Source organism: Salvelinus namaycush, chromosome 5, assembly GCF_016432855.1.
Source record: "Salvelinus namaycush isolate Seneca chromosome 5, SaNama_1.0, whole genome shotgun sequence".
Classification (NCBI taxonomy): Eukaryota; Metazoa; Chordata; class Actinopteri; order Salmoniformes; family Salmonidae; genus Salvelinus; species Salvelinus namaycush.
Window position 1 is genome coordinate 49,208,576 of NC_052311.1, and position 143,596 is coordinate 49,352,171.

The 143,596-nt window shown below is 43.1% G+C and overlaps 5 protein-coding genes across 7 annotated transcripts in view; 4 read left to right on the plus strand and 1 right to left on the minus strand.

The window, feature by feature from the left end:
- Positions 1-11,261: 11,261 nt before the first annotated feature.
- Positions 11,262-12,941, minus strand: LOC120047602 (type-4 ice-structuring protein LS-12-like). Its single transcript, XM_038993140.1, has 4 exons — positions 12,874-12,941; positions 12,435-12,503; positions 12,025-12,142; positions 11,262-11,685 (listed from the first exon to the last, which is right to left on the minus strand). The coding sequence occupies exons 2-4, from the start codon at positions 12,478-12,480 to the stop codon at positions 11,412-11,414; spliced, it is 438 nt and encodes a 145-aa protein (XP_038849068.1). The 5' UTR covers positions 12,481-12,503; positions 12,874-12,941; the 3' UTR covers positions 11,262-11,411.
- A 2,296-nt stretch (positions 12,942-15,237) lies between these two features.
- Positions 15,238-18,947, plus strand: LOC120047603 (RNA-binding protein 8A). 2 transcript variants are annotated; one of them, XM_038993141.1, is made up of 6 exons: positions 15,238-15,343; positions 16,202-16,261; positions 16,411-16,488; positions 16,693-16,829; positions 17,966-18,102; positions 18,401-18,947. In XM_038993141.1, exons 1-6 carry the CDS (start codon positions 15,277-15,279, stop codon positions 18,447-18,449), a joined length of 528 nt encoding a protein of 175 aa, XP_038849069.1. In that variant the 5' UTR covers positions 15,238-15,276; the 3' UTR covers positions 18,450-18,947. The 2 variants fall into 2 exon arrangements, with proteins under 2 accessions (XP_038849069.1, XP_038849070.1); XM_038993142.1 differs by having other exon boundaries at positions 15,238-15,337.
- A 6,789-nt stretch (positions 18,948-25,736) lies between these two features.
- On the plus strand, positions 25,737-56,908 carry LOC120048391 (OTU domain-containing protein 7B-like). Of its 2 annotated transcripts, none has more exons than XM_038994323.1 (12): positions 25,737-25,923; positions 43,651-43,873; positions 44,304-44,486; positions 44,739-44,966; positions 45,158-45,259; positions 45,683-45,810; positions 45,911-46,017; positions 46,234-46,361; positions 46,487-46,636; positions 47,484-47,598; positions 50,759-50,837; positions 51,724-56,908. In XM_038994323.1, the coding sequence occupies exons 2-12, from the start codon at positions 43,789-43,791 to the stop codon at positions 53,203-53,205; spliced, it is 2,787 nt and encodes a 928-aa protein (XP_038850251.1). In that variant the 5' UTR covers positions 25,737-25,923; positions 43,651-43,788; the 3' UTR covers positions 53,206-56,908. The 2 variants fall into 2 exon arrangements, with proteins under 2 accessions (XP_038850251.1, XP_038850252.1); XM_038994324.1 differs by having other exon boundaries at positions 44,304-44,474.
- A 1,774-nt stretch (positions 56,909-58,682) lies between these two features.
- On the plus strand, positions 58,683-92,474 carry LOC120048392 (myotubularin-related protein 11-like). Its single transcript, XM_038994325.1, has 17 exons — positions 58,683-59,140; positions 64,976-65,045; positions 74,338-74,474; positions 74,718-74,787; positions 75,032-75,171; positions 81,362-81,446; positions 82,752-82,899; positions 83,126-83,213; positions 83,431-83,519; positions 83,908-84,032; positions 86,130-86,208; positions 86,692-86,762; positions 87,824-87,996; positions 88,151-88,321; positions 88,636-88,854; positions 89,406-89,732; positions 90,069-92,474. The coding sequence occupies exons 1-17, from the start codon at positions 59,084-59,086 to the stop codon at positions 90,501-90,503; spliced, it is 2,484 nt and encodes an 827-aa protein (XP_038850253.1). The 5' UTR covers positions 58,683-59,083; the 3' UTR covers positions 90,504-92,474.
- Positions 92,475-134,221: 41,747 nt separating this feature from the next.
- Positions 134,222-143,596, plus strand: part of LOC120047604 (synaptic vesicle glycoprotein 2A-like) — a 28,376-nt gene continuing 19,001 nt past the window's right edge. The window contains exon 1 of the mRNA XM_038993143.1: positions 134,222-134,828. Within this exon, the coding sequence (XP_038849071.1) occupies positions 134,222-134,828 (607 nt within the window). The remainder of the gene's footprint in view (positions 134,829-143,596) is intronic.

Below are 143,596 nucleotides of genomic sequence, written 5' to 3' on the forward strand. Positions count from 1 at the left end.
CTACTCAGATGGCTGTTTTTAACACAACCTAAGTAACGGATCATGCTACAGAAAAAAAGGTGCTATCTTGAACCTAAAAGGGTTCTTTGGCTGTCCCCACAGGATAATCCTATGAAGAACCCTTTTTGTTTCCAGGTAGAACCATTTTGGTTCCAGGTAGAACCCTCTTGAGTTCCATGTAGAACCCATGCACAGAGGGTTCTAGATGGAACCCAAAAGAGTTCTAGCTGGAACTGAAAAGGGTTCTACTTGGAACCAAAAAGGGTTCTCCTATGGGGACAGCTGAAGAACCCTTTTGGAATCCTTTTTTCTAAGAGTGTACTACTCTGTTTCGACTAGAGAACAAGGATGGAAGAGAGAGCGCCACGAGGAGCATCAGAGCAGACAGCTATCAGTCCTAAGTGGAGGGGAGTGGCAGAGCAGCTCCAATTTAGGATAGTGGGCCGGCTATTTAGCCTGACAGCCATTAAATATGAATTAAAAACCACACAGGCCTCTTTGCCTCCAAAATGTCATTACATATATTTATGGTTAGCGATTGTTGAATAAGCAGTTTGCAGGGCTTCCCAGGGGTGGGATGGAGGGAGGGGGGGGGGGGGTGGAGGAGGGCAGTAGAATGTATATCCAATAGACAGGTCTGGTAGATAGGGAGGATGCCTAATAGCTACTGAAATGGAATCTGCATTAGGAGCTCTAACTGAGTAGAACACTTCAGTGGTCGGCCCCAGGAGGAGCAAATAACAGTGTTGTTTTGGAGTGGGTGCTTCAGTTTTTCCACAACAGATTGCACAGAGATGGGAGAGAGATGAAATGTAATTTGAGAGGAGGAGCATTTTCAGAGAAATACGACATCATGGTTCTTTGAATCTTTGAGTTGAGTTTATGGTTTGGTCTTAGAAGGTCAGTGTGTTCCTTCATTTGAGTGTGTTTAGCTTGTTAATGCCTACAGACGTCTACAATTGATCATGTTAGGTGTCGAACGTGCAGTACATTTAATGTAGTCTGGTTGTGGATTGAACAACAATTTAGTACTTGAAACTTGAAATCTAATTTGAATTGTTTTATTTTTTTTCACCCCGAACAGGGATTTTTCTGCCTAGAAAATGCTTAGGCGGGCCGCCTGAGTGATTTTTCGGGCCGTCGAAGTCCAAACACTGCTTTCAGAAGAAAAACATCTGGATGAAAAACGCTTTCAGTGTAAACCTAAGTGACTACAACCAGATATAAATTTTATAGAAAAGATCATCGACGTATAGTGGCAACAAAAAGTATGTGAACCCTTTGGAATTACCTGGATATCTGCATAAATTGGTCATAAAATTTGATCTGATCTTCATCAAAGTCACAACAATAGACAAGCACAGTGTGCTTAAACTAATTACACACAAATTATTGTATTTTTCTTGTCTATATTGAATACCTAATTTAAACATTCACAGTGTAGGTTGGAAAAAGTAAGTGAACCCCAAGGCTAATGACTTCTCCAAAAGTGAATTGGAGTCAGCAGTCAGTTAACCTGGAGTCCAATCAATGAGACAAGAGTAGAGATGTAGGTTAGAGCTGCCCTGCCCTATAAAAAACACTCACAAAACCTAATATTAAGATTTTTTTACTTGCATAAACCTGGAAAGGGTTACAAAAGTATCTCTAAAAGCCTTGATGTTCATCAGTCCACGATAAAGACAAAATGTATTTAAATGGAGAAAATTGGCCGTCCTGCAAAGATGACTGCAAGAGGACAGCACAGAATGCTCAATGAGGTTAAGAAGAATCCTAGGGCGTCATCTAAAGATTGACATAAATCTCTAAAACATGCTAACATCTCTGTTGATGAGTCTACGATACGTAAAACACTAAACAAGAGTGTTGTTCATGGGAGGACACCACGGACGAAGCCACAGCTGTCCAAAAAAACCCATTGCTGCACGTCTGAAGTTCGCGAAAGAGCACCTGGATGTTCCACAGCGCTACTGGCAACATATTCTGTGGAGAGATGAAACTACAGTTGAGTTTTTTGGAAGGAACACACAACACTATGTGTGGAGAAAAAAAGGCACAGCACACCAACATCAACCCCATCCCAACTGTAAAGTATGGTGGAGCGAGCATCATGGTTTGGAGCTGCTTTGATGACTAAGGGCCTGGACAGCTTGCATCAATTCCCAAGTGTATCAAGACATTTTGCAGGAGAATGTAAGGCTGTCTGTCCGCCAATTGAAGCTCAACAAAAGTTGGATGATGCAACAGGACAACGACCCAAAACACAGAAGTAAATCAACAACAGAATGGCTTCAACAGAAGAAAATACACCTTCTGGAGTGGCCCAGTCAAAGTCCTGACCTCAACCCGATTGAGATGCTGTGGCAAGACCTCAAGAGAGCAGTTCACACCAGATATCCCAAGAATATTGCTGAACTGAAACAGTTTTGTATAGAGGAATGGTCCAGAATTCCTCCTGACTGTTGTGCAACTACAGAAAATGTTTGGTTGAGATTATTGCTGCCAAAAGAGGGTCAATCAGTTATTAAATCCAAGGGTTCACATACTTTTTCCACCCTACACTGTGAATGTTTACAGGGTGTGTTCAATAAAGATATCAAAATGTAAAATTGTTTGTGTGTTATTAGTTTAAGCAAACTGTTTGTCTATTGTTGCGACTTTGATGAAGATCAGATCAAATTGTATGACCAATTTATGCAGATATTCAGGTAATTCCAAAGGGTTCACATACTTTTTCTTGTCACTGTATATATTTTTGCATACTATAGTCTTTAAGAGCTAACTCATCGAAATGAAAGCTAGACAGTCAGGGAGAATAGAACATTCCCAAAACTATGAATTCAGGAGTATAGATTTTGTTATTATGTTTGAGCATAAAAACGCAGCATTAGCCATGGCAAAATGCATAGAAATGCAGGAAATTTGATGTAAAACAGCAAAATACTTTCAGTTCCAAGGCAGAATATGTTAAATCGCAGGAAATTAGCTTTAAAACTGCGACCACACCCATTGCCACGCCTCCTGCCAAGCTCACCACCTAATCTCCTTTTTGATCTAAGAAAGAACCCTGTAGGCTTTGTTGTGTGATAATAATTGATGTTTGATTGCAATTGAGGCAATTCAATATATTATTGACAATGGACATATAATGCGGTTATTCTGCAGTTGCGTACACCTTCCTTAAATGAGAGAACTCTTCATATTTTCATAAGGGGACAACAAACTAGCTCCTAAAAATACATGCTAGGAATATTCTTTTCCCGCTGTCAACCACTTGCAAAGTGCACCTGTTTCATCTAGCCACACAAAAAGAACAATATTGTACAACAGAAGTACTATTGTCAAGCCCAAGTGGACTGCTGCTGTTTTTAAGACCGCTCTCTAATTTGCTTCCATTTTGTAGCCAAACCAAACATCCATATGTATAAAGCCTGCTGCACTCTAGCCTCAGCCCCTTCAGATGTACACATTGTCAATGCCTGTCTAAAATACACAAGGATCATTAAATGTTTTGTATGTGGATCAATTGGTTGATCCAGTCCTCATCCTAAACAGAATGTCCTGATCATGTAAAGATCTGATGTGACTTGATAGAGGAAATAACCGATTACACAACAGTGATAACCAACTCCATCTTTTTTTATTTTCTTTAAACAACTGACGTTTACACTGGTAGCCCCTATTTGTAACGTGATTGTTGTTATTGTAGTAACCACATCTAGACTAAGAAATGTTAGTCAATCAAGAGACATCTAACATGAATCAAAGACAGACAGAACGCAAGAGCCAGCCAGACATGTAATGATTATTAGATTGATTAGTATGTTTGATTGATTGATAAGTCTAGCCAACATGGAACCAAAGCCATAAGGGTTTGTGTGGAACTAGAATTCAAGTCCAACTTATGTTGCAGGGGTACCTACTCTTTTCTGTCTACCCCATGTGCTACAGCACAGAAATATGTTGTTCTATGTCTACTCTAAGGTGCACAGCATCACTGTTTTCCTCATCAATAATTTTTTTGTGTGATTTCATTCCTTTTAGTCCACTTAAGGGTCTTTGGTTTCCAAGGAGGCCATTGTATTTCCTCCATTGCCTAGCAACCATCACCAAGGCCAGCACTCCATTGTTGCTGAGGGTATGCACATGCATTGCCAACTGTAGAAATAGAATGAACAGAACTGACATCCCTATTCAAGTCAATGATGGCATAACGGGTGGACTGGCATCCATTTTGAGTGTACCCATGCTTAGTTTGAAGATAAAAGGTTAGGGGACAAGTTATGATTTTATTTTACAGTTTTAGCCATAGTAGTATGGCACACTTGGACCAAACTAGGGGTAAATGCCTTGCTCAAGGGCACATTAACAGATTTTTCTCAATGTCGGCTTGGGAAATCCAAACCAGCGACCTTTCGGTTACTGGCCCAACGCTCTAACCGCTAGGCTACCAGAGCTGTTGTTCACTAGCATACAGTAGCTGGCCCCATTGTTGCAAAGGGATATTGTAACCAACTTGTCTTAACCTTTGTCATCTTCAACCTAGATCCAGCAGGAAGTGTACCCTTCAATCTGTGCGGTGATTTGTTGAGTCAACTCAACTGACATTACAACAAATACATTCCAATGCATGAACCACATCAGTTAGCATCATTTAAATGAACATTCTAGATTACTATGGCAATCGAGCATCAGTTGGTAGATAGAACATTCCAAATTACCATGGGAATTATTGCATCACAATAGTAGGCAGCCATTTCGAGTGTACCCTTGAGTTTACCAGGGTTAGAGCTTCCAACCCCACTCTATCCATTCTATTTCTATATTGCTGACTGCCTGTGTCTACTTTTCAAAATTGTACTGTAATTTCACAAAGTGGTATTTCAGCATTGGAGAGACAGAAAAAAAACAGGAACATAAAAACAGGAACATCAGACAATTGGGAAAAATATATTTAATTTGTTTTTGAAGAAATTCACAGAAAATGGCAACTATTGTGAAAACAAATATTCCGTTTTGTTTTGTACGGTGACTATATACGTGTGAATATATGTTGCTGCTACATGTGTACTGTATAGTATTGCATTACGTTATTCTGTAAGGACACAAGAATGAAAGAAAGAAAGTAAGAAAAAATGATGTACTGTAGAGCAGCTCAAAGTGGAAGGAAGGACTTTTATGTTGAAAGGCTTTCAGAGCAGATTTTCAGTGACGTCATTTTTACACAATTTCCTTGAATAGGCTAGCACCTGTGTGCATGGGGGTTGTCTGTCTGTCAGCTTTGAGTAAAAAATATAACCCATGCCAGCAAAAACATATCCATCAGTATTCCCCACTGCCCATTGAGATGGTCTGTCCTTACTCCTCAGACACCAAAGCATACAGCACTCTTCTTAAAGACAAGGCATTTGGAACTGTAGATATTGGATTGGCCCCACTTTTTACAGCCCAAAACCATCTGTAAGTGTGGCTTCCATGTAGTGCTTTCTTATTTTCCTCTCTTTTCTCAAATTTTTGTCAAATTCTTAAGTGCTTTCAGGTTCCCATAATAGGCCACCGTTTCTTTTCTGTCAGGGTTCGCCATTTTCCACGCGCAGTTCAAGCCCTTCTAGGTGCCTAAATTGAAACATGGTGAGTACCTTCCATTTTGCTAATGGGCAGAAAGTAGTCCTGTCATTATGTGGGTGCGTATGGATGTATGTATGATTTTTTATCTTGAGATGTCATGATTTTAAATGGTACATTTTATCATGTTAACCTGCTCTTTTTTATCTGCATAATCAAAGTCAATTATGGTTTGTCTCTGAGCCAGTGTCATATGTCTCTATACACTATATGCTCCTGGGTTATCTAGCATCATTCAGCTCATACTAATCTGATTTGTTAGATCAAAAAAAAAATCTGCATATCTAACTAGCTCTCCTTGATTTAAGGAAGAGTGCATGGACAACATGGGCATACAATATATTTTTTTCCTAAAGACTATAGACACACAGAGCATATTATCAAAAGCACACACACACACACACACACACACAACACTCCTTGTGTAGTGAAATTATATCAATCTATTTATTTTGTTATGCAGGATCAAACTGCAGAACATTGATTGTAAATGTGTTTCCTGTCATATCTGCAACAATTGAGTTACTCAACTAACCATACAGGACCTGTACATATGATGGAAACCCCTATAAATATAATGCACATGCAGTATAGCCTTTAATATACAGAGGAGAATATGCATTAGATTAGAGCCTATGCCAGTATAGAATAGGCAATAACTTTGAAATAGCTGAATTAGTTTTTAGGCATTAACTACATGTGTATAATGTGTTAATATCAATACATGTGTTATAGGAGTTCCAAACAGTAACATAATGGCCACATGCCAGCTAGATATGTCACACAATATTTCATACCTCGCAGACAGACTTCAGATGTCAAAAATATTTATCTTGGTTAACCCAGAACTAAACTATTGCGTAATTTGGTCAGTTGCGTGATTACAAATAACCTCGACATTCTGGAAATTGATGTGGCAGCACAAGGAGTCTTTTCCCAAATCACTCACCAGCCTACAGTAACAGAGAAAAACCCCTCGGAATAATACAGTATGTACATACTACATACTACCTTGATGTTCCCCATATTCAGTGGGCAACATCAACAGTTAAGGGAAAACATTTTTTGTTGTGATTCTAATGGTTATTAACAATTGACAGAACATAGCTAAATAAATTGATTGATCATCACATCATGCACAAACATGACCATTTGCTTTTGTTATGCTATTCATGCCTATTTTTCCAGTATCAAAAAGTTAAATGGAGCTCATAAGTACAAATCAAATCCAACTTTATGCACACGTTATTGAAACAGATAACACACTTTTTTTTAAATGCAAAGGGAACCTCAAAGACACAGTTTATCTTTAGGGGTTCTCTCTGTGCCTAACTACATGGCAGTAACTGCATGTGCCAACCTTTGTGGCACACAGTGTGCCCAGATAACCAGTTATCTCTGGGGCTTATCACTGGCTCTCCATCCAGCTGGTGTGCCCATCTACATCACCCTGGCCTTGTCCTTCCACTACCACCCCAGGGTCTGAGAGGCTGTAGAACAAGGCACCACCACCAACTGTCTCTTTAACACTATGGAAATAGCATCTGTTAAGCCTCATGTCCCTCATATGCCTTCATAACCCTCTGATATGAAGCCTGTGTTACCAAATGTATTGAGCAGTTATAAAATGTTCTGTGAGTTTATGAAAAGACATGCCATGAGACATGCAGTCATTAGTTAATGGTCTGATAAACATCTGTACTGCTGCGGCTGCTTCGTAACAGCGGTCGCTAGATCATTTGTCATACACTGACATCTGATGTTAACTGATACGTTTGTTATGAGTACAGAAGTCTGACAGACATATGGTGGAAATATGTTATAAAAACAGCTTACCCCATAGCTGGTTACCCCATAGCTGGTTACCCCATAGCTGGTTACCCCATAGCTGGTTACCCCATAGCTGGTTACCCCATAGTCGAGATTGGAATCAGGTTTAAATGGTTCATTTATTTAAAAATGTTTTTATTTGATGCTTACTTCAAGGAGGCAACGTTGCAGAACTGACAAGACATCTGGCCGTATCAAAATGAGCAGAGGTATAAAACTTAAATGTGATTTAAAAAAAACAACTTTCTGTCATGTGTTTCTTTGATTGCAAGTAAGGGCACTTAATAAGTTGTCTTCATTAAATCTTCTATTACAAGGAGAAGGTCACCTAGAACTGGCATTACCTCGTTCAAATGCCTTTAGCCTTCAGCCTAGTGATGTTTAGAGATTAGTTCAGCAGGAAGGAGACTGAGGTTCCCTGAAAATATCCTTCAGTCCTTTAAACATTAGCTAAAGGAGGCCACCTTGAGTACATCTTGTAGCCTGGCAACTGAATAGGCAAGAGTAAAGTAAAGTGAAGCTAGATGAGATCGTGCTATCAAATCACTGAGCATAGTGTATTCAAGAGGGCTATAAGCCTACTTATTGTTTACACTTAGATGCACCGCCGTCAAGCTAATAATGAGAGTAGAGGAAGTACACACATTCTTTTTTTCCCAAATCAGACTCAACATTGACTTGATGAATGATTATTTGATTATTTGGGTTGCTACAGCACACACAATGTGCCTCTATGTGAGTTTCATTTTCTAAAACCAATAAAGCATGCAGCCTTTCATCTTAAGGGTCCATAGCTGTGTGGAAGACTAGTGATTTTGTTGTTATGTGTCAAAATTGACAACAAGTCATGGTCTACCTCATTGCTTTGAGACAAAAAGCCCTAATATGCAGGTTCTATATCAACATGCGTATACTTATTTTTAAAGGATATACAACATTCTTTTTTGTTTACTATTTAAAATGGAGATTTCTGTAGGTAGGCAGGCCTATATTCAAGTTACAATATCTGGGAAGCTGTACTCTAGGCTGAGCAAACACCACTGCCTCATTCCTTAACTCTTTGTCTCATTCAGTTTCAGACCTGTTCATCCTTTTCCATTGACTTTTCAAAGCAATGAGAGTATGGAAGGGACTGCAGAGATTTTGGAGGGATGTTTTCCATCTTCCCTTGTTGCCAATTGAGAGGACAAAATTCGAAAGACAGGTAGGTCTACACCAAATTTAAATTTACCAAAAGGTAAATTTAGGTCTGTCAAAATATCAACAAACTTTCCATCTAAAACTGCAATTCATTTTTATTTAGGTTATTATATCAATGATGATGAAGTTGAAGCCATAAACTTACATTGCGGATGCACGGACAACACTCTAGTCTAGTGTCCAGTCTACCTGAAGTGGGAGGGATCAGCGTCCCAAATGTCCATTCGGGCACGCTGATTGGTTGAAAGGAACAGCATTTTTTTGATGACGACGATGATGAAGAAGAAGAAGATGGTGGTGGTGGTAATATAGAGAGCAATAGTGATTACGTTTTTTGTAGGCACTATCTCTGCCATGGTTCGTTGAACAAAGCCTATGTGAAAATCAATGGAGTTTTTGTAGGGTTTTTGGATAAACACGAAAATAAGGTCTGTGGTAAACACAGGCTTAGGAGATCTTATACATTTTTGTTCTATGAGATAATCTTCATCAGCTAACATCACCGTTTGTTCATTTTTAAGCATTTATGTAATTTAAAAAACCATAACGCACTTAAAGACTTTGTAATTCATAAAGTTCATGTTAACTGACTGACACCTCATAGAACAAAACGTATAAGATCTCATAAAGCTGTTTTGACCTCAGACCTTATTTTCGCCGTTTATTCCAAAACTCTATTCTTTCCCCATTCATTTTGCCCATAGTAATGGCTGAACGAACAGAGGTCAATTATTTCCGGTTTTTAGGACTACAAACTGTCGAGCTCTGTATGACTAGGGTTTAAGAATGTAATGGTGATGTCGTGATGATGATAAAGCCTATGAATTGCACTATCAAAATCCCACTTCTGACACCAATGTAATGAAACAGGCAGGGAGCAGGTCTCGAACCCTCGACCTCCTAGCCCGAGGTCCGGCGCGCTATCGACTGTGCCGCAAAAGCATGCTCGAGCGGCAGAGTCGATTTCCGCGCTTATAAACACAGGGTCGTTACACTACTGTATATATTATTATTTTGACCCCCCTCAGTTACGTGGTAGGCTATTCCTCTGAAGTCACTCATGTCAGACTTCTCGGATGCACAACTGTGCTGCGCGACTGTCAGCGTTGCGGTCTCATTCGACACTGGAGACTTTGGCGTAATCCCTGCGGTCACCACTTCTGCCGTGAGTGCATTGGATCAGATCAAAGATGATGGTTTCCGCGACATCGAGGGGTTTAGCTCAAATCCCTGTCCACAGTGTAAATCAGTTATAGTTTACTAAATCTGTAACCGTGACTGTATATTAGTGCCTTTTTCTGAGTTTTTGTAACCTTTTCTTTTTCTATGCACTTTGTAGTCCCTGCATGTCCCTATTGCGCAGGCAATTCAACAGAACTATTGTATTGTAATGAAACAGCAGGGAGCAGGTCTCGAACCCTCGACTTTCTAGCCCGAGGTCCGGCGCGCTATCGACTGTGCCGCAAAAGTATGCTCGTGCGGCAGAGTCGATTTCCGCGCTTATAAACCCAGGGTCGTTACACTACGCCCTCCTTTCAAAGAGCGCGTCCTCGCGACTCTACGTCTTACAGGAACGCTCTCACCGGCCAGGCACACGCACTGTCGTCCTTCTAGCCCGAAGTCCGGCGCGCTATCGACTGTGCCGCAAAAGCACGCTCGTACGGCAGAGTCGATTTCCGCGCTTATAAACCCAGGGTTGTTACAGTACCATCAAGACAAAGGACAAGCAAAACTATTTCACCATTTATCTCGTCAATCAGATCAGATTTTCATTGTCATCTTTTGGACATTCTATACATTAATGAGTGTGTGTAGTAGGCCTAGGTCACAGTCAATGACATTAATATATCTTAATATAACAATCTAAATGTAGCTGATGCTAAGCTCCATCCAATACAAATGACTATTTAAGAATATTAACTCTGGCTCATAGACAGGTTGGGGAGAAACTGACTGCATGTAATCATGTACATGTTATCTGATTACAAAAAAAGTAGTTCCAGCTAAAATTGTGTAATCAGATTACAGATACGTTTGAAAAACTAGATGATTACTCCTTGGATTACTTGCTTGCGAGAAAAAAAAATACATTGACCCTTTTACTGTTCTCAATGACATTCAATTCAGCCTTGAAAAAAGGCGCAAATTTAGCTTGTTCCACCTGAGCGAGTCTGACCATGAATCAGAGACCAAAATGATGACACACCAAATGCGTTTGATGGATAGTTTTTGTCTTATAATGCCTCTTAAGGGGAAAGTAAAACGATTACATTACTGAGTATGGGTAATCCAAAATTACTGATTACAATTTTGGACAGGTAACTAGTAACTGTAACGGATTATGTAACGGATTATATTTATTATATTATTATTATTATATTATATTATATATGATAGAGTGGCCCAAAGGTCAGTATATCAAAAACAAATATTGACTTGCACTTCAATAAGCACTTCCCATCAAATTCCACCCAGAAATGTATCTAATTTCAACCCCATAATTTGACCTTGAACCTTAAATGAATTACACAGCAGTACACAGTGCATTCATTTAATCTGCAATGTGCCCATGTGAACCATAGAGAAAACAATCACAGACAAAATGGTCACCTTTCAAGCCCTTTATTGGTGATGTCAAGAGAAGGAGTGAGGTAGACTTGACACAGGTGAAACAGACAGAGGGGAGATGGTTTTTCCTTTCTATGGTCTGGGCTGAACCAAAAGTGAACCCAAGCTATGGGGGTGTTACGCTAGCTTTACTGGGGGGGGAGGAGAGCCTTGGTTTGGTCAACCACGGTCTGGAAGAGCTGCTCCATCTGGGCCTGTAAGTCATCAGCCAGAGGCTTGAACTGGGCCTGCATCTTGTCGACCAGAGGCATGAACTGGGCCTGCAGGTTATCAGCCATGGGACGCACTTGCTTCTCGATGTCACTGACAAAGGATTTCATCTGCTCCTGGATCTTCTCAGCATGCTCCTGGACCTTGTCGGTCAGAGGCGTGATTTGAGTCTTACCCTCCTCCAGGTAACCCCTATGGGTAGAGAGACACACTTAGAGAGATGTTTTCCAACAGCTGTAAGCTCAGGCAGCAAGCTAGCTTTAAAGCTGACTCTATGGTACTGATGTGAAAACAGACATGTTTTAAAGGTAATATCCCTGTCAAGTACAATGTTACGAATAAATAAAATGAATAGTAACAATTTGAATGAGTGATCTATTTAGAATGACTTGATATCTTAAACGTGAAGAGATTCAACTCCATACAGAGTTGATGGTACTTATTTTGTTGATCTGCAATAAAATCCCCCCTCAAGAGAAGTATTCTATTCTATTCTATTCTATTGGAAGAGTGTGGTGGTCAGTGACATACTGAGCCTGGCTGATCAGCTCATGAGACTTCACTTTCTCGATGGCGTCCTGGAAGTACTTGGTGAGAGTCTCGATCTCAGCAGGGATGTCACGCTTCACCAGGGAACTGGACTCACAGCCTGTCATACACACACACAGAAAACACACTTAGTTACACACACTCACTACACACACAGTATTGTATTCAGTCAGAAAACAAGGATGGATGTAGTTATGATTAAAGAGGTTATAGATGAGCAGAGGAGTAAAGGGCTTGATTTTCAAATAAATATTTCTCCTCTGAATTACCTTGTTTAGCAGTTATGCGTTACTCAATTACTATTCATGAGTAGTATTAGGTATAAATGCAGAGAAGATAGAAAGTCAAAGATTTTTCTTTGTTGCGGAACAATTTATGTAATGAATTCTTACCAATGGCCAGCACAACAACAAGGGCAGCGACGATAGAGAATTTCATGATTGCTGATGGGCAAGGTGGATCTACACGAGAGGAGACAAGAGGATTAGGATGACAACAGGGAATTTCAGATGCAACATTGTACACGACATGGCAATTGACACTCAAAGATATTCTATTCACTTTCAGAAGTTGCACTTATCCTAGGTGAAACCAGGTAAATGTGATGAAACTGACCACATTAAGATCTCAGTAGAAATTGGTATCATATTTAACCATGTAGTCATAATGAAAACTTTACAGTACTTAGATGTATCTCTCTTGAGGCTACTACTAACAAAAAGACACACTCAACACTCTGTATACACATAATAAATATGAGGCTAAACTTTAAGTGTTAAACCAATATACTGAGACGTTGGGATCAGACAAAGAAAACCATGGAAGACTTACCTTTACTTCTGGGGGTTCTTGGACCTAAGGTACCTTGTGTCTGGGGCCAAGGGGTTTTATAGCTCCTGCTGGAGAAAAGGGGCCTGGCCCAAATCTTATTGGCTACTACATGTAAGGAAGTGAACTGAGGTGGAATGTGCAAATGTGTAGTGTTGGCTGATGAACCTTGATGTGTTGCCTGTCACAATAATGACACAAAGTCCAAAAGTGTGTATTGAATGGGTTCGAGATAAGGTGCTTGCACCACAGTTAAAACACATAATACTGATTGAATAAAAAGAGTGGCATTCAATCCAACCTATCCTGTCATCCCTTCATTGTGTAGGCTTAATGCAATCATTAAAAGATTAGTTCTTTCTCGATAAATTTTTGTAAAAAAATGTAAAGATGCCCATTTTTTTTAAATTATTTGTGTATGCATTTTAGGTTACCCTCCTCTTTTAATTTGGGTTCAACTATATGGCAGTTGGAAGTTGCATAATTTTGTTTTCCCCATCATTCATTTGTTTCCAATGTTTTGAGGTTTTATCAACTCGTTTTCTAAATAACTGGAGGAGCTAGCATTTTTATAGAAAAATAACATTGATTTTGGGGCAGAAACGTCCAGCAACACAAATGAGAGAAGCTTGGTAGTGTGCGTGTTAACCAGGGTTGAGGTCCATTCGAATTGAAGGCAGTAAATTCTAGTCTGGCTGATACCAGTAAACTGAAATTACAATTCAATAATTGAAAAAAGGCATCTGTTGTCAATTAATTCTCAATAATCTGAAAAGGGGATGCTATTTATGTCAAAAGTTTTGGGGATTTTCAATTCAAATAACTTCCTGAATAGAAAAACACTTAGAAAAACACTGATAGTAACATGACATTCCAGGTCGGATATCCCTTAGAACAGTAATATCTGTCTATCAGCGATTGCCTCACTGCACATTACCACTGTTACAGTTCCAGGCAGAAACAGAGGGCCTCAGATAAACCCATCACATCAGGGGAATGGTAGATACATTGTTTGTATATGAACTTGCTATTCCTGAGGACATCTATTTCGGTTATAATGTGAAACTAATGGGAATTGCATTGTTTTATGGTTTGGTTTAGGTCAGTTGGAGTCAACAAAAGAGATAACATTTCCTGTTCAGTTGATAGATTGAGAACAGAGATATTGGTATGTGCTCCGATAGTCGCATGCTATAGTTTAACGTGGACAACGTCCCGATTTCTCTGTACTGTTGGATTATCTTTCTCTACTGGGTAATCTAAGGTAATGATGACACATATTATCATTCATGCATACAGCAAGAATGATCCTCTTTGATATAAAGATGATCTTAAAATGTAACACATTGGAAATACATAAGATATACTGTATATAAATTGCACATTGCATGACTGAATATGAATAGAAAGAACCATCATTAAAAATGTAATATGACTTCATTCATTATTTTGCATCTCTCCAAGCAATGCAATTATCTCAGGAAATTAGATTGGCTGGACCAGAGATCCCAATGTGAAATAGTTCACATGTGCCCAAGACGTTGACTGAACAATTTGTCATAAATATCACCCTCCTCCAACTCGTGGATAAAGTCATTTTTGTATTTCCAAGTTCTTTCATTATTTTTCAATCTCTGCATCTTTCTTTGTATGAAGGTTATGATTCACTTAAGGGAATGCAATGTTTAGCACATTCTGCACAGCGCAGGCAAAGAAAAGACAGGAGTCACTGCGTAGGCTGATGGGAAAAGATTGTGCTGAGATTGGTAGTTTCAGCAACTTTCTTACAGAAAGGCACAGCCTATTTTGTTGAGGAAGATCTCTCTCTCTCTAGGTTATTTAGAATTTTTTTGCTGACCTTTTCCCAAGGTGTTGTGATGTGTGCTGTGCTGTCCCTGCTCCGGCCTACATGTCAAAGCATTTACATTTAAGTCATTCAGCAGATGCTCTTATCCAGAGCGATTTACAGGAGCAATTAGGGTTAAATGCCTTGCTCAAGGACATATCGACATATTTTTCAGCTTGTCAGCTCGGTTACTGCTGGCCCAATGATCTTAACTGCTAGGCTACCTGACATTTACATCTATGAAATTCAACTAATAAATATAAACTAACTGACACAAATAATTCAGTGGGACCAATACATGCCCATACCCATGTATTAATGTATTCATTCAGTTTTCAGTATTTCACATTTCTAAATATATATTGGATTCAAGTTATATTCTTTCTATATCGGTTCTGATAACAGGGGTGTATTCATTAGTCGAATTCCGCTGCAAAACGTTTAGCAACAGACGAAACGTTTAGAAATCGGAATCCAACTAACGAATACACACCGGCAGAGATACTTCCCGGATATCATCAACGTTCACGCGCATCAGCGCAAAAACAGGAGCTAACAACATGGCTGACGTACTAGATCTTCATGAAGCGGGAGGCGAGGACTTTGCTATGGATGAGGATGGTGATGGTAAAATTTATGAAACAGTAGTTCTGTGTTGTTGTTTTTTTTGCTTACTATGGACTCGCTAAAAGTGCGTATTTTGGGAATTTTCGGCTAACTGAGTGAATAGTATCCGCAAATCGTGGATGCGTGTTGCCTGTTGGGCCTTGCAGTCATTCAAACATGCTAGTTGGCTAATGTATTGTTGGTAATAACTTTTTGAATTGTGCCTATTTCGTTTAGAAAATAGGTGTTAGCTAGCGAATATGTATAGTTGCCACTCTTCGAGGAACTGAAAGAAGGTTTCGTTTGGCATTGTTAAAATATGGCGATTAGGTTGTGAGCTAACGCGTTAGCAAGCTATCTGGCTAACGTAACTAACACCAAGGTAGCTATGTAGACAATACATTTGTTTGGAAACTGCGAGGTCAATGTTAATAACTCGCAAATGACATAATCAGCCTTTCTTGTGTCGACTATTGTAAACTGATGGCGATTAGCGTGTGAGCTAACGAACGTTAGAAAGTTAACGTTAGTTAGCTAGATGACTAGTTTAGCAAATGTACTACTAGCTACACCAATCCAAAGATTAACGTATCATAACTACTGTTAATAACGTTAGCTAACACCCTTTCAATTTATGTGACCAATCTACTTTAGCAAACGTTACTACACCAAGCGAGCTAATTAATTTGTTTGTAAACCGTGAGGTCAAGGTAATAACTTGTCAACTAACGTTAGCTATTATAATTTTTTTCTGTCGAGTTACTGTAGCTAGCTGTCTTTTACTAACGCGTTAGGCTATTTATTAGTTATACTCTAGGTAAGTCAGTAGTTATCACTTTCAGTTCACTAATGTGTTTCTGTAATGTCTTCATTCCCCAGACAGCATCCACAAGTTAAAAGAGAAGGCAAAGAGGAGAAAGGGACGAGGTTTTGGTTCAGGTGAGTTAGCACTGCAGTTCTGACTCCTAACCTGGCTGTATTCTGCTTCTCCAATTTTTCACTTCTCCAATAGTGTATGGACAGTGTACAATTATGTTTTAGGTGGGATGCATGATGCAATTTCTTCCCTTTGTTCTCTGCTGTGCTAGAGGAGGGAGCGAGGTCCAGAGTGAGAGAGGACTATGATACCGTAGAGCCGGATGGAGACGAGCCAGGTCCTCAGAGATGTAAGTGCCATGATGAACCTAGGGTGGACAGTCACTTCTGAATGGGGTGTTGATTTGAAACAGTGGTTTTGTACATTGTCCGAGTTTCAAATGCTCATTCCAATATGAGTTTAATTTAAATATTGTGTTATAGCAGGTGGTAGCCCTAGTTAACCATAGAGGCAGTTATTAAACACGGACATGTTTGTCTTTTGATTCCCTCAGCTGTGGAGGGTTGGATCCTTTTCGTGACTGGGGTACATGAAGAGGCCACTGAGGAGGACATCCACGACAAGTTTGCGGAGTTTGGAGAGATCAAGAACCTACATCTGAACCTGGACCGAAGAACAGGTTACCTCAAGGTTAGGCCGAATTCCCATATCTACACAGCACATTTTAAATTAGGATTTGTTGCTTGGCCAGTTGACAGGATTCATTTGCCTGGCTAATATTGTACATTTCATAATTGTGTAATCTGTTGTGCAATGCTCTTTTAAGCCACAAGGTGGCAACAATACACTGGACATGGACCAATGACAATGGGCTTTTTGTGACTTTACAGCTGAGCAGACATAAAAATTATGCTGTGGTGTAAAATATTTTTGGGGGTTGTCTATTTATATTTTTGACAACTTTTATTCCACTACATTCTTAAAGAAAATATGTACTTTTTACTCCCATTTTTCCTGACACCAAAAAGTATTTGTTACATTTTGAATGCTCAAGTGGGACATATTTATGGTCCAATTCACGCAGCTATCAATAATAACGCGTTGTCATCCCTACTGGCGACCTCACTAAACACAAATACTGCATTTTTAAATGAAGTCTGAGTGTTGGAGTGTGCCCCTGACTGTCTGCAAAAAATCGAAATAATTGTGCAGCTTGTTTGCTTGGTAAGGAATTTGATGTATAGCATTTACTTTGACCCTATGTATGACAATTGAGTACCATTTTCTCCCCACCACTGTACATTTAAAACAATAAGCTTTTTTTTACTTGAGTCACTTTCTAATAAGGTATTTTTACTTTTACCCAAGTATGACAATTGAGTGCTTTTCCACCACTGAAATTAGCAATCCAACAATATCTGTACAATCATTAACTGGTTACTAAGTAGTGTGGTTGGACTATAGCAGGGCAACACTTCCTGCAGCTGCTCATCTCAACGTCAAGGCATGACACGTTCAGGGAATCCAATGGGCTGCTTTAGCATTAGCTACCTAGCACGGCGACGCAAAAGCCTGTTTAATTAAGAACTAGCTGCATTTCGATCACACCAATCTGCCATTTTACGTTATGGGATAATTAGGAATACAGCGACACCTACCATGTCTGTATTGCGGTATGTTATCCTGTGCTTTTTAGTCTGGGTTCAGAGGTCTCGTATTGACCTGCGACCGTTACGACAAGAAGGGGAAGCCCTATCGTTGTAATATTATGGCTATTATTTGACTCATCACTAACTCGTGTATTTGCTCATCAATCCTTTTCACAGGGTTATGCGCTGGTGGAGTATGAGACGTACAAAGAAGCCCAGGCAGCCATGGAAGGGTTGAATGGCCAGGACATGATGGGCCAGCCTATCAGTGTGGACTGGGGCTTCGTCAGAGGACCACCCAAGAGCAAGAGGAGGTGAGTGTCATAGAGTGAGCAGTATTCTGCTGTGGAGGGTAATTGTAGGGGTTTGGAGCTGCGAGAACACTTTAAACAAGTGGGCAAAACCCAGAACTAAGGGCTTCACTTGGATATCTCCATTTCACATTTTAAGTATAAGATGTGACTCGTTTGGGTCTATATAAAGAGGGGAACAGAATGGGTGCAGAGGCTTAACTTGATTTTTTTTTTAAAGTGTAGGTTTACGTGTAAATTTGTAGTCCTGTGTGTTATAAATGGTTTTGTTGATTTAAAACCTTTCCTCTGTTCCCCACAGGGGTGGTGGACGTAGACGCAGCAGGAGTCCAGACAGGAGACGACGTTGATTCCCTCACATAGTGTAGCCCCAGTTCCGAGCAAGGGCTGTTGTCATCTGCTCTTTAAAGGGTTATTTTTTTATTACATTTGTGCTTTGTAATAGCATTTACTTCACTGATGGCTCTATGGTAAATCGGTTTAAATTATAAATTGACCCGACAAGCGTGCTTTAGAGACCAAATTATTAGTTGTTCAGCAAAATGGCAAGGCTGCCATTTTTTTATTTTTTTTTGCTGAAACAACAAACACCAAATACACTATGATCAGTGAAACTTTGTTTGCACAAAAAAAACTGTTTTAAAGTAGTGGTATGTGTTTTTCTTATGGATCCCTCTATTCTGTTTCAAGGTTTGGTTATGTTCTGGGCCCTGTTTCCCAAAAGTTCATTGTTATAACCATAGGATCCTTGGTTTTAATGATGAACTTACTCTTAATGTTTTTAGGAAACCGTGCATTTGAGCAGCTTTTTTTGATGTATTACATGGGAATAAAACATTTTAAGTGGATCGTGTGTGCCATGGTCATTTATGTTAGGATGTTAAATGTTTTTTGTGACATTTTGGGAGTGTGTGTGTGTGTTAACACTGAACAAAAATATAAATTCAACATGTAAAAGTGTTGGTCCCATGTTTCATGATCTGAATTAAAAGATCCCAGAAAGTGTCCATTTGCACAAAAAGCTTATTTCTCTCAAATATTGTGCACAAATGTTTACATCCCTGTTAGTGAGCGTTAATCCTTTGCCAAGATAATCCATCCACCTGACAGGTGTGGCATATCAAGAAGCTGATTAAACAGCATGATCATTACAGATGCACCTTGTGCTGGGGACAAAGGGCCACTGAAATATGCAGTTTTGTCACACAATGTCAGAGATGTCTCAAGTTGAGGGAGCGTGCAATTGGCATGCTGACTGCAGGAATATCCACCAGTGCTGTTGCCAGATATTTGAATGATAATTTCTCTACCATAAGCTCTATCAAATGTTACTTTAGAGAACTTGGCAGTATGTCCAACCGACCTCAACTGCAGACCACGTGTATGGTGTTGAGCGGTTTGCTGATGTCAACGTTGTGAGCAGAGTGCCCAATGGTGGTGGTAGGGTTATGGTATGGGCAGACATAAGCTATGGACAACAAACAATTGCATTTTATCGAAGGCAATTTGAATGCACAGATATACCGTGACGAGATCCTGCGGCCCATTGTGAGGCCTATTTTTTAAAGGTATCTGACCAACAGATGCATATCTTTATTTCCAGTCATGTGAAATTCATAGACTTGGGCCTAATGAATGTTTCAATTGACTGATTTCCTTACATGAACTGTAAGTCATTGATTGTTGCATTTATATTTATAAACTGGGTGGTTCGAGCCCTGAATGCTGATTGGCTGACAGCCGTGGTATATCAGACCATATACCACGGGTATGACAAAACATGTATTTTTACTGCTCTAATTACATTGGTAACCAGTTTATAATAGCAATAAGGCACCTCGGGTTTGTGGTATATGGCCAATATACCACGGCTAAGGGCTATCCAGGCACGCTGCTTTGCGTCGTGCATAAGAACAGCCCTTAGCCATGATATATTGGCCATATAACACACCCCCTTGTGCCTTATTGCTTAAGTATATCACAGGAGGTTGGTGGCACTTGTGGTAATGACTTTTGTGTGCTCATGGGAATTACTGGAGCGGAATTGGTGGAATGGCAAACATATGGTTTCCAGGTGTTTAATGTCATTCAATTTACTCCATTCTGGACATTATGAGCCGTTCTCACCCCAGCAGCCTCCTGTGATGTATCTACAGTATGTGTATATGAATCAGTCAACCTTTATGCAAGATAATGAAATGTACAGGTACAGTGTCTTATGAAAGTACTCATACCCCTTGATTTATTCCACATTTTGTTACAGCCTGATGTCTAAACAGATTAAATAGATTTTTTTTCTCACCCATCTACACACAATATAATGACAAAGTGGAGACATGTTTTTAGAAATGTTTTCTAATTTAAGTATTCACACCCCTGAGTCAATAGTTTGTAGTAGAAGCACATTTGGTGGCGACTACAGCTTTGAGTCGTTTTGGGTATGCCTATCAGATTTGTACATCTAGATTTTGGGATTTTCTCCCATTCTTCCTTGCAGATTTTCTACAGCTCTGTTAAATTAGATGGGGAGTGGCGGTGAACAGAAATCTTCAAGTCTTTCCACAGATTTTCAATGGGAACCAAGTTTAGGCTTTGGCTGGGCCACTCAAGGACTTTCACATTCCTGTTCTTTAGCCATTCCAGTGTTGCTTTGGCTGTATGCTTAGGGTCATTGTCCTGTTGGAATGCACATTTTTGCCCCAGCCTAAGGTCGTTTGCACTCTGAAGCAGGTTCTCACCAAGGGTTTGCCTGTATTTGTAAATTCACAGCAGGGATGCTGTAATATGTTTTACAGTGAAGAAAATAGTACTGTAAACTATATTACAGCATCACTGCTGTAAAGAAAAATTACAGTATTAAACTGGCAACTGTGATGCCAGTATAATGCTGTAAATATACAGGGAAAAGTTTTTCAGTGCACCCTTCCTTACCAGTCCCCTAGTCCCTGCCACTGAAAAACATCCCAGCAGCATGATGCTGCCACCACCATGCTTAATGGTATGGATGGTGTTAGACCAGCTCTCTGCAGGTCATTCACTAGGTCCCCCCGTGTGGTTCTGGGATTTCTGCTCACCGTTCTTGTGATCATTTTGACCCCACGGGGTGAGATCTTGCGTGGAGCCCCAGATCGAGGGAGATTATCAGTGGTCTTGTATGTCTTCCATTTCCTAATAATTGCTCCCACAGTTGATTTCTTCAAACCAAGCTGCTTAACTATTGCAGATTCAGTCTTCCCAGCCTGGTGCAGGTCTACAATTTTGTTTCTGGTGTCCTTTGACAGCTCTTTGGTCTTGGCCATAGTGGAGTTTGGAGTGTGACTGTTTGAGGTTGTGGACAGGTGTCTTTTATACTGATAACAAGTTCAAACAGGTGCCATTAATACAGGTAACGAGTGGAGGACAGAGGAGCCTCTTAAAGAAGAAGTTACAGGTCTGTGAGAGCCAGAAATCTTGCTTGTTTGTAGGTGACCAAATACTTATTTTCCACCATAATTTGCAAATAAATTCATAAAAAATCCTACAATGTGATTTTCTGGATTTTTTTTCTCATTTTGTCTGTCATAGCTGAAGTGTACCTATGATGAAAATTACAGGCCTCTCTCATCTTTTTAAATGGGAGAACTTGCACAATTGGTGGCTGACTAAATACTTTTTTGCCCCACTGTACATATCTCCCTGGCATATTACATAATTTATGCAGCATCACACAATACATGTTTGGACTCACCTTGTTCTGCTGTGCTCACTTGAACAGGAAGGTGGGGCGGCGGTCTTTCATGGGCAAATTTTGTCATCAAACTTTGTCATCAAATTCTTGCATTCTCTGGATTTATGGTGCTTTCAAGACAACAAGGTCATGATGACGTCAGTGATCTTCAGGTCAGAGCTCTAGCAAGAGGCCAGATTTCCCGACTTGCAATTCGGAGAAAACGTATTTTCCCAGTCTGAGCTCATATTCTTCCAAGTTCCCAGTTGTCTTGAACACTGAAGGCTGAGATTTCCAAGTTCAGAGTTTCTAGTTGTTTTGAGCGCAGCAGAAGTCATGCTGGATTGACAGCATGGCCAATGTTGAATGTTTATCATTTTAAGCTTGGAAAAGAGACCCTTAAACCCATACTTTATTTCCAACTTGTTGTGTAATGTTTATGTCCAATGGCCAATGAGCACCGATACGTTTTATCTATAAGTTCTCTTCATTATTTCTCTTCATATGACAACGATTGAAAAGGATTTGCCAGTAGATTGTCGACATGATTCATGATGACGACTTCTAGCTTGCTATCTAAGATTTTAAAAATATGACGTTGACATGAGCAGTCCAATCAAAGCTACGGTAGATAAAATTACATCAAATCATGTTATATCTGTGGCCAATGAATGACCTTGAGCCTTCTTGGATGGGTAATTCTAATGTAACTCCATGGCAGCACCCAAGAGGCTTGACTTTCAAGCTCTACCCGCAGATTTTGCGTTGACATGGTGTCAGTGACAGAACACTGATCCAATCACAACGCAACTAGAGAACATTACCAACTGCTACGCTCCACATTTTCTGCTGGCAGCCCCACCACCACAGAAAGAACTGTGCTTGGCTGAAACACCTGCGTTTTTGAGCTGCCTTACTCAAGAAAGCAAAAAAGAGACCATGTTTGTATGTGGCTTTATTAACTCACCTGCCCTGAATGACAGAATTGTTATGAGGCCAGTGGCGACCTATGTTGGACATCTACGGACAGTTCCTTGAACTTCATGGTATAGTTACTGCTCCGATGTGCACTTCTTCTTCTTCTTCTTTGGGATTGGTTGGCAGGTCGCATCCAACTTTTAGGTGCATACTCCACCACCTACTGTACTGGAGTGTGAGGCCAGTCACAGCCAGCCTACATTAACTTCCGGTAATTCAAAATTGGGAGAAAAGGGAAATTACCCTGCCAACTATTAGCCCTCACTAAAAACACCACCACCCTATTCCAGTACTTAACCCTATCTGATCCTACTATAGGCCAACAGCCTGGGAGAACAGAACACTACCACTCAACATCCCCTGCAAATCTTCTGCAGTAAAACCTCGCAATCCCAAGTTCTTCTCTGCAGCTGCCACCACACAACCTCAATTTTCTTTGACTTACGTTCCAGTTATGCAGTACAGTTGACAACCAATGCTATGAATGCTAAAAAACCCACCTTACTGAAGCACATATTATTCCCAGCCCTCTCTATTGGTCTCTGCATACTCACAGGAATCATTTCAGGATCCCTCACCTTGTACCCATCTTCCTCTACCACTGCTCCAGCATACACACACTTTCTATACTACTCTGACCCTGGCAACCTATCTTTCTCTCACCGGACACCTCCGATCTCTAGCCCCATGGGCACCCCCACAGCTTACACATATTACTTTCTCCACTGATACTACACATTCCTTCATCTCATTACCTCCTGCACACTTCTTACATCTAGGAATCTCCCTCCTACACACTGCTGCAACATGACCATAAGCTTGGCACCTAAAACATTATAGTATTTTCGGAAATAAAAGCTCTCACGAGATAACACATCCTAACTTCACCTTGTCAGGCAAAGACTCTGCCTCAAAACTCAGCAGGTCAGACAACGTCTTCTGTTTCACCATGCTCTCCACCGGGTCTGCGTCACACCAAATGACAGGCGTCACAGACACTAGGAATCTTCCATTAAAGCTGATCTTCCTCAAAACGTAATGGTACCCACGTTATCAGTCCTTGCAACGGTACCCTGCTCTGAAGAGCAAAGCAAGTCACAGTTACTGTCCCTAGTACCGTAGTCCAGAGCGCCCGCTCCTTCTGGACGTAAGAAACATAGTAAAGTCCACTTCGAGTTACTTTCACCAACTCAACAGTCTCCAACCTCTTCTCCACCCAACCTGACACCACATATGGATCAGCTAGAATACAAGGATCCATTCTCTCCACAAATCTCACTCCCACTGGGACAGAATCATCCCTGTCATCATCAGGATGAGGCACGAACTTGGCGGTCCTCACCACAGGTGCTTCACCCTCACTCTTGTCAGGTTCCATCTCTGAGTTACCGGAGCACATATCCCTCTTTTTCCACTTGATGGCAACCTTCCTCACAACATCGCTTCCCTCTACACTCAGTTCCTTTTCGGCGGTCACCACTGCACCGGCCACCGCATTTAATTAATCCTCACTCTCGTCACTCTCAATTTCCTTCTGTAGCTCTTACAAAAGTTCTGTGTGATCCTCTATTCCATATTCACTCAAAACATTTTACACCTTTCTCCTTTTCTTCCTTCTCTGCCCACCATCTTCTCCTTCATCAGATCTTCCAGAAGGCTCGTGAAATCCCCCACTCCATATTTACTCAAAATATGTTCAACTTTCCTCCTTTTTTCCCTGTCCACCATCTTACAAGCCATCTCGACTCAGCACCCGGTGGAAACACTTGTCTTGTCTCAAAATCTTCTGACATGCACTGTCAACTGTGAGACCTTATATAGACAGGGGTGTTTCTTTCTAAATCATGTCCAAACAATTTAATTGGCCACAGGTAGACTCCAATCAAGTTGAAGTGATATCTCAAGGATGATCAAAGGAAATTGGATGCACCTGAGCTCAATTTGGAGTGTCATAGAAAAGGGGTGTGAATACTTATTTAAATGAGATATTAATGTATTTCATTTTCAATACATTTGCAATCATTTCTAAAAACAGGTTTTCACTTTGTCATTTATGGGGTATTGTGAGGTGAGAAAAACAAACATTTAATCCGTTTTGAATTAGTTTTTTTGTAAAAAATACTGATTTTATATATCTAAATGTAGGTTTTAGTATGTTCAATTCATAAAATGAATACCTTTTTTTGTATATTTAGAGTTCATAAAAAGGGAGATATTTTTTTACAAATATATAGTCATAAAGTATTATAATCACACATATCTTTAGTTTTCAACATTACTCTATAAATATTGAAGATAAATGAAATGTTAACATTTTAAACAACTTTACTAGGCTATTGAAAATCTGAGCCAAAACCCTGTTTTGAAGAGTTTTGATCATGTACATTACTTTTCCTTCTGCTACAAAATACCTTTCCCAAATATGTCCTGTTTAGTATGTAGAATACAGTTATCTTATTGCTGAGCGATGGGAGGCAATTTAGGGAGGTGAGACTGTGGCTTTGTGGCTCTTTGCTGACAGAAACGTTCCCTTAATTATCCTTATTCTGGTGAACCTCAATCTCCACCACACTCTTGGCCCAGAGTCAACTGAATGCATGCTGTAACACAACAAAATGTGGAATAGGTCAAGGGGTATGAATACTTTCTGAAGGCACAAGTTTGCACATTAGCTACATCACCCAGATGACCTCATCGAAGGAACAGTTCCCGTCCCATCCCTAGCCTTGAATCGACTGCCTGCCTCTCATTTCTCTGCAGCCAATCGGCGTATGAAGGTTCCCCCTCTCTCCCTTTTCCATTTGACGTTAGCTACACTGGGACGTTTCAGTCAAAAAATATCGTGTGGTCATTGGTGTTTTGGATTGTCAGTCAACATCAGTCTGTTTTGCTATTGGCAGGCGACATAATTTGGCTACCTCAGCTGGCCTGACTCAGAAGCGCCTTGGTTGACATTGTTGTTGTTGTAAGTAAGAAACTACTTTGTCGTTGAGTCTTGTTTTGGATTTACTGTAGACTGCAACCTCCGGATTAGCTCAAAGTCAGGAACAACTGGTTTAATAAACTTGGTTTTCACAATATTTGTCGAGAGGGATGACCATTATGGGACGATGAAAGAAATATCTGCGAAGCCTCTCAAGGTAAGCAGACAAGGGACACTCAACTGCTAGCTAGCTAGCTGGCTTGCTAACGACTTTAGCTTGTAACATTATAGCTAGCTGGCAACATTTTGGACAAGACGACCCGTAGCTGGCTTTGTATGAACCTTTTTAATGAGTTGGAAGGAACTAGCTCGCTAACTCATTAAATGGGAAGTTTTAAGTGGGAGACTCCAAGACGGCTAAAACATGAAACGGAGCGGGTTCGATTTACCAACTAACGTTAGCTAACTAAGTTACCTAGCTAACGTTAGCTAGTCAGCCCAGCCTGATAACTCATTTAGCTACTAGCTAGCTAGACTTGTTAACGTAACTTGCGTTAGTAACGGGCTAGCTAGCTATAACGTTAACTTCCAATTTAATTCAAGTCGCGTTAACAATGTCGCTTCGGTTACTGTGCCTTGCTAGCTAACGTTAGTTAACTACGTTAGTGATAACTTTGCTAACATTAACGTTAGCTAGCTGGCTAGTTTTCTTTCTTGCCCATCTGCCTATTTAGTCAGAGAAGGATAGGACGAAGATGTACTATGCTTAGTTAACTAACGTTAGTTTCGTTAACAAATTTAGCTAGCTAACGCTTAGCCCATTCATAGACGACTTACACATACCAGTCGGCTCCTTTAGTAACGTTACATTCTTGGGCTAACTAACGGTAAGTTAACGTTAGCTGATTAGTTAGCCATTACACCCTCTCCTTGTACCCTCATACAACTCGCCTTGTATCATTCTCTCCCCATCTAATGTTAGGTCTATGAATCCAATTAAGGAATGAGCAACTTCAAACGGGAGGCCTCTGTCAGTCAATTGTTGGTCAAATATTCAGCAAATCGTTGCCCTGTTGCTTGCTATAATTAACGTTTTAAAGTAAACCCATAGACATGCAGAGAATATTAAATGTTATATCAATGCAAGGGACTCCTGCTTTATAGTTATTTGCCCCAGAGAGTTTAATAATGGCCTGTATTTAGGCTATTGCTTAGTTAATTGTAAAACATTGACAATACATTTCAATGCCACTCTTAGGTCACTAATATTCTTCCCTGATGATTGAAACCAGTGACATAGGCTTTGACAGCTCCACAGTGTATGTGTTTATGTAAAGACCTCTCCTCATTATGTAAACTATGCATTGCGCCATTGCCAACACCACTACAATGAAAGGGTAGCATTACACTTTGACTTGAATTATTCAGCTCTTTATTTACAATTTATTTAGTTTTCTTGTAGTCTGGTATAGGCAGCCATCCTGCAACATAAAAGTAGGACAGAGACATGCTTTTCCCTTCTTAGGCCTACAGGGCCTCTCTGTTTCATTATGTAAAGAAGGCACATTGTTAGAAGAAATGAGGGTAGTCTAAACCTTATCAACTCTACATTCCCTGCAGTTTTCTGACTGCTGTTTGTATGCACTTGGACCTGAACCCACGCGTGTCTTGCACCCACTACAAGTACGCTATGCATTATACCATGATCATTGCCAGATGAAGCATCATTTTGGGAGTTGTTATGATATCTGTGATTTGGCAAGAACATTCTCACTCAAGACCATGTGATTGTGGTTGTCATTCAAGTTGTGACCATTTGCATGAAAACACTAGTCGATCGAGCCTACCGCTTGGGGAGAAAAAGGAAACAAAAGGGACAAATGCAGAAAATGCCTTTTTATAGTAGTACAAGTAGAATTCAGAGGGAGCTCACAAGCACAGTGAAATTCTGAGGGATCTATTATTGCAGTGGGAGGAAGAAATGCATCTCGCCCACCTCTACTCATTTCAATGGCAATGCAGAGGGATGCTTGAAAGGCAAAATGGAAGGGCTAACTGGCAAGAGGAGTGTTCCCCAGTGAGCAGACTGCTAGGGTGTGAGTGCAAGTTTGCATCGTCAGGCTTCGTTACGCAAGTCTTCCCTTTTTCAAGGAACGCATTGATCATACAGTGTCACACAGAACACCTGAGACCATCTTTTGGGGAGACTGTAAATATACAGTCTCCCCAAAAGATGGTCTCAGGTGTTCTGTGTGTCTTGCACCCACTACAAGTACGCTATGCATTATACCATGATCATTGCCAGATGAAGCATCATTTTGGGAGTTGTTATGATATCTGTGATTTGGCCCCTCTGTGATATTGATATTCTCTAGTATAACTAAGACACTGAATGATCGTTTTAATCCAGCAGTAAATGTCAAATATGTTACACCAAAAGAAAACTATTAAAAACAACAGCATCACATAAAACAAAATTGTGTTCTGAAGGCATTTGTTTGACAGTGATCACTAATTGTTTTGCATAGAGCCCTTTGACGCTTGACAATGAAACATGGAAAATCTGTGGTTCATGGCTTAATTTGCAACTTTCATGCTTCTCCAACATTCAAATGGTTTGTTTTTTTGCCTCTAAATTGCCCTGAGATTTATAAACACTACACTTTGTCAAACTGGATGGCTGGCTGAATCACAGGTGGGAGAAACATGACACTGATGACAGAGAGCATTATCACCATAATCCATCAAGGCAAGGGATTATCCTATTGACCTGGTGACGTCATAATTCACTTCTATGTTTTATCACCAGTTGAGCGTGGAAGTTTTCAGTGTGTGCTTGTTTAGTTTATTGGTGTCCTTTAGCCTATGTGTGACACAGAGTGAAGTCATCCACACATGACAGATTTGTGTGCAGTTCCCTTGTGAGCACTCATGTCTTATTCGAACAGTTCTGTGGAGAGAAAAACCCAGAGTCCATCCATTTGTCCTTTAGGATCCTTTCCCCCTTTCCACTCTCCTTAGCTAGCACTCTCTCAAAGCTCTAGTCTAAATGGTTTGTCACTGTACAGTTTATAAATGCTCTGAAGTGTTACCTATGTGAAGTTATGAGTTAAGGCTAAACCTCCTCTTCATCTCTCTCTCACACAGGCATTTAGCCTACCATTGTGTTGGTTGGCTTTAGCCATCATGACTGTCTCTGTGTGGTAGGAGAGACTGACTGTTATATTTCAGTGTGGAACCCTGCTGCCGCAGCAACGCCTAGTCTGGAGATACAATTTTAAAGTGGTCTTTCGCTGGGCTCCCCCAAACAGCTGTTCAGTAAGAGTGTGTTTCAAGGATCCAGTGTCAGCTTCAGTGCCAGGCCCATGTAGATTAAAACTATCCCCATAGGATCCCTCTACCCCCACAAACAAGGTCAGATTAATAAGTAAATAGTTGAGTGCTTCTCCAGGTTAGTGGGACAACTGCACGACTCTGCATCTCTTATTGTCTCTGTGTTCATGGATTGTAATTTGTCCTACCAAGACCAAATGTTACAGGGAATGCAATGCAGATCTAGGCTTTTAGTAGGCCCATGCATGCAGGAGTCACCCCTTCAACCCTGGTTGTTGCCAGTTTAATGTTCCAGCCAACATAGGCATTTCATTGCTGTCATCAGGGAGGTCAGACCTTGGGTTACCAAAGTTAACCTGGACTCCTGAAAATAACATGGTAGAGGTGGCCTACATGGGCACTTCTTCATTTTGGGAGAACGTAATTGAGCAGCTGACCAATTCCGCCATGACATTAGTTCTGGGTTAACCGAGATTACTTAGGCCTAGTTGCTTACTATGACTGCGATATTGTTTGTGGTTACCTAGCTACCTTAAGATGAATGCACTAACTTTAATTTGCTCTGGATAAGAGTGTCTGCTAAATTACTAAAATGTCAAATGTAATGTAAACGTTAACATGAATGGACACATCCTGCTAGCCTTCGTGAAGAAATTCTCTAACTAGGTGACGATTTATTCTTCAGATTCGCTCTGGTGGTCACAATTACTGCTTTACACAGCACATATAGTCTACTCCATACATTTTCATAAGACTTTATAACCATGACATGTGAGACATCTAGAATTCCACCACCATGCACCCCTGCATCCTTGTTTGCCAGCACACAGCATGGCCCAGACAAGACTGTACCAGATGTGCTTTGGAAGAAAAAACATCCCCATGATTCCTCAGCAGGGGCGATCAATAGGAAGCTTGTCTCTGAGATCCTGTGCACCCAGACTGCGACTCATAAAACCCTGTTCAGCCCCACCCTCCGCTGCGTGCCTGGATGCCTGCCAGCCTTTTGACACAGCAGCCAGGGCTGTTTGTGTCAGGGTGGCGAGGCCTTCAAAACCATGCATCAGCAATCACACCCCGGCCTCTCCCCACGTCCCTACCTAGTACCTACCTCCTTTGTGTTCAACCAGAGACTGGGTGCGTGTGCCCAATGCTTTGGGATACTCTGACTGGTTATTTTACCATTTTATGTGGGGGTTTTGTACTCAACTTTGCTATGCCAACTCTTTTCACAGAGGCATCACTGTGGTATGATTGAAGGATGTTGAAAACATTGAGTTCTGATATAAAACAATGGGACACATGCTCCCAGTTTTGCTTTTCTGAAGCATCCCCAATATTATCTCAGCATCACTCTACGGATGGGCCAACCGGGTCAAAAGGTTGATGGGTATAGCCAAATAGAGGGGTGAATGGGTACAGAGGCTATACTTTTGCCCTCTCACATAAAAAAGATTCACAATCCCCCATGACTGGGCCCTCTACCCGGAAGGAAGCCATGGTAAGATCACAGGGCCGCTGGCTCCTCACCCTGCCTCTACAACACAACAGCAGTCCTTCCCACTCTCTCCACTCTAGATCCAAGACAGAACAGCAGTAATCCTATCCCCGCAGGAGAGGAGCCTCTCGCCCAGGGTGACGTAAAGCCACCGCACTGCCTTGACTGCTAAGCCAGCACCACGTGGGGATTCACATGAGCATTAGTGCCCAGGCCTGTCACTGCTAATGCTTGTTTAACCACTGCCGTTAGCCTAGCCACGGACTGCTTACAGGTTCGGTAGGACCTTGCACATACATAGGATGGGCCTACCCGATGTTGAAAATAAGTTATTTAATGTGTGTTTTCGGAGAGCATGGCTAATTCTATCACAGTAAAACAGATAATTTACCATTCATTTTGGACTGACAGTATTCTGACTTGAGATCCACAGGTGCAACTCGGCATTAATCATAATTAATTTAGGCTAATGTCAATGGGAGACTTAAAATTCAAGATATCAACTTCGATATTGCCCATTCGGATCATAATGGTAGTAGGTCTTTGAACAATTGCAAATATCAAGACCTTTGTATTAAGTGTTTTTTGTACGAGAAGGCTGTTGCTGCCTCCTTAAAAAGATATATGCATAACAAATCTATTATAGGATTTTCTTTGACTTAATTTACAGGTTTTGTAATATGGTCAGGGTGTGTACTGTTCTTGCTTAGTCCTGTGGTTGTTTCCACAGAGCAGTGCAGCCAAAGATGCAGGTTTGCTTCTAATAAATATCTGATATGCCTGAAGGAGTAATGCAAAAGCTAACTCCCACCCTCCTTTTAAATGTGAGTTATGTAAGCCCTAGCTCATTGTTCTATACCCACAACAAACCATGTTTTTGTGAAGTCTCATTGGCATCTACAAGACATTGATGGCCTTTGCATGTTAAGCTACCGGGGAAAGCAAATATTGGTCAACATTTTTGAATTCAGTCTCATGCCTCTTACTTCCCTACCCCATAGGGTTTAATTGCTTTTATAAACTGGGTGGTTAGAGCCCTGAATGTGGATTGGCTGACAGCCGTGGTATATCAGACCGCTCCCAATACATTGGTAACCAGTTTATAATAGCAATAAGGCACCTCGGGGGTTTGTGGTATATGGCTAATAAACCACGGCTAAGGGCTGTGTTCAGGCACTCCGCGATGTGTCGTGCATAAGAACAGCCCGTAGCTGTGTATATTGGCCATATACCACACCCCTCGTGCCTTATTGCTTAATTGCACAATTTCATCCAAATAGGCTAGCTGTGTTCGGACGATGCAGAAGCTGGCATTTCTGCACAAAGACAAGACATCAATAAAAAGCAGCTAGTGCCGTATGAGGAGTTACCGCCCACGGTGTGCTGAGTTTAGGTTGGCAGTTCTCCGGGAATACTGAAACCAGGGCAGATTGTTCCCTGAGTCCAACTAAAACAATTCTGCTCCATATCTCTGTGCTGCAGTCCTTCATTGGCATAGCAGCGCTCTGCTCGCACTCTGCAGCTGACAAAATCAAGCTCTATTATTTTGTTTATCCACAGCATTGAAGAGCATTGACATGTAAGCAGATGGGCACAAAGTGTAGGCCTAGTCTCATTACAACACACACGAATCAAACATGCCCTCGTAAATTGTCCTGGTACTCCCTTTCTGCCACCATTCTCTGTGAACTACCCGTGTGTCCTCGCAGGTTGCTACATGGCACAGCAAGGCACAATATGGCATGGGTCAGCACAGCATGGCACGGTGTGGCATGGCACTACACTGCATGGCACACAGCACTGGTCGGAGGATATGTCGGGGGCGTCAGTACTGTTGGCTGCTGCCTCGGCATCCCACATCCCCATCTGAAGCCATCTGCTATGAGTGGCTGTTAATTAGCACTGCTTGACTGTTGATGACTAGGTCTGACTACAGCGACAGGCCCTCGGCACAGGGCAGGGTTACCTCTGAAGCCAGGCACTGGGCAGCTGTAATAAAGTGCCCAATGGAGCATGGTGGCAGGAGAGAAGAGAACAGGCTGTTCTGAAATACTCCATGCCATATGCACATGACCCCCACCACCAATCGTGAACTGGGGGGAGGAGTTGAGACATGCTTTTCCTCACTTGAGAAAGACCGTTTGTGGGTAAGTGAAACTTTGTTGAGACCTCGGCCACAAAATGCTTGGCTTAGCCATGACGTCAGCTCTCAGACACTTTGATAAACAGTTTCTCTGGAAAGCTATTACTCTGCCCATTTGAACTGCTTGAACTTGGCAGTTACTGCCACGCCGCCGTGCATGTCAACGAGGGAATCGGGCCTCTGTCTAACCCAAAATATTAGACTACCAGGCCCCCTAACCCTTCTGTACCCTACTGGAGTTAGCCTACAATGCGAGTTGCTACTGAAAGCCTGCAGTAGCTAGTCCTACACTGTCAGAGAACACTGCACACCTTACTGGTGGCATAACCCATTTACCCATTGAAGTTCAGCAGAGACACCGGAGAGAGCAAGCAGGAGCCTGTCAGGGATGTTTTGTGTTTCTTGTAGACAAGCTTCCGAGCCATGACACTTGCAGACATAGCTTAGCTGTCTTGTTTGCTCGCCGGAACTTTTTGTCTGTTTCCCTGCCTCTGTTTTCTTTCAGTTGTCTGCTGTTTAAAAACTTTGCACAGTGGGGAGGTGATACATTTGGTTCATGATTATGGAGGGGTATTTTTAGGCTGTGAAAAGTCTGTTGTAATTTTGGCACCTTGCAGATAAGGGGCTGGCTTTCTGTATGCGTTTCTAGCTGTGGTAATAAACCATACAAACATAAAGTCTCCTTTTTTTTCACAGTAGAACATACAGGGTCGACAGTTAGCTATCACATGGAATGAGAAGCTTGAGTATTTAAGGAGTGAGGGAAGACTGGGAACCAGCGTTACTGAATGCTTACAGCAGGCTTAGACAACACGTGGGATCCCCTTAGGCCATTCAATCTTTGATGCAACTTTGTTTTATAGCCTCCTTCAGATGTTCTTACAAATAGATTAAATTATGTATGCTAATATTGCTTAGTCTGCTATGGACTAGTTTTATCTGAGGCATTTTGGGGGCTAAAGAGTTGGTGCTGACGGGACGAGCTGAGCTAGGTGTGTGTGTGTGTGGACGAGAGGAAGGGTGAAAGGGGCAGTTTTTTGGGTGATGACTGGATATCTCTAAGCCCTGGCTCCAGCAACATGCCCTCTCTGAGGGTGGTCATCCCATGGAAACTCTGACATCACCTCTATCTCTTTCTCCCCCTTTTCTCTTTCAGTTCGCGCATGAGCAGTGTGCCTTTTGTATTCAGTTGCACAGCTTACCTCAGCTGGTGTCCAAGCCTTGATCAAGACTGGAATCTCTGAGTTCATGAATGAATAGAACATGATCAAAAGACCAGGCCTAATTTGAAGGGAAAACAAGTAACGTCCCTTTGTTTACCTGAACTCTTGCGCCTGTTGTCGCATTACCATATTTTGAGATCTCGATTTGGAGAACAGAGCAGATGCAAAGTTTGGTAACAGAATGACGGTTTGTATTGTATGTGCCATCAACACCAAACTAAAGCTTGTTTTGCTATGGAAAACCAATTTTTCGCTAATAAACTCAAATCAGTAGTTTTCATGGTTCAATTGGCTGACATCTCAGAAAATGCTCCAGCTCAAATTGTGCATTTCATAGATTTTTCTCCAATGACCAGCTTAAACAAATGTTCTTTGACCAGAGAAAATGGTCCAACTCCAATTAAATATTGATTTGGCTAAGAGCTGGAAGGCATTGAAAATTGGAGACATTAGTCTCGCCACCTGAACTAAGCACATTCACTCAACCAAACGGACAAAACATTGACGGTACCATTAGCAATACACCAATTTGCTAGCAGAACAGGAGTATTTAAAAAAAAAAAAATCGATTCTTGTAAAGGCGAGATGTGGAACAGAAACGACAGTATGGGCTTGTAGTGTCTTCTCGGCTCCTGACTGGTCACAGATATTGCTGTGTTCCCTCGCCATGTTTAATGGGCACTCGATGATTTGCATTGTGTTGACTCCCATGGTGTTACGTTGCTTAGCGTAGCATGACATTAGGCTAATGTTGGACAGCTCTGTCTCTTATGATGTCCTGCGATTCGTTGCCTTGCAGTGTGCAGCCTATAGTCTTGGACTGTGCTTCTTTGTCCAGGGCTCCTGCCTTTTATGTTTCTGCAGCTATGCAAAGCAAGAAGTAGGCTACTTCCGTTGAGCTGCGTTATGCTGACTTGTACAGCAAAGACCGTTGCTGCTGTGCGGTATGCTTAGCTGTAGTTGCAGTATTCTGAAGCTCAGGAGGAACTGGGTAAATGGGCTTGATTTTACTTCATTCCTGCGCCAGACAAGCTCGGCCTCCTCAGACGTAGCGGTGCAGTTATGTAATGAGCTAGTGGGCTCAGCTTCAGTCAGTAATCACACCATTGTTTGACTTCCTCTAGTTGTGAAGTGTCTGTACTCTGTTTAGTCACTTTATGATCTCTTGATCCTATTTCTGACTGATCCCTGGTACATTTGACTTGCTGAGAATGAGGGACTATTAGTACATAACAAGGAAGGCTTGGGGCTATTACATGCTCATAAGATTTAGCTCTTTTAAAGCTGTGATTAGGCTAGCCTTATATGCGATACAGGTTTTCCAAGTACAGTAGTAGCTTATCAGGCTATAGTTGACAGTTTAGTATGCCACTTCATAAAGTTCATAAATCAGTCTAACCAAATAGCTTAAGCTGTTGTTCCAGCGTTTTTGGCCATCTCTGAGCTGCTGTGCCTCGGACTACTGTGCCACTTCCTAACCCCTCTCCACCTATCCTCCAGCCCAGGGGTATGGGCCTACCACTGGGCAACATTTATCATCGCTGACGCAACTCACACAGCCTCGGTTGTCTTATCAGCCCTTCTACATCATCACTCGTGATTTTTGTGGTGGTGAGAAGGTGTTACATACTCACTGAGATCACAGGGAAACGTTGATTAAACTAAAATAGAACTGACACATTTAGAGATGTGGTCATCCATCATCTTGTCCTGACTGAGGATGAAATGGCAATAGAACAACCCAATTGTCCATCTTTGGAAAAGGCTGACTTAGTGGCTAGCCTTACCGTTTTCCTATTGGGCCTCAGGCTCTAGCTGCTCTCCCTCTCGACTGTAAAGTGAGGTTCATGTTTCACATGATGAATGACTTAGTGGGCCAAACAGGAAACGGCAAGTCCTTCTGCTGGGCACTAGTGACATCCAACAACCCTGCTCCCCCTTCACTGGAAGTGCAGATCACTCTCATTTTGTAAGGATGCATAGAGGGCTGACTTTAACGAATGACTGCCCTTAAAAAGCTAATTCTCATTTGGTCATATAGTCAGTCTTGTCCAAAACTGAGATTTGTGAGTTTTAAAGGAAAAAATGTAATAAAGGGTACTGTAACAGTTTTCCTTGGGTTAAGTTTATTTCAATCCTGTCCACAGCTGGCAGCACCCAAGTGATCCTCAATTCGGTATGCGTTGCTGCACGCGACCCCATCGTATTGTCCATGGTCAAATTGGTTTCACATTCGATAGTCCCCAACTAGCCCCATAGGGATATCAGTAAATTACACAACGTAGGCCTACTTGGGACAATATTTTAATGTCAGTAGCTCCCAATTTCAATGACTTAACCTCAAACGTACCATAAATTGTAAAAATGCATATACAGATAGAGGCATTTTAATGAAGATGTGCAACATGAAAATATTGTCCCGTTTACATTGCGCAATCTATTGACGGTGCTTAACTAGCCCCAGAAATAGGCTATCCAATGTCAAACCAAATTTGCCACAGTTGCACACCAGCCTGCTAATTGGTGAAAGAAGTTGGCTAGCACTAACTAGCCTAGGCAACTACAAGACACAAGACCTGGTTAGACTGTTTCAAGTTATGCATACGACTGTGTGAAGGGTTGGCAGAGGTCACCAAAATTCTGAAATATCAGTTATTCCAGACCTGTGCATCTTTCTTAGCAGTGGGCCTACCAGTTTGTTTGACGCTCCCCCTGTGCGCTACCACAGGCAATGCAGATTTATCATGAAAGAGTGCCTGTACCGCTGAACCTAATTTCTTGTCCAGGCTTGATGGAAGTTGGTGGAGCAAGATGTCTTGTAGGCCTAGATAGGTAAGGTTTTCTAAGTGCTAGGCCTATAGTGGAGCAAGTGCAAAAAACACATCTAGGTCTTGGTGTAAGCCTACTTAAGTAATGTAGGTCATATTGAGTGACCTTACATGATTGCACAATGTGACATGACAAAGCATTTGGAGTAGTCCTGCCCTTAATAACTAGGCGATAACCTAGTCTTTCTCGGTCTTGTTGTGCTAAACATTTATCTTAGGCTAGATCACTTCCTATAATATTTGATTTAATTTTAAAGCAATGGTTCTATAGACCTATTCCTGTTTGGAATGATATCACTAGTATTCTTCTGTGGCTCTCAGCTGCTGGGGTGGCAGCTCTTGTTTTAGCTGGCTCACACCCCAGGTTATGTAGCTGTGTGTTAAACCAACATGGCCCCAAACTACTTGCCAAGGAGGCCTCCGCTGTTTCAGTGACTAATCATTTAGAGTCATGATTTCAGGCCATGACACTTTTGGGTCCAATTTATCATTCAAAATGTGTCCGGCACCACTATCCTTAATTTCTATGTTCATTTGATTCAGTGTTTGATTTTTAGGTTTGTACTAGTCTTGTGACAACAACAAAAAACATTTAAAATGTCTGTCAGGAGACTGGGATATGACGGATAGTGTGGAACAATTCTTCTGTTGTGCTTGTTTTGTGTCACTTTGTTTGGAAGAATCATGATTTTTGAGGGGGTTCACCTACACCTGACCATGCATTATTTTGAATTTCAGAATGGGAGGGTGTATTTGGCCCGTTGACTTTCCCAAGGCTTGCAGAGCGAAAGAGGTTGGAGTGGGAAGCTACCAAACAGGATCCACTTCTCACACTAGTCCAACATCTCCCCGTCCTCCACCCAGAACCTAATGGAGTAGCTGGCCAGAGGTTCTGGGTTTCTGACATTAGCTTTCTACTAACCTGTTAGTCAAAGTCAGATTAGCACCGCATTGACTGTGCTTACACTCAACTCTAATTTCTCCTAACTCACTTGCAGTAGGCCTGTTCTTCACATGCTTAAATTAGACTTCTCTCAGTCTCGTGGAAGTCTCTGCTTTGGTTAGCCTGCAGTTGTTTCACTGCTGGAAGTCTATACTGTAATGGAGGTTGTCTCTCCATCCCTTGTTTACCTCCATGAATCTTCCACGGGCCCACACAATGGCTGCAGCAGGCCGTGGTGACCTCTCCATGTCTGCTTCAGTGATCCAGGCCTCTCCCAGGCTCAGCACCCACGTGCTAGCAGCAGCTTCCATTATGTAACCTCTCAGACAAAAGCCTGGCCGGCCTGCACACATCACTGACTGCTCTGTGCTGGCAGCAGGGCCATTATGCTAGTCAGGCCATCGCTTAGGTGTCTCTCTCACAAAACCTAAACAGGATTAAAACTATTTTCGGGAAATTCTGACTTAGTTTCAACCCCGGTTCTCTTACATTGCTGTCAATATTTGCAGACACAATATTGACATTAATTTGTTGTCTTTGTCGATTCATCACCCCTAGCAGCCATCAACTAATAATTTAGTGGGACCCTTCCCTAGTTTTGTGGCCCTCACCTCATTGTCAAGATCTCCTGCTGGTTGATGCGTCAGAAGCTGAGTGCGTCCACAGGAATGGCTGATGTTAGAGGCTGGTAATAACAAAGTCCTTTCACTGGTCTGTTGGGTCCATTCTGTTCACAGAGCGACACATTACCAGCAGGCATTGGCACTAGCTTGTCTGTTGATACATCATTATTTGTTGGACTTAGTTCGCTCAACTCCCAGCAGTAGGTGTAATAGTGTTTCTCAAACTAATCATGTCATAAAGTTATCTTTATCAGATGCAGTAAGGTCAACACAACAAGAGGCTTTGTATGGAGGCCAGGGCCTAGGGAGATATTGTGTTGCTGGCTTCTGCTTCTCTCACTAGTGTAAACACTGACCTACCTCCAGGGACAGAAGTACTTGTCCACTCAACACCTGTCTCTTTTGAATGCTGAGTATACTCACACAGCCTCTTGCCAACAGATGTACAGGGCCTTCGGAAAGTATTCAGACCCTAGACTTTTTCCACGTTTTTGTTACGTTACAGCCTTATTCTAAAATTGATTAAATCAAATAAAAAATCCTCAGCAATCTACACACAATACCCCATAATGACACAGTGAAAACAGGTTTTTAGAAATACCTTATTTACATAAGTATTCAAACCCTTTGCTATGAGACTCTAAATTGAGCTCCGGTGCATCCTGTTTCCATTGATCATCCATGAGATGTTTCTACAACTTGATTGGAGTCCACCTGTGGTAAATTATATTGATTGGACATGATTTGGAAAGGCACACACTTGTCTATATAAGGTCCCAAAGTTGACAGTGCATGTCAGAGCAAAAACCAAGCCATGATGTCGAAGGAATTGTCCATAGAGCTCCGAGCCAGGATTGTGTCGAGGCACATATCTGGGGAAGGGTACCAAAAAATGTTTGCAGCATTGACGGTCCCCAAGGACACAGTGGCCTCCATCATTCTTAAATGGAAGAAGTTTAGACCCACCAAGACTCTTCCTAGAGCTGCTCGCCCGGCCAAACTGAGCAATCAGGGGAGAAGGGCCTTGGCCAGGGAGGTGACCAATAACCTGTTGGTCAATCTGACAGAGCTCCAGAGTTCCTCTGTGGAGATGGGAGGACCTTCCAAAAGAACAACTATCTCTGCAGCACTCCACAAATCAGGCCTTTATGGTAGCGTGGCCAGACGGAAGCCACTCCGCAGTAGAAGGCACATGACAACCCGCTTCGAGTTTGCCAATAGGCACCTAAAGACAATGAGAAATAAGATTCCCTGGTTTGATGAAACCAAGATTGGCCTGAATACCAAGCATCACGTCTGGAGGAAACCTGGCACTATCCCTAAGGTGGATCATGGTGGTGGCAGCATCATGCTGTGGGGATGTATTTCAGTGGCCCAGACTGGGAGACTAGTCAGGATAGAGGGAAAGATGAACCGAGCAACATACAGAGATCCTTGATGAACACCTGCTCCAGAGCGCACAGGACCTCTGACTGGGGCAAAGGTTCACCTTCCAACAGGACAACAATCCTAAGCACACAGCCAAGACAACGCAGAAGTGGCTTGAGTAGCCCAGCCAGAGCCTGGACTTGAATCCCATCGAACATCTCTGGAGAGAGCTGAAAATAGCTGTGCAGCAACGCTCCCCATCCAATCTGACATATCTTGAAAGGATCTGCAGAGAAGAACGGGAGAAACTCCCCAAATACATGGGTGCCAGGCTTGTAGCGTTGTAGCAAGAAGACTCGATGCTGTAATCACTGTCAAAAGTGCTTAGTAAAGGTTCTGAGTACTTGTGTAGATTTGATATTTCAGTTTTGTATTTTCTTTGTAAATTAGCAAACATTTCTAAAAACCTGTTTTTGGTTTGTCCTTACTGGGTATTGTGTGTAGATTGAGTTAAAAAAAAAAAGTGTTTAATCAATTTTAGAATAAGGCTGTAACGTAACAAAATGTGGAAGTATTTTCAGAAGGCACTGTATAGTTTTGTAGAAGGGTAGGCTGGCCCATATCCACAGCTCCTAGCTGTGTGTTACAGCGGCTTTGGGAAAAGACTAGTACAAGAGATGTGAACATAGCCTTGATGTGATGTGTATATGTGAACGAGTGCATTTCTACACAGCAAGTGTGTTGGAGACCCTGCAAAGAAGGCTTTTTTTTGTGGCCGACTTTGGAACGAGGGCACTGGAAATACTCTGGTTTAGAAAGACCTATTGTCCTGTTGACTTTCTTCACTTGCCTGCCGGTGTGCCTTTGTTGTAAGAGGAGAGCGAGAGAGAGGGATGGGTGTTAATAAAATTTAAAAAACATGATTCATCAGGTGCGGTGGTGAAGAGTTCACTGAGTCAGAGCTGAGGCAAGAACAGAGGGTGGATGAGCTGAGGCATGGGTGGGGCTAGATGACTGCAGGTAACAAGGATGGTAGTCCAGTCACAGCTTGAACTTCAGTACCTCAAAACCGTAACATGAGACGTGGAACATTTGACCATATAGGAGGATAGAAGGGAAATGGGGATTTAGACTCCGACTAAGATGTACGCTAGGGTAAGGCGGTATACCGTTTTTTGCGATATACCGGTATTGCCGGCATACCGGTTTGGGTTTTTACTTTACCTTCTATAACGGTATTTGAATGTTTGGTTTGTTAAATGGGATACGTAGTGTCTTAACGTCCATTTTTATAGTTTACTTCGCTACTTGAGTCATCTCTCTCCACTCTATGCCGCTTTCCACACAGACCTAACCACTCAAGGAGCGCATTTGTTTTTCCTCGACCACGAGACGCTTGCGTCCAGTCTACATGGGCAATGCAGCATATGCAACAATGTTGATGACAATGATGCAGTTGTCACTTTGCTTATTAATATAAGTCTACTAGCATTCTATAATTACACTATTAGCTTGTGTTTCTTACATCTGCAGACAGCTAGTTTGTCTTAGCAAGTTGTTCTTAAATCTTGTTAGCCGCTAATGCTAATCGCTAGCTAGCTAATAAATTTACTGAGTAAGAGCAAGCGTAACTAATTAGCTACACAGCCTGATAATACCAGTGATGGTGTAGACCTATATCAGCATGTTGTTTGTGCAACAGTATCTTCTAAATTGAAGAGGTGAATGCAAAGCAAGAATATGTTAGCTACATGAAGTAGCTAAGAGAACATTCAATGTAGCCAAAGATTATAGGGACCCCTAGGAAACACCTATCAGCGTTTTAGTGCTTACCCTGTCACAATATCTCCTCCCTGGCATTTTCATTTGTTTTTCTGTCAAACAACGCTGTATTAAAAGTGCCCACTATTATAATCTAACGATATAATTAGAATATACATTCTATTTCCATGATTCCAACAGTTAACCCAAGTGTTTTGCTCTAAATTGCAGCATTTGGTAAAAAAATTAGGCACAGATTGGTTGCCATATCGTGCAGCCCTACATGGCAGTGTAGAAATGATCTCAAACGCTGAAATTGATGAAAATTAGGATTTTCTTTTTGGGTTGAAGTTGAATTGAACAGTTCAAAACAATCAGAATGGAGACTACGTTTGTGTATGTGTAACTCTGTTGTTTTTGTCACACTGCTTTGCTCTATCTTGGCCAGGTCGCAGTTGTAAATGAGAACTTGTTCTCAACTGGCCTTCCTGGTTAAATAACGGTGGGAAAAAAATACCCATTGAAATCACTTAGAATGTATGTGTTGCCACCCTAGGGTCACGCACTACTCATAAAGCAAATTTAGAACTTTTATTTTAAAAAAGCATGAAATCCCGTCAATAAAAATAAAAAAATACCATGATATATTATTTTGGCCATATCGCCCAACCTTATCCTAGGGTACCAATGGATGTTGAAGTACTGCTTTAGGCAGTGTATGCTCAGAGAGCATAATCCCAATTCAGATATTTATACTGAACAAAAATATAAACGCAACATGCAACAATTTCAAAGGTTTTACTCAGTTACAGTTCATATAAGGAAATCAGTCGATTAAAATAATAAATGATTTTGGAATTATTATAGACAGAAATACTCCTCAGCATCCCCCACTCCCCCTCAGACGATCCTGCAGGCGAAGAAGCTGAATGTGGAGGTCCTGCGGTCGTTAGGCTGGTTTGATGTACTGCCAAATTTTCTACAACGACATTGGAGGCAGTTTATGGTAGATAAATTAACATTTAAATTCTCTGGCAACAGCTCTTGTGGACATTCCTGCAGTCAGCATGCCAATTGCACACTCCCTCAGCTTGAGACATCTGGCATTATGTTCTTCATATGCCACACCTGTCAGCTGGATGGATTATCTTGGCTAAGGAGAAATGCTCACAAACAGGGAAGTAAACAAATTTGTGCACAAAATCTGAGAAATAAGGTTTTTGTATGGAACATTTCTGGGATTTTTATTTCAGCTCATGAAACATGGGACCAAACGTTTACATGTTGTTTTATATTTTGACGTATTATAGGTCACATATTGGCACAGTGTTACAGCCAAACACTAGGCTGCCTTATGGACTGAGATGTTGACACTAGAAGCCTATCTTACATTTACATTTAAGTCATTTAGCAGACGCTCTTATCCAGAGCGACTTACAAATCTTATTTCTGTCAGGGACATATCTAGTCGTCCTTGCACTTGTATCGATTGCCCTCTGCATCTCTCCTTTCAATAGCCCATCTGTAGAAAAGCTATTGTTCCCCAGTCTCGATGGGGGTCATCATTGCTATTTGCTTCTCTGAAAACCTGTCATTGTTACCATAGTAACATGCCATTTTGCCTGATCCAGCTATGCCTCTTTTTAGTCATGTGCTTTCTATTGCCTATGGATTGCTGTAGTTTTGGACTTTTTCTAAACCCCAGTCATTGTTTGAGTACACCAGACCCTTTGTGTGCTGACTCTCTAAATGAGACTTCTTTGTGCACTGTAGTTAGGAGTGTGCTGTGTAGGTAGAAAACAACCTAGAGACCCATTTGCATCATCCCAACATGTTATCTTGTTGCTATGATTCAATGCAAATGTGAACACCTTTTTTAATTTGTTCAATGGCTCTGTGAGCAGCCTACCACAACAGTGGTCATGGGTGAGTGAGATGTGGCCAGGCATAGGGGTCAACAGGAAACTTATTTTCCACAGAGATGTTGCCCTTTACCAAAACAGGCTTACACATGGGTACTATGAAAGGGTCAGTGGGATTATGTTCTATCTTTTTTTGTGTGTGTTAGCTGTTAATAAGATTACATTTAACACACTTGAATCCTTTTTCCTGGACCTATAACGTTATATTCCACATTACCTGCATGCTGTACAAATGGATCATAGTTTGATGCCAATTCAGGTTTACATTTTCATCCGTTTTGCTTATTTTTGATTCTATTCAGGTTTGGCTGGACGTGTAAGGCAAGTTGAAGAGCCCCTCTTCCCCCTTCCCCTTGGTCCAGTGGTCTTGTTGGGGAGGGCGGGTCCACTGTTTTTTTTCTGCCCTGATGCCCCCCGCCACCCTGTAAATTCATGATCACATGACCTTGGATATGGACGCAGTCCTGTCCGACTTTGTCCGTTCCACTGGAGCCGAACCAGGACTAGCCAGAGACCTGCTAGAGGGTGAGTTGCAAGGCATTCTGGGGTAAAATAGATGGTTTTATTGCCAACTGCTAGTGAGAGGTATAAATTGAGCAGTGCACCTCCCAGTTAGAGCTGTTGGTTAGGTAAGCTATCATGTAAAAGGAGGAAGTTAAATCCAGAAGAGACTCAACTCTTGTTGCCTAGCAGCAGCACAAGTTGCAGATAAGAATATGGGTTACAAATGTAATGCACTGCAGTAGCTATACAGCAGTGAGAGACAAGACGTGCTCAAAATTCAAATATTTACTCAAGCAACGGAATGTGTCAGTGGCCTTTACATAAGATAACAGTCGCTATGGTTCTGTTGACATATGGTAAATATTTAAACTAATGACTGTTGAGTGGATCTGACTTTCATAGAATGCTTTGGCTTTTTCGGTCAGGTTTGACTTGTCCTTTTCATTTGCAGGGAAGAATTGGGATCTCACCGCCGCCCTCAGTGACTTTGAACAGCTGCGACAGGTGCATGCTGGGAACCTGTCGTACTCTTTTGCTGAGGAGAGGACGTACCCAGCCCCGGAGAAGGAGATGGCCAGGGTGGGACGGCCCCTTCTGCACCGTCAAGAGGAGGTGCTGCAAGGTGAGACCAATGGTAAGTGTAAAATAATATTTTGGGCATAATGTCACTTACTCACAACCACTTATCTGTTGTTGTCCTCTTGTTCTCCTCATTGTGATAAACTAGAACCCTCTCCTTTTTTTGTTTCGTTAATTCACTTTTTCTTTTTGTCAATTCTCAAGTCAGCCTTCGTTGTATACTTTCCCCGTGTCCAATTTCTCTTTCCCACCCCTTCCCACAATTAACCTAAACTCCTCTCTTTTTTTGTGATACCTCCCTCCGCAGCCACAGAGAAGCGTCTATCGAGAGGCATCTCCCATGCCAGCTCTACCATCGTGTCCCTGGCACGGTCACACGTCTCCAGTACTGGCAACTGTAGTAGTGAGCCCCTTCTGGACACTCCGTTGTGCACATTCCAGCTGCCCGACCTTACTGTGTACCGGGACGACTTCCGCGGCTTCATCGAGAGGGACCTCATTGAGCAATCTATGATGGTGGCCCTAGAGCACGCCGGTGAGTTTAACTGCACGGGTCCCACTGCTGCCACCAATTACAAATAAATGACTTTATTCACTTCTGAGGCAATCTTGTTAATTGTGTCGTGTAGATGACCGTCTACACCGTAGTTTCTCAGTACTACACGTGCTTTCTGAATTGTTTTTAGTGTGAGTGAAACCGCGAGTGACTGTTCTGTTTACGTTAAGGCCGACTCAATTGGTGGACACGGGTGGGACCTAACTGTCAGAGTCTATTGCCATTGGCAACGAGTGGGGACGGAAACTGCCTGTTGCATGCAGCGTCATTGGGTGAGTGTCATAGCCTTTCAAACAAGATCCAAATCTAACGTGTTAGGTCATACTCTGCTATGTCAATCAATGATGAGAGCTTCATTGTTAGCTGAAAGTAAGTCCTTGAATAATTGTGGTACACATTATAGCTAAGCGGGCGGCAGTGTCCTGCTGGAGAGGCTTAGCCCAGAGCAATTAATTAGGACCCAATTGAGGTGTAAACATTGTATGCAAAATGTCTTGTAATCCATCCTTAGAAATGGGCCGTTATTTGTGATATTCCTGAAGCTAAGGCCCATAATGGCAGCTTAGGCTAATTAAGAACAGAACTCCCACATCAAGCAACTTGCCTTTTGCCTTGAGTAAGGTTTGGATGTAACCACTGCTTTTCCTTTCTTTGGGATGGTGTTGTGTATACTATGTGCCTGTATGGCCTTGCAGGTATGTGGGGCTTTCATGACCGCGACCTGATGCTGCGGAAGTCTCTATATGCGCTGATGGACCACGGCCAGGAGAGGGAGTCGCTGAGACGCAGGTGGAGGTGGCAGCAGACCATGCAGAATAAAGAGGTGGGGAATTCACTAGGATGGATCCATGTGAAACTTAGTCCAAGGGATTGTTTACAGTCCCAACTTCCATTTCAGTGTATTGAAGTGTGTGTGTCCACAGTCTGGTCTGGTGTACACAGAGGAGGAGTGGCAGAAGGAGTGGAATGAGCTGCTAAAACTGGCCTCCAGTGAACCTAGGATACACTACAGCACCAATGGCAGCAATGGGTAAGACCTGTCTCGGACACCTCACACGCATTATTTATGTTAAGTATGTATACTATTATATTAAGTTTGAGGCATACCACATGCAGTTACAGCCCTTCATGAGCCTCTGTTTTGGAACAAAGACTTAAGATGGTAAGAGGAAAATGTTAGATAGTGGCTACCTATGTCACTTCCTGCGTGTTTCCTGATCTGACCCCGTTTGTTTCCTATGTGCAGGACGGAGTCATCAGAGGAGCCTGTGTACGAGAGTCTGGAGGAGTTCCACGTGTTCGTCCTGGCCCATGTCCTGAGGAGGCCCATAGTAGTGGTGGCAGACACCATGCTCAGGGACTCTGGAGGAGAGGGTAGGAAGACACATTTTGATATTACCAATTGGCTGCCTTACATCCATAAGCTGTGCTTTATGAACTTTAGTGTTGTAATGGATTGTGATCTTTTATGCTAAATTATATTCTCCTTCCCTTACCAGCTTTTGCCCCCATCCCATTCGGAGGGATCTATCTGCCCCTGGAGGTGCCAGCTGCCAAGTGCCATCGCTCGCCCTTAGTACTGGCGTACGACCAGGCCCACTTCTCTGCCCTCGTCTCCATGGAGCAGAAGGGCGGCTCCAAAGAGCAAGGTAATGTTACGCATCCATCAGCCTACTACAACACGCCAACATGTTTCATAGTGAAGTGGGCCACTTGAATAGACTACACCTCACCAAAGTGGAAATTAGAGGAACTGCACATCAATCATAGTCCCAAAATTGACTAACGTGTAAAAAAAATATTATTTTTGGACGTCAATGTTTTTCTAAAATAAAAAAGTCTGAGATTAGGGCTACCTGTGACATCTCTGATTCCTTTGTAATATTTGAAGGTTCGGTTTTGAATTCAAGTAATTCCCTTGACTGACAGTGTTTGTTCGTAAAATAACACTGACTTGACGTTCCGACTGAAGAGTAGCATTCTGATCTCACATCAGTCAAACACTGACGCTAAAGTTGGCTAGCTTGCTAGCTACTTCCAGACACAAATGAGAGAACACCTTCCTCTGACCATTTTACTCACCCTAGAAGAGCTGGTTAGACTGTTCTCTTATCTAGAAGAGTTAGTGACTAACTGTCATACTGGCAACAATAAAAACATTTTTAGCCAGTTTTTACAGAAACATGTCAACTGGGTGTATGTCATTTGTAAATTCATTAATTATTCTTCATTCTGGGACTCTCAAACCAGAGTACTAATTGGAGTAGATTGCCAGTGTTTATGAACTCACCCCATGACCAACATCAAAGTACGCCTCCAAGACACGAATCTTGTCTTTTCAGTTCCATTTTCTTAATGGGGCATAGGAAAACCGAGGGGAATTTGGGCATTACAGCCCCTCTTTAATTAGCACTTTGCATCAGTTGAATGACAATTGCTGAATGAAAGAATGCCTTTAATTTTACTTTGATCATTTTTGCTCCCTCTCCCCCACAGTTGTGATCCCTCTCACTGACTCGGAACACAAAATGCTGCCTGTACACTTTGCAGTGGACCCTGGGAAGGACTGGGAATGGGGCAAGGATGACACAGACAATGTCATGTTGGCAAGGTATGACCCGAATCATTACACTTCAAATTGGGTCTGTATTACCCCCTCCAAAAACACACACAGTCACTATGTCCTCATATGACCTAGTATCCGTGGGTAGGGATTGACCCCTGCACCAGATTAGAGAAATGCTTGTCAGTGAGAGTGAGATTAGGACTAAATGCCTTCTATGATTGGAACAAGGGGAATACAGAAATAGCCTGAAATAAAAATAGCTGGATATTTATTCCATTGGATTAAGATTTGCTGTTTCAACTGGAATGGTGTACAAGAATAACTTAAATGGAATTAATACAGTGTCTTCAGAAAGTATTCACTCTCCTTGATTTTTTCCCCCCACATTTTGTAGTTACAGCCTGAATTTAAAATTGATTAAATTGAGGTTTTGTCTCTGGCCTACACACAATACCCCATAATGTCAAAGTGGAATTATTTTTTTAGAAATTTTTACTAATTAATAAAAAATGAAAAGCTGAAATGTCTTGAGCCAGTAAGTATTCAATCCCTTTGTTATGGCAAGCCTAAATAAATCCAGGAGTAAAAATGTGCAAAAGTCACATAAGTTGCAATAATAGTGTTTAACATGATTTTTGAATGACTACCTCATCTCAGTACCCCACACATACAATTATCTGAAAGGTCTCTAAGTCGAGCAGTAAATTTCAAACACAGACTCAACCACAAAGATCAGGGAGGTTTTCCAATGCCTCGCAAAGAAAAGCACCAAATGGTAGAAACATTTTTAAAAAATTTAAAAAAATAAGCAGACATTGAATACCCCTTTGAGCATGGTGACGTTATTAATTACACTTCGGATGGTGTATCAATACACCCAGTGACTAAGATACACGCGGCCTTCCTAACTCCGTTGCCGGAGAAGAAGGAAACCACTCAGGGATTTCACTATGAGGCCAATGGTGACTTTAAAACAGTTAAAGTTTAATGGCTGTGATAGAACTTCGGACAATAGTGATAGAATTCCACAATAGTGCTGAGCGATTGGTGTTTTTGAGGTCGTTTTGGTTTGATTAGTAAAAAATAATCACGTTTTTCAGTTTAGATTATTTGGGTTGAATGCTGTAACACAGAATAAAACAATGAAAAAAAGTCTCATGATGGTAGTGACTGTCCATTACTGCTTATAATTTATTAACCATAATTTATTCACATTACTTTAGAATATTTCAGTTGTGTATATTACATTTGTTTTATGGCTTTATTTCATTCCAAGTCTTCATCTCTGTAGAGCTGCTGCCTAAACTGTCAGACAAAAATCCTATTTTTAATATATATTTTTAGTTCTTCAAAGTAAATAAGGCATGCTTTTATGACTGCTGTTTACTGTATTTTCAGGTATAGATGACTAGCAAAGCAACTGCTGCTTTCTATGTCCCCTCACGATCAAGCATTCTTGTCTCTTCTGTAGCAGGCGTAAAAGAAACACAGACCGACAAGTAGATGTGCAATGGTTTATGGTCATTGTAATCAATTTAGAGGCGAAAGAAACTCACACCTATTTAGGCGAGGTACTGGCTAGCGGAATAGAACACTTGAAAAATTAAAGGAGAGCCCCACACTCTAGGAATGCAATAATTGAATAACCTAAAATCCAACATTTCAACAGACAAGCTGTCTTCATCAGGGTATAATGACAAAACACTGCGGGGTGACTCGTTTATATAGTGTCAGGACACACAGGTGTGTTAATTACCACATTTTAAACACCAAAATATTTGTCAGCTGGAAACTACAGCTCACTACTACATTGCTCAGTTCAGGCTGGATCGGATTTATCTCTAGAGAAACTGCAATGTGTGCGTTGAGCTCACAGGGGGATAAAAAATGGATTTCAAATAATTGAACCAACATTGGTCAATTAGTTATTTAAAAAAATAAATAATAATAATTACATTTCATAACATTTCTCAGCACTACTCCCCTATACTAAATGGCGGAGTGAAAAGAAGGATGCCTGTACAGAATACAAATATAGAATAAAATATTCCAAAACATGCATCCTGTTTGCAGTAAGGCACTAAAGTAAAACTGCGACGAAATTAACTTTGTCCTGAATTCGAAGCGCTATGTTTGGGGCGAATCCAACACAACACATCACTGAGTACCACTTCATATTTTCAAGCATGGTGGTGGCTGCATACTGTTATGGGTGTGCTTGTCATCGGCAAGGACCATTGAGTTTTTTGGATATAAATAAATGGAATCGAGCTAAGCACAGGCAAAATCCTAGAGTGAAACCTGCTTCAGTTTGCTTTCCAACAGACATTGGGAGACAAATTCACCTTTTAGCAGGACAATAACCTAAAACACAAGGCCAAATATACACTGGAGTTACTTACCAAGATGACATTGAATGTTCCTGAGTGGCCTGGTTACAGTTTTGACTTAAATAGGCTTGAATATATATGGCAAGACTTGAAAAGGGCTGTCTATCAATGATCAACAACCAATTTGACAGAGTTAGAAGAATACAATAATCTAGTATTGTACAATCCAGGTGTGCAAGGCTCTTAGAGACCTACCCAGAAAGACTCATGGATGTAATCGCTGCCAAGGGTAATTCTAACATGTATTGACCCGGGTGTGAATACTTATTTCTGTATTTCATTTTCAATAAATTAGAAAACATTTCTAAAAATGTGTGGTATACCGTTATGAGGTATTGTGTGTAAATGGGTGAGATTTAATCCATTTTGAATTCAGGCTGAAACACAACAAAATGTGGAATAAGTCAAAGGGTATGAATACTTTCTGAAGTTTGTCTGAAAATGGATTATAGAAACATTTGTATGGGGGCGTTAGTATTTCAGCTCTGCACAATTATGCATTCATGTTGGCTACATTTCTGACACGGTATATTAATTATGCATTAAGAAAGGTTACATAGTTTCAGCTGAGCCGTTTGGGGCTCAAGACTTGAACAGATGCCACGCCATTAGCATAGTTTGAATAACCTGCATGTTACCAGACATCACTTATGTAGCCTAGTTCTTATTTTCCTTTCTCTAAATGATGCATGTAATATTCTGGGAAGCAGACCTTTTCTCTAAATGTTTCACCCAACATGGTGTTACTGTTAGGGTCATGACGAGGCGATTTCACCCTCCGTTTGAACTTTGACCTGTCTGTCTTCCTCCCTCAGTGTGACCCTGTCCCTGGAGGCAAAGCTCCAGCTGCTACACAGCTACATGACTGTCACCTGGCTGCCCCTGCCCTGTGAGGTATCTTTTGTGTTTTCATTCACTAAGGGAGAATTCTAACTCTTAACACATTTCCCTCAGTCATGCATTGATGTCAATCGGAGACTAAGTGATCATTTGAGTTCAGCCCTGGTTGCAGATCATTTTGTAACAATAGCATACCTGAACCCCCCCCCCCCCCCAATAGTATCTGAATGTGAAGCTTAGATCATATGCTACCTACCTGGTTACGTTTTTAGCATGTTGTAATGGATGATTAAATTGAAAACAGATTTGAGAGCTATTAAATGTAGATAAGCTATTTACAGTGTTACATAACTGTGTGGGTTTCTGTTATTATGTGGGTTGTAATTTTCCGTTTTGATCTAGTCGGTAGTCATTTCCCCTCTGCTTCACAAATCCCATGTGAAAACAAACCACACATAAATTGACGTCACACTAAATGGTTTGAGTGGCCTTTTCGTGCGTTCCAATCTAATGCCGGAGAGTCAGAAAGGATCTCAACCTCATGGCAATTTCACCGTTAACCTCTAGTGAGAAGTAGCAATAGAAGGATCGCTGTTTTCTAGGCCTTTCCAATAAAAACGAGGATGTTGGCGTTACCTTTAGCTCTTCGGTTGTCACGGTTATGGGGCTTGGCAGAGAGGACCGTTTTTACAACTGTCCATTGTGTGAACTAGAGTGACGTCTTCATTGTAGGTCACACCCTCTCCAATTATAGCGTACATTTTCCAATAGAATTTAGACAAATGGCAAAGAAGCTTTCTGAACTGAGTCATCTGTACCTCTCACTCCTGCTCTTAATCTCTCTGTTGCTCTCTGCGTCACTGACACCTGCTCCCTGTTTCTTTTTAAAAATTACATTTCTCTTCCCTATAATTCATCATCGGTGTATCCGTTCTTTCAGCAGGCACCTTTGGCTCAGCCCGAGTCCCCCACCGCCTCTGCAGGAGAGGACGCCCGCACCCCTCCCGACTCAGGAGAATCCGACAAGGAGTCGGTCAGCAGCAGCTCCAACGGCAACGGGGATGCAATGACGACAGCAGGGGCGGCCAGTGCAGGTGGAGGTGTTTCAACCAAGAACAGCTCCTCCTCCTCCAGCTCGTCCAGTAACAGCTCGGCAACGTTGACGGGTACGGGGGCAAAGGAGAAGACCAAGAAGGAGAAAGACAAAGACAAGAAGAGGGCTGACTCTGTGGCAAACAAGCTGGGCAGCTTCGGCAAGAGCCTGGGCAGCAAGCTGAAAAAGAACGTGGGCGGGCTGATGACGGGGAAGAATGCAGGAGGCGGGGCCAAGCAGGAGGGCACAGAGAAGAAGAAAAGTTCGCTGAGGGGGCGGAAGGGCAGCAAGGACAGCTCGCCTTCGGCCCACGCCTCCGAGGACTCTGGGAAGGGCTCGCCGTCGTCGGGTAGCGAGCGTCAGAATGGCACGGGCGGCGGAAGCAGAGAGTGTTACCCATATAAGTACAGTGCCGACGTGAAGGCGAGCCTGGGCATCCTGCGGGCGGCCATGCAGGGAGAGAGGAAGTTCATCTTTGCTGGCCTGCTCACCACCAGCAACCGCCAGCCCTTCCAGGAGGAGATGATCCAGCGCTACCTGTCTGACGCTGAGGAGCGCTTCCGGGTAGAGCAGGAGCAGCAGCGGAGAGAGGCAGAGCGGAAAGGAAGCACCAACGGCATCCAGCAGCCAAAGGAGGCAACAATGGGCACAGAGGTGGGCTACCGCACTTATGAAGCGAAAGAAGAGCCGGCTGAGAACTCACCGCCCACATTCAACCACCTCAAGTCGTCTTCGTTCAGCCCCTCGCTCTACTCTGGCGTGGTGCCCATCCCCCGGCCAACCTTCATGGATCAGCCGCCCTCCCCGGCCCCCGTCCCGCTTACTCAGCACCCACACATGCACGGCTACATGGAGACGCGGCGCCAGCTTGCAGGCGGCTCCCCAGCCTCGTCTTATCCCGGTCTGCCTTCCTACGCCACCCTCCCCCGCCACTGCCCCATGGCGCAGGGCCCCCCTCACCCCCAGTACCACCCCCCACAGGCACCGGTACCCCTCAGCCCCTTTCGCCTCATCCCCTCTTCTTTCGCACCCTCGTACCTCCCCGAGCACGACCCTCCAGACTACCCCACCTCAGAGCCTGTAGGCGGGGGCTACACTAACGGATTCCGGGACGTGCGCTCCGGCCTGGATGTTCCTCGCAGCGGGCCTCTCCCGGTCAGGCACTACTCCCTGGGCAGCGCCGGAGGCCTGTCCAGCCTCCAGTCCAGCCGCTGCCGGACGCCCAGCTGCAACTACTACGGACACCCCGAGACGGGCAACTACTGCTCCTGCTGCTACCGAGAGGAGCTGAAGAGGAGGGAAACGGAGCCGGCCATCCACAGGTTCTGAACGAACGGACGGACTGACCAGAACTGGCTGTGTGGCCACCAACCACAAGGAAACTGATGGATGAGGTTTCCTGCTATAGGACGATACAGAGCCTGGCTCTCTCATCGCATCACTTCCTTCTCTAAAGGCAACACTGTGTGTGGAGAGCGTCCTGGACAGGATCGGTACAGTGACTGGAGAGAAGGTGGCTGGCGGCTGCTGCGGCGGGCGTTAGACAATAGGACTGTGCACTTCTCTTACATTTGCTGTGGCTCTTATGCAGGCTGTGTGTGTGTGTGTGTGTGTGTGTGTGAGAGAGAGAGTGAGAACTTCAGGCTCTCCTCCGCTTTGTCCCCTTGTCACCTCGCAACTGTCTCCTCCTGGTGGAGAGAATGTATACGGCAGGCGATACACGCACTCTTACATCCACATTACACACACAAACTAACACTGCGCAAGCACAACCTGAAACTTCTTGATTATCACTCCTCTATATGTGGAGACAACCTATATTTGGCCCTGTAAATTGGTGGTATTTTAACATATGAATCAGCCCTTCGATGTCTTGTTAGTCTATTCAACCAGAGGGTTAGAGATGTATGCAGACGGACTAGCCTAGGGCATTACTGTTACTGGGTGCTCATGTATGACTTGGGAATGATTGGAGCTCTTTCCTGATGAGTAGTTGGGTTTCTTTTGCTTTGGTCCTTGCTCTTGTAATGCAAATTGAAACCACAGTATTATGTTACAGTAGTTGCTGTTCTGTGGGCTGCAATGGCGCTGCTAACGTTCCAGAATGCAACAGACCCCCTCTATACAAGTTAATCTCAAATATAAACAGGCAAACAGATAGCCCTATCCACCCTTAAGATGCTTTTTATGGCAAAGTAACCATCCAATCTAAATTCACCATTGTGTCCAAACCATATTGTGTCCAGATGTCAGTCAAGTACATTTTAACATTTCTACCATTTTTAGATATCTCCCAGTATCAATTATAGAACAAACATGGCAGAGTACTGTGGTAGATATTCCGAATGACTAATATACAGTATTTAATAAGGTTGCTAGAATCTTACTGTTCCTGACTTGTTTTTGTCATTTTATATCCACCATGAAAATGAGGCATTTCAATAATGTGCTGGTACATTTCGGGTCATCCAACACTACTAAACCGGCATTCAAAACACAAACTCCCCTCGCAATTTCAGCTCGACCTCAAGGTAATCAGTATATGCTAAACTGATAAACGTTCACATTTTGCTTGAAAAAGACACTGTCCATTGTAACATTGTCCACTTACATTGTAACTGTCAATTAGTCTCTGCTTCTCTTGTGGCTGAGAAAGGTAACAGGTATTTCCTGGAATCTCGTCCATAGGGCTGTGTTACTTTGGTCTAAATATTCATGTAACTTTTCGTGAATTCCTGCTTATGGCAAACCTCAAATTCCTGACATGGACACTCCATTGATACGATTCAAAACAAGTTGGATTGTTTAACCCAACTCCCCTTCAAGTCCTATTGAGGGCATTGTGTTGATTCCAAACAAGTGACTGACCCCTGTCGCTTAACCTCTTTCTGCACAAATTCAAGCACTTTCCTAATGTCCGTAGACATTTTGTTACCGTTTTGAAGGTATCTGACTGTTATGTTGTCCTTAGGTCATGTCAGAACTGTAGACACTGCCACCTCTACTTGCGGGAGGGCAGATGCATGGGCTAGAACCCCTTCTCTAAGGATTCAGTTACCATGGGTACAGCTTTTTGGTGCCAGTGTTGTGGTTTAACTCTATTTCCTAGTTGCCTTTTTCAGTCTCTTGTCCTTGTGGCATTACAGTCTTGTTTGTATGTTTTACAAAATGTGCATCAGGTGTACACTACTCGTTTTTGCTGCAGTTTCTCTTCTGGTATGTTTGTACCCTACTCAGTGTAAAGCCCCTGTTTTAATTATTTTCATTTTGCATCCAGACATGGAGTCATTGTTCGAAGTTCAGAACAAAGCAATTTAGAGATCAAATGTAAAAACATATATAAATAATAATTCTGGAGATTGGAACATATCACATTTTTTTGATACCGTCTTGGTCTCATGTTACTCTCAATGATTTGCAGATTAGGAATTGATTGTTTTTCTCATCACCAATGTATTAACACTTTCTCATCCAAGCCGTGTTATTACCAATGAGCCATGTAGACTCATGAGGAAGACCAATCTTCCTGACTTGATAAACAGCAGTTCAGTCTTTTCACTTGAAGCACAATGGTGTGAGAATATCTGTATGCAATTCACTGCCTTGCCCAATGGATGGCGCTCTTGTATTTGTGTTCAATGTTCCTGGAAGTTTCCATGCCCTACTTAACCAAAAATACAAAAGAGAACAATTTTCAAGGGTACTAAGATTTGAGTTTATTTCCAAAAATACAATTTGCCAAGGGTATGAGGGACTTTAAGTAATGTTTGTCTTTTGAGATGTAGTTCAAACATGCGGCTCAAAATAGTCACCCTTCAAGGGATGCTCCATGACTTCGAGGTGGCATGTGCATCTTGAATTGGAACCAACCATTCCCCACAATACCATTATGCTATATCCAAAACAATATTTCTCTCTCTGTGTGTGTGCTTACGCTGTATGAAACATTTTTGCAACAAAAAAATTGCAGCTCATAAGGCACAAACAAGAGGTCATCTTTAATGGAAAGATGATGGATAACTAAGAAATGTGTGTGTGTGTGTGCTTTCTCCTCTCAATGTAATAATATTAGCTTACATCAACTCAATTTTTTTTAACGAATTGGATGGCTTACAGACAACATCTTGAACATTTGACTTATAGACTGCAAACATTTTTGTATAAAAAAACAAGTGACAGCGAGGTTGTATATGTTGGAAGTTATTTTTGTAAACCCAAAGTTTTACAATGTTTTTAAAGATAATCTATATTGACGGATGCTAAAATGAGTGGAATATAAGCTTGTAATAGCCTGGGTTTATGGAGGAGTCAGTATTCACCAGAATGGACAGTTTGGCTGTCAAGGTTGATCACAAAAGAGCCTCCTGAACTCAAAGGTTTCTCATTAGCAAACTAGTTTCCTCATTGCTGACCTGACGATATGATTTGAGAATATATATTTATAGTACGATTTTCTTTTTTTCTCCAGAAGTTTTCTTTTGGAATGTTTAGTTGAGGAACTTTTAGTATGTTATGTGTCAAGCAGACTGGCTTTTATTTGTTTGTTTTTATTTGAATTTTACGTGTGCATTATTTTTCACCACCAATCCATGCAATGCTAACACATTACGGTAATGATTCAATACTTGATTGTTGGTGTTTTCAACCTATGCTCTTGCTGCAATCCCTCTAGGAATAAGATGGCTTTGAATTTGTTTTACAAAGTAACTGACCCATTATTTTTATATTGTTAATTTTCTCTCATTTCTATGGGACAAAATTGTCATCAGCAACATGAACATGGGATACTGTAGTTGCATGGGACTGGAACTGTTGCATGTAAATGACTATCCATTTAACCAAATTTGTGAATTATTTTGAGCTGATTTGGGCTGTCTTGGTTTTTTGACCTGTTTTTTTTTTTCTTTTCTTTTTTTCTCTCTCTCCTTTCATGTTTGGAGAGGAGAGGCTGTGACAGTGCAATCTGGATGGAAAGAACATCTTATTTTTATTTTTTTTGCACTGTTTGAATAAATTCTCATTTGTATTTCAACAACATGGTGGCAATCCAAATGTTTTACTCCGTTTCTGACTGTTTTTGGGGGGTTACAAATGTATGGTAGGTATTCCAGAGATCTATTGAAAAGGGATTGTCTGTTTTTCAATGTACTCATTGGATGTACAATGTTGGATGAAAGGTGAGAATTGGTATTATCTTGATCTAAGGATGATGTAATTGTGACACTATTGATATCAAATCTCTCGTGGCCAGACTACTTAAACATAAATGGTACCGTAGTCCAGTACATTTATCGACCAAATGACACCAGATTTTAGTTCTGGGTTAACTGCGATTTACATTGTTAGAATCAATGTGTACATCGATTCATCTACATCTGATGCCAGCCAGTAGATATAAATGTTCAAAACTATTGTATTATATTGTCCAATTATCAATTGTGTTGAAACACTCAAGTCTCTCTCTCGCTTGGTTGATTAAACAGCAAAAGCTGTTTTTACGTTTTAGAAACAACTTGTTACAGCATTACACATTAGAAGTAACTTTCACCCAGATGCAGCTGACAGTGTCTGAAAGCTGTTCTATGTATTAGAGAAATTGGAGACCCTTATGTAATATTGAATAGGGTCCCATGTGGTAGAACGAGGTTTGGATTTATAGCTCGTTCACAAGGACACGGTCTCCCCACCTGTCTGTTAGGAGGGACAGACTGTACTTTTATCCATTTTAGAATTTCTATTTGCTCATCGAAAGGAATTTCTTCAGTACAATCCCGCTGGAATATTCTTCCAATAGCATTTGTCTGCATTACTGCAGTACTACCTTTCTACATTTGTCAGTTCAGATGACAGTGCAGCCGTACCTCAGACGCTCATCATTTACCAAAGGATCAACTGCAGGTACTGTATCACTCATATCCATCACTGGCCTGTGTTAAGACTAACGCCTACAAATGGGTGCCTTTTTTAGGGTTTGTAATCTTGTGTAGGTAGTTTACTACGGGTAATTTATTTAGATTTTGAAATAGTATTTTTTATATTGCTTCTGTGCTCTTTAAGCCTAGTCATCCTCATGGGAATTTCTTGTTTACATCGTTGCTTCCATTCTCGTTTGAAATTCTCAAGGTAGGCGAGAAGTTGAATACTTAGTGACAATGCCCTTTTACAGAATACTACAAATGCAGCATCCAATTCATTCTACATTAGTAACATGGGTATAATGATTTACAACTATTTTATAAGCATGTATGATCCTGTAAAATGTTATAGGGCTGTTGATGTTAAGTATCTATATTGAAGTTAACGACGGGACTACACTATCACATTTTTATTTCTGTACCTCAGGCTGTTTCGATACTTCTAATTTCAGTGAATCAGTTTGTCAATTACAAATGACTAATGTAGCATTGGAGGCAAAACATTTGTATTTAGAAATATGTGTATCTGTGTATAGGCCTGCATTCAACAATTTATTAAATGGCCCATTTGAACCGTCTCCATTTCCATAAAACTAGGCCTACTTCAAAAGCTCTACATACTGTCTGTCTCACCTTTCCTAAATTCAAAATGTCATAGCACAGCGTTCTTCATAGTCCTGAAGAACTGAACTGCTTTAGTCCCAGTGCTGTGACACTTCATTCAACTAACCAAGACCTTGATTACCTGAATAAGGTGGCTTAATTTGCAGGATCATTATTGAAGTACAAACTACTGGTGAAAAATTGGGATCCTATTAGATGCTTTTTACACTGCTGGCCCTTTAAGAGGCTGTACTGCACTTGCTTTTTTCACTGGTGTGTCATTTTAACTATGGCGAGGGAATCAACAAATGGAAAGAAATGGATACAAGCAGCGGTAAACATTTCTTCCACATTCCAGTGACTAACAACTATAGGCAAATATTCCTGACAGGCTGATTTATGTGGGGCGTGCTCTACACAGTAGCCTACATGCATGGATTATTTCGGCAATGATAACCGTGAAAGAAACGAAATTAGTTTTCTAATTCACAGAGACCACCTCTGTTCTCGAAACCGGTGATGCAGGGTATCGCTGACATTCGAAGAAAGTGGACCGTTTCTTACGTTTTGCTGATACAGACATGGAGCGATTAAAGGCCCTTTTTCTTCTCGCTATCGAAAAACACGTAAATTAACTAAGGTCTACTTTCTATATTTCGCTCCGAGAGAGTTGAGTATTGGACGTCAAAATGTTAACGGGATCCAAAACCACGTTCAAAGTGAGACAGATGGTTCCAGATATAAAGGTAGGCTTTCGACTCAATGTTTTAATATTCTGTTTGATTTTTTCGTGTTCTGGAAGGTAGCTTGCCGTGGGTCAACTTTAGCTACCAATGAGAATAATAACTTTGTTCCATCGTTGGTGGACTATATAAACGGATGTAGATTCCACCTAGATATCTTGCTGTGTTCAGAATGGTTAGTTACAATGTGTCCAACTAATTTGACAATGTCTCGAATTCTATGAAACATTGTAAGACGTATGTATTACTTGTGGAAACAGTTTAATGGTTTGATAACCTACATTCCACAGACAGAAGACTGAAGGCATTGTATTCTTACTGTCTGGGACTAAGGGGGTTGTTTTCCTTTTATACAGCATCCAAAAGAAGCTGTCCATCGTAGCATTCTTTGTTTTATGCACTAGATTTCTGTATGGTAAAGAGACAGGCAGCACATGTGCACTGATTAATTTTGTCTGTTTGGATTCTATTATTATCCATACCAAATGATGGCATGTGCTATGAATGCCCATATGGTTAATACGGATTTAGAGAAAAATATTTTGAGCTGATGGACTAAACAAACTTAAACCCTACAGACAGTGTACAGTTGCATACTGTACAGTATTATATGAGAAGAATGAAATGTGGGAATATGAATTGAATACGACAAGTGGGATTAGCCTACATATTCAAGACCTTGGATCATTATGCGTAGTGATGCCTGTTTTCTTAAATAACTCCGAACTCCTCCTTCAGCAGCACCTCTTGATTCTTAACTTGGGCGGACAGGAAGCAATCATCCAGGAAGCTGCTACCATCACACGTTATCACCAAAGGCCTATATATATTTATTTATTTTGAACCTCAGAGAGACCTGTGGTTTCTTCACATTCAGGTTTATTTCTGAGATCCTTCATGTGTTGTGGCCTTGAGTTTTGTTGTTGCACAGAACACATTGTGGTGTAGCTCTGGATGGGTCTGTCTGCACAGGTTTACACTGTTGATGCCTTCACGTCTGTTATACCACCACAAAGGGATCAACCTTTTACTTACAGTATGTCACGCCCGTCTTTGGGGAAAGTATTTTGTAAAGGCAGAAGCCATGCAGATTTACAGAGATACAAGAGATTTGGACATCATTGCATGGAAGACTGTGTCTGTGTGAACACATTCGGGGCGAGGGACATGTCTATAAGCCCAATACAATTCAAACCAATCTAAATCGAAGAACCTTGGTGAAAATTGGTAGACTGATGTATTATAGTGATGATCATAGCCTAGATATTTCATTTGAATTTTATGCTGGTGTGCTCGCGCGCTCGTGCGCTCTGTGCTGCTTAGCTCAACCTCCATGGTTATTCTGAGAAGCCGCAGGGGGAAACGATAACAGATGCCTCAACTCCACCCTCAGGCATTGCTGCTCAAATGTGGAGTGGGGGTGATTAGCGCAACATCTGACTGTTGCCATGGCAACGACGGCCTGAGGAGCAGGAGTTCTTGGATATAAGTGCCTAACAGAAATAGCAGTTTCTTTTAGCCACCTTGAAAATAAACGTTTGCAATGTGGCTGCAGATAAACATATGGTGATGTCCTGAATATTATACACCTACACACTCTGGTTTCACTACCACTAAAGTGTTGAGGTTTAGAAATGCACTGAATGGAAATGAGGAATGAGTTGTCTATGGATCTGAAACCTTTGTCGTGCACATTTTGTATTTAAGAAGTAGGCTACAGTTGGTCCCAATACTGAACCAAATTCATTTGTGGAATAAGTGTTGTAACTCTTGTGTATGTAGGCTATGTACAGTAATACCAAATTAGTTACCATTGGGAAATGGCATAAGGTTAAGCAAAGTCCTGCCATCCATTTCACATCACATGCAGACTGGTTGGGTTATAAGGAGGTTTGCATGTTTCTGTTCATAATTACAGTCCAGGCTTGTTGTTTTCTCTCACTGTCTTTCCCCTCCCTTGAGTTTTTCAAATGCTGGCTCCTCAGCTAGCTAGAATCTGGAAGCAGTCAGTCAACCACACAACACAATGCAAGTGCCACAGTAGTGAAAAATGTCAGAGGGCTCAGCTCTATTCAGAGTGGCTGGAGATCCATGAGGGCTCATAAAAGAGAGCCTAAATGGTATTCACACACCTGGTCCCATAGGGCCAAGGCTTCCGATCCTGAAACAAGCTATGGAACTGGCGGTGCTTCCCATGCGGAAACTGAACAAAACGATGCCGTCTCTCATCAGTAAACAAGATGTATGCTTGTTTTCAAGGATTTATTGATCGTACATTGGGTGATTATTAACCAATACTGCTATCCCGAGGGAAGCGTGAAATAAGGATGGTAGCCTGTTCCTGTCCTTTTCAAATGTCTAGAATGTTTTGGACAACACCCAATGTGGGAGTTGAATGTTTATGAGTTGCTGGAGTCACAAATGTTTGTTAAACAAGAAGCACATTTAAAACACGAGTTATTGAAACCTGTCCTGTTATTACAGTCTACAAATAGACATACTTAAGCTATGAACTGACACATGCACAAACAGTGACAAATAGAAGCTTGAAATACATACCGCCACACACACCCTCTGACACACACGTGCCCCACACACACAGCCTCTGATTGAACTTTGAACCCTCCTTACACAGGGAGTGCATCATTGAGTATACAAACAGTTTCCTTCAGACTAGATACACAGTTTAATTTAGAGGGATATAGAAGAGGATTAGAATGCAAAATGTCTCACCATGAGCAGCAACTCATTTGGACTGTCATTAAGGGCAGTTAATGAGTGTTTGTTGCAGACCACGTCTATACTGAGGTCGTTATAATGATATAAGGCCAAGACGCCATAGGCATTACTATAAATAGTCCCTCTACCTTCATTTATATGGAGAGTAGTGGGCACATCAGATTCCATAGGGAGAGTTATAGTACTGCTTCTGCAGGCTGTAGAGTAAGCTAGTGGTTCAAAGCTGCATTTTAAGCAGGGCAAGTGGATAATGGCATATGAATTTGCGATTCATCAAAACATTCATATTTTCCCCCATATGTTTAAATCACTTTCCTTGTCTTTTGTACATTCCGAGGTGGAATTCTCAGTAGTCTATTCCAGTGTGGGATCTCTTTCATTGTTTTGTCGTTGGGGTTTTGTTCTCTCGGTATAATAAAGTGTGTGAGGTGACTATTTCTGTTGTAGGAAATGTATTACACTGCCGTAGACGCTCCTTGAAAGCAAAAGAAATGAGGCAGCATTAAAGCAAAGCCACGGCTCACGGCTAGACAGAAACGGTTTTGGGTTTCAGGACGACTTTTGTCTGGTTTATGTTTCAGGAGTTGCTCCAAATGGGGCAAGAGGTAAAACACTTTAAAGCGAGTCCATGTTTAGAGAAAAGACCCAACATCCTTGTTTACATTTTTAGAGCCCCTACGACAAAGCCACAAACCTGCTTATTGATGTGAGGAAATGGACAATACCACATACACCTACAGGCTAACCTCCCTCCACAGCAGCACCACATGTTAAAACAGTGTGTTTTAATGATCTAACTAGTAAAAATTTAACTACCTGAGCTACACACAGACCCCTTGTTGGCGGGGGACGTTGTTCAACCCTACAGTGTGAGGTTTCTGTGGTGTTGGACTGCCACTTTCCTTCCACCAGTAAGTTCGGTCTAGTTCAGGGCAGAGGAGGTATGTTCTCCTCTGCAGAAGAAGTCTGGCCACAGTGGCAAGGGGAAGCCATGAGCAATGGAAACTGCAATGGGCCTTGGCTGCACTCCCTGAGGAGAAAGGGAAGGAGTGCAGGAGGGAGGGAAAGAGTGATCGAGTAGTACACACACGCAGAAGCCAGATACTTAAGGGAGAGTCAAGGAGTGAAACATCAGCAGAAACAGAGCCTGGACATGTGGTTATTCATTTTGGGAGGTGAATTGGATTTAGGACTCTAATTTGGGATTTTTCCTCTCCCTCATCGATTTAGGGTTCCGGTCATTTTCGTCTAGACAGCTTCACCTCGCCCTTCTCTCCTATCTAATCTACCTGCTGACTTGTTCTACCCTTGTCTAGTGCAGTTACTCTTCATGTTATGACACATTTTGTTGTAGTTTATTTGATGGGTTTTCACTCTGTTCTTCCTCAGCCTCCAATGTAGTTTTAGCTGGTGGAGCAGTTTGGAGAATTTCTGCTGTTGGAATCCAAATATGTTTACTGAACTACAGAATATAACACATTCCCAAGGCACAAAAACCGAGTTTGTTAATATTGGTAACTCCCAAAAGGGTTGATGATAGGAACTGAGTTTCAGATAATAAAACAAGCTCTAAATATCAAAATAATTTCAGAAAAAGAGCGAGGAATGCAGCTGTGGGTGAAAACCAAAATTTACAATGGTCTGCTGGCGAGCAGAAACCAAGAACGTTGTAAAGTTTTAGTGTTCTCCCTTGTAATTTAAAAACTGGCTTGTTTATCCACCATGCCATTCTGCTAACTCAGGTCTTGGGTGGAGGATTGAGTCAATAAAATTGGTGGAACAATAACCCTGTCCAGGATGTCTTGATATGACCCAGGACTTCATCTTCTGTTTTGAGAAAGTCAGGACTGTTAGCCTATTTTTGAGATTTTTGTTAGAGCCCATTTCTGAGGTTTTTGTTAGGGGAGTTGGCAGTTTGGGGTTGGGGTTTCTCTCTAACTGCAGCCAATAAATTTGGAAAATTGATTAACCACATGACTTCACTTGAGAATTGGCTCTTGTTTTCTGAGGCAAGAATTTAAAAGCTGTGTGATTTGATCATGGGAAAGAAGCTGAAAACCAATACTACTATTACTCAGATGTGCAAGTTCTGTTATAGTTATTGTTGACAAGTTCCTCAAGCTCCATATTCTCTAGCATTTTCAGCCACTCGAGTATTCTGCTAACATTAGCATGATGCTAGCATCATGCAAATGTTAGCAGAGTGCTCTTGACCTTAGGCCACTGTTGATATCGTCAGTTGGGCATATGCGTTTCACAGACAAGGCAAACAGCTATGCTATGAATGAGTGGAACTTACAACCTGTTTAAGGAGCAAAGGTTATCTTTGTTTAACGTTCTCGTGAGGTTTTAGCCACTGTCAATCTAAAGGAAACCAGAAGAGTGTCATACGTTCTCATTAGCATGTTAGCACACAGTTCACTTCACCTCTACATTGTGTGTGTCACAAGAGTTATAGTAACCTAAGAGTATTTGTCACACAAAATAGTAAGTTGTTTTTAGTTCGCAAGCCAAGAAATATGTGACTAAACTGGAGCAAAAATGTAACATGTTTGTGAATAGTGGCCTTGTAGGCAGTGAAGAATTGCTGAGTGAGTAGTCAGTACCATAAAGATTCATTGTATACTTTATAGCAATTTCCATGTCTCTATACTGGACCGCCAGAGTGGTCATTACCAGAACAAACAGTTCCTTTTTCAATGCCTAGGCCTATGTCTTGTGCATTGTGTGATTTCTCCACTATGTAAATGGTCTTCTGTGGTGGGTGGGAGCTCAGGCTAAATGGGCCCATATGTGCTAGCAGCTAGCCAGTAGTCCGGTAATAGCAACCTGTGGTTCTATGGGATTGGATTATGCCGCTAGCAGAACAGCCTGGAGTACTTTGAGACCGCATCAAATCATACAGTACAGAGCAAAACAATTAATAAAACATGGAAACTGAGAGTCATCATGGAGCATTGTGGGATTGGCTATGGTTTTGGGGAATGTGGTCAATAAGAAAATCTTGAGTTGAAGCAAAATCACATTAGTATTTGTTCTCTTATTATTTTTGATGGGATGCAGTAATAACACCAGGTCTGTTCTCTGTTCCCCCCGCAGGAGAGGATGCTGAGTCACAGTGGTGTCAACGCACGGGGGAGAGATATGTTTGGACTACGCTGCTTACCAGGTAAGACCCAGACTGAAGAGCAATGATGAATATGAGGCTAGTTCCATGTGACAAATACAGTAGCTATACGCGTATCATAACATGTGGGTCTGAAAACACAGCGTCAGCCACATCTCTTTAGGCAAGTCCATCTTCTGAAACTGCACCCATCTGTATCTCTGTTTTCTTACTAAATCCTAGTGCTAAGCTACTGTAATGTAGCCTCTGAGAATAGTGTGTCAGTGTACTGTGGAGAGAAGTGCTGCAGGCCCCTGCCCCTGGTCATAATCTCAGTTTCAGCAGCACACCGCAGCAGGAGCTTTCCAACTGGAATGTTGGCAGGCCAGGGCCCCTCCAGAGCCAAGCTAATCTCTAACGATTCATATCAGCAGTTATTCACAGCACCTCTGTGGGAGCAGTGTGTGTGTTTCCTTGTCCCTTTCACTTTCAGCTCTCACTTCCACCTTGTACCGCTGACCTAGACACACCCCTCCCCATCCCTCCTCCCTCACTTCCTACTTCATTCACTTTTTCTGTCTGATTCAGAAACTGTTTTTATCTCATTCTTTCCAGACTCTCCCAGTCTGTTTGAGGGTCACTGTGGACCCATTCTGAGTTGTTTTTGTTATCGCGTGACTGTGAAATTCTGTCCGTCTGTCTTTCTTTCTCTCCGGCTCTCACTTCCCTCTTCTTCCCTTTCTCTGACCAATTTTCTGTGTCCTGCCATGGCAGATTTGAAACACATCTGGTCATGGAAATCTGCCTCACGTTAAGGCAGAAAGGATTCATCCGAATTGGAAACACTGTCATAGTTTCTGCGAAGGAGTTCTCTCATGTTGGAAACTGACTTTCAGCTCTGAAAAATGTGCTACACACACTTTCACAGATGCACCACGCAAGGGAATGGGGAATCTGTGGAAGCAAACTGGGTGAAAGGGTTCACGTTGCAGCATCCCAAAGACACACAGACAGTCGGAACAGTCCCAGGCCTCAGTGTACTGTATACTATACAAACTTGCGTGCCATTCATCACATTCTCAGATAACATTCGGACACAGGACAGGGGAAACCAGAGCGGGCTCCAGGGGGTGAATGGGTCAGGGCAGCACAAACAGCTATGGGTGGATAGATAGATAGATTGTGTACCTTTTGAATGTGAGGGGCCTACTATAGATCCACAGACAAAGCCAAGTGGACAGGACCCTCCTCAGAGCATGACCTCAATCCCCTGATCCATGCGCTTATGTTACACTGGATTTGGTTTGGTGTCAATCATTGGACTGTCACTGCTGGCCTTGCTGAGTGACAAGAGAAGAGCAAGTCAATATCTCTGAAGAATATACAATTGTATGCTTTATGAGCTCAATTTGGATAGCGCACTAACTACCTAAAGACGTAGCGAAGAGCTCTGTGCAGTCTGTGTGTGTGCATATGTATACATGTTTTCCTACATTATCAGGACCACAATGTCTTGACAGGTCACCAGAATGTCCTGACAAGGTAGGAAAACAAGAAACATTTAGAAAAGTCAGGACTTCATGTCCGGATTTTGTTAAAATGATATTTTAGGCTTAATTATTAGGTTTGGGGTTAAAGTTAGGGTTATATTTAGGTTTAGGGGTTAGGGAAAATAGGATTTTTGAATGGGAATACATTTCTATTCCCCAAAAAGTCCTGTAAATTTATGAAAACAAAGCTGTGTGTGTGCTGTTTCATCAGACATTTCATGACACCGCTCTGGTAAACCTTTTGTCTTATTCTCTCCCATTGGTTAGCAGAGGGCCAGAAACGTCTCCTCTGCACGCACATAGGAACAAAATGGAGAACAAATGTGGTTGTAAGCAAATGAAATTGAAAATGGAGCATTTGGTTCATATCACATTCAGCTGTGCTCTCTCTGGCCCGATTTCTCAGGTTGTTCAATCCACTGGCAGAACACCAATGGACAAAGAGAAAGATAGCCACAGTGGGGATTTTCCAGTGTTTATGTGTGTTTGTTTGAAAGTGTCTGTATGTGTTTGTCTGAGTGCATATGTGAGTCTGTGTGTACATGCGTTTTTGTGTGCGAGAGAGGGTTAGAAAGAGAGAGAGAGAGAGACAAAGGCACTTGAGCTTTGTGTGTGTGTGGTGGGTGTGGGGCCTGCACTCTGTAGGACGAAAGTAAAACTGTTTAAACTGTTAAATTACCAGTGTCATCTTATAAACAGCCTCACTGTATACAGAGTATTGAGTGACTCAATCCTCAGCTTCCCATGTTGTAGGAATGTAAACCACCTGCAGACTCTCCAGTCCAGAACAGTCAAACCAGAAGCAGACACTTCCTGTCCCCTCTCTCATGTCTGTGAGCCACAATGCCTGAGAAATGTCTTCAGCACTGTTGCACCCGGGGAGCCATTAAAAGGAGCACGCAAATCCCACTGAGCCTGATTGGACACAGAGTAACACGCAATCCTAGAAACAAGAGCTCATTTGTGTTTAAAACCTAAAGTGTCCGTAGGGCGCCTGGTTCAAGAGTTTAATTCGTAGCTATATGTCCGGGACTTTAGAAAGGGAATACTTGTGCTGAGGGTTTGTGACTTTGATCCGGCATCGTGAGACCGAAGTCGGCGTAAACATAGCCTAATCACAGTGCCTTGCTTGATTCCAGTCCTCAGCTCACACACCCCAAAGATCTTGTGGCTTTGCTGAGGGACCCTTTGAAGATTTCTTTGTAGTTTTTGCCAGGCTTTGGTGTTAATCTTGTGCAATGGGCAAAGTATTGGAGTGTTAGCTGTGAAGACCTTGATTACAACCCCACTTCCCTTTCTCATAGGATAAACAAGCATTTGATGTGTTAAATTACGATTTCCTGTTTTTATGTTTTTATGTAATTTGGTATCCCTGAAAATCTTCTCTCAACCGAGGTCTAATTGGCTGTCTGAGGTTGAGCACTACCAAAATGGCTTGCTTTGTGCAGTCATGTTTTTGACTTTTTCCCTTTTTGTTTTCCTTCAACGTTATTTTTGAAGGAATTCAGTTGTTCCTTAAAATTAGTTTTGAAGGAATTCAGCCCTTTCAACAACCCACCAAATCCTTTTTATTGTTCTAAAAACTGAAAATGAAAACATTCTCTCCACCATGATGGTGTCTAGCCAAACACTTCCATTGCAAGAGACAAAAAGGCTATTTTCCCCCTCTACTCTGTCCTGGACTTTGTTGCCATGGAAACCCAAGTCTAGCTGGCAAATGCTTTGTTATGCTGGGAAAGAGCATTACAAATGTGCTGTCTCACTGCTGTGTGAAAGAGGGTGTATCTTTGTGCTCAGTGTGTTTAGATGTGAGAGCTGTATGGGTGAAAGTGCTTGTTTTTGGAAGCTTTGTTCTGGAGTTCTAGAGTTCTGGAATCTAGTTTTTATTTTCAAGCATCAACAAAATATTACAAACAGATTTCAAAATATGTTGCATAAATTCATAATTCCTAACAAAGCATTTAAACACATTTATGGCATAATAACATGGTAATAGACTAATATTGATAGCTGTAGAGTCAAAGCTGTATCAGCCTGGAAAATATATTGGCCCTGTATCCCATGGGACTAGACCAGAGCAGGTTAAGTTGCAAGTTTTATTGACATAAAAAAAGGCTCTGTAAATATGCACCAATACATCCCTGCCCAGAAGGGAAGTCATGCATTTGGATTGGAAAATGCATCTGAAGTGTAATGAGGATACATACAGTTGAAGTCGGAAGCTTATATACACCTTAGCCAAATATTCTAAACTCAGTTTTTCACATTTCCTGACATTTAATCCAAGTAAAAATGCCCAGTTTTAGGTCAGTTAGGATCACCACTTAATTTTAAGAATGTGAAATGTCAGAATAATAGTAGAGAGAATTATTTATTTCATCACATTCCCAGTGGGTCAGAAGTTTACATACACTCAATTAGTATTTGGTAGCATTGCCTTTTAAATTGTTTAACTTGGGTCAAATGTTTGGGTAGCCTTCCACAAGCTTCCCACAATAAGTTGGGTGAATTTTGGCCCATTCCTCCTGACAGAGCTGGTGTAACGGAGTCAGGTTTGTAGGCCTCCTTGCTCGCACACGCTTTTTCAGTTCTGCCCACAAATGTTTTATAGTATTGAGGTGAGGGCTTTGTGATGGCCATTCCAATACCTTGACATTGTTGTCCTTAAGCCATTTTGCCACAACTTTGGAAGTATGCTTAGGGTCATTGTCCATTTGGAAGACCCATTTGCGACCAAGCTTTAACTTCCTGACGGATGTCTTGAGATGTTGCTTCAATATATCCACATAATTTTCCTCCCTCATGATGCCATCTATTTTGTGAAGTGCACGAGTCCCTCCTGCAGCAAAGCACCCCCACAACATGATGCTGCCACCCCCGTGCTTCACGCTTTGGATGGTGTTCTTCGGCTTGCAAACCTCCCCCTTTTTCCTCCAAACATAATGATGGTCATTATGGCCAAACAGTTCTATTTTTGTTTCATCAGACCAGAGAACATTTCTCCAAAAAGTACAATCTTTGTCCCCATGTGCAGTTGCAAACCGTAGTCTGGCTTTTTTATGACGGTTTTGTAGCAGTGGCTTCTTCCTTGTTGAGCGGCCTTTCAGGTTATGTTTATATAGGACTCGTTTTACTGTGGATATAGATACTTTTGTACCTGTTTCCTCCAGCATCTTCACAAGGTCCTTTGCTGTTGTTCTGAGATTGATTTGCACTTTTCGCACCAAAGTACATTCATCTCTAGGAGACAGAACGCGTCTCCTTCCTGAGCGGTATGACGGCTACGTGGTCACATGGTGTTTATACTTGCGTACTATTGTTTGTACAGATGAACGTGGTACCTTCAGGCATTTGGAAATTGCTCCCAAGGATGAACCAGACTTGTGGAGGTCTCCAATTTTTTTTCTGAGGTCTTGGCTGATTTATTTAGATTTTCCCATGATGTCAATCAAAGAGGCACTGAGTTTGAAGGTAGGCCTTGAAATACATCCACAGGTACACCTCCAATGGACTCAAATGATGTAAATTAGCCTGTCAGAAGCTTCTAAAGCCATGACATCATTTTCTGGAATTTTCCAAGCCTTTTAAAGGCACAGTCAACTTAGTGTATGCAAACTTCTGACCCACTGGTATTGGGATACAGCGAATTATAAGTGAAATAATCTGTCTGTAAACAATTGTTGGAAAAATTCCTTGTTTCATGCACAAAGTAGATGTCCTAACCGACTTGCCAAAACTATAATTTGTTAACAAGATATTTGTGGAGTGGTTGAAAAACAAGTTTTAATGACTCCAACCTAAGTGTATGTAAACTTCTGACTTCAACTGTAAGTACAGTATATTGATGAGAAGAAGTTGGAGTGTGAGGTGGAATCCAATCAAATCAAATCAAATTTTATTTGTCACATACACATAGTTAGCAGATGTTAATGCGAGTGTAGCGAAATGCTTGTGCTTCTAGTTCCGACAATGCAGTAATAACCAACAAGTAATCTAACCTAACAATTCCACAACTACTACCTTATACACACAAGTGTAAAGGGATAAAGAATATGTACATAAAGATATATGAATGAGTGATGTTACAGAACGGCATAGGCAAGATGCAGTAGATGGTATAGTGTACAGTCTATACATATTGGATGAGTAATGTAGGGTATGTAAACATAAAGTGGCATAGTTTAAAGTGGCTAGTGATACATGTATTACATAAAGATGGCAAGATGCAGTGGATGATATACAGTACAGTATATACATATACATATACATATGAGATGAGTAATGTAGGGTATGTAAACATTATATTAAGTGGCATTGTTTGAAGTGGCTAGTGATACATTTTTACATAATTTCCATCAATTCCCATTATTAAAGTGGCTGGAGTTGAGTCAGTATGTTGGCAGCGGCCACTAAATGTTAGTGGTGGCTGTTTAACAGTCTGATGGCCTTGAGATAGAAGCTGTTTTTCAGTCTCTCGGTCCCTGCTTTGATGCACCTGTACTGACCTCGCCTTCTGGATGATAGCGGGGTGAACAGGCAGTGGCTCGGGTGGTTGTTGTCCTTGATGATCTTTATGGCCTTCCTGTGACATCGGGTGGTGTAGGTGTCCTGGAGGGCAGGTAGTTTGCCCCCGGTGATGCGTTATGCAGACCTCACTACCCTCTGGAGAGCCTTACGGTTGTGGGCGGTGCAGTTGCCGTACCAGGCGGTGATACAGCCCGACAGGATGCTCTCGATTGTGCATCTGTAGAAGTTTGTGAGTGCTTTTGGTGACAAGCCGAATTTCTTCAGCCTCCTGAGGTTGAAGAGGCGCTGCTGCGCCTTCTTCACAACGCTGTCTGTGTGGGTGGACCAATTCAGTTTGTCCGTGATGTGTACACCGAGGAACTTAAAACTTTCCACCTTCTCCACTACTGTCCCGTCGATGTGGATAGGGGGCTGCTCCCTCTGCTGTTTCCTGAAGTCCACGATCATCAACTTTGTTTTGTTGACGTTGAGTGTGAGGTTATTTTCCTGACACCACACTCCGAGGGCCCTCACCTCCTCCCTGTAGGCCGTCTCGTCATTGTTGGTGATCAAGCCTACCACTGTAGTGTCGTCCGCAAACTTGATGATTGAGTTGGAGGCGTGCATGGTCACGCAGTCGTGGGAATAGTATATGACTGGCGTTGATACAGGCAGCTTCGTTTAAGGCCAAAAAACCACAGTGAGAAAAGGCAGGGAACTGTTCATCAATCTAAATAGGAAAATACATTTATTGACACGCACATGCCTCTGGTATCATGCTGCCTTTTGTATTTGTGACAATGTTTGCATTGATATCAATAATTGCGATGACGGAATGATTCCTCACTTGCTTTAAATATATTCGTGTCGCACTAGTATTTGGACAGCTTTCACTGCCATGGTTATCTCCACCCCTCCCTTCTAGTAGCTCTTCAACTTCTTCTTGAGTTCAGTGACTGATTTCCTCACCGCCCCAAAATCCCAGCCTGGTTTAGTGGAAGTGGCAGGCAAATCTTCAGAGACAGGCTTACAATGTTCCTTGTACGTCTGAAGGAAATAGATGTGATATGTTGTGTGTGTGTGTGAGCTGTTCCAACTCATCTTCTCTCATCCACAGCTTACCCACCTCCTGCTCCGGTCGCTTCAGGAGCAGGTCAGCCCGACTCACTTCAGCCTTGTCCTGGGCTCTGATCGACTCCTTCACCTCAGAGCACCTTCTCTCAATGGAGTGGATCATCTCCAGCTAAACATCCTCTCACTGTCCTCCGCTGCTGCCTGTGCAGAGCTCTTGAGTGACGCCATAGCTTCTCTGAGCCGTTCTATCTCCCATGTCTTCTCTCTTCTCTTCAGTTGGAATGTTTCCCACCGTATTTTCACCCGAATCTCTTTCACACTCCTTTCTGCTGCAGCTGAGACTGTATCATGGCTTTTATGTTCATCTACGCAGATAACAGAAACACCGCTGTTCTTTGCAGTACTCGTCCAGCAGTTTGTTATGACGAGAGCAGACCTTCTCCTGCAGTTTTGGCAAGGCTTTGACTAGCGTGTACATCTTAGATGCAGAAGATTCATAGTGATGCTGGAGGGCAGTCCTACAGTAGACTGGCCATACACACCAGACAGGAAATATCCGCTTTTCCGTTTTCTCCCCGAGCAGATGTCACACTGCATATCTCCGGGTCTAGCATAAAAGAAAACACTTTGGAATTCTCCGTTCAGTTTCTCCACCATATCAGCCAGGATGGTATTTCTGTTCAGAAATGTCCTTAGGGATAAAGGTCAGTCTGCACTGGGGGCTGCTGTAGACCACCTTCTCATCATCCTGATCCCAGTAGCGCTCAATACAGTCCTTACAGTAGCTGTGTCCCCAGGCAGTTGTCACTGGATCTTTCAGTAGATCCAGACCTGATCGGACAGGAGAATTGGTCCTTCTCTACTGAAACATTAGCAGCTGCCGTTTTGATACAGACTGATAGCTAGGTAGACAGGCTGAGCTGAAATATTTGTATGAAGGTAAAGAAATAGATACCAATTCAGAGTGTGGCAGGACAAAAGAGAGTTGAATGTTGCGTGCTGTCTTAGAGAGAAAATGAATGTCTGAGTACCTTTTCTGAAACCCTCTTTCAGTGATTTTGAGTTTATGGAGCCCGATCACAAGCTGGTGAATTGTGATTGCGGATCAAAGTACATGAGAGAGGTCTTATATGTAAGGGCTGTTATGCTAACTGTTATGTACAGTAGAACTGTAATCACATTGGTTGCACACATCATATTTAATTATGTGTGTGAAATGTCAATGTGATAGGAAATATGAGGCAAATGCCAAGCTGGACCTGGATGCCAGACAACTACATCTGCTTGACTCAACCGTTCAGTGGCTGACATAGCTGAGAAAATAGCACCTCCCAGCCCCTTGATAAACTCCATGCTGAAGTTTACTTTCATTCACATTTCTGTTATACATAGCACTCAACGTTACCCTCTCCCTTCCCTCAAACACGCAATCATTCTGGTATTTTGCACAATTTATCACTTTACCTTGGAATGGTCAGTCTTGACAATGAAACTCTCATGATGTTCTAAAATTGGGTACTTTTTTATTGTTTTCAATATCAGGGACATTTGAAACACTGTGTGGACAATAAAGTTGTTGTATTATGTTCAGTAAGCTCCAGCCTAAACCCACTGTCTGTGTTCCCCAGGAGAGTGTGTGCTCCAGCCTAAACCCACTGTCTGTGTTCCCCAGGAGAGTGTGTGCTCCAGCCTAAACCCACTGTCTGTGTTCCCCAGGAGAGTGTGTGCTCCAGCCTAAACCCACTGTCTGTGTTCCCCAGGAGAGTGTGTGCTCCAGCATAAACCCCCTGTCTGTGTTCCAGCCTAAACCCACTGTCTGTGTTCCCCAGGAGAGTGTGTGCTCCAGCATAAACCCCCTGTCTGTGTTCCACAGGAGAGTGTGTGCTCCAGCCTAAACCCACTGTCTGTGTTCCCCAGGAGAGTGTGTGCTCCAGCATAAACCCCCTGTCTGTGTTCCACAGGAGAGTGTGTGCTCCAGCCTAAACCCACTGTCTTTGTTCCCCAGGAGAGGGTGTGCTCCAGCATAAACCCACTGTCTGTGTTCCCCAGGAGAGTGTGTGCTCCAGCCTAAACCCATTGTCTGTGTTCCCCAGGAGAGTGTGTGCTCCAGCCTAAACCCATTGTCTGTGTTCCCCAGGAGAGTGTGTGCTCCAGCCTAAACCCACTGTCTGTGTTCCCCAGGAGAGTGTGTGCTCCAGCCTAAACCCACTGTCTGTGTTCCCCAGGAGAGTGTGTGCTCCAGATGGCTGTGTTGGTGAGGAAGAAGCTAACTGCCAAGGAGGGGGGCGGATGGCTGTCTGGCACTCTCTTCTGTACCCACTTCAGAGTGGCCTTTGTGCCTCAGGACAGCCCCAAACCTGACGTGAGTACTGGACTAGCTCTGAGTATGGACTGTTGAAGGACAGCTCACCTGCTATCATAGTAGGAAAGTAGTAATGATGCCGTATTATTGCTAGAAGAAGGCTTGTGGGCGTAATCATCATCATCACAATCAACAACATCATATAGAACGTTTTCAGACCATCCATTCATTGGTGTAAAAAAAAAATCCTGATCAAACAAACGGACCTATATTTGTACCATTCCTCTAACCCTCCGTATGTAGGACAACGCAGACCCTGTTCTCCTGGGGGATCATGACGTGGCCCTGGCCTCCATTGAGAAGGTTGTAGCTGGTAAGGCTTCTACAACTACTAGGCTGTAGTGCTCCCAAAATCCTTTGTTCTATGAGAGCCACGAGATGTATTTGTAAAAAAAAGTCTGATGAATGATATAAATAATAAACAGTGGTAATATCCTAAACCCAATTCAAGACTCGGCTTGACACAGGAAGCTGTAGCTATGAACCATCAGTGGTGTACTGTGTTCTGTGTACCTGGGTTTTGACTGTAAAATGGTTGTGTAACCTCTGTGCTGCAGTGGGCCCATCCCGGACCAAGCTGGTGACGGCTAGCTCCTCTCTGAAGTTCACTCCTGAGGAGCTGGTGTTGTACTGCCGGGACCTGCGTGTTCTCTGCTTCCTCTTCGACCGCCTCACCCCCGACACACAGGCTGTGGAGGTAGTGTGTGTGTGTGTGTGTGTGTGTCTGTGCGTGTGTATGTGTCTGCGTGTGTGTGTGTGTGCATGCGTGTGCATTCGGAAAGTATTCAGACCCCTTGACTTTTTCCACATTTTGTTACGTTACAGCCTTATTCTAAAATTGATTCAACTATTTTTTTCCTCATCAATCTACACACAATACCCCATAATGACAAAGCAAAAACAGGTTTTTAAAATGGGAATTTTACATTAACATTTACATAAGTATTCAGACCCTTTACTTTGTTGAAGCACCTTTGGCAGCGATTACAGCCTTGGGTCTTCTTGGGTATGATGCTACAAGCTTGGCACACCTGTATTTGGGGAGTTTCTCCCATTCTTCTCTGCAGATCCTCTCAAGCTCTGTCAGGTTGGATGGAGAGCATCGCTGCACAGCTATTTTTAGGTCTCCAGAGATGTTTGATCGTGTTAAAGTCTGGGCTCTGGCTGGGCCACTCAAGGTCATTCAGAGACTTGTCCCGAAGCCACTCCTCTGTTGTCTTGGTTGTGTGCTTAGTGTCGTTGTCCTGTTGGAAGGGGAACCTTCAACCCAGTATGAAGTCCAGAGCGCTCTGCAGTAGGGCTGTGGCGGTCACAAAATTTCATCAGCAGGTGATTGTCAAGCAAATAACTGCCGGTTTCATAGTAATTTACCGTTAATTAACATAAACACATTTAGCAACTCCTGGCTTCCACACATAGCCTACAAGCCACTGATACAGACTGTTCGAACGTCTACATTTTATAAAGTCTAATAAATCCATGTAATATAGCCTACACCTTCACAATAAATCCATGTATGTCCTTATGTTAAGTCCTGATCTGGCTCTGCCATATGGCTGTGGGCTACACTAGTTCGTTTAGCAGACAAGATTTGCTTAGAATTCCGTGCCATTATTTTATATTATTTTATAGAATAAAATTGAACAAAGCTGAGTAGAAAGGATATTTTGTCACATAACGATTTGAGGAACTGCGCACATGTGGCTATTCTGTGTTGAGCAGTTAACAAAGAAATAGGTACTCCTATATGCCTAATTTAGAGTTATTCATTTAACTTTAGTTTTTCTACAAATGTTGGGCTATATGTTTAGATTTTTTATTAATTGTAAGGCTGCATGACTCGACTCTAATGATGATTTGAAAAAAGTTGCTTGAAAGGCATGTTTAAAAAAAAAAAAAAAGATTACCACTTTTTCTCCCCAATTTCATGGTATCCAATTGGTAGTTGCAGTCTTGTCTCATCGCTGCAACTCCCGTACGGACTCGGGAGAGGCGAAGGTCGAGAGCCGTGCGTCCTCCGAAACACAACCCAACCAAGCCACACTGCTTCTTGACACAATGCCCACTTAACCCGGAAGCCAGTTGCACCAATGTGTCGGAGGAAACACCGTACACCTGGCGACCGTGTCAGCGTGCACTGCGCCCGGCCCGCCACAGGAGTTGCTAGTGTTCGATGGGACAAGGACATCCCTGCCGGCCAAACCCTCCCCTTACCCGGACGACGCTGGGCCAATTGTGCGGCGCCCCATGGGTCTCCCAGTCACGGCCGGCTGCGACAGAGCCTGGACTCAAACCCTCAATCTCTAGTGGCACAGCTAGCACTGCGATGCAGTGCCTTGAAACCATTGCACCATTCGGGAGGCCCCTCTGCTTTGTTTTTTGAGCAGGCTGTACACACTTCATCAGTCTCTCATTCAATTTGACAAACACTTGATACTGCCTAGAATTTCCCGGCAGCATCCCCTTTGTGTGGCCTTAATGCCCCCTAACAAAATCCATGCCTTTTGCAGCTAGTGGCCGTTGTGCGCTTGGGCTAAATAAACTCAGCAAAAAAATAAACATCCCTTTTTCAGGACCCTGTCCTTCAAAGATAATTTGTAAAAGTCCAAATAACTTCTTAGATCTTCATTGTAAAGGGTTTAAACACTGTTTCACATGCCTGACTAACCGGTGTCTGTATGTAGCCTCGCAACTTTTATAGCCTCGCTACTGTATATAGCCTCGCTACTATTTTTCACTGTGTTTTTAATGTTGCTTTTATTTCAATATTGGTTAGAGCCTGTAAGTAAGCATTTTACTATAAGGTTGTATTCGGAGCACGTGACAAATAAACTTTGATTTGATTTGTTCAATGAACCATAAACAATTAATGAACATGCACCTGTGGAACGGTCGTTAAGACACTAACAGCTTACAGACGGTAGGCAATTAAGGTCACAGTTATGAAAATTTAGGACACTAAAAAGGCCTTTCTACTGACTCTGAAAAACACCGAAAGAAAGATGCCCAGGGTCCCTGCTCATCTGCGTGAACATGCCTTAGGCATACTGCAAGGATGCATGAGGACTGCAGATGTGGCCAGGGCAATAAATTGCAATTTCCGTACTGTGAGACGCGTAAGACAGCGCTACAGGGAGACAGGAATGACAGCTGATCATCCTCGCAGTGGCAGACCACGTGTAACAACACCTGCACAGGATTGGTACATCCGAACATCACACCTGCGGGACAGGTACAGGATGGCAACAACAACTGCCCGAGTTACACCAGGAACACACAATCCCTCCATCAGTGCTCAGACTGTCCGCAATAGGCTGCGAGAGGCTGGACTGAGGGCTTGTAGGCCTGTTGTAAGGCAGGTCCTCACCAGACATCACCGGCAACAACGTCGCCTATAGGCACAAACCCACCGTTGCTGGACAAGACAGGACTGGCAAAATGTGCTTTTCACTGATGAGTCACGGTTTTGTCTCACCAGGGGTGATGGTCGGATTTGCGTTTATCGTCGAAGGAATGAGCATTACACCGAGGCCTGTACTCTGGAGCGGGATTGATTTGGCGCTGAAGGTTCCTTCATGGTCTGGGGCGGTGTGTCACAGCCTCATCGGACTGAGCTTGTTGTCATTGCAGGCAACCTCAACGCTGTGCATTACAGGGAAGACATCCTCCTCCCTCATGTGGTACCCTTCCTGCAGGCTCATCCTGACATGACCCTCCAGCATGACAATGCCACCAGCCATACTGCTCGTTCTGTGCGTGATTTCCTGCAAGACAGGAATGTCAGTATTCTACCATGGCCAGCAAAGAGCCCGGATCTCAATCCCATTGAGCACGTCTGGGACCTGTTGGATCGGAGGATGAGGGCTAGGGCCATTCCCCCCAGAAATGTCCGGGAACTTGCAGGTGCCTTGGTGGAAGAGTGGGGTAACATCTCACAGCAAGAACTGGCAAATCTGATGCAGTCCATGAGGAGGAGATGCACTGCATTACTTAATGCAGCTGGTGGCCACACCAGATACTGACTGTTACTTTTGATTTTGACCCCCCCTTTGTTCAGGGACACATTTATTCCATTTATGTTAGTCACATGTCTGTGGAACTTGTTCAGTTTATGTCTCAGTTGTTGAATCTTATTATATTCATACAATATTTACACGTTAAGTTTGCTGAAAAGTAACACAGTTGACAGTGAGAGGACGTTTCTTTTTTTGCTGAGTTTATAACAATTAGAATTCCCTTCTCCCTGAGTGCTGCGTGCTCAACAGCACCTCTCACTCACATGGCTCTCCATCACATCAGGTCTTCCTCACAGGCTACAAGTGAAGACAGACACATCGGGTTCGCAACTGCGGGCGTCCTTATCCAATTCCAAGTTGCATATTGAAGATATTGGAAGAACTGTCCACATTTACATTTTGTCAGCCAACAAGATGAGTAGGCCTAACGAATAGCAAAAGCACTAGCCTATGTCAATCTACTATCCCCCATAGTACAAAGTTGACTTCTTCTGTGCGAGAAATAAATATTCCAAACATAGTCTTGGACAGTTGTGGGATGCGATAGATCCCAAATGAATCCAACCAGTAGCATCAAAAATACTTTTTTACGCAATGAGGCTGATGCAACAGATCAGAACGTTTAGCTTAAAATGTTGATAAACTATTAGGCTATTTATTCACATTATAAGTATGTAATGCTTTTATTATAAAGGTGCATTTTTATGGTGAAAATTATCTTCCCCAAACTTCAAACTCACGCACTGCTTATACCTGCCAGTTAGGCTCTATGCCCCTTGTAAAGCGGATTAATCTGCTTAATTTTAAGAAGTTATTTGGCACAAACCTTATCAAAACATATAGGCCTATGGGCTAGGCTACATGAGGTGTGTGACTATGATTTGAAAAAGTTGCAAAAAAAGGCTTTGTTTCTTGTCTTAAGCTGGGCATCATTCACAAGTGATAATATATAATTCACAAGTGATAGGCTAATATTGTCACCCATCAGACTATTCTTGATTTTAGTCTTGTCTTTACATATATGTGGGAAATTTGTTTTGATTTAGAATGGACCATTATCATGCACCTGTCTCGAAACAGTGGCAGGGGAAAAAATACATGTCATCTATGCCCTTAAATAGTGAAGGGAGCAGCTTTTTCTGTAGTTAATTTTCATGCCAGTTAGGTAGGCTATACTCCTGTTGTAAAGAGAAGCAATGTGCTTAATATTAGGAAAGTTGAGAAATAAATATAGTAGGCCTAGCCTATAAAAAGCTGATGGAATCCTCCTCTTTTTAATAGAGGTCATCAACCTGTTTTCTCACTCAATTGCATAAACATAAGCTCATAGGCTCTCATGAAGTGTTTGATTATATTTTCGATTACATTTGCATTGACGTCAGAGTGATTAGAGGGACAATAGAGTGCTGAGTAGCAGGCAGTTAGCAAGTTTGGGAGCATCAGAGGTTGGAGAAACCCATTTACCGTGACTAAAGGGTCACGTGGAATTTGACTGACTGCCTTCATGACTCGTGACAGCCGGTGTGGCAGTAATACGGTCACCGTAACAGCCCTACTCCGGAGAAGGTTTTCATCAAGGATCTCTCTATACTTTGCTCCGTTCACCTTTCCCTCGATCCTGACAAGTCTCCCAGTCCCTGCCGCTGAAAAACATCTCCACAGCATGATGCTGCCACCACCATGCTTCACCGTAGGGATGGTGCCAGGTTTCCTCCAGACGTGACGCTTGGCATTTAGACCAAAGAGTTAGTTTAATCAAAACAGAGAATCTTCATTCTCATGGTCTGAGAGTCCTTTCGGTGACTTTTGGCCAACTCCAAGGGGCTGTCATGTGCTTTTTACTGAGAAGTGGCTTCCGTCTGGCCACTCTACCATAAAGGCCTGATTGGTTGAGTGCTGCAGAGATAGTTGTCCTTCTGGAAGGTTCTCCCATCTCCGCAGAGGAACTCTGGAGCTCTGTCAGAGTGACCATCGGCTTCTTGGTCACCTCCCTGACCAAGGCCCTTCTCCCCCGATTGCTCAGTTTGGCTGGGCAGCCAGCTCTAGGAAGAGTCTTGGTGCTTCCAAACTTTTTCCATTTAAGAATGATGGAGCCCACTGTGTTCTTGGGGACCTTCAATGCTGCAGAAATGTTTTGCTACTTTTCCCCAGATCTGTGCCTCGACACAATCCTGTCTCAGAGCTCTTCGAACAATTCCTTCGACCTCATGGCTTGGTTTTTGCTCTGACATGCACTGTAAACTGTTGGACCTTATATAGATAGGTGTGTGCCTTTCCAAATCATGTCCAATCAATAGAATTTACCACAGGTGGACTCCAATCAAGTTGTAGAAACATCTCAAGGATGATCAATAGAAACAGGATGCACCTGAGCTCAATTTCGAGTCTCATAGCAAAGGGTCTGAATACTTGTCTAAATAAGGTTTTTAAAACATTTTTTAAATATAAATTTGCCTTTGTCATTATGAAGTAGTCTGTGTGTACTGTAGATTGATGAGGAAAAACATTTTCATCCATTTTAGAATAAGGCTGTAACGTAACAAAATGTGTAAAAAGTCAAGGGGTCTGAATACTTTCCAAATGCACTGTACTCTATGTCAGCATGTGTGTGTGTGTATTTTAGTATACGAGTCCTTGTGATTAAATACAAAATGACCTTTAAAGCACATTTATAATAATTACCATGTAGCATGCCCAGCGTCTCCTTATTTGAAGGTTGACTTCAGAGGGTTGTGATTTGAGTCAAATGGCTATTAGAGAAACTGATGTGTCTGCTAGGTCATTGTGATCATGCATACAGGGTCTCCCTCTATGTTGAAAGCTGATGCACTTTGTCATGCTGATCAGCAGAGTCTTGTTGTTCCTCCTCAGATAACGTACACCATTGCCAAGACCTACCAGCCTCTGAAGCCAGGGACTGTCCTCTCCTTCCAGAACGCAGCCCTGGGGAGTGTTGGTGAGTCACATACACGCTCGAATACTTTATTAAAAAAGTCACATTGAAGAGAGTACATTCTGAGTACAAATAACTAAAGTATTTTAAAGGTCATACAGATACTTGGAATAATTTCTTCATGAGTCATTCATACACCCGCACACAAACAAATACACACACACACACACACATCTATTTTTGTCCGAAGGGTTATGGGGCTGAAAATAATTGCTATTGCAGGCAGGCCCTTGTTAAGATCTCAAGCTTACAGGTATGCTCTCTGGCTCTCAAAGATCCCCCCCCAAAATAAAGAACATACAGTTTTTTATACAGTGCACTGAAGCTCTTCACATATTGAAAGCATTAGAGGGGTTTGTTAGACATACAAGTTAGAAACTGTATTACTGTATTTCTTTTGTATTACATGGTAAAAAGGTTGGACCTTTTATGTCATCAAACATTTAAAAAAAAGATATGATATATATATATATCTCAACTGAAAGTTACAGGTGCAGACACAAAATATAAAACATGTAGCTGTCAACTAAGAAGTCACTTGGTTTTCACCATTACAGTGAATATTTGACTGGACAGAACATGAACCACTACTATACACCATGCTAATATGTAATGCTATTCAATGCTACGGTACGCTACACTGGCCAGGATACATCCAGCTAGCTCTCAGGCAGCTCTAATGTTAAGCTATCTGAAACATCACCCTGCCAAAGGTTCAAGTGTGGTCAGGATGTGTTCAGTTCAGGTCTATACACCAAACAACTGCAAACTCCTGACCTACAACCATTCTATTCTAGCTGAATAGAATAGCATTAAAGATACACTATACAGAAATCGCTCAGCCCTTTCCTGGTTGCTAAAATTCTAATAGTTCCCCTAATTTCAATTAATGTGACAAAACAAGCAAGTATCGGGGCGAGAATAATGTACCATGTAAACCGCTGTGAAATATATTTTCCATGACCAAAAATATAGTTATTTCAGCTGTTTGAAGCTGGTGTACAAAACCGAAAGTAAAAGACGCAAAAACTAAACTTAAGAACGGGAACCATAGAAATAGCACACATAGAACAGATCTACCGTTTCTTACACTTGCTTTTAATGAGAATGACAGATCTATAACACACATTTCTATGTGAATTTCATCGGTTGCCCAAAAAGTTACATAATGCAGCTTTAAACGGGATATTAAATTGTATTAATAGTGATACACATCAAATCAGCATAACCAATGTTTCAGTGTGTCAAGGAAAGCTTCTCTCATGGAAAGCTACATTTCTCCACCACCCCCTCTCTCTTCCCCCCCAGAGATGAAGCAGCTTCTAAGCAACCGTAGGCGTGACGCCCAGATGAACTGGTTTGATAGTTTGTCGGACTGGGAGCAGGAGCTAGAGAGGACCGGGGCTTGCAGCTGGAGGGTCAGCTCTGTCAATGACCGCTTTGAGATGTCCACCAGGTAGCCTATACACCCACCATCTGACGCTTCCTGGTGGTTAACCTGTTTGGAACTTTATTAGTGGAAAATATCAAATACATTATATAGTTGCCCACTCTGGTCCTGTTAGTGTTGGGCTGGAACAGAAGCCTGCGCACACTGTGCACCTGGTGTATAGTCAGTGTCCTAGCCCAAATGTCCATTAAACTTGCAATGGTTAATGTCATTTTTTCCTATTTCATGTCAGTCTGCCCAAGTTCAACGTGGTCCCTCAGAAAGTTCTAGACACTGAGCTGAAGAAGACCTTTGCCCACTTCAACGAGGGACGCATTCCTGTAAGTAGAACTCTACCACTCATCAATATCAGTCATTCCTGAAAGTAGAACTCCACCACTCATCATATGACCCCACAATATCAGTCATGTCAGAAAACTCAGTTAAAATCTCATGCCCTGGTCACTAAGAACTCATACAGGGATTTCAGAACATATCCAAAAACCATTACTATTGTGACCACGTTGTGTCTAAATCTGTGTGACTGTTGTCGTCCAGCGCTGGTGTTGGCGACATCCTCGGGGCAGTGACCTGCTACGGATGGCCAGCTTCCAGAACAACATCTACCATGAGAAGGATGACATCAGGTGTGTGTGCATGTTTGTGTGTGTGTGTGTGTGTGTGTGTGTGTGAGAGAGAGAGAGAGAGACATAGGAAGATAGAGAGAGATAAACATAGTAATACTGTTGTTGTTATTTTTTATGCCAAAGGCAATTGCTTCACAGCGGAATTTCTACGTCAAAACTAACCTGTAATCATGTACATGTTACCCGGCCATTCCTGAGATGAGACAGGTTAGCAGGCTATCGTTGAATGCTATTCCTTGTGCATGTCTGAGACGGTGCTTAGACTGGGGGCAAAGACAGTTTACTAGCCCTGGGCTATGGTTACAAAGTAATGGAATGTGACATGTCTAATCACAGAGAATAATGCTAAGGGGTCCCTGTCTGTCTGTCCTATGGGGTGTTACTGTAGGAACCTGGAGTTGATCCTGTTTGGGGGCCAGTCTCTATGTGTGGTGGTGGAGCTGGGAGAAGAGATGCCTTCACCCACAGATATACAGCTGGCACACACCCGCCTACGGGCTCTGTGTCTGGGAGGTCAGTACAAACCATCTGCACCTTTTGGAAGGACAAGTGTATTAGTCTGTGTTTTAATGTACCTGACAAAGACCCACACTGGATAAAATGTTGGTCAAAATGTTGCTACAGTGCATTTAAACATAGGAGTATATTCTGTTTCCGTTTCACATGATAGCCTGATAGACATTTGATTGGGGTTGCCAGTTTCATTGACAAGCCCTCCCCTTGCCTCTCCCGTGCCGTCTTTTTTATTTGTTGACAAATTCATTCGCTTTAGTACAGGTTTTACACCGCATCTATGGAGGGGCACTCTAGCCCTGAGGGACAGTGGGCATGCAGATTTTATAGAGGACATAAAGTGGTGTTAATCTATTTCCATGTGCTTCCCATTACAATGCTACTGAGACAGAGATGGTAGGTTAGTAGAGATCACATCCAGATGACAAGACCCCAGACACCAATTTACCTCCTGAAATTACGGATTTAGATTCAATTGGATCCTCAATAAATCAATGTATACCCCCTCATATAAGCGTACACCAGTGGTGTAAAAATACTTTAAAGTACTACTCTATCTGGCAGTCTCACTAAACACAAATGCTTAATTTGTAAATTATGTTTGAGTGTTGAACTGTGCCCCTGGCTATCCATAAATAAAAAAACAAGAAAATCGTGTTGTCTGGTTTGCTTAATATAAGAAATGTTTAATGATTTATACTTTTACTTTTGATACTTAAGTACATTTCAAACCAAATACTTTTAGACTTTTACTCAAGTAGTATTTTACTGGGGGATTTTCACTTTTACTTGAGTCATTTTCTTTCAAGGTATCTTTGCTTTTACGCAAGTATGAAAATTGGGTACTTTTCCCACCACTGGCATACACTACTCATTTAAAAAAAAAAAAAAAAAATGTATTTTTATTTCACCTTTATTTAACCAGGAAGGCCAGTTGAGAACAAGTTCTCATTTACAACTGCGACCTGGCCAAGATAAAGCAAAGCAGTGCGACAAAAACAACAGAGTTACACATAAACAAACGTACAGTCAATAACACAATAGAAAAATCTATGTACAGTGATTGCAAATGTAGAATATTAGGGAGGTAAGGCAATAAATAGGCCACAGAGGTGAAATAATTACAATTTAGCATTAACACTGGAGTGATAGATGATGATGTGCAAGTAGAGATACTGGGGTGCAAAAGAGCAAAAAGATAACAATATGGGGATGAGGTAGTTGGGTGTGATATTTACAGATTGGCTGTGTACAGGTACAGTGATCGGTAAGCTGCTCTGACAGCTGATGCTTAAAGTTAGAGAGTCTCCAGCTTCAGTGCTTTTTGCAATTTGTTCCTGTCATTGGCAGCAGAGAACTGGAAGGAAAGGTGACCAAATGAGGTGTTTGCTTTGGGGATGACCAGTGAAATATACCTGCTGGAGCGTGTGCTACGGGTGGGTGTTGCTATGGTGACCAGTGAGCTGAGATAAGGCGGGGCTTTACCTAGCAAGGACTTATAGATTAACTGTATCCAGTGGGTTTGGCGACGAATATGTAGCGCTATGCGAATGTTACGATATGTGAGCACCATGTGATGGTGGCGTGTTTTTCCTGACGCTTCTTCCTGTAATGCTGTGAGAAGTCAAAAAAGCTATGAGAGACTGTTTATGTAGACTAGGAGACAACTAGTTTCCTAGACAACACCCTCTATGTTGTGCTGATGTGGAGTTCACATTGTCAAGGCAGGGCACACCACAGGTCACTGACTCCCATGGCTCACACATTGCCAACACAATGCTCACATTGTTTGGTTTATTGTGTGATACCTCTACACAAGGCTGAGGGATTTGGATCGACAACAACCACACAAATCTATGGGCCTCACTCGTCATGTTTGAACTACGTTAACCTTTAAGACTTAAACAATATGTTTTCAGAAGATATTTATTTACAACCAAACTCATTTGATATGTAGAGCTATGGATCTTATTTCAAGATTTCAGGTGCAATAGTATATCCTAAAACTTGTCAAATCCCCACTGTAATTTATGTACAATAAGGCTCCTTCGACAAAAACACGAACAAGGTTGCTTTGTCTTCTGTGTTGGTCCACAGACATCTCCACATCTGTGTCTGTGCCAGATGACAAATGGCTGTCTACGCTGGAGAGCACTCATTGGCTGGACTACACCAGGTGAGAGGTCCTGATTGGCTTCTCATCAAAGCAATAAATCATATGTAATAAATGTGCTGGGCCTACATTGATTTGGTCGATTTGTTTATGTCTACCTAGTAATGCTAGTGAATAGCCTGTAGTTCAATGTTGATGTAGTATGAATGTACCATTATAGCACATTAGCCTAGCCCTGGTTGAATATGTGGCTTTACTGTGTTACATTAGATGTAAGCAGATTTGGAATGCTCCAACATACTGTTACAGAACATACCTTTAGCATGAGGCTATAATAGTCCCACACACATGGATGTTGAATGTAGCTCTCATATATTCAATAAGTGTGGGAGCTTGTTATATCTACACAGTAGACCAAGACCTAGTGCATAGCTTTTTTACAGGCTTACACACGTGGATGTTGAAGCGTCTATGTGCTGAAACTAGCTAGAACTGATAGTAGCATAGCGTTAGCCTGATTCGCATGCTGCTCTGCTCCCACCCCAGGTGTTGTCTGAGGAAAGCTGCTGAGGTGGCCTGCCTGCTCCGCGGAGGTCACCTGACCGTGGTGCTTCAAGGTGAGTCCCGTGATGAGGGCTAAGCAGTACCGAATATTCAATCCGTTCATTTATTATTCACGCTGCGTCCCTCATTAAAGCGGCATTAGGGCTTACCCTGAAGGAGACTCGTACTTTAGAAGCACTACTCTACCAGGACACTAATACAGCAGGTGGTAAGTCTATTGTGCCTGGTGAGATTGTGTTATGATTGTGTGCCATATTGTCATGCTGACTGGCTCACTTAGTTGTGGAAGTTTACTGTAGTGTGTTGGAAGTTCAAGGTGGGTGCCAGTCTGTCTGTTTCTGTTTTAGCCAGCTTGTGATTGTCTTGCCACACAAGGCAAGGACGTAACAAACTAGCGATGTTGAACATAAATAGTCTGGCACCCAGGCTGGAGCCCACAGCCTTGGAGAGATAAGTGAGTGTAATACAACAGTCTATAATGAGAGAGAACAGTATTATGGCAAAGCTGCAGACGTTCTTGACTAAGTACAACTATGTTCATACATTATTATTACATGACTCCATGTACTGACACATATAATTGGTCTGTGAGAGTCAGTCCTAGTCTGTTGATACCTAAGGTAGCTACCACAGACTGAAAAGTCAACAGAACTCTGTGTCACATGAATAATGGCTGCTACTGCTCTGTGATTTTCCCTTCCCCCATATGAGTTGTGTTGCCTGGCCAGCCTCAAGTGGGCTTTTTGGAGAAGAGGGTTGCATATCACCCCCCTAAAACCACAGAGCTGACAGTGTCCTGAACACAAGTAAATGACTGGAGAAATGATCCAATGGTATTTTCAGACAGGCCCAGCCAACACTCCCTCCTGCCTGTGGTTAGAAAAAACCTGCCAACCAGATGTGGGTATTTGGGAGAAGTTCTATTCTTGTCCATAGGGGGGCACGTTTTGTGAGAATGAAAGGGCTGATGTGAGACTGTGGCATTTGGATTGTCATGTTGTGTTGTTTTTTTATACACTTATCTTATCCTTTATCTGAGCCCTGAATATGTGTTCTGTTACTATTTTCAGTTACAAATGATTACTGATGGTCTATTTCCTCCTGTTGTGTGCAGAGGCGGAAGACCGGGACATGACCTGTGTGGTGTCCAGTCTGGTCCAGGTGATGTGTGACCCCCACTGCAGGACCAGGGTGGGCTTCCAGGGTCTGGTGCAGAAGGAGTGGGTGATGGCCGGACACCGCTTCCTCAGCCGCATCAACTACCACAGGGACAGCGACAAGGAAGAGGTGAGAGGATAAGCTGTCACCTATCAGTCAACTCACCTGTCAGTGGTCATGGAGGAAAAAACTATTTGCATTAGGACACAGTGTTTAATGCCAGTCATTTGTCTGTGGTGATCTTTCTCCCATCTTTCTTAACCCTGTGTTTTGTCCCCACTAGGCACCAGTGTTCCTGCTCTTCCTGGACTGTGTGTGGCAGCTATGGGTCCAGTATCCGTCCCGCTTCCAGCTGACAGGGGACTTCCTGCTGGCCCTCCATGACAGCTTCCACCTGCCCCTCTTCAGCAGTTTTCTGGCCAACTGCCACAGGGAGAGGTGCAAACGCTCACAGGTAGGCCACTGTTCAGCAACACCACCGCTAATGCTGAAGCTGTAGTACTAGACAAGATACACTGTAGGTATGCTACCCTAGGCTAACATGGAAAAAGTTGGAAATACCTGTATCAAAGTTTGAAAGTCGTAAATTCTGTAAACCATCTTAGATTAAAGCGGTTGATTTGCGAGGCGAGTCCACATCATTTTCAATCCCACACATGCATCAGCTCAGATTGTCTTCAACAATAACTCTTGAATGAGCTCAGATTGAATCAGACGAATCACTGTTCTCTCACCTCTTCTTCCTCCATCCCTTCCTGTCTCTCCCAGAACCTATCCCAGAGTTACACTCCAGTGAACGGCTGGAGAGACGTGGTACCCAGGGGCTCCTTCCCGGACCCCTCAGACCCCCCTCTGCCCCCTGTGTGGGACTGGGCTCTGCAGTACAGCAGCCAGAGACGGGAACGTTTCACCCAGCCAGTGTCTATGCCCGCCCTGCCACAGCCCCTATTCAACGGCAACCTCAACACCAACCCTGAGGCACACAGGGTAGGAGAGAGAGGATGTTGTTATGGGGTATACAGCCAGGCGCTAGGAGTGTGAAAAGCACAATATAAATGCAAATCATGCATTTGATCATTCATGTTTGAGTGCTTAGTAACTCACTTGCTATTTTAATGAGCTCTTGTCTTACAAAAGCCACCCCGCTCACACACACACACAAATATTAATGGCCATGATGAGGGAAGAGCACAAGCCCACTGCACCTCCGTGTGGTAGGTCTCAGTATTGCAACATGCTTAATTATATATTTTCTTTTAATTGAACCTTTATTTAACTAGGCAAGTCAGTTAAGAACAAATTCTTATTTACAGTGACGGCCTAAGAACAGTGGGTTAACTGCCTTGTTCAGGGGCAGTACGACAGATTTTTACCTTGTCAGCTCGGGGGTTTGATCCAGCCAGCTTTCGGTTACTGGCCCAACGCTCTAACCATTCAGCTACCTGCCGCCCTTAAGGTACATAAGGGATATTTAAACGTATTCATTTCCATCTATCTCTTCCTCCCTATTTCTCTCTTCTCTCCCCTCCCTCTCTCAGCTGAGTGACAGCGCACCAGGCTCTGTGTTCCTGCTCTCCAGGGGCTCCTTCTCCTGCTCTGCTAACCTCCTGCCCTGGCGCAGCGGAGGGGGCTCAGGCGTCTACCGGAAGAGCCACCGGAGAGGGGGGTCCTCCTCAGAGAACCTGCCGGGCCTGGAGAGGCTTCTGAAGGCCTGGGCCCTCACAGAGCTCCCCCAGGGCCACACCACCACCATAGCCGGTCTCCAGGTGCCCCTGGACCCCTATGAGCCTCTGCTGCCCTTGCTCCTGGGGCCCTGCTTAGGTGTGTGGAGAGACTGCTACCTCCGTGGGGCTCTTCATGCTCAGGTACATAGGGAAGGAGGATCATTATACAGAGCCTAAAACACTGTTGCCATGGGGATGTTTATAATAGCCTACTCTACTGGTATGTGGGTGGGAGATCAAAATGAACTTTGAACTCTGTATCTGAAAAAGGATTTCAACTAGAGGTATTGCATAAAAAATGTAGTAAGAAATTGAAATTAATATTTTTATTCAACTGAATATTTGATGCAACGTTGTACTGGACAAGCTTCTAATTTTTGCTGTTCACATCAGAAACTACAATTAGTTCCTCATGGATGGCTGTAGTCATGATGGTGTTATAAACTAACAGAAAACCTGGCCATGTTGTGCCCTCAGGCTTTCTCCCACCCCATCTCCTCATCCACCCAGCACCCAGTGGAACAGCTAGCCTGGGAGGTCCAGCAGCTTAGAGAAAAGCTGGCTTTGGCCTCCAGCCCCACTAACACAGTCCCAGCCAAGACACAGGAGCCCCGTCGGACAGACTCCAACCTCAACCAGAACACCAACAACAGCACCTTCCTCTTCCCAGCCTGCAGACCGCCTGGGCCGGTTGTCTCCAGAACCACGCCCCCTATCTTGAACCTCCAACCCAGGGTTCCTCCAGCTTCCCCTGCCCCTCTATCTAGACCTGGCCCCAGAGACAGCAGCAAGCACACATTCCTATTTGGCCACCCATCCTCTTCAGAGGCCCGTCCAGACCAGCGTTACTTCCCCACGCCCAATAATAATGCCAAGCTGCCCAAGAGCAACGGTCCTTCACTGGGTTCCTGAGCTCTGGGTGTCCGCTGTAAGTTAGCACAAATGGTACAAACTGTTCCCCCTGGCTCAGAACTCTAGAACCTATACACACCCTCCAAGACTCGATTTCCTTCCCCGACACATGATCTCTGGGTGGAACCTGATGTGATTTTCCTGTCAAGGCCAGTTTGAGGGGCTTTGAGGCCATAACAAGACGAGGAGAGTCATGTACTGAGCAGGGAGGAGAGACTAAACTGCAGTAATAATGCATTGAGCAGTGCAAAGCACAAATAGTATTTGAAATGTTTCTGAAAGATTGTTTTACTTGTAACAAATTGTCTGTTTTACTGAATATGACACCCAAACTGATGGTCTGGTCAGCATTCCCTAAGAACGTATTGGTGTTTCTAAAAGCAGCAAGCTAATACCCAAAATGAATAAGGGCTGATGATGATTGATGAGCTAATGACATGAGAGCACAAATAATGAGCCGTTGGCTGAAATATGGAATCAAATACTTCTATTGATCAGACTTCAGCTGTTTTTAGAATCATGATTTCAACTGAGTGACAACCTTCATTCTTGACCAGACAGCTATAATAGGACTGTTGTCCTGACTCTTCGCTCCTTTTGAGTGACAATGACCCCCAATTCCAAAACCAACTCAGCCTTGAGAGGAAAAATACAGAGAGCTGTTCACCAAGTAAACACTAGGGACAGACATTGGCGTCACAAAAAAACATGCAGTTTTAACTCCAGGCATTTTGTCCAGTAAATTTGATCTGGAATTTAGGCCACTGGAGCTATTTTGATACTGTTCCCATATCTTTATACTTGCATGCATGCTAGTAGTGAACAATGAGAGGCATAAGCTGAGTTGTATGACTCTGTATCATAACCCTGTTGTTCAGAATATGGCCATGGTCAGTTAATATTGCTGTAAGTGTGCATGTTTGAGGTAAAAGTGCTATTATTCTTATGGTCTGTGCATCTCTATTGAGAGTTCTAAGTATTATTGACCAACTTTGGTTGCGTATGAATTTCAGAATATTTAACGCTACATTTTTAAGTGGTCGTGACCAAGATGAGTATTACTCTTTTTTTCCCCCTTATGGCGTCATTGTGCAAACCATAAGTTCTGATGGTTCATATTTATAATTCACTTTTATTTGGTTCTTCTAGATGTAGCTTTTTTAAGGTAAGCTACTTTTTTTCCCCAATAGTGTATTTTTTCATTACTTGTCCTGACTGCTAGTTTTGTATGCAGCTAGCATTCAGGTCAAGGACTTCTAAATGCGTCCTTTCATTCAAAGCCCAGTGAGCTATTGGGACTGGGCTACTCAGTCCAGACAGATTGTTGTTTGTATGATGTGGATATTAAGCAGCAAATACACTGGCATGATTTCCATATACTGTAACACTCTTCAGACTACAGGGATGTACTGTATGTTTATACAAAACTAGCATTTCCATACAGAGAAGTACTTGTATTGTGTGACATCGGATGAAAGGGTTTCTGGCTGGCATACAATGTATTTCTCACTGAAATGTCTCGTTATGTTTATTATGAAATATAAAGGCTGAAGGTGGTAATGTATATGACTTACATTGGTGTACATCACTCTTGTATTGCCTACAGTCATTCCTATGCCTCAGTATGAGAGCATTTTGAATTATTCAATGGCTGTAAATATTCATTTTTGAATATCACAGCACACTGTTTGATATCAGTTACTGAATATCAGGTTGTTTGAGTTTTTGGATTTGATGCCAGTACTTTTGCGCTTGTCTTCCATGGAAAAAACACACGGTCATCACATTCCCTAATGGTATTGGCTATACAAAGAGAAAATGAAAGTCCTTTTCTGCATGCAAACCTACTTCCATACACTATTATATATTTAAATGTTTTGGTACGAATGACACAATGATTTGCCAGATGTACATATTTTTTGTATCAGCATGTTAGGATCCTGATTAATAAACTATTATAAGTTCATAAAATCTTTGCTTTCAAGTTTCAAAGTTTATACGCCACGTGCACATGATACAACAGGTGTAAAACAGTACAGTTAAATTCTTACCTTGAGAGCTCTTTCCAACAATGCAATGAAAGTACTATACAGTAGATCATGGAATAAAAAAATACAAATAAGAATAAAAACCTCAAGAACTATGACGAGAGCTAAAGAACACGAGAATGCTAGTATTTACAGTATTTACCTTATTCAATGTGCAGGGGAACTGGAGTGGTTGAGGTGTGTTTACATGAAAAGTGACTGGTAGGATAGACATGTAAACAGGAGTAATAGTGACCAGTAGTAGACCAGTAAGGAGGTAAGGCAATAAATAGGCCAAGAGTGGCGAAGTAATTACAATTTAGCAATTTACACTAGAGTGATATATGTGCAGATTAGGATGTGCAAGTAGAAATTCTGGTGTGCAAAAGAGCAGAAAAACAAAAACAAATATGGGGATGAGTTAGGTAGTTGGTTGGATGGGCTATTTACAGATGGGCTGTGTACAGCTGCAGCGATCGGTAAGCTGCTCTGACAGCTGACGCTTAAAGTTAGTGAGGGAGATATAGGTCTCCAACTTCAGTGATTTTTGCAATTCGTTTCAGTCATCAGTCATTTGAGAACTGGAAGGAAAGGCAGCCAAAGTAGGTGTTGGCTTTGGGGGATGACCAGTTAGCCATTAAGCCTTATGGCCAGGGGATAGAAGCTGTTTAGGAGTCTGTTAGTCTGAGCCATGAAGCACCTGTACCGCCTGCCAGACGGAGCATGGAAAACAGTCCATGTCTCAGGTGGCTGTAGTCTTTGGCAATTATTCAGGCCGTTCTCAGCTACCGCCTGGCATGTGCGTCTTGGATGGATGGGAGCTCGCCGCCAGTGATGCGCTGAGCTGGCCGCACCACTCTCTGTAGGGCCTTCCAGTTGCAGGCAGAGATACAGTCAGGATGCTCTCAATGGTGCAGCTGTAAAAGTTTGAGGGGCCATGTCAAATCGTTTAAGCCTTCTGAGGGAGAAGAGGTGTTGCTGACCATGTTATGTCCTTAGTGATGTGGACACAGAGGAAATTGAAGCTCTTGACCCTCTTCACTGCGGCCACGTCGATGTGGATGGGGGTGTGCACGATCAGCTCCTTGGTCTTGTTGAGGGAGAGGTTGTTGTCCTGGCACCACCCTGCCAGTTCTCTGACGATCTCCCTGTAGGCTGTCTCATTGCTGTTGATGATCAGGCCTACCATCTTCATGTCGTCAGCAAAGTTGATGATAGAGTTGGTTGTTTGTGGCCACACAGTCGTGGGTAAACAGGCAGTACAGGAAGGGGGCTAAGCACACACGTGGGGTCCCACATGTTGAGGGTCAGCGTGGCAGAGGTATTTTTGCCTACTCTCACCACCTGGGGTCAGCCCGTCAGGAAGTCCAGGATCCAGTTGAAGAGGGAGGTGTTCATTCCCAGGGTCCCGAGCTTGATAACGAGCTTGGAGGGCACTATGGTGTGAACGCTGAGCTGTAGTCGATGAACAGCATTCTCACAAGTATTCCTCTAGTCCAGGTGGGAGGGCTGTGTGGAGTGCAATTGAGATTGCCCTTGTCTGTAGATCTGTTTGGGCGGTATGCAAATTGGAGCGCGTCTAGGGTTTCTGGGATGATGGAGGTGAGATGTGCCATGACCAGCCTTTCAAAACACTGCATGATTACAGATGTTAGTGCTACAGGGCAGTAGTCATTGTGGAAGTTAACCTCAGAGTTCTTGGGAACAGGAATGATGTTGTTCACCTTGAGACATGTAGGGATTACAGACTGGAGAGGTTGAACATGACCATGAAGATGCCTGCCAGCTGGTCTGCGCATGCTCTGAGAACGCGCCCTGGAATACCGTCTGGCCCTGTGGCCTTGCGAGTGTTGACCAGATTAAAAACCTTACATCAGCCCCGGAGAGCATGAGACCCCGCCATCCCAATCCTCTGGGCCCTGTGTTCGTTTTGTCGAAGGGTGTATAAAATGCATTGAGTTCATCTGGTAGAGAGGCACCATTGGATAGATCACGGCTAGGTCTACCTTTGTAGTCTGTAATGGACTGTAGCCCCTGCCACATGCGTCAGAGCCGGTGTTATAGGATTCCACCTTGTTCCTATATTTTCCTTTTGCCTGTTTGATGACTCTGCAGAGGTCGTAGTGGGACTTCATGTACACATTTGTGTCCTTAGTCGTAGCCTCTGGGTTGGCTGCGATAGCCCTGTGTGCGGTAACTCTGTCCTTTAATTTAGCGCATACCTCTGTGTTAATCCAGGGCTTTTGATTGGGGAAGCAGCCTTGCTTTTGCTGTGTCTGTGTGTGTTTGTGTTTGTGTCGGCCATGTCTACAGGCAGAAGGACGCCCCTGCTAGTGAACTGATCCTCTGGCAACCAAATCATAAAATCTAATATTTGTCACATGCGCCGAATACTACAGGTGTAGACAGTACCGTGAAATGATTACTTACGAACCCTTAACCAACGATGCAGATTTGAGCTAAATAAACTAAAGGAAAAATAGTAACACAAAATAACAATAACTAGGATATATACAAGATGTACCAGTACCAAGTCAATGTGCAAGGGTATGGGTTAGTCAAGGTAATTGAGGTAATATGTACATGCAGGTAGAATAATAAACAGAGTAACAGCAGCATATGTGATGAGTGTGAATGTATGTGTGTGTGTGGTGTCAATATGCATGTGTAGTTACAGTCCAGTGAGTGTACAATGAGCCTGTGCAAGAGTGAGTGCAAAATAATTATAATAAATAATAAAACAAGGGGTTCAACGCAAATAATCTGCGTAGCCTTTTGATTAACTGTTCAGCAGCCATATGGCTTGGGGATAGAAGCTGATAACAAGCTTTTTGGTCCAAGACTTGGCGCTCCGGTACCGGAAGCCGTGCGGTAGCACAGAGAACAGTCTATGACTTGGGTGGTTGGAGTCTTTAAACATTTTTAGGGCCTTCGTCTGACACCGCCTGGTATAGAGGTTCTGGATGGCTGGAAGCTCGGCCCCAGTGATGTACTGGGCCATACGCACTACCCTCTGTAGCGCCTTGCGGTCGGATGCCAAGCAGTGATGCAACCAGTCAGGATGCTCTTGATGGTACAGCTGTAGAACATTTTGAGGATCTGAGGTCCCATGCCAAATCTTTTCAGTCTCCTGCGGGGGAATATGTGTTGGTGTGTTTGGACCATGATAGGTTCTTAGTGATGTAGACACCAAGGAACGTGAAGCCATCAACCCGCTCCACTACAGCCCAGTCGATGTGAATGGGGGCGTGCTCTACCCTTCTTTTCCTGTAGTCTATGATCAGCTCCTTTGTCTTGTTGACATTGAGGGCGAGGTTGTTGTCGTGGCACCACACTGCCAAGTCTCTGACCTCCTCCCAGTTAGATGGTTGTCTTGAAACTCCAGGCTAACCGGCAGGGGATCTCAGAGCAGCAGTGGGCCCCAGAGATGCATCTGTACAGGCCCACCTCTGTGTGGACACGTCCTGGCAGCCATCAACCACTGCTCTGCTGCCTTGTGGGTTAGTCTGGTACGACAAATGCTAGGGGAGCACACCCTGAGAGAAAAGTAGCGTGCTGGCGGTGAGCGGTAGGTGGACACCGACAGTCTGGGGATCCGGCAGCCTCCTGCAGCTGTGGAAGATACCGGACATCATGGGGTTTCCTCCTTGCCACTGGAATTCACCTACCTACAGTGAAGTAGTGCTGTTGGGGATTGCGCACCATCAGTGGCACTTTAAATAACTTCCTTTGCGCAGGTATCCACTTCTGACCTTGGTGAAGTCATCAACCGGAAACCGGACTGAAGTCTGGTGGCATTGGGGTGTCTGGTGACAGGGGCAGGAGTGAATGCACCGGGATCCCTTAATCAGACCACTGTATGCCAGCGGCACAGGACTATTATGGTCACCAACAGTTAGGACTTGAGTGGCAGCTGCTCTTGGCAGACCCCTGTGTGACTGAGCAGCCCTATTTAGGAGCCACACTGCTCACCCCAGCTGAGGAGAGGCCTAGAAATGCTGGTCTAAAAATTGCCCACTCGCTCCATCCTGGATAGGCTACCGCACCTATCGGGAGTTCCACTCAGCAGTCAAAAAATGCTAATGAAAATAATTCCCCTGAAACTGGCGACATGGAACATCAAAACTCTTTTGGACACTGATGATAATAGCGATAGACCCTATCGGAGAACAGCTTTGATTGGTGCAGAACTAAGGCGCTAGCATTTCGCTACACTCGCATTAACATCTGCTAACCATGTGTATGTGACAAATACAATTATTGATTTGATTTGACATCATTGACACCCGAGACCAGGTTCCTGGATGAAGGTTCCCTGAAAGAGGAGGGAGAAGGCTACACCTTCTTCTGGAAAGGTTACCCTCCAGGTGGACAACATCAGCACGGTGTGGGACTGGCAATTAAGAACAGCCTTTTACCCAGCCTCACCGAAACATATGTCTCTCCATATCCCCCCTAGCCAAGATGTGTTTTGCTATTCCTCTCAGTGCATAAGCACCAACGTTACCATCTGAAAATGAGTCAAAGGACTGCTTCTACCAGTCACTACTTGAGGCCATTCACCACATCCCCAGGAATGACAAAATCTTTCTGCTGGGTAACTTCAACGCTAGGGTGGGACAGAACAACAGGATATGGAGTGGAGTACTGGGCAGGCATGGTGTTGGCCAGGTCAATGAGAACGGCATGAGACTGCTAACTATGTGCAGAGCACGATCTCATTTTCACTAACACCTTGATCCAACAGAAGAACAAATAAAACATCATGGATGCACGCACGCTCCAAACACTGGCACCTGATCGACTACGTCATAGTGAGACATTCTGACTCGAATGACGTTCTGCTGAGACATACTATGAGGGGTGTGTAACCGGTGTGAAATGGCTAGCTAGTTAGCGGGATGCGCGCTAATAGCGTTTCAATCGGTGACCTCCCTCGCTCTGAGACAAAGTAGTTGTTCCCCTTGCTCTGCAAGGGCTGTGGCTTTTGTGGAGCGATGGGTAACGATGCTTCGTGGGAGGCAGTTGTTGATGTGTGCAGAGGGTCCCTGGTTCGAGCCCAGGTAGGGGCGAGGAGAGGGGCGGAAGCAAAACTGTTACAGGTGCTGAATGCTGGACAGATCACTGTATGATACTGGCTAAACTCCAGGTGAGAATACGTCCCCCCAACGTCTGCAGAAGTCCAGTAAGAGGCCTCTGCACTGTACTCGGCTTGAGAAAGCTGCAGTAAGGGGCGAGTTCCTTCGCCCTCTCGCTAAAAGGCTGAGGGAAACTTAGCCTCTTCTGATCGCAGAGGACCCCATGGACCAGAAGTGGGCATCTATTATCTCAGTGCTCTATCAGGCAGAGGCCCACTCCATTGGCTACAGAGGTAGGAAACATCAGGACTGGTTCGATGAGAACTGACACCATCACGACCCCACTGGACAATGTGCGCAAAGCGCACAGGGCTACTCTCAACAGCCACACATCTGCTACCCTCCACCATCAATGGCATGCTAGAGGCGTCACTACAGACCCTGGTTCGATCCCGGGCTGTATCACAACCCTATAGGGCGGTGCAAAATTGGCCCAGTGTGGCCCGGGTTAGGGGAGGGTTTGGCCGGGGTAGGCCGTCATTGTAAATACAAATTTTTCTTAACTGAATTGCCTAGTTAAATAAAGGTTAAAATGTGTCGCGCAAGGAAGTGCAAACAACTTTGTGTGCTCTGCAGAACGAATGGTGGATGAATAAGGCACAGGAAATCCAAATTTATGCAGACAAAACAACATGCACAATTTCTATCTTTGGCCCTAGATGTTGCTCCATCACCCCCCTGAAAACAGCTGATGGTCTGAATCTCTTGAAGGACCAAAACCATATCCTGATGGTGGGCTGACCACTTTTTAGCACTACTCAATCAACGCTCTCCTACTGACCACTCCATCCTGGAAGAACTCCCTGTCCATCCACCCAGTCAAGACCTCAACCATTCGCCAACCTTCCAAGAGGTGTTATCAGCTATCCGTTCCCTCGAGGACAACACGGCTCCTGGTGCTGACAGCATCCCGGCAGAGCTACTTAAGAAGGGAGGTTACTTCTGCACCAGAGGGCTCCACCAGTACATCACTGAGGTTTGGGACCGGGAGATCGTCCCCCAACAGTGGCGGGATGCCAACATTGCACCATCTATAAGAACAAGGGTGACAAATCCATCTGCGGCAACAGCTGGGGGATATCCCTTCTGGCTGTTGCCGGCAAGGTCCTGGCCAAGGTGATTTTACACAGGCTGGTAAACAACAGAGTCACAATGCAGCTTCAGAAAGAACAGGAGTACAGTCGGCATGATATTCACCGCACGGCATCTCCAGGAGAAGTGCTGTGAACAACATCAGGACCTTTTCATTGCCTTTGTCAACCTCTCCAAGGCCTTCGACACTGAACAGAAAACTACTATGGGGCATTCTACTCAAATTTGGCTGTCCAGATAAATTTGTCAACATCCTTTGCCAGTTCCATGATGGGATGATGGCTCGGGTGGCCATAGGAGTGCCCTTTGGAGTAAGCATCGGTGGGAGGCAGGGGTGTGTGCTGGCACATGTACTCTTTAACATCTTCCTCATATGTGTCACCCAGCTTCTCCATAAGGAGCTTGAGTACAGCAGCGGGTTTGCAGTGGACTTCGGGCTGGATGGAAACCTATTCAACGTCAGGAAGCTCCAAGCAACCACCAAGGTTTTGACGGCGTGGGTTCTTGAGCTGCAGTATGCTGATGACTGTGCTCGTGGCCACACTCTGGAAGACCTTCAGTCTGTCCTTGTAGTGGCTGTGAGGGTCTACAGCAGGATGAGACGGTATATCAACACCATCAAGACAGAGGTGGTCTATCAATGGAGATCTAGCCCTCCACCCACCATGCCTGTCTTCACCATTGAACAAAAATCACTGGCAATAGTCCCATCTTTCAAATACTTGGGCAGCATCCTCTCGGAGGACTGCAGCATCGACCTCAAAATTCAAAATAGGATAAAGCATCAACTGCCTTCAGGAAACTCAGACTCAGGGTCTTCCAAAACAGGGATCTCCACCTCCACACCAAAGTTGCTGTCTATCAAGCAGTCTGTATCACTACACTTCTTTACAGCTGTGAATCCTGGATCACATAAGATGCCTGCAGCGCAGGTGTTTAACGCTGAGCTGTAGTCAATGAACAGCATTCTCACGTAGGTGTTCCTTTTGTCAAGAGCATTGTGGAGTGCAATAGAGATTGCATCATCTGTGGATCTGTTGGGGCAGTATGCGAATTGGAGTCGGTCCAGGGTTTCCGGGATGATGATGTTGATGTGAGCCATGATCAGCCTTTCAAAACATTTCATGGCTACAGATGCAGTGGTGGGCCGTCAGGGCCTGCAAGGCCTTCTCTGCTGGCTTAAACATCATCAGAATATAATTTTTTTTCAATATATTTTCCCACAAATATGTATTAAATTATTCCCCAGAGTAAGAGTTATACTCTTCATTTCATAGCTTTCCTCTTGGTTGCACTGCTTCCAGCCCCAGGTTGAGATTTGGAGGGCTGGTCTTTATGTTAGATCTTTTATCCAATCATATTCAGCCATCATGTGTTGCCAGGGGTCTAAAATCTGCCCTCAGGCCTTCAGAATCAACAGTGCGGGCGCTTGTAGCTTATAGTGAATGGAAATGAAAATTTAGTGTCAACCAATCAGCTTTAGAGTTGGCTATTGTACGCCTGCTGGCTGGCTCCAGTGTTACACAGGAGCCAGCTAGCAGGCGTAGTGCGTGCACGTCTTTTGATTGGATTACCAATATTGAGAGGCAGGTCCTATGGAGATCTAGGAAACTGAATTTGATAAACGAATTAATTCGCGTACTACTAAGCTGTTTTTTCAACCCACAATGGCGGAAGGAGGAGAAGATATCGATTTGGTCGAGGATATAATTATAACGCCATTCTCAAGACGAACTTTTCAAGAAAAGTTAGACATTGTAAGGAGAGGTCGCCCGACGCCACAAAGCCTGTCACAGGCGGGAAAGGGCTTCGTTCGCTCGCCACTTTCAAAGTTTCAACTACGAGCGCTGTCAATGGCTCACAGGCTCCTTGGCTCCAAGAAGCACTGCAAACTGTACTGCTGGGAATGCCTATTATTTGCAAGTGATCGATTTGGTCTTTGGAGCCACACTGGCTTTGCAAACTTGAGTTGTCTAACCAAGGCAGCAACGAGACACCAAAGTACGGCTGGGCACTAACAAGCAATGGTGCTTTTGAAAACTTTTGGGGACACCGGAGTGGATCTACAGCTCAAAGAACAAGCGCGCAGGGCAACGGAGCTGCACAATGAAAAGGTGAAGGGAAATATTGAAAAGACTCATTGATTGTGTCATGTTTTTGGGTAAACACTGTTTACCCAAAAATGTCAATTTGTCAATTTCAAGGTGACGCAACGCCTGGTTATACTGCGTTTCTGTCTAAATGTATAGTTTCTAGAGCCATGGCGTCATAATGATGGTAATAAGAGGTGGATTAATTCGGGTGGGACTGTGTAGTACCTCACTGAAGGCCCAGGCCCCAGGCCCACGGCACGCCACTGTACAGATGTGAGTGCTACGAGGCGGTAGTCATTTAGGCAGGTTACCTTTGCGTTCTTGGGCACAGGGACTATGGTGGTCTGCTTGAAACATGTATTACAGACTGAGTCAGGGAGAGATTGGAAATGTCAGTGAAGACACTTGCCAGCTGGTCAGCACATGTTCTGAGTATGTGTCCTGGTAATCTGTCAATTATAACCTGTTTAAAAAAGGTCTTACATCACCTATGGATCACACAGTCATCTGGAACAGCTGGTGCTCTCATGCATGGTTCATTGTTGCTTGCCTCGAAGCGAGTATAGAAGGCATTTAGCTCATCTGGTATGCTCACGTCAGGTCACGGCTGGGGTTCCCTTCGTAATCCGTAATAGTTTGCAAGCCCTGCCACATCCAACGAGTGTCAAAGCCGGTGTAGTAGGATTCGATCTTAGTCCTGTATTAAAGCTTTCCCTGTTTGATAGTTCATTGGAGGGTGTAGCAGGATTTCTTATAAGCGCCTGGATTAGTCTCCCGCTCCTTGAAAGCAGCAGCTCTAGCCTTTAGCTCAGTGCGGATGTTGCCTGTAATCCATGGCTTCTGGTTGGGATATGTGCGTACAGACACTGTGGGGAACAACGTCATTGATGCACTTATTAATGAAGGCCCGGTCACGGATGTGGTAGTATACTCCTCAATGCCATCAGATGAATCCCGGAACATATTCCGTTCTGCAGAAGAGTCAGGCCAGAGATCACAATGGAGGACAGGAAGCTCTGGAAGACACATTTTTCATGCCGTGGACCCCAGATGATGATGTGGTGCAATCATTCAAGTCTTCAGACAGAGTAATACAATTCACAAACTTTATTTTTTAGCAAAATAAATATTTACAATATGATATTGAACACTTTAAAAGTAGCATGGCATAAGCTGTAAGTACACTCAAAATATAAAATAAGGTGCAAATGTCTAGTAATAATAATCAGTACACATAAATGTAAAGAACTGTCTGACACAAACATCTAATATTTATCTTAGCTCTGGCTTAATCACCCTGCAATATCCACTCATGTTATGGCACACCAATGGACATGATCTGTAATGTTATGCACTTCCATTAGTTTCACTTCCACCACCATATTACACAAAGAAGAAACACAGAGCCACTTCCCACCACATGTTACCAGATCACAATCTCAGTGTAAGGCAGTGCATTCAAATATTCAAATCAAAACACTAAAGACATAACTGAAAAGACAAAATGGTTCCTACAGTATTTAATCTGGAGAGGGGACAACATGTTTTTTTTTTACCCACACCCCTTGATGTACAGTATAAACTGCCTCAGTTTTACCCCCACCTGCTCCCATGCTCTTTAGCCACCTGTTGCTTCAGGTTCCCACATGGCCCAAAGGAGGGGGTCCCCAGGTACACATAAGAGGGGGGGCCCAGGTCCTCTAGCTTGCGGAGGGACTTGCACATGGGGCAGGGGTAATCAGAGAGGCCCTCGATGTCCTCGAAGGCCAGGTTGACGATCTGGTCTGTGCAGGGGTCACAGTAGAGATGGCCGCAGGACAGGCGTTTCAGGCGGGCTTCGTAGGAGATGCAGCACTGGCAGTGAGGCAGGTCTGGCCCCAGGGAGAGCGAGCCAGTTAGGGAGCTGCTTTCCAGACTACCTGCCTGACTGGAGCTCAGCTTGCCTGAAGACCTACAGAGGGGATGAGAAGTTAGGGGTTCGACTCTGGGTAAGAGGTGAGTAACGTATACGCAGGGAGTCAGGGAGCAGGTGCAGAAGGTGAGTTTAATAATAATAAACATGAAGAAAATACAAAACAGGATACGTGTACTGAACGTGACCAAAACCAATACTGCCAGATGACTGAGGCTTACTGAGGGCTATATGAAGGGAAAGTAATCAGGGTGGTGATGAAGTCCAGGTGTGCTTAACGATGGGGAGCAGGTTTGCACAATGTGGATTGCTAGGACCGGTGGTTAGTAGACCGGTGATGTCGAGCGCCTGAGGGAGGGAGCAGGAATAGGCGTGACAAGGTGTTTGCTGAATTGCAATGGTAGGGGGGGTGTATAGTACTCTTGAGAATCTTTAAAATGAATTTAGTCCAAACAAATGTGGTGGGACAAAATGGTATGTAATAGAATCATATAAGTACAGAAACTATCATTCAGCAACCTTGAATAGAAAACATATCATACATGCAGATATCATTGCATTTTCAGTAAGATATATAGTGTATGATATGCTTTGGTTAAACAAAGGGTTTCCAACAAAGTCAGATGCATTTCTGGCTACATTTGTTGTCACGCCCTGACCATAGAGAGCCATTCGTTCTCTATGGTGAAGTGGGTTAGGGCGTGACAGGGGGTGATCTAGTTGATTTATTTCTATGTGGTGTTCTAGTTTATTTTCTATGTTGGGGATTTGTATGATTCCCAATTAGAGGCAGCTGGTAATCGTTGTCTCTAATTGGGGATCATATTTAAGTAGCTGTTTTTCCACCTGTGTTTATGGGATATTGTTTTGAGTTAGTGCACGTAGCATCTCTGTAGTCACGGTTCGTTTATTTGTTTTTGTCTTTGCTTAGTTTCACTTTCTAATAAATAATGTGGAACTCAACATCCGCTGCGCCTTGGTCCGACATTTATTCCAGCGAACGTGACATTTGTGGTCATGTAACACATTATTTCATCCCTCTCATAATTTGTCTCATGAAGACAATGCTGGAGAATGGAGGCAAACCTTTTTGCTTCACAAACCTTTTGTCATAACAATTAAAGGATGGATTATTTCTTCATAGCAAATATATTGTTACATTTCACAAACGCTTATAGAGAAGGGGGATCAAATAGATTATCCCATATTCTATTAATCTAGTCTTAAAACTGAAATGAAATATTATTTACTGTGATATTGACACTTCGGCTCTGACTCCATAATATACCAAACAAAATGTAAAACGCAACATGTAAAGTGTTGGTCCCATGTTTCATGAGCTGAAATAAAAGATCCCAGAAATATTCCATATGCACAAAAAGTTTATTTCTCTCCAATTTTGTGCACAACTTTGTTTAGATCCCTGTTAGTGAGCATTTATCCTTTGCCAAGATAATCCATCCACCTGACAGGTGTGGCATATCAAGGAGCCAATTAAACAGCATGATCATTACACAGGTGCACCTTGTGCTGGGGACAAAAGGCCACTAAAATGTGCAGTTTTGTCACACAACTCAATGCCACAGATGTCTCAAGTTGAGGGAGCATGCAATTGGCATGCTGACTGCAGGAATGTCCACCAGAATGTTAATTTCTCTACCATAAGCCACATCCAACGTCGTTTTAGAATTTGGCCTTTGGCATTACGTCCAACCGGCCTCACAACCGCAGACCACTTGTAACCACGCCAGCCCAGGACCTCCACATCTGGCTTATTCACCTGCGGGATTGTCTGAGACCAGCCAACCAGAAAGCTGATGAAACTGTGGGTTTGCACAACCGAAGAATTTATCCACAAACTGTCAGAAACTGTCTCAGGGAAGCTCATCTACATGCTTGTTGTCCTCACCAGGGTCTTGATCTGACTGCAGTTTGATATCGTAAGCGACTTTAGTGGGCAAATGCTCACCGTCGATGGTCACTGGCATGCTGGAGAAGTGTGCTCTTCACGGATTAATCCCGGTTTCAAGTGTGCCGGGAAGATGGCATTGTGTGGGCAAGCGGTTTGCTGATATCAATATTGGGAACAGAGTGCTCCATGGTGGCGGTAGGGTTATGGTATGGGCAGGCATAAGCTACGGACAACGAACGCAATTGAATTTGATAGATGGCAATTTGAATTATACAAAGATACCTTGACTAGATCCTGAGGCCCATTGTCGTACCATTCATCCGCCACCATCACCTCATGTTTCACCATGATAATGTATGGCCCCATGTCGCAGGGATCTGTACACAATTCCTGGAAGCTGAAAATGTCCCAGTTTTTCCATGGCTCAGCATACTCACCAAACATGACACCCATTGAGCACGTTTGGGATGCTCTGGATCGACGTATGACAGCGTGTTCCAGTTCCGACCAATATCCAGCAACTTCGCACAGCCATTGAAGAGGAGTGGGTCAACATTTCACAATCAACAGCCTGATCAACTTTATGCGACGGAGATGTGTGGATGGTCACACCAGATACTGACTGGTTCTGATCCACGCTCCTACCTTTTTTAAGGTATCTGTGCACAACAGATGCATATCTGTATTTCCAGTCGTGAAATCCATAGATTAGGACATAAATAATTTATTTCAATTGACTGATATCCTTATATGAATTGTAAACAGTAAAATCTTTGAAATTGTTGCATGTTGCCTTTACATTTTTGTTCAGTGTAATATAGAATGGCATAAAAACTGTGGGATATCATACAATATTAAACAATTATGGTCATTGCGCGTGGGAAAAATGTATGGAATTTTCTCACACTCACCTCTGTGAAGACGCCGAATCCTTAAAACAATCGAAGCTCAGAGCCGCAAAGATTCTCCATAAAAGGTCCATACCGTTTCCTCTCATGGTAGTGCCAATATTTCATCGACCTGGTTTCTGGGGCACATCCTCTATGCGTCGGTCTTATTTCATATGTTACACTCTCTGTTGTCTTTAAAACCACCCTATCTAAATATGGAAATTAGGCAAATCCAAAATGCATAACAAAGCAGTATCGTTGTACCAGTTCCAGTCGAGAGAAAATGAATAACGTTACAATGGCAATTGCTTTCGATTGTTCCTCTAACTACAGTAGGTTACATTGACACCAGGTATTCACCGCACGCGAACAGAACTGAATACGAAGTAGAGCAGCTGGAGTAATCAGGATAGATTAAAAGCGCACACGACGTAGACTGGATTTGACCAAAACGATTAAAACAGTTGATATTGACGTTTACGTTATTTATTATCATACATGGAAAGTCTATAGGTTACACTTAGCGTTTCGACATATAGCAATACGTTAATTTAATGCTCTGACTCCAAACGCGCATAGGGTTTTTCTCTTTATGGGCCATGTGCATGTGTTCATGTGGAATATCGGGTTATTAGGATGCGGCAATCGCTACATGAAGGCATAACTTCACAAGGTAGCCACATGGTGGCGATACATACCTGAGCATTCTTTGACTAGACTTACTGTCCCACTGAGTTTTAACGTCAGCTATGGGCTACAATCAATACGTTTTTAGTTATATAGTCAGTCAATGGTTTTAACTTTACGTTTGAAAAAAAGAGTGGTTCCAATGCAAGTATTCTATTATTTGTGTTATATTTTTATCATAAAGTATGAAATTATAAGGCAGGGAAGGAAATGCATCGTAATATTGGCCCATGATGCCACTATTGTGCTCAGGAAATTGGATCTCTTTGTAATTAAATTAGGTGTTCTTGGCAAACCAGCACTGGCTAGGCTCACTTTTGTTATTGTACAAAGATATAATGCAGTCCTATATTTTTCTAAATGAAATGTAATAACAGGCAAATAATAGTCAAATAGCTTCAAATAGCAATGAAGATCATTCTATTGTAGGCCACATGAAATGCTAGCTAGTCTGGGCAGTGTTTACTTTCAAGCACATTTGTTTGTTAAGATTGTAATCTTTTCTGTCAGTTATGTGGATCTCACACCAGCCATCTGCTGACTGGTTTAGGGGCAATTTGTGCAGCTGTTCCTCTGGTTCCTCTGAGGGTGATGCATGGATAGGTGTTGCTCCTCCTCCCTCCACTGGAGTCTGGACCATCTGTGGAAATGATGTCTAGGTGAGATACAGTATGGCATTATAAGCACCTACTGCAATATGGGATTATCATTTTACTCAGGGTTGTGTGTGGCTGCAGTGATACAGTGATTATAGTATTATATTAATATGAATTTAGTTAAAGTATTATAGATAATAAAGGAAATACGATTTTGGTCACTTTTCATTACAGTATTGTTAACATGCAATTTCACAACATGAAAATATAAAGACCTTATAGAAACATGTTTTGTTTACTGTAGCAATAGGCACCACAACTTCCCCAAAAATCTTTTAATGTGTTTCATTAAAACCAGCATGGCCTCCCTAATGAATTCTGGGATGGTATCACAGCACCCTGAGAGTTCCATTCCTGACTTCTGTTCTGACCTTAATTGTATGCTTTTCAAGTATGCTTTCCAAGTTGGATCGGGCTACGAGTGAGAAGTCACTTGGAACTCTAATGCAGACCTCTCACATCAATGCTGATTAAATAACAAGGCAGCTTTAATCTGTCGACTTTTGACCCCGACCAATCAGATCTCTCACCAACAAACCGTGCTGGAAATGATTGGAAGACAGTGATGCGTTCCACTGTACTCCTCACATATGTCAGCCAGGGTGGGGGGAAGAGTGTAAGAGAAGCCATATAGCTATTCTAACATAATGCCAGGCATGCACTGAGCATCCCACTGGGGCTGAGTGCAGAGCATCAGAGGTTAGGAGTAGAGGTCGACCGATTAATTGGAATGGCCGATTAATTAGGGCCAATTTCAAGTTTTCATAACAATCGGAAATCGGAAATTTTGGACGCCGATTTTGCAGTTTTTTTATATATATATATATTTTTACACCTTTTTTTAACTAGGCAAGTCAGATAAGAACACATTCTTATTTTCAATGACGGCCTAGGAATGGTGGGTTAACTGCCTTGTTCAGGGGCAGAACGACAGATATTTACCTTGTCAGCTCAGGGATTCAATCTTGCAACCTTACGGTTAACTAGTCCAACGCTCTAACCACCTGCCTCACGAGGTGCTAGCTAGCATTAAACTTATCTTATAAAAAACAATCAATCAATCAATCATAATCACTAGTTATAACTACACATGGTTGCTGATATTACTAGTTTATCTAGCGTGTCCTGCGTTGCATATAATCGATGCAGTGCGCATTCGCAAAAAAGGACTGTCGTTGCTCCAACGTATACCTAACCATAAACATCAATGCCTTTCTTAAAATCAATACACAGAAGTATATATTTTTAAACCTGCATATTTAGCTAAAAGAAATCCAGGTTAGCAGGCAATATTAACCAGGTGAAATTGTGTCACTTCTCTTGCGTTCATTGCACGCAGTCAGGGTATATGCAACAGTTTGGGCCGCCTGGCTCATTGCGAACTAATTTGCCAGAATTTTACTTAATTATGACATAACATTGAAGGTTGTCCTGATGTCCTGTTCCCATCCACATCATGGTCATGTGACCTGACTATAGTAAGGCCTGAAGCTAATACGGAACGGTTGAAAAATCTAAATCGGTCGACCTCTAGTTAGGAGTACTATGGGATGTCCTGATGTCCTGTTCCCATCCACATCATGGTCATGTGACCTGTCATTTTGACAGCTTCAATCAATCACTCTTCTCACTTTTTGTGAATTAAAGGGTATAGGCTAATCTAATGTGTAATCAGGGCAGAGATTGGGGTAAAGATAGGAGTAGGACTGTTGTGGTCAATAAATACCAGCCTGTAGGACCTGTCCAAATGGCAGCTGGCCATCTCTGAAATAGACTGTGGCTGGCGACTATAGTAAGGCCTGAAGCTAAAGGCCAGGGACTCATCTGGTCTGATGAGATCATGATGGAGAGGGTTTGCAGTTGGCATGGCAATAGGTAGGCCTATCAGGGTTAGACGTATGGTGCAGTGTACAGTTTGGTAGTGTATGTTAGTCTATCTTGGTGTTACAATTTATGGTTTGCACAGACAGTGGTAAGGTTTCTCCATCTCAGTTTAACAGATTAATTTACAGCAATAACTTTCCTGAAAATATGTTACACCTTTTACTTCTCCCAAATGATTTATCAGTCTTTTATTGCACATGTATTAATTTAAAGTTGATACTGATAGCCTAATGGGTATTCAAGATGATACCCAAAATAAATACCTAAAAGTACAGTTCTACACAAGATTTACACATTTAAATTCAAGCCAGTGCTGCTTTAATTCAGAACAACACTTGAGTCATCCAAATGAATATCAAACAGTATCATTTTCATGGCCAATTATAGCCACGAGCTGCAGCACGTGTAGGCAGAGACATCTCGTGCACAGATCATTGCACCAACAATGTGGTGAGTATGGCGAAATCTAAGTCGAATCCATATCAGTTTGGGAAGAAATCTATAGCGTCTATAAAAACGAAAAAACCCTTAAGATACCTTATATCATAATATGTCTTCAAATGCTTCCGTGGTTGGAAGAATTAATGAATGCCACGTCACAAACAGCATACGGCTCCATTGACATTCTAACGTCCACACTGAAGCAAAAGAGGAACCCCCTCTCTGAAGAGAATGGAGTACGCGAGAGGAGAGGGATGGATGCTCGAGAGGGGGATGCTCGAGAGGGGGATGCTCCAAGAAGGATGCTGTGTGGTAGGGTAGCGCTGTCGTACCACGTCAGCCTTGTGCACATAACAGGGTTAGGTTGTATTCTAAACTGGGTAGGTGACCACAGAACAATTTTCATAGACCGGATTTAACACCTTTATATTTTTTTGAACACGGTGACAACCTTAAGAGATAAATACAGTTAAGGTCAAGTGGAAAAACGCCAACCTTTTCTACCAAAGGTAAGGACGATTATAAGTCTTGGTTACATTTATTTCCCGCTTATTTCGTCATACTCGATGTTTATCAAGAGCATTTAGGGTAGTATTGCAATAATTGTGTTAAATAGCCTAGTCAATAGTTTCCCACGGCTGTCCACGGCGAGCTCCGGATGTTATTTTGAGCGATAGCAAGAACGCACAACCGATAGAAAATGACCCCCACCCCATCCCTTAATAGCCTGTTAGTGAAAGAGCCAGAGGAGAAGTCGACGTCTGTGAGTAAAATACAAGTGATATACATCTGTTTTTACAACAAAAACAACATATCTCCAAAGAACGAATAGCATTTCGAAAGCCACCAAATTTGTCCCGTGGTCTCGTGCGTAATAATGTAAACCTGCATCCCAGCTCCATCCCTGCGCTATCACATCTTAGCCATTATTACTATTGAAAACTGAGTTCTTCTCAAGCATGACATAACCTGGCTAAATATAGGCTACAGTACGTGTACAGTGTATAGTGGTGAAGACTCTTCCATAGTTTAGTTTATGGTTAAGTGGCGTTAATTTACATAATGACTCTCACCTTCGCCTCGCCCCTTCACCAGTCTGGACAGCTTGCATTTGATTTGATGGTTGGATATATTCACCCTGAACCATAAGGTATAGGCTACACACACTGTTGAGCATCAGTGAATGTGTTTAACATAGGCTATATGTAGACTGTTTATTTTGAGTTTTAAAAGAAGCGGCATAAACGGCTGCGACCTATTCATTACGCGTAGAACGCGATAAATGACCTTGCGCTCTGTGAACCTGAAGATGAACGAATCTTGCTTAGAACTAAACGAATTGACGAACTCTTATTTTCTTCCTTTCTATGTCATTGCAGTGTGGCGTTAGCTCTGCTACAATGACCTTGTCATTAAAAAACATGACACATAACCCCATATGGTCGATTTTTGAAGGCAACGTCGGGTTGTCCCAGCGTCTATGAATGGATAGGCTACGGTTACTGATTGACACATTGGCCTGATAGAATAGGCCTTCTGGGAAAAATATTTGATCTGATTGTAAAATTATTTTACAACAATTGACACCTATCTCTTTTACAATCCTTTATTCGCAATCACTGTTACATTTTGTTTACTAGGCTATAGCCATATTGTAACGGGTATCCTCCTCCTCGAGTAGGGATTGGACCAAAGCGCAGCGTGATGATTTGACATAACGAAGTTTATTAAAGTAAAGACGAAAACCGAAAACACTTCAACAAACTACAAAATAACAAAACGACGTAGACAGACCTGAACATGGAACTTACATAAATACACGAAGAACTCACGAACAGGAACAGACTACAAACAAACGATCGAACAAACCGAAACAGTCCCGTGTGGTGCAACATACACAGACACAGAAGACAATCACCCACAAACAAACAGTGTGAACAGCCTACCTTTATATGGTTCTCAATCAGAGGAAACGTCAAACACCTGTCCCTGATTGAGAACCATATAAGGCTAATTACACCTGACCTAAACATAGAAACACAAAACATAGAATGCCCACCCCAACTCACACCCTGACCAACTAAACACATACAAAATTAACAGAAAACAGGTCAGGAACGTGACACATATAATGTTGTTACAATGTCCATGTGTTCTCACCTTGGATAGGATTAACTACAATATGGCCTTTACCAATAGAATGATAACATAATAAAATAACCATTTGTAGGCTAACACACTATTTATTAAGATCAATATGTGATTGGAAGATGCTTTGTGATTTACATCAGTTTATAATCTAATTGACTAGGCCTATGGATTGGATTACAGTGCTTGCCAAATAGTGACACCGTATTTACTACCCTCCCTTTCATTTGTTATGCTTGTTGTCAATCAAGTCCTGCTGTAGCTTGCAACGCCTGTTGGTGACTCAGATATAAACTCAGCAAATAAAGAAACGTCCTCTCACTGTCAACTGCGTTTATTTTCAGAAAACGTAACATGTGTAAATATTTGTATGAACATAACAAGATTCAACGACTGAGACATAAACTGAACAAGTTCCACAGACATGTGACTAACAGAAATAGAATAATGTGTCCCTGAACAAAGGGGGATCAAAATCAAAAATAACAGTCAGTATCTGGTGTGGCCACCAGCTACATTAAGTACTGCAGTGCGTCTCCTCCTCATGGACTGCACCAGATTTGCCAGTTCTTGCTGTGAGATGTTACCCCACTCTTCCACCAAGGCACCTGCAAGTTCCCGAACATTTCTGGGGGGAATGGCCCTAGCCCTCATCCTCCGATCCAACAGGTCCCAGACGGGCTCAATGGGATTGAGATCCGGGCTCTTTGCTGGCCATGGTAGAATACTGACATTCCTGTTTTGCAGGAAATCACGCACAGAACGAGCAGTATGGCTGGTGGCATTGTCATGCTGGAGGGTCATGTCAGGATGAGCTTGCAGGAAGGGTACCACATGAGGGAGGAGGATGTCTTCCCTGTAACGCACAGCGTTGAGATTGCCTGCAATGACAACAAGCTCAATCCGATGATGCTGTGACACACCACCCCAGACCATGACGGACCCTCCACCTCCAAATCGATCCCGCTCCAGAGTACAGGCCTCGGTGTAACGCTCATTCCTTCGACGATAAACTCGAATCCGACCATCACCCCTGGTTTGACAAAACTGCGACTCGTCAGTGAAGAGCACTTTTTGCCAGTCTTGTCCAGCGATGGTGGGTTTGTGCCCATAGGCGTTGTTGCCGGTGATGTCTGGTGAGGACCTACCTTACAACAGGCCTACAAGCCCTCAGTCCAGCCTCTCTCAGCCTATTACAGTCTGAGCACTGATGGAGGGATTGTGCGTTCCTGGTGTAACTCGGCAGCCATCCTGTACCTTTCCCGCAGGTGTGATGTTTGGATGTACCGATCCTGTGCAGGTGTTGTTACACGATCAGCTTTCCGTCCTGTCTCCATGTAGCGCTGTCTTAGGCGTCTCACAGTACGGACATTGCAATTTTTTGCCCAGGCCACATGTGCAGTCCTCATGCCTCCTTGCAACATTCCTAACTCGGAACCCAAACCGGCTGCGCAAGTGCGCCATCGTGCGACATCGTGCGACATCGTGCATACATTTATTTTGTCCCCCTACACCAAACGCGATCACGAAACACAGGTTAAAATATCAAAACAAACTCTGAACCAATTACATTAATTTGGGGACAGGTCGAAAAGCATTAAACATTTATGGCAATTTAGCTAGTTAGCTTGCACTTGCTAGCTAATTTGTCCTATTTAGCTACCTTGCTGTTGCTAGTTAATTTGTCCTGGGATATAAACATTAGGTTGTTATTTTACCTGAAATGCACAAGGTCCTCTACTCCGACAATTAATCCACACATAAAACGGTCAACCGAATCGTTTCTAGTCTTCTCTCCTCCTTCCAGGCTTTTTCATATTTGAACTTATATGGTGATTGGCATCTAAACTTTCATAGTATTACCACGACAACCGGCAACACAATTCGTCTTTCACTGCGAGCAGTGTGGGTGCAATAATTGAATAAGTTAGATTCCTAAATGTATTTTGCAACGCTCGTGCACGCAACGCGAGCAGTGTGGTCAGCCTATTAGGCACATTCACGCAGATGAGCAGGGACCCTGGGCATCTTTCTTTTGGTGTTTTTCAGAGTCAGTAGAAAGGCCTCTTTAGTGTCCTAAGTTTTCATAACTGTGACCTTAATTGCCTACAGTCTGTAAGCTGTTAGTGTCTTAACGACTGTTCCAAAGGTGCATGTTCATTAATTGTTTATGTTTCATTGAAAAAGCATGGGAAACAGTGTTTAACCCTTTACAATGAAGATCTGTGAAATTATTTGGATTTTTACGAATTATCTTTGAAAGACAGGGTCCTGAAAAAGGGACTTTTCTTTTTTGGCTGAGTTTATAAATGTATGTTTTTCTCTAACCTTGCAGGTATTCCTCCGTCAGTCTCTTGGCTGATTCACTACTCTTCTGATGCTGCAATACTCATTGTAGTGTAACCTTGAGAGATTACTTCTGAAAGGTGTGTGTACTGTAGAGTACAGGGTAAAACAGAATACATTGAGAATGGCATGGCAGTTCAGGTTGGTGACAGTTACAGTCATGCCCATGATGATACATTCCTCTTCAATGCATAACCTTCATTGAAGTTTTGATATTACTCCCTCTGTTGTTTGTGCTTGTTCAACAACCCGTTGAGGCCAGATGAGCCATTTCTAAAGTGGCTTTAAAGGCAGTATTCATTAAATACAGTGGCTGTTTGGGCTTCTTGACCAGTGATGTGGCACAGAAGTACAATCAAGTACATCAAGTACCAGCAAGCTTGACAAACTGGGGAAGTATTGAGACACAAGGGGCTCTGGATCCAGCTCTGGGTGGCTATACTAAAGGAGAGTTGGTCTAATCGTACAATAACAATATAATGGAGGTTATCCATTGAAGAGGGAGGGTATCATGGATATGCGACAGCAGCTCCAGCCTCCACAGTTAGCCAGACGACAGGGAAGGGAGCTGGACAGTTTGGTGTTCTTATTTTCTGCCTGCTACCTCTGCTGATTAGGGTGTGCTCTGGGCTGTCCTCAAAGATGAGCCTTGTCACAAGTTACAACTTGACTCTGCGGTGGCTGTGAGCACTGTGAGCACTGTGAGCACGGTGGCTTACTGCATTACCATAACACATCCTGAAACAGACCAGCAACACAGACATTCAACTCATTCTCATCCACCAGTATCCAATATACACTGCGCAAAAAAATAAAGGGAACACTTAAACAACACAATGTAACTCCAAGTCAATCACACTTCTGTGAAATCAAACTGTCCACTTAGGAAGCAACACTGATTGACAATAAATTTCACATGCTGTTGTGCAAATGGAATAGACAAAAGGTGGAAATTATAGGCAATTAGCAAGACACCCCCAATAAAGGAGTGATTCTGCAGGTGGTGACCACAGACCACTTCTCAGTTCCTATGCTTCCTGGCTGATGTTTTGGTCACTTTTGAATGCTGGCGGTGCTCTCACTCTAGTGGTAGCATGAGACGGAGTCTACAACCCACACAAGTGGCTCAGGTAGTGCAGCTCATCCAGGATGGCACATCAATGCGAGCTGTGGCAAGAAGGTTTGCTGTGTCTGTCAGCGTAGTGTCCAGAGCATGGAGGCGCTACCAGGAGACATGCCAGTACATCAGGAGACGTGGAGGAGGCCGTAGGAGGGCAACAACCCAGCAGCAGGACCGCTACCACTGCCTTTGTGCAAGGAGGAGCACTGCCAGAGCCCTGCAAAATGACCTCCAGCAGGCCACAAATGTGCATGTGTCTGCTCAAACGGTCAGCAACAGACTCCATGAGGGTGGTATGAGGGCCCGACGTCCACAGGTGGGGGTTGTGCTTACAGCCCAACACCGTGCAGGACGTTTGGCATTTGCCAGAGAACACCAAGATTGGCAAATTCGCCACTGGCGCCCTGTGCTCTTCACAGATGAAAGCAGGTTCACACTGAGCACATGAGCACATGTGACAGACGTGACAGAGTCTGGAGACGCCGTGGAGAACGTTCTGCTGCCTGCAACATCCTCCAGCATGACCGGTTTGGCGGTGGGTCAGTCATGGTGTGGGGTGGTATTTCTTTGTGGGGCCGCACAGCCCTCCGTGGGCTCGCCAGAGGTAGCCTGACTGCCATTAGGTACCGAGATGAGATCCTCAGACCCCTTGTGAGACCATATGCTGACACATGCACATTTGTGGCCTGCTGGAGGTCATTTTGCAGGGCTCTGGCAGTGCTCCTCCTTGCACAAAGGCAGTGGTAGCGGTCCTGCTGCTGGGTTGTTGCCCTCCTACGGCCTCCTCCACGTCTCCTGATGTACTGGCATGTCTCCTGGTAGCGCCTCCATGCTCTGGACACTACGCTGACAGACACAGCAAACCTTCTTGCCACAGCTCGCATTGATGTGCCATCCTGGATGAGCTGCACTACCTGAGCCACTTGTGTGGGTTGTAGACTCCGTCTCATGCTACCACTAGAGTGAGAGCACCGCCAGCATTCAAAAGTGACCAAAACATCAGCCAGGAAGCATAGGAACTGAGAAGTGGTCTGTGGTCACCACCTGCAGAATCACTCCTTTATTGGGGGTGTCTTGCTAATTGCCTATAATTTCCACCTTTTGTCTATTCCATTTGCACTACAGCATGTGAAATTTATTGTCAATCAGTGTTGCTTCCTAAGTGGACAGTTTGATTTCACAGAAGTGTGATTGACTTGGAGTTACATTGTGTTGTTTAAGTCTTCCCTTTATTTTTTTGAGCAGTGTATATCGTTGAGATCACTTGATCAGTGCAGGTGTTGCTAAATTTAGACAGTCCACTTCCATCACCACCTAGCAACCCAGAAACACAGGCCATTTACATTTCCACTCTCTTATAGATTGACTGTACAACTGAGAGATAATCAATGCCTTTTTTCTGTGTCTCGACGGAGTTCTCAAAGCACATTACCATCAGTCTTCCACTGACAGCACATTTGCTTTTAATCTGCCATAAGGGGTATCTACCTCAGAGGAATGTAAATGTTGTAAACCAAACTGTAAAGCGGTAGCAAAACAAATAGCCTCAGTGCACGCAGTAGGAAAACAAGAGCAAACCTTGTAGCTGTATAGTAGCAATTTCAAACGCTTCACATTGGCTAAATTTGTAACAGCAACAAATGGTATTAAGCCAATGCATACCACTGAGAATGGAGAGCTTGCCATAGTTTCTACAGAATGCAGTGGTGAGGATATCTGCATAGAGAGTACCCCAGTCCCCAGCATCATAATCTTCTGCTCCCATAATCCCTGCAGTATATTCTTGGGTTCTGTTAGAGAAATCACCTTCTCCTCTCTGGTATTTCACTGCAGTGTACAATTTCCTGTTTGTAAGATTCCCTTTCTCCAGCAAGGACATTTTATACTTTCCTCTCCAACCTTTTACAATTGTCACATCCAGCACACATAGTCACGATTTTTTCATATTTCAGTTGAAAGCCGGGCATTATTGTGTCAGCATCTACACCTGCTGCTACATTTGAAACAGTAGATTGACCACAACATTGTTGTTATGAGTCATGAAACGACCATGATAATTGTAAAAACCCTCCACATATCTATTATTTCATACTTAGGCATTACCACTCAGGCATTACAGTAGGTATAACCAAATGCCAATAGCTTCTATTAGAGAATCAGAGCCTCCGTTTAAAGGTGGACAGGAGTGGTACAAAGTAGATCCCCTTGACATGGATACCACCATCATCAAATTCAAGTACTGGACTGTTAAAACCTATGGACTGTTACATCATTGAAGGGTATACAAGCTCATTGAGTTGTCTCCCTCTGCATATATCACCCATTTCATTCCCTTGTTGCTTCTCAAAACCGACATGAAGAAGCCCTCTCAAATTGTACAATATTGTGTATATTCAACTATTCTGTAGCAAGGGCAACTTCCACAGATGCTTATAATAACATTTTTCATTATCGGCACTGGGAATGCATCCACAGCTGATTTTTCTTTGAATATCCATATAGCAGTGTGGGGAACTAAAATGGATGCTGGGATGACATGTTGTTTGACATGGTGTTGCTAACTGCTGTAGTGAGCCAAGGTTGACTACGCACACTGAGAGAGGTTCCACCCAGGGAATGATGACAGTGATGACGTGACTCATGTTGGGCTTCGCCCTTTCCAGAGGGGACCTCTCTCTCTCTTTCTCTGCAGAACCATGCATACTGTCTGGGTGAGTGGAGCTACTGTATGAGCCATGAAAGGAGTGTGTTTACGCACATCCAAACATGGCATTGGAGCTGGACAGAAAGGAACAGCTAAATAAATAGATATTGTCTACTCTCTGTTTGCTGCTTCTGCTGAACAGCCTCTCATCATCCTTTCTCAGGTATACCTCCGCCCTGCAATGCCCAACCCAGGAGTGTCTAGCCTGTGCAGTGTTCAGGCAGCAGTGACACAATGTAATCAAATAAAGAAATACATTTCCTTTGGGTCTCTTTCTAGGTACAGTACCCGTCAAAAGTTTGGACACACCTACTCATTCAAGGGTTTTTCTTGATTTCACTATTTTTTACATTGTAGAATAATAGTGAAGACATCAAAACTATGAAAAAACATATATGGAATCATGTAGTAACCAAAAAAGTGTTAAACAAATCAAAATATATTTTAGATTTTAGATTCTTTAAAGTAGCCACCCTTTGCCTTGATGACAGCTTTGCACACTCCTGGCATTCTCTCAACCAGCTTCATGAGGAATGCTTTCCCAACAGCCTTGAAGGAGTTCCCACATATGCTGAGCACTTGTTGGGTGCTTTTCCTTCACTCTGCGGTCCAACTCATCCCAAACCATCTTAATTGGGTTGAGGTCTGGTGATTGTGGAGGCCAGCTTATCTGATGCAGCACTCCATCACTCTCATTCTTGGTCAAATAGCCCTTACACAGCCTGGAGGTCATTGTCCTGTTGAAAAACAAATGATAATCCCACTAAGCGCAATCCAGATGGGACGGCGTATCGCTGCAGAATACTGTGGTAGCCATGCTGACTAAGTGTGCCTTTGAGTTCTAAATAAGCACCCCCACACCTCCTCCTCCATGCTTCACAGTGGGAACCACAGATGCAGAGATCCTCCGTTCACCTACTCTGTGTCTCACAAAGACAAGGCGGTTGGAACCAAACATTTCAAATTTGGACTCCTCAGACCAGAGGACATATTTCCACCGGTCTAATGTCCATTGCTCGTGTTTCTTGGCCAAAGCAAGTCTCTTCTTCTCATTGGTGTCCTTTAATAGTGGTTTCTTTGCACCAATTTGACCATGAAGGTCTGATTCACACAGTCTCCTCTGAACAGTTGATGTTGAGATGTGTCTGTTACTTGAAATCTGTGAAGCATTTATTTTGGCTGCAATCTGAGGTGCAGTTAACTCTAATGAACTTATTCTCTGCAGCAGAGGTAACTCTGGGTCTTCCTTTCTTGTGGCGGTCCTCATGAGGGCCGGTTTCATCATAGCACTTGATGGTTTTTGCAACTACACTTGAGGAAACCTTCAAAGTTCTTGACATTTTCCGGATTGACTGATCCCTTTTTTCAATTTTCGCCTAAAATGACATACCCAAATCTAACTGCCTGTAGTTCAGGACCTGAAGCAAGGATATGCATAATCTTCATACAATTTGAAAGTATACACTTTGAAGTTTGTGGAAATGTGAAATGAATGTAGGAGAATATAACATATTAGATCTGGTAAAAGATAATACAAAGAAAAAAACATGCATATTTTTGTTTTTGTTTTGTTCCACCATCTTTGAAGTCCAAGAGAAAGGCCAAAATGTAATATTCCAGGTTAGGCCCAATTTATATTTTGGCCACTAGATGGCAGAAGTGTATGTGAAAAGTGTTAGACTGATTCAATGAACCATTGCATTTCTGTTCAAAATGTTGTGTATAGACTGCCAAAATGTGCCTAATTGGTTTATTAATACGTTTTCAAGTTCATAACTGTGCACTCTCCTCAAACAATAGCGTGGTATTCTTTCACTGTTATAGCTACTGTAAATTGGACAGTGCAGTTAGATTAACTAGAATTTAAGCTTTCTGCCCATATCAGATATGTCTATGTCCTGGGAAAGTTTCTTGTTACTTACAACCTCATGCTAATCACATTAGCCTACGTTAGCTCAACCATCCCACGGATCATGTAGAGGTTAAAGTAATGATGAACTGTTGTTTCTATTTGCTTATTTGAGCTGTTCTTGCCATAATATGGACTTGGTCTTTTACCAAATAGGGCTATCTTCTGTATACCACCCCTACCTTGTCATAACATAACTGATTGGTTCAAACCCTTCAAGAAAGAAAGAAATTCCACAAATTGACTTTTAACAAGGCACACCTATTAATTGAAATGCATTCCAGGTGACTACCTCATGAAGCTGGTTGAGAGAATGCCAAGCGTGTGCAAAGCTGTCATCAAGGCAAATGGTGGCTACTTTGAAGAATCTCAAATATAAAGTATATTTGGATTTGTTTAACACTTTTTTGGTTACTATATGATTCCATATGTGTTATGTCATAGTTTTGATGTCTTCAGTATTATTCTACAATGTAAAAAATAGTGAAATCAAGAAGAAGTAGGTGTATGTGTGTCCAAACTTTTGCCGGGTACTGTATATCGCCCACATTGTTGTAGACTACTGTAAACTGAATACATTTGACCAATGTCCTGTTGGTGGGAGTTTATCACCTCACACGCCGATACATCATCACTGAGGGATGACTTGGCCGCTGCACCACTGTCCTTATGCCCAGAAAACCAGGCACGAATAATGGAAGAGGGTTTCGATCGCTCCAGGCAACCCCTGGACGCTTAGACCAGAGCAGCCAATAACTGATGGATGTTTCGACCAGACCAGGCCACCCCTGGACTCTCAGACCAGAGCAGCAGATATCTGAATAACGGCGAGAGAGAAAAAGGAACTGAGTCATAACTTAGCTGTCTAAGTAGATCATATTTTGAAAGTTACTGTAATAACCTCACCTCACCCTTCCCTATTTTCCACAACTTTCTTTTTTAATATGATACTCTTTTCTCTCCTTTCTTTGCAGTTTGTGGTAGATTGACATTAAATAAAAAGGTGTGTGTGTGAGTGCGTGCGTGCGAGCTTGTATGTATGTCCTCAAGGGATTTCCAAGGCTCTCTACCTGTCTGCCTTACCTCAACAGAACACTCTATTGTCTACCTAGACTTATTCCTTGAGGGCAATTCAATTACTTTATTTCCTAGACAGACTCTGTCTAGTCTATCATGTTGTAGAGTATTCTCAAAACTGCAACTCATGCAACTTTCGCTTGGAATTAGAATAAGTGAAATGGTATTGGTTTAACCTCTGGTCTTTCAGAGCGGCACCTCAAGGGGAACCAATTTAAACACATTTACTTAATTTCACACATTCAGGAGCATTCTACAGTATATTCATAGGATCTTTAGTTTTGGACCATTGGTTCCTCATTTAGTTCAATATTTAGTCTCTAGAAGGACATATATTTCCATTGCAGTTAGTCTGTTACAAACAGATGTTGAGATATTTGTATTCCATGTTGTTTGCTACCCCCTCACTAACAAGCTTTCTGGTATTGAGGAAATTATAGAAAGCAAAAAAGAGACTCACAAGAATGTGAATTTGGTCTCTCGCTCGATGTGTACTGTACACTGGAAATGATTATGGTCTAAAATGATTATGATTCGAAATGATTATGGTATTACTATCAATACACCTGTATTGATAGTAATACCTATCAAAGTGTCTATGGGTTATGTGCTCCCTGTTGAACAGAAACATACTGCCCAATCAAATGGACTTGACTAGATACACATGCTCTTCAGTGTGTATGTGTTTCACCATGGTGGACAGAATGGTACCAGCGTAGGGGTTTGTTGACTGGACCCTGTGGGGATCACTTCAAACAGACCAGACGTGTGCCAGGAGTGAGTGGGCCGCACTGACACGGCCCAGCATGCAGTGCTCTGCACACATGACACTGAGGCTAGCCAAGGTTTTGCTGGGAGTATGGTGTGAAAATATGGCTCAACCAGAAACTTGATACATTGGATACTGTTTGAGGTATATTTAAGCAATAAGGCACAAGGGGGTGTGGTATATGGCCAAAATACAACAGCTAAAGGCTGTTCTAATGTGCGACGCAGCGCAGAGTGCCTGGATACAGCCCTTAGCCGTGGTGAATTGGCCATATACCACAAACCCCCGATGTGCCTTATTGCTATTATAAACTGGTTACCAACGTAATTAGAGCAGTAAAAATACATGTTTTGTCATACCCGTGGTATACGGTCTGATATACCACGGCTGTCAGCCAATCAGCATTCAAGGCTCGAACCACCCAGCTTATAATTACATATACTGTCGGCCTACCCAGGTAGTGAAGAAACAGGGATGAAGATTACTGCAGTTACCTATAAAGGATATTGATGGTTTTCCCCAATATTATATTTGGCTCTGAAAAAGATCTGATGTGAATAGATCAGGTGATTGGTCAAAAGACCAAATATTAGAAAAAAATATATCAGAATTGTGCTGCTTGTGTAAACACAGCCAATGAGAGTTGATAGTGGCTTTGTCATCGGTGGGAACCTGATCTGTTTTGGGTTGTAACTAAGGACACTTCTTATCTTATTAATAAAAGGCATCTATCATCTGAAGTGTCATCATCGGAAAAGACCTGTTCTATAATGTGCAGATGGTACTGTTTGCACAGTATTCTCACTGAGGATTTATGCTTGGGAATTAACAACCTATAGGTCTAGTCTATAATCATTGATACAAACATGTCCTTTTATGAAGGCGGTCTGCTTCCAAATGGGATTTAGAGTGATGACAGTGGAGCACACACCTACACGGGGGGAGTTATTATAGACATCTGCAGTTGGATGAGGTGGCAGAGCGCCAACATGGAGGTGTTGGGGGGGGAGAGGGAGAGAGACAGAGAGACAGAGAGAGAGAGAGAGAGAGAGAGTGAGAGCAACACAGAGAGAGAGAAACAGAGAGAGAGATAGAGACAGAGAGGGAGAGAGAGAGATAGTGTGTGTCTGTGATTAGAAGTGAAGGTACAGTTGAAGTTGGAAGTTTACATACACCATAGCCAAATACATTTAAACACAGTTTTTCACAATTCCTGACATTTAATCATAGTAAAAATTCCCTGTCTTAGGTCAGTTAGGATCACCACTTTATTTTGAGAATGTGAAATGTCAGAATAATAGTAGAGAGAATGATTTATTTCAGCTTTTATTTCTTTCATCACACTCCCAGTGGGTCAGAAGTTTACATACACTCAATTAGTATTTGGCAGCATTGCCTTTAAAATTGTTTAACCTGGGTCAAATGTTTCGGGTAGTCTTCCACAAGCTTCCCACAATAAGTTGGGTGCATTCTCCTGACAGAGCTGGTGTAACTGAATCAGGTTTGTAGGCCTCCTTGCTCACACACGCTTTTCAGATCTGCCCACACATTTTCTATAGGATTGAGGTCAGGGCTTTGTGATGGCCACTCCAATACCTTGACTTTGTTGTCCTTAGGCCATTTTGCCACAACTTTGGAAGTATGCTTGGGGTCATTGTCCATTTGGAAGACCCATTTGCGACCAAGCTTTAACTTCCTGACAGATGTCTTGAGATATTGCTTCAATATATCCACACATTTTCCTCCCTCATGATGCCATCTATTTTGTGAAGTGCACCAGTCCCTCCTGCAGCAAAGCACCCCCACAACATGATGCTGCCACCCCCGTGCTTCACGGTTGGAATGGTGTTCTTCGGCTTGCAAACATCCCCCTTTTTCCTCCAAATCTAATGATGGTCATTATGGCCAAACAGTGTTATTTTGTTTCATCAGACCAGAGGATATTTCTCCAAAAAGTACGATCTTTGTCCCCATGTGCAGTTGCAAACCGTAGTCTGGCTTTTTTATGGAGGTTTTGGAGCAGTGGCTTCTTTCTTGCTGAGCAGCCTTTCAGGTTATGTCGATATAGGACTCGTTTTACTGTGGATATGGATACTTTTGTACCTGTTTCCTCCAGCATCTTCACATGGTCCTTTGCTGTTGTTCTGGGATTGATTTGTACTTTTCGCACCAAAGTATGTTCTTCTCGGGTCCCATGGTGTTTATACTTGCGTACTATTGTTTGTACAGATGCATGTGGTACCTTCAGGAGTTTGGAAATTGCTGCCAAAGATGAACCAGACTTGTGGAGGTCTACAATTTCCTTTCTGAGGTCTTGGCTGGTTTCTTTTGATTTTCCCATTATGTCAGGCAAAGAGGCACTGAGTTTGAAGGTAGGCCTTGTAATACGTCCACAGGTACACCTCCAATTGACTCAAATGATGTCAATTAGCTTATCAGAAGCTTCTAAAGCCATGACATCATTTTCTTGAATTTTCCAAGCTGTTTAAAGACACAGTCAATATAGTGCATGTAAACCTCTGATACAGTGAATTATAAGTAAAATAATCTGTCTGTAAACAATTTTGGGAAAAATGACTTGTGCCATGCACAAAGTAGATGTCCTAACAGACTTGTCAAAACTATAGTTTGTTAACAAGAAATTTATGGAGTGGTTGAAAAACGAGTTTTAATGACTGTGTATGTAAACTTCCGACTTCAACTGTATATGCATCCCTAGAGAGATTTAACCTTGACACAATGCTAAAGCCCTACTGTTTGTACCCTGTCACAAAAACTCTGTAGATCAAAACATCCATTAAGAGCCAATCTCATTCACTCTTCTGTCCTCAAATAATACTTCACTGTAAACTCCATCCAGAGCATTATGGATAATCTTCCTGATTAGCTAGTTCATGTAAGCACTCGCCAGACTACTGTATTGGACAGCCAAACAATACTATATTGTTGAGGCAAACTATGCTCTCGTGGAAGTAAATTGAGTTGTCCAACCACATACAGAATCTGTGGGATTTCGTCAAACCACAGTTTAGTCAGGAGGTTATGATTTGAGTGGGAGAGTATTTATCTGTTTGGTGTTTTTAGTCCTTCTGTCATCCATCTTCTTACTCCATTACTGGCTGACTTCCCCGGCAACCCTGTCTCCTGCTAAACGTTTATAAAGCCTCCACTGAATAAAACGTCACTCCTTTATCACATGCATTACTCTCTTTGGTGGATATATACCCCACATTGTCAAATGGAGATCTGTTTGAAGTGGATCTAAATGACCGATTTATATGCACATTCACCTAGCCTATCCAAGTGTAGCCAAAGGCTAAATTGAAGTGTCCCTATTCAGCACAGTTGTGGGTTTTCTGTGGAAGGGTTTTCTTGCTAGTAGGATATATGACAACAGTTAGCTTTTACTGACAGACTCCCCAAGCCACTCATGCCATTTTGTAATGGGATCTTGACTCTTGTCCTTGGCAGAGTGACTGACAATCTGTGCTCTAGTGAACTGTAAACAGAGGAGTCAGAGAGAGTCGACTGAAACGGAAACATCATATTCCCTCCTTACTCCATTGTTTGAACAGAGGGAGACACTGTGCACTAAGATCGATACAGCTTACTGTACGAATTTATACACCAAAAGATATGTAGGGTCTCATGTGCTGTGATTAAACAAACAAGGCTTTTGGACAGCCAGCCAGACAACTGTACTGTGCAAACAAGCCTTATATTGAGTAGGGCCTACTCCATTGTATCTGTTTTCATTGACTTGTGACTTTTATTGATTGTCTCACACCTTATACCACATGACATAAAGTTGGGCCTATACCGCATGACATAAAGTTGTGCCTATACCGCATGACATAAAGTTGTGCCTATACCGCATGACATAAAGTTGTGCCTATACCGCATGACATAAAGTTGTGCCTATACCGCATGACATAAAGTTGGGCCTATACCGTATGACATAAAGTTAGGCCTATACCGCATGACATAAAGTTGTGCCTATACCGCATGACATAAAGTTGTGCCTATACCTTATGTGCCTATACCGCATGACATAAAGTTGTGCCTATACCGCATGACATAAAGTTGTGCCTATACCGCATGACATAAAGTTGTGCCTATACCGCATGACATAAAGTTGTGCCTATACCGCATGACATAAAGTTGGGCCTATACCGCATGACATAAAGTTGGACCTATGTCTCTAGTATTCTCTTTCAACGTACATAGTTTCCCCAACTCATAAACTTTCTTGGCTGGATTAATAGCCCTGGTAGCATTAGCACTAAGCTAGAATTGTTTTAAGCCACGGTGACGTACCCTTCTGGCACAGAACTGTCTGAACTTGTTGTTGTCTTTAACTTCAGCATATATTCCTCCATTACTATTAGCACAATGGTTTTAGGGTGGAAATTGACAGTGTTGTATCACATTTAGCAAATGGTTGCTCCTGTTAGCATTAGCAATGATTTGATTGGAAATTGACCCACACAATTTCAGCTGTTGACTGTTGCCTAGCCCAGTGCTCGAGTCTAAATTTAATAGCTGTATTTTAGCCGTGGTAGGGCCTTTTAAGTTAAGCAAATACAGTAGCTTCAGCTAGAGCAAAAGGCTGTTCCGCTTTAGTGCACTGCCTCAGTTTTAACGTGCTAGCTAGCGTTATCTTAGCTTCAGGGTAGGTTATTTCCTGTTTCTCTCTGCTCTCTTTTATTGTGAGCAAGCTGCTGCTCTGTTCCGGTATTGTGTGTGGTGTAGAGAGGAGCTCCACTGACCCCCTGGCATCCTCTCAGCTCACTAGAAGGAAATAGGTTTAAATAATTAAGTCTTTCATCACTGGCAAACGACAGCTAGGGTTTTGGTCCGGCTCCCTTTGGACACCTAATTTATTATCAATTTACACTTCATTAAAGATGCCAGGCCCAATAGGAGATGTGCTTTACTTTGGAATAACTCATTACATTGTTATCTTATCGACTTTCTTGCTGTTTATCCCGTATATTAAGCCCTTTGTTGTTGCATATTTCCAAAAGGATTTGCTGTCTTGTTGTGGCCAAATGTCCACATCATGACTCACAGATTAGTTCAAGTTTTTTTAGTACTAACAGCCATATACTTGCTGCAGCATAACTCTCAAGTAGAGAATGGTTTATTATTCCAGGCTAAAGAGCCTATCTGTACCTACTCATATCTATCAGTAGTGGGGATGGTTAAAGGGTAATCTGATGGTGATGGCAGGATAGAACAGCAGCCTCTGGTAAGACACGGGGTGAATTCCTATGCATATATGTAAACAACAGCTAGTGCACGATATCTAAGGAAGCCTCGAGGTTTTGCTTGCCTGAGGTAGAGTATCTCATGATAAGATGTAGACCACAATATCTACCTAGAGAGTTTTCATCTGTATTTTTCGTAGCTGTCTACATACCACCACAGACCGATGCTGGCTCTAAAACCTCACTCAATGAGCTGTATACCGCCATAAGAAAACAGGAAAATGCTCATCCGGGGTGGCGCTCCTAGTGGCTGGGGACTTTAATGCAGGGAAACTTAAATCAGTTTGACCTAATTTCTATCAGCATGTTAAATGTGCAACCAGAGGGACCTTTACTCCTTTACCACCTTTACTCCACACACAGAGACACGTACAAAGCTCTCCCTCGCCCTCCATTTGGCAAATCTGACCATCATTTTATCCTCCTGATTCCTGCTTACAAGCAAAAATTAAAGCAGGAAGCACCAGTGACTCTGTCTATTGAAAAGTGGTCAGATGAAGCAGATGCTAAACTACAGGACTGTTTTGCTAGCACAGACTGGAATATGTTCCGGGATTCATCCGATGGCATTGAGGAGTACACCAATTCACTCACTGGCTTCATCAATAAGTTAATCGATGACGACGTCCCCACAGTGAGTGTACGTACATATCACAACCAGAAGCCATGGATTACAGGCAACATTTGCACTGAGCTAAAGGGTAGAGCTGCAGCTTTCAAGGAGCGGGACTCTAACCCGGAAGCTTATAAGAAATCTTGCTATGCTCTCCGACAAACCATCAAACAGGCAAAGCATCAATACAGGATTGAGATCGAATCGTACTACACCGGCTCTGACGCTCGTCGGATGTGGCAGGGCTTGCAAATAATTACAGACTACAAAGGGAAGCACGGCCAAGAGCTGCCCAGTGACACGAGCCTACCAGATGAGCTAAATAACTTCAATGTTCGCTTCGAGGCAAGTAACACTGACACATGCGTGAGAGCATCAGCTGTTCCGGACTGTGTGATCACGCTCTCCGCAGCCGATGTGAGTAAGACCTTTAAACAGGTCAACATTCACAAGGCCGCAGGGCCAGATGGATTACCAGCATGCACTGACCAACTGGCAAGTGTCTTCATGACATTTTCAACCTCTCCCTGTCTGAGTCTGTAGTACCAACATGTTTCAAGCAGACCACCATAGTCCGTGTGCCCAAGAACACTAAGTTAACCTGCCTAAATGACTACCGACCCGTAGCACTCACGTCTGTAGCCATGAAATGCTTTGAAAGGCTGGTCATGGCTCACATCAACACCATTATCCCAGAAACCCTAAACCCACTCCAATTTGCATACCACCCCAACAGATCCACAGATTATGAAATCTCTATTGCACGGCACACTGTCCTTTCACACCTGGACAAAAGGAACACCTGTATGTGAGAATGCTATTCATTGACTACAGCTCAGCGTTCAACACCATCGTGCCCTCAAAGATCATCACTAAGCTAAGGACCCGGGGACTAAAAACCTCCCTCTGCAACTGGATCCTGGACTTCCTGATGGACCGCCCCTAGGTGGCAAGGGTAGGTAACAAAACATCCGCCACGCTGATCCTCAACACGGGGGCCCCTCAGGGGTGCATGCTCAGTCCCCTCCTGTATTCCCTGTTCACTCATGATTGCACGGCCAGGCACGACTCCAACACCATCATTAAGTTTGCCGATGACACAACAGTGGTAGGCCTGATCACCGACAACGATGAGACAGCCTATAGGGAGAAGGTTAGAGACCTGACCGTGTAGTGCAAGGACAACAACCTCTCCCTCAATATGATCAAGACAAAGGAGATGATTGTGGACTACAGGAAAAGGAGGAATGAGCACGCCCCCATTCTCATCGACAGGGCTGTAGTGGAGCAGGTTGAGAGCTTCAAGTTCCTTGGCGTCCACATCACCAACAAACTAACATGGTCCAAGCACACCAAGACAGTTGTGAAGAGGGCACGACAAAACCTATTCTCCCTCAGGAGTGAAAAGATTTGGCATGGGTCCTCAGATCTTCAAAAGGTTTTACAGCTGCACCATCGAGGGCATCCTGACTGGTTGCATCACTGCCTGGTATGGCAACTGCTCGGCCTCCGACCGCAAGGCACTACAGAGGGTAGTGCAAACGGCCCAGTACATCACCGCAGCCAAGCGTCCTGCCATCCAGGACCTCTATACAAGGCGGTGTCAGAGGAAGACTCCAGCCACCCTAGTCATAGACTGTTCTCTCTGCTACCGCACGGCAAGCGGTACCAGAGCGCCAAGTCTAGGTCCAAGAGGCTTCTAAACAGCTTCTACCCCCACGCCATAAGACTCCTGAACATCTAATCAAATGGCCGGTACCCCCTGTATATAGCCACGCTATTGTTACTTTACTGCTGCTCTTTACTTATTTGTTATTTTTATCTCTTACTTTTTTTTCTTTTTTCTTAGAACTGCATTGTTGGTTAAGGGCTTGTAAGTAAGCATTTCACTGTAAGGTCTACACCTGTTGTATTCAGCGCATGTGACAAATAACATTTGATTTGGTTTGATTTTAATACAGTGTATGTTTGGAGGAACTGGTCATACATACGACACAAAGCTGGGATAATATGTCATATTCATATGAATTTCATAATTTCCATCCATTGTATTCATCCATTGTATTAATATTATTCTCAACGCATAGACATCACCAAAGTGACCTTTATATGTGTGGCACATTACTGCTCCTTGACTTGGTAGAAAAGACAGAGGTCATAGATGACTGATATAGCTGCTGTTGTTTCCGGGGTTCATTTTCAGTCTTAGTGAGTGTTTCTTGGAAACCCAGTCTTCCCAGAAGACCTTTGGGTTCAGTGATCTCTGCCAGTCTGTTGTGTGAGCTGCTCCCCAGCCCTCCATCCTCGCCCCTCCCCCTCTCATCTCCTCCAGTTTCTATCCCATCTGATCTCATGCTACTTAACCAGGACACTCCTAATACAGTACAGGAAGTAGTCAGTTTGGTAAGGCTGTAATAGTAACCTGTTACACAGTTGACTTAGTAGTTACGTATGTGCCTTTTAGGTACCAGGTACTGAATCACAGCACCAGAGAGAACCCCTTGTCTAACAGGTACTAGCTGAAATAGGACTGTAAAATAGTGTTAACAGATAAAAGGGGGGCCACTAACCAACTGTTACAGTATTTCAGAGTGTGTGCATGGTCATTGGGTTCAGCTATGGTCTATGGATCCTCCCTGAGGCCTGTTCTCTTCTCCTGCTGTGTCTCCTCCTCTTCAAAGGGCCAGAGAATCCAATAGCACTAGGCAGCCACAGTGGGCACCAACACCACTCTATCAAGGGATCAGCTTCACACTGTCTCCTACACACCACCATTTGGGATTGGTGTTATTATCAAACTAACAGCATACAGTCACATTTCTGAGATAATCAAATTAGTATTCACCAAAGAAACATAATATTTTAAGGTTGTATAGTAGGCTGGGCTATATATTGTGCAGGGATTTCAATGAACAGTGTGCACACTTTCTCTCTAAAGATACTGTATATTAATCTAACAATCTGACTGCATCTGTTTCCCTTAGCTGTATTGCTGTATTCCTCTGTGAGACAAATTAGACGGGCCTGTGTGTGTTATGGTGACAGAGGTGCAGGGAAAAGAGCAGACCACTCAGCTGCCAGATTTAAACAGCCCTTTTTTCTGTCGGCTTTGTTCTCCGGGTCAAGGTTTAACCTGCCTGCTATCTCTGGAGACTCTAGCAGGAGCAGAGAGACTCTGGGAGGTTAAAGGGCACAGCCCAGACAGGTAGCGTTGCCGATAGGAATACACAACAGAAAGAACAGAAAGTACACAACTGAGCAAGAGGACAAGTACATTTGAATGTCTAGTTCGAGAAACAGACACCTCACAAGTCCTCAACTGGCAGCTTCATTAAATAATACCCGCAAAAAAACAGTCTCAACGTCAACAGTGAAGAGGCGACTCCGGGATGCTTGTGTTCTTTTGCCCATCTTAATCTTTTATTTTTATTGGCCAGTCTGAGATATGGCTTTTTCTTTGCAACTCTGCCTAGAAGGCCAACATCCCGGAGTCGCCTCTCCACTGTTGACGTTGAGACTGGTGTTTTGCGGGTACTATTTAATGAAGCTGCCAGTTGAGGGCTTGTGTGGTGTCTGTTTCTCGAACTAGACATTCAAATGTACTTGTTCTCTTGCTCAGTTGTGTACCGGGGCCTCCCGCTCCTCTTTCTATTCTGGTTAGAGCCAGTTTGTGCTGTTCTGTGAAGGGAGTAGTACACAGCGTTGTATGAGATCTTCAGTTTTTTGGCAATTTCTTGTATGAAATGGCCTTCATTTCTCAGAACAAGAATATACTGAAGAGTTTCAGAAGAAAGTTCTTTGTTTCTGGCCATTTTAATACTGTAATTGAACCCACAAATGCTGATGCTCCAGATACTCAACTAGTCTAAAGAAGGCCAGTTTTCTTGCTTCTTTAATCAGAACAACAGTTTTCAGCTGTGCTAACATAATTGCAAAAGGGTTTTCTAAAGGAACGTTGTGTTAGCTAATCCAACTGGTCATTGGAACACAGGAGTGGTGGTTGCTGATAATGGGCCTCTGTACGCCTATGTAGATAATCCCCCCAAAAATCTGCCGTTTCCAGCTACAATAGTCATTTACAACATTAACAATGTCTACACTGTATTTCCGATCAATTTGATGTTATTTTAATGGACAAACAATTTGCTTGTCTTTCAAAAACAAGGACAATTCTAAGTGACCCCAAACTTTTGAACGGTAGTGTACACATGAGATGAGTAATGTGGATATGTAGTCATTGTTAAAGTGGCCTTATTTAAAGTGACTAGTGATTCCTTTATTAAATCCATTCATTAAACTGATTAAAGTGGCCCGAGATTTCAGTCTGTATGTTGGCAGCAGCCACTCTATGTTGGTGATGGCTGTTTAACAGACTGATGGCCTTGAGATAGAAGCTGTTTTTCAGTCTCTCGGTCCCTGCTTTGATGCACCTGTACTGACCTCACCTTCTGGATGATAGCAGGGTGAACATGCAGTGGCTCGGGTGGTTGTTGTCCTTGATGATCTTTATGGCCTTCCTGTGACATCGGATGCTGTAGGTGTCCTGGAGGGCAGGTAGTTTGCCCCCGGTGATGCGTTGTGCAGACCTCACTACCCTCTGGAGAACCTTACGGTTGTGGGCGGAGCAGTTTCCGTACCAGGCGGTGATACAGCCCGACAGGATGTTCTCGATTGTGCATCTGTAAAAGTTTGTGAGTGATTTAGGTGACTAAATTCCTGAGGAGGATGAGGCGCTGCTGCGCCGTCTTCACCATACTGTCAGTGTGAGTGGACCATTCTAGTTTGTCCGTGATGTGTACACCGAGGAACTTAAAACTTTCCACCTTCTCCACTACTGTCCCGTCGATGTGGATAGGGGGCTGCTCCCTCTGCTGTTTCCTGAAGTCCACGATCATCTCCTTTGTTTTGTTGACGTTGAGTGTGAGGTTATTTTCCTGACACCACACTCCGAGGGCCCTCACCTCCTCCCTGTAGGCCGTCTCGTCGTTGTTGGTAATCAAGCTTACCACTGTAGTGTTGTCTGCAAACTTGATGATTGAGTTGGAGGCGTGCATGGCCACGCAGTCATGTGTGAACAGGGAGTGCAGGAGAGGGCTGAGAACGAACCCTTGTGGGGCCCCAGTGTTGAGGATCAGCGGGGTGGAGATGTTGTTTCCTACCCTCACCACCTGGGGGCGGCCCATCAGAAAGTCCAGGACCCAGTTGCACAGGGCGGGGTCAAGACCCAGGGTCTCGAGCTTAATGACGAGTTTGGAGGGTACTGTGGTGTTAAATGCTGAGCTGTAGTCGATGAACAGCATTCTTACATAGGTATTCCTCTTGTCCTGATGGGATAGGGCAGTGTGTAGTGTGATGGCGATTGAGTCGTCTGTGGACCTATTGGGGCGGTAAGCAAATTGGAGTGGGTCTAGGGTATCAGGTAGGGTGGAGGTGATATGATCCTCCAAGGATCCTTGATCCTTGATGTGAACACTAGACACACAACAGACACACAATAGACACACACTAGACACTCACTAGATACACAATAGACACACAATAGACACACAATAGACACACACTAGATACACACTAGACACTCACCAGACCACACTAGACACTCACTAGACACTCAATAGACACACACTAGACACTCAATAGACACTCAATAGACACACACTAGACACTCAATAGACACAAACTAGACACTCACTAGACACTCACTAGACACACACTAGACACACACTAGACACACACTAGACACACACTAGACACACACTAGACACTCACTAGACACATACTAGACCACACTAGACCACACTAGACACTCACTAGATACACACTAGACACACACTAGACACTCACTAGACACATACTAGACCACACTAGACCACACTAGACCACACTAGACACTCACTAGATACACACTAGACACTCACTAGACACATACTAGACCACACTAGACCACACTAGACAGACACTAGACAAACTAAGAAAACATTATTGCCACGCCACATAAGTTCACTGAATACCACAAGATGATTTTTAAAGTGATATAGCTGAAGGACTAAGCTATCTCCCAAAAGAAACTGGTAGTGTTACCTAATTGCCTACAGTAGCTCATCGTATTAATGCATTCATCTGCTAGACATATAGGCTTATATCACCCCATTCTCCAGATTGTCAGACAGGAAGTAATAATGTCTCTTAATATACTTCCTGGGAACGAATGTAATTGCAGTGCTCCTAACTGGGCCGTCAGTGTCGCAGTATGTTCCCTTGAAGGTTTGATTCAAGCCGAGAGCCATTGGAAATGCCATGCTGTGACCTGTGGATGGGCTGGGAGAGACCTATGAGATAACTGGTGCTCAATCAATGCAGGCCACTGAGTTAGAACAGGGGCTCTTCTGTCATGTCCACTTCTTAAGGACAATACATTGGGTCAGATAAGGTGGGCTGACTGGGTTCTGCCATAGGAATAAGGCCATTTGTTGAGAATCATGAATACAGGTATTGAGAACCTCCATGCGGTTACTGACTTCACTTGAGTTTGGCGTTCTGTGGCATGTGCCGTACAGGAGGCAGGACGGATCATAATAATTGCTGGAATGGAGTGAATGGAATGGTATCAAACACGTGTTTGATGTGTTCGATACCATTCCAAATAATTCCGTTCAAGCCATTACTATGAGCCACCGGCCAGCTGTCATGTACAGACGCAGGTGTATACTCTTGTGAAAATTGGAACAGTATGGAAACACCATAGTTTGTATTTCTTGATTGAAAGTTGGAGTGAGAATGAGTGAGAACTGTGATGGACAGTTGATGCTGCGTAGTTTCTTTACACTGTTGGAGGTGCCATTCTAACAGAATCCTCTCTTTCATTCCAGGTCTCAATTTGGAGGAAAATATTCTGGCTGTAGCTGATAAAAGAGCTGTCCGTGGCGCTGAATTCCAGATCCACAGAGATCCCCAGTTCACACCCATGCTCTTGTGCCACTCCTGATATCTCCCATTCCTAGCAGCAACCAACCTCACCACCAGAGCCAAGATGGACGACGGCTATGGACGAGATGGACGGCAGGACTTCATCCGCGGCGCCAAAGACATCGCCAAGGTGGTGAAGAAGCAGGCGGGCAAGAAGGTGGGCCGCAGCGTGGACAAAATGGCCGACGAGTACACCAAGCGCTCGTACAAGCGCTTCGAGGAAGAGGACGACGATGACGACTACCCCGTGCAGCAGAGCCAAGATGGCGACGGCTACTACCGCAACGACAGCCGGGCCAACGACGAAGAGGGCGGCCACAGCGACTCCACGGAAGGTCACGACGAAGACGATGAGATCTACGAGGGCGAGTACCAGGGAATCCCCCGGGCAGAGTCCGGAAAAACTGTTCCGGTGGACGGGATTGCTCCCCAAGCTCAGATCAGGGACCTGGCCCAGTTCGAGGCGGAGAGGAGGAAGGATCAGGAGGAGTTGGCCCAGCAGTACGAGACCATCCTGCAGGAGTGTGGCCATGGGAAGTTCCAGTGGACGCTGTACTTTGTGCTGGGGCTGGCGCTGATGGCGGACGGTGTGGAGATCTTCGTGGTGGGCTTTGTGCTGCCCAGCGCAGAGAAGGACATGTGTCTGTCAGAGGAAAGCAAGGGCATGTTGGGTAAGATGGTTCTAATGGCCAGCCTGTTGTCGATTATTCTAAGTGTATTACACTCTCTATTCCGGTTCCCTTATCCCTCTTTCCCTCCTTGTTTATTCGCTCTGTAGTCTTCTCACTCTATTTAGTCATCTCACTCTATTCAGTCCTCTCACTCTATTTATCCCTCTCACTCTCTTTTTCACTCTCACTCTATTTAGCCCTCTCACTCTATTTAGCCCTCTCACTTTATTTAGCCCTCTCACTTTATTTATCCCTCTCACTTTATTTAGCCCTCTCACTCTATTTAGCCCTCTCACTCTATTTAGCCCTCTCACTTTATTTAGCCCTCTCACTTTATTTAGCCCTCTCACTTTATTTAGCCATCTCACTCTCTTTTTCCATCTCACTCTCTTTTTCCATCTCACTCTCTTTAGCCATCTCACTCTATTAAGTCCTCTCACTCTATTTAGTCCTCTCACTATATTTAGCCCTCTCACTATCTTTTTCCCTCTTACTCTCTTTAGCCCTCTCACTCTCTTTATCCCACTCACTCTATTCAGTCCTCTCACTCTTTTTTGCCATCACTCTCTTTAGCCCTCTCACTCTATTTTTCCCTCTCACACTCTTTTTCCCTCTCACTCTCTTTAGGCATCTAACTCTAATTACCCCTCTCACTCTCTTTTCCCTCTCACTCTCTTTTCCCCTCTCACTCTTTTTAGCACTCTCACTCTCTTTTGTCCTCTCACTCTCTTTTGTCCTCTCACTCTATTTGGCCCCTCACTCTATTTCACTCTATTTGGCCCCCTCACTCTATTTTACCCTCTCACTATCTTTAGTCCTCCAACTATCTTTTTACCTCTCACTTTATTTAGCCCTCTCACTCTCTTTAGCCCGCTCACTCTTTTTAGCACTCTCACTCTCTTTTGTCCTCTCACTCTATTTAGCCCCTCACTCTCTTTATCCCTCTCACTTTTTTTATCCCGCTCACTCTCTTTATCCCTCTCACTCTATTTAGTCCTCTCACTCTCTTTAGTCCTCTCACTCTCTTTATCCCTCTCACTCTATTTATCCCTCTCACTCTCTTTAGCCGTCTCACTCTCTTTAGCCCTCTCACTCTCTTTAGTCCTCTCACTCTCTTTAGTCCTCCAACTATCTTTTTACCTCTCACTTTATTTAGCCCTCTCACTCTATTTAGCCCTCTCACTTTATTTAGCCCTCTCACTCTCTTTTTCTATCTGACTCTCTTTAGCCCTCTCACTCTCTTTACCCCACTCACTCTCTTTAGTCCTCTCACTCTCTTTAGTCCTCTCACTCTCTTTTACCCACTCACTCTATTCAGTCCTCTCACTCTTTTTTTGTGCCATCACTCTCTTTAGCCCTCTCACACTCTTTTTTACCTCTCACTCTCTTTAGGCATCTAACTCTATTTATCCCTCTCTCTCTCTTTTCCCTCTCACTCTCTTTTCCACTCTCACTCCTTTTAGCACTCTCACTCTCTTTTGTCCTCTCACTCTATTTGGTCCCCTCACTCTATTTTGCCCTCTCACTCTTTTTAGTCCTCCAACTATCTTTTTACCTCTCACTTTATTTAGCCCTCTCACTCTCTTTAGCCCGCTCACTCTTTTTAGCACTCTCACTATCTTTTGTCCTCTCACTATATTTAGCCCCTCACTCTCTTTATCCCTCTCACTCTATTTATCCCTCTCACTCTTTTTATCCCTCTCACTCTCTTTTTCTCTCTCACTCTCTTTTTCCCTCACTCCCTATCCCTCTCACTCTCTTTAGCCATCTCACTCTCTTTTGCCCTCTCACTCTCTTTCCCCTCTCACTCTCTTTAGCCCTCTCACTCTCTTTTTCTCTCTCACTCTCTTTTTCCCTCACTCCCTATCCCTCTCACTCTCTTTAGCCGTCTCACTCTCTTTTGCCCTCTCACTCTTTTTCCCTCTCACTCTCTTTTTCTCTCTCACTCTCTTTTTCCCTCACTCCCTATCCCTCTCACTCTCTTTAGCCGTCTCACTCTCTTTTGCCCTCTCACTCTCTTTTTCCCTCTCACTCTCTTTAGCCCTCTCACTCTCTTTATCCCTCTCACTCTATTTAGTAATTTCACTCTATTTAGTCCTCTCACTCTCTTTAGCCCCTCACTCTTTTTTCCCTCTCACTCTCTTTTTCCCTCTCACTCTCTTTATCCCTCTCACTCTCTTTATCAGTTTTTGTCTGCATCTCTTTATTCCCTACAATAGCAAGCTTGAGTTCAAAGAGGAAGCCTATTCTTTTTATTATTATTATAAAAAAAAATGTTCACCTTTATTTAACCAGGTAGGCTAGTTGAGAACAAGTTCTCATTTGCAACTGCGACCTGGCCAAGATAAAGCAGAGCAGTGTGAACAGACAACAACACAGAGTTACACATGGAGTAAACAATAAACAAGTCAATAACATGGTAGAAAAAAAGAGAATCTATATACAATGTGTGCAAAAGGCATGAGGAGGTAGGCAATAAATCGAATAATTACAATTTAGCAGATTAACACTGGAGTGATAAATCATCAGATGATCATGTGCAAGTAGAGATACTGGTGTGCAAAAGAGCAGAAAAGTAAATAAATAAAAGCAGTATGGGGGTGAGGTAGGTAAATTGGGTGGGCTATATACCGATGGACTATGTACAGCTGCAGCGATCGGTTAGCTGCTCAGATAGCAGATGTTTAAAGTTGTTGAGGGTGATAAAAGTCTCCAACTTCAGAGATTTTTGCAATTCGTTCCAGTCGCAGGCAGCAGAGAACTGGAAGGAAAGGCGGCCAAATGAGGTTTTGGCTTTAGGGATGATCAGTGAGATACACCTGCTGGAGCGCGTGCTACGGGTGGGTGTAGCCATCGTGACCAGTGAACTGAGATAAGGCGGCACTTTACCTAGCATAGCCTTGTAGATGACCTGGAGCCAGTGGGTCTGACGACGAACATGTAGCGAGGGCCAGCCGACTAGGGCATACAGGTCGCAGTGGTGGGTCGTATAAGGTGCTTTAGTAACAAAACGGATGGCACTGTGATAAACTGCATCCAGTTTGCTGAGTAGAGTATTGGAAGCTATTTTGTAGATGACATCGCCGAAGTCGAGGATCGGTAGGATAGTCAGTTTTACTAGGGTAAGTTTGGCGGCGTGAGTGAAGGAGGCTTTGTTGCGAAATAGAAAGCCGACTAGATTTGATTTTGGATTGGAGATGTTTGATATGAGTCTGGAAGGAGAGTTTGCAGTCTAGCCAGACACCTAGGTACTTATAGATGTCCACATATTCTAGGTCGGAACCGTCCAGGGTGGTGATGCTAGTCGGGCGTGCGGGTGCAGGCAGCGAACGGTTGAAAAGCATGCATTTGGTCAAGGGATACTTCGGGATTTTGGCAATGAGGCGTGCATGCTAGTAGATACCCATAGACTTCCAGTCACTGCACTAACGCTAGTTAGCATTGGCTCGAGAAACTACTTCTAACGTCCTTCATACGGTGCTCCCTAGTGGCACAGTGGTCTAAGGCACTGCATCTCAGTGCAAGAGGTGTCACTACAGAGTTGTCACTATCGCACAATTGGCCCAACGTCGCCTGGGTTTGGCCGGGGTAGGCCGTCATTGTAAATAAGAATTTGTTCTTAACTGGCTTGCCTAGTTTAAAAAAAAGTTTAATACTGGACACCGAGACATAAAAATGGTATCCACAAGTTCATCTGGCGCTGGGGAAGTACAGTCGCGACCATTTGAAAATGACACAACTATTGATTTTCACAAAGTCTGCTGCCTCAGTTTGTGTGAGGGCAATTTGCATATACTCTATAATGTTATGAAGAGTGATCAGATTAATTGCAAAGTCCCTCTTTGCCATACAAATTAACTGAATCCCCAAAAAACATTTCCACTGCATTTCAGCCCTGCTACAAAAGGACCAGCTGACATCATGTCAGTGATTCTCTCGTTAACACAGGTGTGAGTGTTGATGAGGACAAGGCTGGAGATCACTCTGTCATGCTGATTGAGTTCGAATAACAGACTGGAAGCTTCAAAAGGAGGGTGGTGCTTGGAATAATTGTTCTTGCTCTGTCAATCATGGTTACCTGCAAGGAAACACGTGCCGTCATCATTGCTTTGCACAAAAAGGGCTTCACAGGCAAGGATATTGCTGCCAGTAAGATTGCACTTAAATCAACCATATATCGGATCATCAAGAACTTCAAGGAGAGCGGTTCAATTGTTGTGAAGAAGGCTTCAGGGCGCCCAAGAAGGTCCAGCAAGTGCCAGGACCGTCCCCTAAAGTTGATTCAGCTGCGGGATCGGGGCACCACCAGTACAGAGCTTGCTCAGGAATGGCAGCAGGCAGGTGTGAGTCTGCACGCACAGTGAGGCGAAGACTTTTGGAGGATGGCCTGGTGTCAAGAAGGGCAGCAAAGAAGCCACTTCTCTCCGGGAAAAACATCAGGGACAGACTGATATTCTGCAAAAGGTACAGGGATTGGACTGCTGAGGACTGGGTTAAAGTAATTTTCTCTGATGAATCCCCTTTCCGATTGTTTGGGGCATCCGGAAAAAAGTTTGTCTGGAGAAGACAAGGTGAGCGCTACCATCAGTCCTGTGTCATGCCAACAGTAAAGTATACTGAGACCATTCATGTGTGGGGTTGCTTCTCAGCCAAGAGAGTGGGCTCACTCACAATTTTGCGTAAGAATACAGCCATGAATTCAGAATGGTACCCACACATCCTCCGAGAGCAAATTCTCCCTACCATCCAGGAACAGTTTGGTGACGAACAATGCCTTTTCCAGCATGATGGAGCACCTTGTCATAGGGAAAAAGTGATAACTAAGTGGCTCGGGGAACAAAACATAGATATTTTGGCCAGGAATCTCCCCAGACCGTAATCCCATTGAGAACTTGTGGTCAATCCTCAAGAGGCGGGTGGACAAACAAAAACCCACAAATTCTGACAAACTCCAAGCATTGATTATGCAAGAATGGGCTGCCATCAGTCAGGATGTGGCCCAGAAGTTAATTGACAGCATGCCAAGGCGGATTGCAGAGGTCTTGAAAAAGAAGGGTCAACACTGCAAATATTGACTCTTTGCATCAACTTCATATAATTGTCAATAAAAGCCTTTGACACTTATGAAATGCTTGTAATTATACTTCAGTATTCCATAGTAACATCTGACAAAAATATTGAAAGACACTGAAGCAGCAAACTTTGTGGAATTTAATATTTGTGTCATTCTCAAAACTTTTGGCCACGACTGTAGATAAAGGGCCTCATTAACAAAATCCATAAGTATCCCTTTAATATAAAATGTTCCCCATGCCACATTTTCCCCATACTCTTATTATTTTAACACACTTTATATGGGTTTACAGTATCTAAAGGCCTTTATAATTCACTGCCCATGTAACTACTGAACGCCCCCTTTAATTCTCAAACCATCTCTGAAATCCAAGCCAAATCCTATACATGCTTTGGTTCAGGTGTTTTGTAGCAGAATATACTGCACACTGGAGACCATAGCATAGGCCCATTAAGAGAATGGTGTGTGCTGTGCAAAGTTACTCATGTGACCATTTCCCTTTCTGGGGGACAATGTCCAGTCAGATTCCATGCCTAACACGCCATCTGTCTTTGGCCATTCAGCAAGGACACAATGAACGAGGGCTATGGTCCTAACACATTCAACTCATTCTCCGTTTTACTGGCATGCTGTGTTGTGCATGTTTTTATCGATTCATTTTGTTTGTCTTGTTGCTTTTTGTTTGATGTGGGGAGTGAGGTCAGTGTATTGAATGGCGTGTTCAAAGGGGTGTCATGTTTTTATAGCGCAGCAGGATTGAGAATGGATTCAAAAGAATCTCTCTCCATCACCATTACGTTCTCCTCTCTTGTTGTTCGGCCAAAAGTCATACTGGTTCATATTGATAGTTTTGTCAATGGAAGTTTTCATATTTAGATTTATTCAGTGTCTGATCATCCACATAACACTGACATAGAGATGACTCATTTGACATCCAGTCATGCATGTGTGGGTTGTTTTCTAGTCTACATATGGTATGTGTGCATGCTTTTGTATGTAATGGATGTGTAGGTATGGACTCCCAGCAGTGACACTTCCCCACATGTGCTCTGGCAGGCGTATATGCTTGTGTTTGTGTCTGTGTGAACGGCATGTGTGTGGTCTCTGGCTGACGACTGGCTTGCATGTGTATATCTCTCTCTTTCTCTCTCTTTCTCTCGCTCTCTGTCTCTTTGTCCCTCACTGGGTCTCTGTATGTGCTGTGTTGGGGGAGCCCGTATGGAAACAAGGCCCTTGGTCTCTCCCTTGTTACACAACATGCCTGACTCGTGCTGGAGTGCTTCTCTCATGTATGCCACTGTGCCGCCCATGGGTCCTAGTGTCCTCGCTGTTCCCTCCTCCCTGCCTGCCGTTGTATTAGTAGGCAGAATAGACCGCTGTTAGTGTTGTCAGAGAGCCAGTCTCTTTAACCTGATGCACTCTGGCGGAACCACACAGTGTGTGCGTGTGCGTGTGCGTGTGCGTGCGTGCGTGCGTGCGTGCGTGCGTGCGTGCGTGCGTGTGTGCGTGCGTGTGTGTGTGTGTGTGTGTGTGTGTGTGTGTGTGTGTGTGTGTGTGTGTGTGTGTGTGTGTGTGTGTGTGTGTGTGTGTGTGTGTGTGTGTGTGTGCGTGTGTGTGTGTGTGTGTGTGTGCGATAATGACCATAATATATTCACCCCTGCTGCACCCATCCAGCAGCGGTAAGCATCCACATTAGTCAAAGAGGTGAATTTGGAAATCGTGACACTGTGCTTGGAACATCCATTTTTTTTCATGAAAGACAGAAAGGTACATAGCCATAGATGCATTGTGTACATTTCTCTGTACAGAACGCAAATGGAGAATCTTTGGTTGCCATTTTACGGTAGTACTGTCTGCCGCTCAGCAAGAGATTTATGGAGAACTGCTGGAGATGTAGCTGTCAGACAGATTTAACACAGTTGAGCAGATACACTTCATTTCTACTGACAAGCAATATCAAGACTCCATTTTCTAAAATGATACCATTGTGTCTTGTTGACAGTGTGGTTATATTCAAACCGTTAGTCACGGTGCCTTTTCTCTTTACCGTGGTTATGTTTTCAAGGTGGATGTTAACATAGCCATAACCTTGGGAAAATTCACATGGTCCCCTTCGGTCTTTTCATTGTGTGCTCATCTCTTGTTTTCAGATAGCTCGGCTGGTAGCCCTGAGGGTAAAGAGAACCTTTCTCTCCCGGTGTCTCCTTGACCTTTAGATAAACATGGCACAAACTGCTTAGTATATCAACGGAAGGGTGGGAGAGATGGAAGGAGGGAGAGAGGGATGATTAAAAAAGGGCTGGACCGTGACAGCAGAGCAGAGCTGTGTCTGTTTTACTCAGCAAAGCAAGGAGGAACATCGTAGGCATTTAAGGGACTGTTAAGGCAGTGTGTTCGCATATTAGCAATGGAAGATGTAGGGCTTTTTAGCAAAGGTACTGTCATGTTAGCATTTAGTGATGCATGATGGATGTAGTAGTGTATTAGAAAACAATCTTAGCATTGGTAGTATTATATTAGCATTTAGGATATTTTGTGAGGGAACAGAATGTCCTATGTTTAGTGTTTTTATGTTTTTAGCAAAGGCGCAACATCAGCATTTTAACAATGTACAACAAAGTAGGAAGCTTTTTAGCTTTTGCAAAGAAACATTAACACCATGATAGATTTACTGCTTTTTTACGAGCGGACAGAATTTGTGAGAGCAGTAGCATTTTGACTGTAATGGTGATGGTCAACTAATTCAACTGGCACAATGCTCTCTACTCTATGAAGGATCCTCTGCCCCTGGCTCACTCAAAAAAGCCCTGTGCGCTCTCGCAGAAAGGGGAAAATGGCTATTAATAGCGCCCCCTTAACCCCGCTTCCCGCACGCACGCACACACACACACACACACACACACACACACACACACACACACACACACACACACACACACACACACACACACACACACACACACACACAAACACACACACTCCTCCATAGCCCTGAAGCCTCAGTGAGCTCTGTCACCGCACTGCAGCTCACAGATTGTGGACTCTCTCCTCTCATCACTCTCTCTCTTCTCCTCCTCTCCCCTCCCCTCCCCACATCCTATTTTCTCTTTTGAATCATGTGGAGCTCAGCTGTCTGGAAGGCTCCTCCTACCTCTCTCTCTTTCCCACTCTCTCTCTCTCTCTCTCTCTCTCTCTATATCTCTCTCTCTCTCTCTCTCTCTCTCTCTCTCTCTCTCTCTCTCTCTCTCTCTCTCTCTCTCTCTCTCTCTCTCTCTCTAACTGCCTCCCATGTGAGTCTCTGCTACTGTTTCCGTGGGCCTCTTGGGTACAGTAAACAGATTCAACTTTGGTTAGCAACAGCACTCAGGGTTGGCAGAATTCTAACAGACCACCATTGGATGCAAGCCGGCACGACAGTTTATCGTAATAAACTCACTCAATTACGCTTGAATGAAAAATAAACATCAGCGATGTTTATGAGTACTACAGTAGGCTACTGTAAGTTTCATCATGGGATCCGTAGCCAATAAGCCAGAATTTGTAAAATGCCTAATATGAAATATGGAAGGGGTATCATGGCAGAATTCACAAGCCATTTGTGAATACCTCCTCAACTATAGCATTTTTTTTGTGAGTGTGGATGTTTTATACAGTTACCATCAGCAACCATTTATTTTAATAAAATTGCAAATAA

Coding starts and splice junctions, on each gene's coding strand:
- LOC120047603 (XM_038993141.1), top strand. CDS start 15,277: ATGGCTGACGTACTAGATCTTCATGAAGCGGGAGGCGAGGACTTTGCT. Junction 16,262..16,410: donor GGGACGAGGTTTTGGTTCAG/GTGAGTTAGCAC, acceptor CTGCTGTGCTAG/AGGAGGGAGCGAGGTCCAGA. Junction 16,830..17,965: donor GAAGAACAGGTTACCTCAAG/GTTAGGCCGAAT, acceptor TCCTTTTCACAG/GGTTATGCGCTGGTGGAGTA.
- LOC120048391 (XM_038994323.1), top strand. CDS start 43,789: ATGACCTTGGATATGGACGCAGTCCTGTCCGACTTTGTCCGTTCCACT. Junction 44,487..44,738: donor GCTGCAAGGTGAGACCAATG/GTAAGTGTAAAA, acceptor CTCCCTCCGCAG/CCACAGAGAAGCGTCTATCG. Junction 45,811..45,910: donor AGACCATGCAGAATAAAGAG/GTGGGGAATTCA, acceptor GTGTGTCCACAG/TCTGGTCTGGTGTACACAGA.
- LOC120048392 (XM_038994325.1), top strand. CDS start 59,084: ATGTTAACGGGATCCAAAACCACGTTCAAAGTGAGACAGATGGTTCCA. Junction 59,141..64,975: donor AGATGGTTCCAGATATAAAG/GTAGGCTTTCGA, acceptor TTCCCCCCGCAG/GAGAGGATGCTGAGTCACAG. Junction 86,209..86,691: donor CATTGGCTGGACTACACCAG/GTGAGAGGTCCT, acceptor CTCCCACCCCAG/GTGTTGTCTGAGGAAAGCTG.
- LOC120047602 (XM_038993140.1), bottom strand. CDS start 12,480: ATGAAATTCTCTATCGTCGCTGCCCTTGTTGTTGTGCTGGCCATTG. Junction 12,143..12,434: donor TGTTGTTGTGCTGGCCATTG/GTAAGAATTCAT, acceptor TGTGTATGACAG/GCTGTGAGTCCAGTTCCCTG. Junction 11,686..12,024: donor GAGCTGATCAGCCAGGCTCA/GTATGTCACTGA, acceptor CTCTACCCATAG/GGGTTACCTGGAGGAGGGTA.